Raw genomic sequence first — 144179 nt, 5'->3', positions numbered from 1 at the left:
AATTACACAAAAACCACACACGTATTTATTGTTTGATCTTACACAACAAACACATGATGCCCTACGACTGAGAACAAATATATTTCCCGGAGAAATAATGCATGTGTACAGTAGTGTTAAAAACGCGGCCACACCGTTTTATGTTTAGTTAGCATCAAGATGTTGAAGGTAAAACATCATTATAATACGCTCTGCACGCTTGCGAAATGCAAGCCATCCGATCGGAAAGTTATTCTTCAAAACGCACCGGGTGATTTGATTCGTACCATATCACAAGTAGCAAAAAATACTATTAAAGGAAATATCCCCATATCATTAATTCAGAAGCAAAGGCTCCGTAGACATAAGAAGATCTTACGTGCTCACTCCTCAAAACTTTCTCTTAAAAAGAAAAAGAAATTATTACTACAGAAAGGTGGTGCATTACTTCCATTAATTCTCGGGCCACTCATTGGTGCCTTAGCCTCAACAATTTTTGGAAGATAACATGTCGGAATTACGTAAAATGCTATTAGTTCCAGAAAATGCACTTCATAGAATACAATCTAATTTAAAGACGCATGAAGCACATGAATCAAGACTAGATAAAGATATGAGCGAAATCTTACATCGTACAGATTTGAGTAGAGAACAAAAATGGAAATTGTATCAGCAAGTATTACATCAATATTTACATTATAAATCGGGTCCCACACCGGAAAATCCTATTGCCCTACCCATTGTTGACTCAGAAAATGCAAGTAGTCGTACAGATAGTGGTATTTTAACTCTTGTACCCGATATATTACAATCAGTACCAAAAACACTTCGAAGGAAAACGGATTTATTACTTAAACAACTCATTAATTCACAGAAAATCTCGTGGGATCAAACAGGTACAGTAGCTATCGATGGAAATATCATTCCCGGTTCCAATATTATCGATTTAGTAAATGATGTCGTTCGTACACGGAAATATTCAACACAACCAGTAGGATTACAGCCATTTAAAACGTTATTGGATGATATTAATGTTCCTCGGGAATTTATTAGTTCACGTACACCAGGACCGCCTTCACCTGCTTTTACAACCCCAAAAGTGACTGGCAGTAAAATTCGAAAACGGCATTCTTCTTCGACTGCAGTATCTCCCGCAATTGCAGCTAACGTATTTCGGTATTGGAAAGAATATAAAATGTAAATAAGAAATGACAAAATTATCAAAAATCTATTACAAGTATTCAGATCCTGCATCTTTATCCAGTGTTAGTACATTAGAACGTAAAACAAAATTATCCCGAGAGAAAATTAAAAAATGGTTAGCATCACAAGATGCATATACAATGCACGCTCCAATACGAAAAACATTTCCACGGAAACAATATTATGTCAGTGGTCCTAATGAAACATTACAATGCGATTTGGCGGACATGCAAAATATTGCAAAGTATAATGACGGATATCGCTATATTTTATGTGCAATTGACATTTTTTCGCGGTACTTGTATTGCATTCCTGTGAAAACAAAGAAAGGGCCTGAAATGGCTAATGCAATAACTTCAATTTTAAATCAAGTGCCATTACTGGTTCACGTTCAAACTGATTTAGGGTCAGAATTTTATAATCGCCATGTAAAGAAAGTGTTTAAAGATTTTGGGATTAATCATTATAGTGTACATTCGGAAATGAAATGTGCGTTAGTAGAAAGAGTAATTCGTACCATTAAAAGTAAAATATATCGTTATTTTACTGCAGAAAATACGTATCGGTACATTGATGTGTTGGATCAAATTGTACACAATTATAATCATAGTTATCATTCAACTATTAAAATGGCACCCGCAGAAGTAAATGATTCAAATATCAATCAAGTGTGGAATACGCTGTACGGAAAGACTGTACATAAGAAGAAATTAACTTGTAAATTTCAAGCAGGAGATTATGTTCGCATTACTAAATATAAACATAAGCTTGAAAAAGGATATTTGCCAAATTGGTCTCGAGAAATATTTCTCGTTGATAAATGTATAAAATCAAATCCTGTAACTTATAAATTAAAAGACTGGAATGGTGAGGAAATTAAAGGAATATTTTATGCTGAAGAATTACAAAAAATATTTCTAAGCTCAAACAAAACCTATTTAATTGAAAAAGTTCTTCAACGTAAGAAGGGGTGGGTTTTCGTAAAATGGTTAGGCTACCCAGAAAGTATGAATTCGTGGATTCGAGTATCTAGTATTCAGTCTGCATAATGAATTCGTCATTGAAACACGGTTTTTACGTGACGTTACCTTCCAATGCAAGTAGTACACTTTTTGATAATACAACATCCTCATTTCGAGTAAAACTTGCAAGGGCCATAGATTTAACGGACGGAGAGTGGGTTGTGGGCTTAACACAAATTAATATACCGTGTAGTTTTTATAATGTTGGTCCGGGTGAACAAATTACAATCGATACATTTATTGATGGTGAATATATTCGATATCCTGTTAAAGTAACGGAGGGATATTATGCATCCATTAAAGCCATCTTAAATCTAATTCCCGAGAAAGTACGTATAATAAAATATAATTATTTTAAGAATCAAGTGTATATTCAACATTCCTTCCGGTCACGTGATCGGTGTATTCTAGACATAACAAAAGGTTTACAACATATACTCGGTTTTATGAATGAAAATTCAAATATTTATAATTCAGTGGTGTATATAAAAAATCAACATAGGGAACAATTTCTGGCTCCTCAGGGAAAATATCCCTGTAACCTTGATTATAATATTCCAACAGAAGTTAACGTATGTGTGGATATTGTAAAACAACAAGAAGAAATTGGACCTTTACTTCGTAAAATTAGTATATTTTACGAGCGGTATGGACGAATCAAAAATATTTTATTTCATAACCCGCAGTACGTGAAAGTTGAAAAGAAATATTTTGATACGATAGAAGTAAACTTAAAAGATGAACTCGGTATAAACTTACCATTTCGTTTTGGAACTTCGAACTTGACACTTCACTTTAAACGAAAATGATTTCTGAAAGCATCGAAGACAGTTTCTACATTACACTGGTTTCAAATGCAAGTACAGACGTTTATCCTAAAAATAGTCCAACCCATTTCATTAATAATTTGAAAAATACTGTACGTTTAACAGATACGGATTGGTGTGTCGGATTAAGTGAAATACATATTCCTTTAACGTGTCATAATGTCACCGAAGATGAAAATATCGCTTGGTACAAATTAGGTCATGAAATTATGAAAAGTAAAATTACTCCTGGATATTATGCAAACATTGAACACATACTGGAAGAATTAAATAAAGTTTCAGAATTTATACGATTTAACGCTTCCAATATTATTCATGTTACTTCTGAACCAAACGTTGAATTTATAACACTTTCACCTACTTTGGCTATACAACTAGGTTTTCATGAAAAAAATGACCTCATTATTCAAAAACAGGGATTTAAACAACCATACTTAGATATTGGATATCCTTTTCAAATTTTTGTGTATACTGATCTTATTGAATATCAATTGGTGGGAGATACGCAAGCTCCCTTACTACGTATTGCAACTGTTGGCAATATGACTTATGGAAAAGTTCAAACGTTACGATATCAAGATATTCACTATATACCACTCTCTAAATTTTGCTTTAACAGTGTTGAAATACTACTAAAGGACCACGCAGGACGAAATTTACCATTTCGTTCCGGGACATTGACAGTGACACTTCATTTTAAACGTTCTCCTGGAAAATGGAAAAGCAACATACGTATTATCAGCGGGGACGTGGCCTTCCCTTCTTTTCAGGTCCAGTTTATCAACGGGGTCATGGGATTGGTAGTTTCTTTAAAGGTTTATTTCGTTTTGCATTGCCTTTATTAAAACAAGGTGCCAAAGCTGTAGGCCGGCAAGCGTTACAAACAGGAATACAAGTTGCAGGTGATGTACTAGAAGACCGTCCATTTAAAGAATCCGTTCGTGCTCGCGTAGAAGAAGCTGGAGAAACATTAAAAACTAAAGCTGCAAATAAACTTAGTCAGTTGTTAACCGGTAGTGGTAAGAGACGTCCACGAAAACGTAAGGCTCCTGCTATTGTACAATTCGGTCCTCCGGTCAAACGTAATCGAAAATATTCCGGTGATATATTTAGTTAATCATGGCTTTACTCAGTGGAAGTAGTCCTGAATGTTGTACAAGTGAACTTGATTTGTTTACTATTCCAATGACTCAAACTGCTATTGAGTCATCTTCCACTGTTGAATATCGTCCGGTTTCTACTTTATCGTCAGAAGGACCAATTGAATTTGTTGTACCTGGTGAAACTGGTGATTTTATTCACACTGAATACTTGTATCTCTATGTAAAATGTAAAATTACAAAAAACGATAATACAAATTTAGTTGCGGCGGATATTGTTGCACCTGTAAATAATGTTCTTCATTCGTTATTTAGTCAAGTTGGTGTTTTATTAAACGATAAATTAATTAGTTCATCATCTGGTTCATATCCGTACCGGGCTTATATCGAAACATTATTAAATTATGGTAGTGATGCCGCTCGAACCCATTTAACTGGGGGATTATGGTATAAAGATACTGCAAACCAATTTAATGTATTAGGTAATGCAAATACTGGATTTACAAATCGTGCCCAGTATGTTAGAAATAGTGCATCATTCGATATGTATGGCCGTATCCATGCTGATATTGCCGGTGTGGGATGTATGCTTCCTAATAAAGTAAGCTTACGTGTAAAATTACATCGTACAAAAGATACGTTTTGTTTAATGTCTGCTGAAAATACAGCATATAAAGTCAAACTTGAAGACGTAACACTTCACGTGCGGCGTCTAGATATTGCTGCCGACTTAGCTATGCAAATCAATGCTGGCATGGAACACATTCCGGCCAGCATACCTCTTACTCGTGTTGAAACTCGTACCTATACCATTCCCGCAGAAGTAAGTTCATATAATCTCGATAATTTATTTTTGGGTAAAGTACCAAAAGGTGTTGTTATAGGTTTTGTATCAAACGCTGCATTTAATGGTCAACCACATGTAAATCCTTTTGAATTTCAACATTTTAACGTTAACAAACTGCAATTACAAGTTGGTTCAAAATCATTTCCACCGACACCCCTCACTCCTAATTTTGAAAATGGATTATATGTTCAAACATATTCCACTCTGTTTTCCGGTACCGGTATATATTATCAAGATCATTCACATACAATTTCCCGTGAAGAATTTCGACATGGATACACTTTGTACCCGTTCATTCTATCTCCAACAGGAACATTAGATGATTCTACGTGGGATGTCATACGTGATTCCCCTGTCAATATAAAATTATCATTTTCTCAACCTCTACAAAATTCCATTACATGTATTGTGTACGCTCAATTTGACTCTCTCATTCAAATCGATAAAGACAGGAATGTATATACTGATCATACAATGTAAAACTTCGTCATTTGAGTGCCATGAGGGTTATTGTACACTTCTCCGCGTTCAACGATAATGATGATCATATTATTATTAAGGAACTTGCAATTGTAAATCCTGATATCCCCTTTGTACAAAGCTGGATTTTTAAACCACCATATCCATGAATTACATGAATTACGTGTGCCGCTCATACTTTCGAATAAACATCTAGTACAACATGATTATGGTATTGACTGGTACAATGGCGATGTAGATTACTCATTGTTACCTACTATATTGAAACAATATTGTGCTAATACCTGTACCTTGTATACTTATGGTAAAACACGTCAGGACTATCTGCAGCAACTATTGGAACGGACTGTTGTGAATTTAGAAGATTTACAGTGCCCAAAAGCGTCTTCCTTGGGATTTCATGTTTACTCTTGTGCTTATTTAAAACATAGATTTGGACAATTTAAGTGTTGTGTGCGTGAAGCTTTATTATATGCCGAATACTTAAAAGTCTATGGTTATGTTTTATACGTAAATCCAAATAGTGCAACGTATGTTCCATCAAAAATAAAACAAGAGGAGGAAAGTAAGGATGAAATAGACTAATAAACATGTATAGTGATCAATTATTACAAGTGTTACTAAAGGACTGTATTACCGGTGCAAATGTGACTGGAATTTATCCCATTGATCGTTTACCTATACTTGTTCAACACCCTGTAGGACTGATTATTAATTTGGACAAGTCTGATTTACCTGGTAGCCATTGGGTAGCGATCTATATCAATAATAATAAACATGGGTACTATTTTGATTCTCTGGCACAGGGTGTGCCTAAACTAATTCAACAGTTCCTACAAAGCAATTGTAAACTCTATTTTGTAAATACTGTACAAGTTCAAGATAATCATTCTATCATGTGTGGATATTTGTATTATATTTTCTGTATTATATGATACGTGGTGTTTCATTTGACAAATGTATTGCAATGTTTAATCATAAAAAATTAAAAAATAATGATAAGCTTGTCAAAAAACATGTAGAAAACATAATGAAAAAGAAAAAAGTAGATGTTTGTAGATTTTTTAGAAATAAATAAATACCAATTTTTTAAACTTATATTTTTATTTCTCCATAAAATATATCTTCCTTACAATAGTTTTAAGATTACAATGAAAACATTAAACTTGCTATGCCCTTAGTAAGGGTTGTGGATCGCTCATTTTTCCACCAATAATTCAATTGTTGTGCATTTCGATATGCACATGCCGATTTTGATTCTACTTGCTTATGAAATGAACAAATTTCATTACAAACGGTACCTTGTAATTCTGTTAATGGTGGACAACCTTTTCTTTCCAGATCCACAACGTTTGCTAACGCAAAGATTTTCTTTATCCAAATGGCTTTTTCCCCACCTTTACAAAGGAAAGTTGCATCTGATGCACAAAAATCACACATAATATTCCGAATATGTGATACGAGATAGCCAGTCTTACTAGACCATGACAAGCCATGCAAGTGGTTTGTAAGCCAATCGATTTGCTTTTGGCAACCTATTGGTAAATCGTTAAACTCGCATGGTACTTTTACTAAACAATGAAAATTTAAAGTATCATCACACGCAGTAAGACAAAATTCACGTATCACAAATTCATTCGGGGAAATCTTAAATCCCTGTATGTCTACAATATACATTTTATGGCAAACTGAAATTTCACACGAACGTTCCATGACAACTGGAATAAGTTGTCCAATAAATTCAGTATTTTTTAAACATTCACCAATTTTTAACATAAAGTTTGTAATTGAAATTTCACGATGCCGTTCATGAAAAATTTCAAGGAGTTCTACTAAAGTCTTATCATTCAACACGTGCTTTTCAAGAAAAGTTCCAGGATTATGCTGCATACCACTTATTCCATTTGAGCGTAAGTATACAGTTATCGTTTCTAACACACAACTTTCACTAATGTTTTGTCCACAATTCTCACTATCACAATACATGATTACTAATAAAAGGAAATCAAACAATTAAACAATTTACCATATGTCCACGTATTTCCCATAATCTTTTTCTAGTAAAATTTTTAATAGAATGGATCTATATTCAAAGTTCCACACAAGATCTCGGAAACGTTCAATGAAATTCCATATCATCGCAAAAGGGTGTCCATGCTTTTTTCTGTAAATTGATAATAATTCTTCACGAACTTCAAATTTCGTTACAGCATCTATAGCTTTCGGTTCAAGAGATTCCGTATCCAACACCAAACAATCATGTGTCCATTGACTGCCGTCTCCGAACCCGCAAGCAAAACAAATACATATATCGTCTGGTTTCCAGTATATTATACAGTCTTTTATACAATCCAATGATGTACGTTCCACAGTACACTCACATGGCAAATTCAAAAATTCTTCCAACTCCCAATTCTGCACCGGGGAATTACTCACTGTTGGTGAAGGTGTAGGGGGATATTCTTCTATTTCGTTTTCAACATCAAGTAACGGGAAAACTTCTGTTTCCAGTGGCGGAGGTTGCGGGCTCACCACCGGTTGGGATGAAAATTCTGTTCCCGGTAATACATCCAAGTTGGCCGGGGTAACTTCTGTTTCCAGTGGCGGAGGTTGCGGGCTCACCACCGGTTGGGATAAAACTTCTGTTCCCGGTAATACATCCAAGTTGGCCGGGGTAACTTCTGTTTCCAGTGGCGGAAAGAGCGGGCTCACCACCGGTTGGGATAAAACCTCTGTCCCCGGCAAAGATAACGATTCTGCGAGATCACTTTCACCTCTTGTACTAAAATTTAAAGGTTTCGGTAAATCCATGCTTTAAAACCAATCTATAACTCCTTTTCACTAAAACCACTGGCTATTTAATATGCTTCGTCCATCACGTGATATCCCATTCCAACGATCAAAATTTCTAGAATATTCTCCAGCAGCAGCTGCCGCGTTACATGTGCTGCATATTAATGAATTACCTTGTTCTACGTGTGTGATCTGCATATTTTATTTCCGAAAGGTCTTTTCTGTATTCTGCTTGTCCAATTAACATTTCTTTTTCACCGGAAACATTTATTATGTGTCATGTTCTTTATACAACCTCCGGCCGCACCTGCATACATTATGTGTCATTAGTATGCGGAAAAGGGTGTATCCATTTTTCAAACGTGCATTAGGAACTGGTAAAATGTCAGAAATATCGCCCAAACTGCCTCATTAATATGGGCGAAAAGTGTATATCCAAAAGAATTGTATTTATTGGAAATATTTCTTCAAAAAGATGTTGAAAAAATTAATATTCGATTACGGAAGGACATAGCACCTTTTCATTTTACCCGAATTCTGGAACTAATAAGCGAAAATGGTAGCAGTGTAGCAGAGCTAAGATTGGAAATTGATTTTCCACCGTATGAATGCGTTAATTCGTCACCGTATCCTATAAGCGAAAAGGACTGTGACCATTTGCAAAAATTTCTATCTTCAGCTGATAATCTGGTTGAATTGAAGTTGGATGGATATGCTAATGATGAAATGTTAGCTGTTATTGGTAAAGGCTGTCACAATCTTAAGAGTCTTCATCCCGGCGAAATTAAAATACCGCTAATTTTACAGTAATTATGTGATAGCTTCAAACAGATAAAACAGTGGTGCCCCCCTTATGTCCATGACGCACCCCCCAATTGTCTATCCATAGGTGTTCTTCCATGAAAAAAAAAATCTTTTCGATTAATTTTTACACCCACTCAAACATTTTATATAGATTTTTAGCCCCCCCAAATATTTTAATGACGCAGTTTTCGTCATAGCCCCCCTTGTGGGCACCCCTGGATAAAAGATAATTGAAATATGGAACAAGAGCGCTCTAGACAATATTATTTTGCATGAGGTACTGTTACCACAAGTCACCTAGTAGCTTTCCGTTTTCAGCCGTTTAGAAACGCGAAAATAAATGCCGATTTTCAAAATGGCTCGAAATCGAAAGCAGATAAGTGAGTCGTGATAACGGTTTCTCATGTCTAGGGCGCTCTTGTTCCACATTTCGACTATCTTTTATCTATTTGAAGATATCACATAATTACTGTAAAATTAGGAGTATTTTAAATTCACAGGGATGAAAACTCTTAAAGAACTAGATGTATCATATTCGCCAATTACTGATCTTGGGCTGAATCTCTTAACGCAAAACATATCTGAACAGGAAGATGATGATGATGATGATGATAATAGTGATAACTGTGAATGGGAAAGCACTTTCTGGAAATGTCCAAATCTTTTCCCTCCAATTAGTGATCTTATTTCTATGCAAAATCTTGAACAACATGAAGGAAGCGTTATACAAGAACGAAAACTTCACTGTGTTCTTCGTTGCAGAAGTTGTGTCTATACACCAAACACATTTCATGGAGAGGTCTGTTAGTAGTGTTGGAGTTAGTCCCAAATCTAGAGCTTTTAGTTCAAAATTTGGACGAATTAATGACTCATTTGATAAGAGAAGAATGGGATCAACAACCGAATAATGAAAATAAAGTATTAAACCTTACAGGCCTAAAACTAAATACTGTGACTGCTGAAATAATCAATTTCGCCAAAAAGCTTTGTCCACAAATGCAAGCATTACAATTTAGTGCTATTGCAGAGATGTCTACAGTAGATGCAATACCCCCTCTTGAATTCCTAATTGTTTCATTTAATTTATCTAATAATAATAACCTTCAGGACCTGCTTCCATATTTCACTGATAAAGGGGAAAGTCTTAAGAGACTACGTTTACGCTCTAGCCGTTTTGATCCTTTGTTCAACGGAGAATTAATACATATATTAAACAACTGTCCAAACTTAAATTATTTTCTTGTTGAGTATCAACATGACTTTCAGATTTTGCAAATAAACTCTTCACCTTTACAAAATATGTTCCTGACAGTAATACGTCTAGAAGCAACTATTATGGAACAAGGTCTTATTAATTTGTTGCAAAGAGTGCCTAATATAGAGGAAATATTTATAATGGAACTTATGCGTAGCTATGAAAATTTTGTACATAAAATGTGTGAGGTATCTCCACGACCAAAGTTGAAAATGCTTTGGGTAAATTCTGGACTGTTGTTTCTGAAAACTGAAGAAGAACTTACACTTTTCCTGTCATTCTTTGAACAAATCAGGATTTTAGGAAGACTTCCGGAAGAACTTAAAAGATTTGGTTTAGAAAGTTACTATTTCGAAGAGAACAATAGAAAGTTTTACTCTCCTGAGAATATTATACTGTAATCTCATACTTGAATTAAGATATCTTAATGACAAACATATTCACCTTTGATGTTTGAACTTGAAGCAGTAATTTTTTCGCATTGTGCTGAAATACTAATAGTGTCTATGTTTCCTATAAAGAATGTACTAAATGACGGTTAAAAAATTTCTCTCCTTAACAGTTATTGGATTATCTTTATATCTTTTTTTTTCTACAATTTTTGGTGTCTGTTAAGATCTTTTAGTCAAATTACAACAAATTCTTATCAAATACGAGGTGTGTCCAGAAAGAAATCGAACTTTCAGAAAGCACGATCAGCGAAACTGCTCTTGATTTTCTGCTTACCAATGCTGTGTAGTGGGATTCTTCCCAAACATTTTAACGGTAATTGTATCATCTCGCCTTTTATCACTGTAAGACTGAGACCGTCAGAGTGAAGTTGTGTTCCGTACTTTTAGCGATTTTGTGGTATTACGAAAATGATCTTGGAAGAGCAGTGTGTGTGTGAATAAAATTTTGTTTCAAATTGAGCAAGATATTTACAGAAACTGAGAAAGATGCAGGAAAAGTACAGGAAAGATATATATGAACCAGTGTTATGAGTGCTTTCAGCGTTTCAAAGCAGGAAGATAAGGCAAAACATGTACGGCCAATCACGTTATCTTAATGGTGTTCACGTTCAGAAAGTGCGCAATGTTGTACAAAAATGTCGTCGTTTGCCCATCTGCAAAACAGCTGAGAAATTAGAAATTAGTAAATCATTCTGTCATGTAATCCTACACTGACAAAAAAAATTGTAGGTGGCGTACTTAAAAAGATAGGTTACATGCGTAATTTCTGTAGTTTTTGGACTTAACGTACAACAGACGTATAACTGAAAACGCATGTTTTATAATACTTCTGTATAAGTGTTTCATCTATACGTACTTTCCGTATGAAACAATGCAGGCGGTCAGGATGTCACATAGAAATGGACATATATAACATATAGTCGACGAAGGTAACATAAGCATATGCATGTGATATACGGAAAACTGTTAGATGTCCGACATCCTGCAACGGCATGATGTAACATCTGAGGGCAGTGCCTATGTAGCATACGGGTAACGTATGCTCCGTACTGATTTCTATAGTAAGCAAGAGGATACCGTATATTTGTACAATATCCGCTGTCCGTAGAACGGATTTTTCTCTGTGTAGTTGGAAAACTGAACATGCATTCTGCTGCTGCAAAATTCGTTCTACGCTTGTTAACAAATGAACAGAAAGAAACACGGGAGGAAATCTGTGAAGATCTTTTGAATGTTATAAACCAACACAATAGTTTCTTGAAAAAAAAAATATATATATCATAGCAGGATACGATACTTCAGTCTACGCCTATGACGTTGAAACAAAGGTACAATCAGTTTCGGTTTTGCGGCTATTCGCAATTTTGTATTGTCACATCCATATTAATTTAATTAATGTAGAAATAATTTTAATATAAATTTTCATAGAGAATAATTTTTCTTAAAAATGAAATGAAATGAAATCTTTAGTTTTACGTCCCACGTTTATGCTAGTTAGGCTAAAGGAGACGGTGATAATGAGAAATGAGTGAAATGGTGGAATGAAGAAAGTGAGAGGAAACGGGAAAACCCCGAGAAAACCCACGAGCACGGTGTTTGTCCACCACAAAGTCCACCGGCGCGAGCTGGGATCGAACCAGGGACCTCAAGCACCGGGGGTGAACGCTCTACCACTGAACCACCGCGCCCCCTTCTTAAGAATGAGTCCACTCAGTGTCGTTGGGCAAAGTAGGTGGTTACGTGAATAAAAGACTTATGACGGCCACCGCACCAGTTCTGGAAAACTCCTGATATGCCTGTTAGATACACAGACGCAGCGCGCTGATCACGTGTTAGTAGCTAGGCTCGATATAATTCAGTCGGTCGCTAACAGATGGCGTTGAAGCGGCTCTGGCCCACAAAAGACTGTTGCGCCAAGAGGTTTGGATTACGTCTTTGGGTCAACTGGATTTATCACCTCTATCAACGGACTCGGTTTATAACTTTTGACCCTCTGTATCCTGGCTAAAATTCACTGTAAACAATTATTATTATTATTATTATTATTATTATTATTATTATTATTATTATTATTATTATTATTATTATTATTATTATTATTATTTTGATTGTGTGTCTCCCGGACGGTTACACGGACAAAGCAAACACTTTGCATATATGATAACTGGCTACAATAACGCCAGGAATACAATAACGCCGTTTGTTTTTCAACTGTTTACAGCACAGAAACTAAGCACGTGGCAGCATTCTGCAATGTGTCAATGCATAGGAGGCGGTGTCGTCCTACTTGCGACAGTCCTATGTGCGACAAGAACTGTCCTACGAGCGACGGATTCCATCTGTTAACCTGCTTATGAGTCACCGATTCGTTCATACAAAGATAATGGAAGAACATTAGGTTCCCTTTTCTTTAACTTGTTTCACGGTAGTGTGATTTAGAACCTAAGAAACTGTACTATGAAAAATACACGTTGCTAGAGGTCTTATTTTTTCAGCCGTTTCACAATTACAAGGAACATACACCCTTAATCGTAAATTTCAGATGTAACCTTATCCTTACATTCATAAGTATAAAAAGTTCTTTAATAAGCATTGCATGCAAGTATTAATAAAAACTATTAAAGAATATGATGTATATTTTTCGTTAACTACACATCACATTTTATCTAGGATTGGGACTGGCAATATTTTTTCTTATGTTATTCATAGTCTTAGGAGGTCTAAAAAAAATAGGTGGTGAAACTGTTACACGTTCAAGTTTTCCAAAATAAAATATGCTGTTTTGCTTAGTGAGTAATTAGATTTGAATTAAATTAAGTACAGAAAGCAGAGCTTTTGAAGAAAGGAGATATTACAATAGGATTTTCAATAATTAATTACATAGAAATATACTTTTCATGGAAATTTCCCTGCTGTGTCGTTACGTTATTTGATGTGTTTTATGTCAAATCTAACTGAAATTTAAGATAAGTTCTATTTGCATTCACAGTAGAGGGAAAATATATTTGAGGAACAGTAATTTTCATAACAAGGTTGTTCGGACGCTAATAACGACAGATGCAAACATATTTTACAAGAGAGAATCATATCATCTTCTATCATCTCAATGTAAAAGAATCGGTCGCTCATAGGACAGATAACAGTTCCTGTCGCTAACAGGACTGTCGCTTCTGGGACTAATTCTAGGAGGCACATCTGTTGTTTTCGTACGTGAGTTGATTTCCTGTGGTGTAACGTGTGTGTTGTGCAATATGTGTGTTATCAATTCAGACCAGAAAATTGAGAACAGAAAACGTCAGCAAAATTTTTGAAGTCCTTTATATTAATATCATTACAGGCGCTTAATGTGTAGGAATTTAAACTTTAAAAATGAGTAAATAAATAAATAAATAAAACACAATGGTCAATAACGAGTGTATCAACTGTGTCTACATGAGTCAATGTGTTAGTAGAGAGCAGTTTAATGATGGTATGTTCATTTTGTTGTGTGGCTGCAATAAGGCCGAACGCGATGGATACAATGGTGTTACTGTCTGGATGAAAGCTGCCACACTTCAGAATACAATATCTGCTTTTCAAGCTACTGGCATATACGCATTCAATCCTTTAGAACTCCCAGAAACAACCTTTGTACCAAGTACCATCTCTTCAGTGTTTCCGACACGAGCTCCTACTGGAACTGCATTGGACAACAATAACCAGCCATCCACTGAAGATATCAACAGTCCTCAGCCGTCAACATCATCTGCATGTATCCATGACTATGTAGCTAATGCTTCGTCTCAGTCTTCTTACTCTACATTCTCCAGTAACAGCTATTTCACTGAACTTATTCCAACTCCAAAAAATAACAGATCTCTTCCCCGAAGGAATAGATAAAAAAAACGCCCAAGCAGTGGTAGTGACTAGAAATCTGTGTAATGAACGTCCTAACGTGAAGGATAATGGGTCAATTTTGCTACCGAGTGGATGAAAGAAAGGGGGTACTTACAAAAAGAATGGCTAAGGTAAAAGTTCGGAAACATGTCATCGCAAAGATAGCTCCTACTATTGTTACTTGGAAAGGATACTATTACGATGATACTGATAAAACTATTGATTGGTTGCAATGTGGAGCCTGTAAGGAGCGGTATCACGAAACTTGTGATAACATATTGCCTCTTACTGGACACTGTTCTTCTTGTTCCAACAAATTGTACTTGTTTCAACGTATCTCAGTTCATTGGTTTCATGAATGTGAATAATAATAACCTGGCGCTATTGTATCCATAGTGTATGCAATACCGCAATTTCTCTTTCCGCGACATTTTTGTGTATTACTTGTACTATAAATATTTTTCCAGGTTCTTTGCACCATGTTTAATCAGTGAACACCAAGCTACTAAACAATGCAACACTTATTTTTTTCCCGTCAAATATTAAATGTGAAATTCTCGAAAAACTAAGAATGGTGGCGTTATTGTAGTCAGTTACCCTTAAGAAGTTTTTTGGTAAACGAAGCTCCTTAATAACTTCAAAGTTAATCGGTTAAATTAATATTAAATATGAAAAATTTCAGTATGTTTTATTCAATAAGGACTATCTTGAGTTGTAATAATTAATACAAAATGTAACGGATTAAATTAACGCCATGGGGTTAATAAATTATTATAAAAAGTTACTGTTCTCAAACAAAACCGATAATTCATAAAACAAAATGAAACAAAAATTTGAGAAAATTAATGAAAATTATGTATTTTTAATATATATATATATATTTTGTGTATCTGTTAAGTAATTGGTTCTATGAGGAGCACAGTTTTTGAAATTTAATATACACTAGTCTTCGGGTAGCTGGGAGCAGCCCACAAATCCCGACATTTGCTCGGCCTATGGCTTCGTATCTCATATTTCAGCCTTTCCTTGCGTTCTTCGCACGGCAAGAATATGTTTATGCATTATTCTTTACGAAAATTTAAACCCCTTTTCCTATTAGAATATGGAATTAAAAAAAAAAAAGTTGATAAAATCCCATATTGGCTGAAATGTTAAATGTGTTCAAAAATTCATATGGTTTTCCCGTGATAATGAGTGACAACCTCGAAGTAAGAAAAGCAGAAATTGTCCTCCTTCTCTAGTTGAAAGCGGGATTTCCAGAAATCCTGTGGTGGAATTATTTGAAACGCTGTGGTATTTTCTCACTTGTTTTGAGTGAGTTTTTATATACCAAGTTTCATATTCCTAATCCAATATCTTTGATTTCAATGGATTTCGAGATATGACAATCTTACTATAACAATTAACAGCCCTCACCACTTTTTCTTCACGCGTTTCTCTTCCCTTCTAAGGAAAAAATTAAATCTTTGACATTAAGAATTAAGAAAGAAGATTTAATTACTTAATCATTGAGTACTTTACAGATTGATTAGAAGCCTGAGAACAGAAAAATAACCCTTAAAAGTAAAATAATATATATATATATATATATATATATATATATATATATATATATATATATATATATATATATATATATATATATATAATTTCACATGCTGAAAAATGCACTCATATGGCTTTCTTTACCAAATAAAATTTGATGAGGGTCACAAGCAGTGGAATATTTTTCCGGAGTATAATGCAAAATGCTATACCAGGCAGAGATTTTTTTTAAATTTACGTCTCGTAAATAAAATATTGGATAAGAGTTTAGTATACACACATGTTGAATCTGTTATTAAGTATAATTAAACATACCGCTAAACATTACACGTAATTGTCAAGAATGAAATTTGTGACGAAGAAAAAGAGTAAATAAAAAAACAACAGGATTACTTGAAAAAAGTAGGCATTTATTATTATTATTATTATTATTATTATTATTATTATTATTATGTATTAAAATTAATACTAAAGAGGGTCATAAGGCAGTGTTAGTTAACGAGGAATTGATCTCTGATCCTTGATTGTTATCTGAGGCTATCGCCAGACAATTTGAAGCTGTTTATCACAAAGATGAAATTAATGTAAATGATAATAATGATACTTATATGGCCAATCAATTTTGTAGGTATGGAATATCTTTTAACACTAAACAGGAAGTTGATGTTATTAAAACTCTGAATATTAAAGCTTCTGTTGGTCTTGATCAAATTCCGATTTTTATAATTAACGGTATATATGAAATAATTTTTCCAATCTTGACATCATTGATTAATTGGAATTTATCATCTCATCTCTATCCAAATATATGGAAAACTGTTGCTGTAACTCCAATTCCTAAAATTGATGGAAGAATTGTAACTGACTATAGACCTATTTCTATTCTTGATGTAATACCTAAAATGTTTGATTAACTTATTTATAACTATCTTTATAGTTCTATTCTACATTGTACTATTCGTGAACAGTATGGATTTATGAAAGACAAATCTACGGAATTAAACCTGAATAAGTTTTTGACATTGGTTGCTCCTCTTGTTCATAATCGTGGTCAAGTCGGTACAATCTATTTTGATTTTGTTAAAGCTTTCGACAAGATATCTTATTATATTCTTCTTAAGAAATTTGACTCCTTTGAAATTCCTAAATCTTTGATACTTTGGTTTGCTAGCTAGTTGTTTGGTCGTAGATTTGTGGTTAGACATATGGGTTGCAAATCATCTGTGTACAATATTTCTTCCGGTGTTCTTCAAGGGTCCTCTTTTGTTTATAATATACGTATATAAATGATATTGGTAAATCTTGGAAATGTCCCTTTCTATTGTATGCCGATGATTTGAAGATTTTTAAAAAAAATAAAATAGTAAGTTGTCAGGATCACTTGAAATTACAAGCTAATATTAATTCAGTTTATCAATTGTCCGTTCAGAATGCACTAGGCCTACCTTTGAACATGAACAAAACTAAAATAATATCGTTTTCTAGGAAAACGAATATATCTTTTCTTCATATTTAATCAGTCATCATACAATACAAGTTGTTTCAACTAATAAAGATTTGTGTTATGATGGATAATAAACTATTATTTGATCAACATATTTCTACTATGGTATCTAAAGCCAGAAGGAATCTTGGGCTTATAAAATGGGTTGCTAAAGACTTTAAAGAAATGGCAACCTATAAAATTTTATATTGTGCTTATGTTCGATCTCATTTGGAATATGGAATTTTAATATGGAATCGAAATCTTGTTAGTATTGCTTAAGTGCTTGAGTCAATTCGAATCTCTTTCTTGGCCTGCCTTAGATTCAAACTTAAATTAAATGAGATGACTACCGGGGAGATTCTCGCTAAGCTTGATTTGCTCTCTTTTGATGTTAGGAGAAACCTAAGACAAATCAGGTTTAGTCACGATATAATACATGCAAAGGTGAACCTAATTGAACATCTATATATTAAAGTTCCTACGCATAACCCCAGGCACTATCGACCTATTTTATGTAATAAATTAATTGGTACTCCACAATTCATTAGCGTAGAGGATATAAACAAAAATCTCTGAAAATCGATATATTCAATGTAAATTTTTGCTTTACTAAAAAAAACAATATTTAGAATTTATTACCAAGTAAATTTGTAAATTTGTCGTTGTTCTGGCTGATATGAAATTCCAATTGTCTTTCGTTTGATGTACGTTTATTTTTGTCTAATTATATATATATATATATATATATATATATATATATATATATATATATATATATATATATATATATATATATACAGTGACGGATCTAGGATAGGATCAAATGGAGGGGCTAACCATAGTTTGCCGTTTTATCCAGTGTAAAGCAGAATTGAAGCCCATTTTATCCAGAACGTCAAGGGGGGCTATAGCCCCTATAGCCCCCCTTGGATCTGCCCTTATATATATATATATGTGTGTGTGTGTGTTTATCGCATGTTTATTTCAAGAACGACATAACTCAAAAATCGCTCTTATTGACTTATGGGCAGAAAATGAAAGCTAATCTTCATGTCTATCTCTAGTAAAAGCTTCATATAGACCCCTATGTGATTCCAGAACTGGGCGCTAGAGAGCACTTTGTGTCGTTCTTGCGCCCATTTGTTTTCATTGCATTTCGAAACTTCAAACGCTTCTCCTGAAAAGTTAGGAATTTTGAATTATGTCGTTGAAATAAACAGGCAATATATATATATATATATAGTTATAGTTATGAAATTTTGTTTATTGTTATTAGTGTTCACTATATATTACTTTGTTATGAATTACATCACAGTTTTCAATTTAATAGATATGTGAATGGAGGTGATGTTGAAATTTTACTTTGTAATCAAAGTTCGCATTAAGTTCATGTATGACATATAATTTTGTATCTGATTGAGATATTTTGATCTACCATTTCTTTTTAATTTGTTTATTTTGTATTTACTATGATGTAATCCTCCATTGTATATTTGTGACTATTTATGGCTTAGGCTGTGGTCACTGCTATCAAGAAATTATTATTATTATTATTATTATTATTATTATTATTATTATTATTATTATTATTATTATTATTATTATTCAACGAACAAGATTCATAATTTTACTTCTGTCTGCACCTCCTGCCAGTTTCCGGAGAACATAATCTTGCTGATATGAATTGCAAAATATCTCAATTCACTGACACTTCATGTAAGCCTTTATCTATCTATCTATCTATCTTACTATATCTATATCTATATCTATATCTATATCTATATCTATATCTATCTATCTATCTATCTATCTATATATATATATATATATATATATATATATATATATATACTTCAACAAATGACCTGTAATCGTTATTCAAGATATAAATTATCAATTAAGAAGAAAAGAAGCAACAATCATGAAACATTGATGTGTCACTGATTTGTTATGAAGAAATCAGAAATATAAATCAGCTCTTAATTCTTATTTTCTTTTAAATTTAAGGAAAATTATAAGTTTCGGCAGCGATAACTTAAAAAAACAATGATAATTCACCACTGAGTAGAAAGATGCAAAGGTTTAGAGAAATATAGGAATTCTTACTCAAAAAACAATTCTACATATATCCTCTGCTTTCCTAGAATCTTTGCTTACTGGATCTTGTCCAAACAGTTACCAAGGATTTTTGTTCTTATCTGAACGGGGCTACTTTCACGATATTCGGCTTTTATTGACCTCTCACGACGCACTAGTTTCTGCCACACGTTTAGCAGCAGCTTTAGATGAAATCGATGTGTACAACCTTATTTTCGCACATGTTTCTACTCATATGGACTATATATATATATATATATATATATATATATATATATATATATATGACACATAATCTACATTACCATTTAGCATGATGGAAATGTGAATGGAATTCTAATGTTTCTAATTGGTTGAAATTCAGTTTTATTCTTCTTGCGAAAGAAGATTCAAAATAAACATGATTACTCAATTTACGTACCACGTTGTTAAAAATACGTACTTATTATTTTTGTCCATGTGTTTACTTGTCGATCTGTAAATAGAAATGAAATGAAATCTTTGAGTTTAACGTCCCACGTTTTTTCTCTAGGCTAAAGGAGACGATGACTAAAGCAAGTGAATGATGATGGAAGTATTGGTGATATGATAAAGTGGGAGGAAACGGGAGTGCCCCGAAAAAAAACCATGGGCATGATGTTGTCCACCACAAGCTTACTTGGCCAGGGATCGAATGAGGGACCTCACGCATCAGAGGTGAGAACACTATCACTGAACCACCGTGTCCCCCCGATCAGTAAATATATAATCGTAGAATGTATAAATTGAAAGGAACATAAAATAAGAATGAATAATTCAAAATTCGATGTTGGTTACATTGGATTAATTGTATCGAAAAATATTAGATTTGGAATTTAAATGAGTAATTCTACAGAAACTGTGATGATTTAGTGAAATTATAATGTCATTACATATAAACTCCATTAAACTGTTAAATTACAATCAATGATAAGAAAATCCTGTCTTGCTTCACCTTCTAATAATCCGAACTCTAAATCATATTATTCTGAACTTCTAATAATCATATTATTTTTTTTTAACTACCAACCTTATAGGATTAAAAGACATAAACAATAGGCAATATGCGAACACACATTATATATAAGGCGCCTAGTATCAAAAGCCTTATATCCATTTTTTAAAATCAAAATTGAGTTATATATCGCTTGTTATATGTTTGATCCAGTGACGTATTTAAAGGGTGGCTATCGGGCTCAGGTCCCTCCCGAAATAATTTCATTATTATTTTTTCGCATTATACGTACAACACAAGTGCTTCTTACTGCGTCTCAGCCTCCCCCCCCCGAAACAAGATCCTAAATACGCCACTGGTTTGATCTTAAGGAATTTCATGGAAACAGAATTTCGTTTAAAAGCTCAATATTTCATACTAAAAAAACTAGCTCAAATATGGGACTTTGTACGTGTGTATAGGCTTCACTACACGTTTTACGAGATTACTCGAAACTAAGCGAAATGGATGAGGCGGACTTTGATACTAGGTGCCTCATATAGAAATATATACTTTGTATATGTATATACAGGGCCGGATTTAGGGAGTGTACCGGAGCACGTGCACCCCCCCCCCCCTTCGTTGTGAATATACACTATCTAAAATCAGAAGCTAGCAGTAAAAATAGCAATACTTTTCGAAAATTTCATGTCATGTCTCTGTTTCGGGTTTAAAAGAAAGCGGAGTTTTCCAAAAAAAAAAAAAAAACTATAACTTAAGTAGTTTAAGTCAATTTTATGAAGGTTGAAGAGAAAGGATTTACCGAGAACAGACACTTAGCATTTCCAGAAAAATTCCTCATAAACACCACAGATGCTTAAAGCCATTAAAATAAATAAATAAATGTAATTCAAGTGTACTGGCAGTTATTGGTGCACCCCCGTTAGAAAATCCTGGATCCGGCCCTGTGTATATATATTATTTTACTCACGCTAAATTGACAATTTATTTTGTACACGTCAATAATCTATGTTTTCGAAGACATTATCGAATTATAAAACTATCTTTTTCGAAATTTGAAATAATGGTAGAGTTTGTACAGGATTGGTTTATCATACAACCCTTCCCCCAGCCAGACTCTCAAATGAAATTGTCCTATTTGTTGAAATTAACTTATAATATATATAACTTATAACTTAATATATATATATATATACTTATTTCTAGTAATTCCGTTTTAAAATAGACTAAAATCAAATGTTTACAACTTCTTGTAAAGACAAAAATTAAATATTGTAATGCCTCCATCGTATTAACAATAAAGTTATTGTTGGTGGTAGGAGCTGATAGTGGCTAAAATTAATAGTGTTGCCTTCTCAGGGACACAAAGTGGGAGGAATTTGGGATGGAAATTTAAGTAGTATAAATTTTACATTTAATGGGTGGTCGCAAAGAATAAACAGTCGCTACAAGGAGTTAACAGCATCAAAAAGATTGGGGAACGCTGGTCTAGGATATGAAGAAATTTTGAAGGGACATTTCGTGGAGGGACATTTCGTACCCCTGGACCCCGCCAAAAAAAAAAAATAGTTTTCTTGAAAATTAGCTACTCTTGAGCTGGGTCTGAAGTAGAATAGTATTGTCAACAAGCAGTGGCGTATTTAGGGGGATTCCGGGCTTAATCCCCCCTACCGAAATTTTATTTATTATGTTTAAGTAAATGGCATATTTTGCAGAATTTTCACATTTCCAAGACTAAACTTAGCAAAGCCGCTCTCCCCCGAAACAAAATTGTAAATACGCCACTGTCAACAAGAAAAGACATTTCTCGTCTTGTCTCAAAAACAAGGTAAGAGCAGAGCCGAGAAGAGCAATAACTTTTTAAATCCTAGGCGAGACCTGAAGTATCACGAGTTTCATAGGGAACACTAGTTCACCTAAGACTTAGATCTCAGACACTGTTTTAGCGTTAGATAATTTATAGTATGAAAATTAAAAATAGATAAAATAATTCGACGAACACAATAAAGAATACTTATCAAAATTTAAAGATATGCCAGTCATTACACAATATACTCCAATAATAAATATGACTTAAATATCACATGGACGTCACCTGATGCTGAAGAATTCTGATAACTTCTAGATGAAATTTAAAAAAAAAAAAAAATAGTGCATAAATTTTGGACCTAAATTTGCAAAATAAGACGAGAAGAATTTCAAGACGAGACGAGAAAAAAACTTTTCGTCTCGTCTCTCTTGGTAGGTAACAACACTACTTTAGCTACATGTAGCTACTCACGCTAGGAACTGAGTGGAGGTCTCAAGCAGAGCCGGCCCTAGGTAATTTGCAGCCCTGTGCAATGGCATCATTTGCTGACCCCTTTCACCAGGAAGAATAATTCTTAGAAGCCCCAATTTTAAGTACACTGTCCCATCATGAACTACAAAGGAAAGGGAAAGAGCAATATCACTCAGAAAGATCTAAATATTACAAATACAATCTCGTTGTGTCTGTTTCCTCTAATCTATAATATTAGTAAGATACAGATTGGTCCAAAAGTAGGTATACAGTTCATTACATTTTATATGCTGATCAGTTCATTACATTTTATATTTCTTATTATTATCCATTAGGTAGACTTAGTTTCTTTATTATTTGTTCTTAATGTCCTTTCACTTATACCTTAAGCTCGGAACAGCCGAGGTAAACAAACCTATAAACTAGAATGTTATACTAGATCAATGCAGGGGTGTGTATACCTACTTTTGGGCCACCCTGTATAAAGCTAAACACATCTCCACAGGAAAGATGATAATTCTTTTTTATAAAATTCAATATTGAGCTTCAATCTTAATATTTCAGTTTGCAATTTCAGTGCAATTAGCTTTTTTTTATCTTTATTTCTTGATTTTCCTTTTACATTTGTTAATTTTTAAAAAATATTGTTTCTGCTTTCAGTGATAAGGAACTTATTTGTGACAAAGACAAGAATAGTTGTCATATCAAAACTGTAATAACCAGTGGCGTATTTACGATTTTGTTTCGGGAGGGCTTTGCTAATTTTCGGGGGGGGGGGGACTTTGCCTGAAAATGTGAAAATTCTGCAAAATATTTCATGTACTTTACTATAGTAAGTAAGATTTTGCGGGGGAGATTAAGCCCGGAAGCTCTCCCCTTAAATACGCCACTGGTAATGACTAACCAAATGAAACAGGTGTTCGCTACTGTTCGAGAATTGAGTTCTTGTATTTGACAACAATCAAGCAATTCATGCTGGAATTTGTTTGACCATTTGCCTTAACATTGTCCATCTGACCTTAAACTAATGCAACTTAAACATGATAGATGAATGTAGTATTCAAATAGAAGGTCAACTTAGTAAATTTAACTACCATCATTATGAAGTCTGCTTCCAACAAGAAATACTTATTCTAAATAATATAGTTATATATAACACCTTTTGCTGCCCTCGAAACTTGCTGTCCCGGGCAAATGCACATATTGCACATGTGGTAGAGCCGGCCCTAGTATCAAGCATAGAAGGCAAACATGCCAATTATTTAGCTATGGGGAAGCTCTCCTTGCATTTACTTATACGCATTATAATTTATATCTGTTCATGAACTTAAATTATAGATCCGGTAATGAAAGTTTGCAAATGTTATAACTTCTTGTATTTTTTTTTTTTAAATCAAGAACATTTTCTTCACTCGCGCTTTACTCATATTCAATTGGCTGTAATAATAAGTATTATTAACAGTAGATGAACTTGTATCCGTATGTTGCAAAACAGAGCATTAGGTATCTCATAACTTTGTTATTTGCTCTGCGCCTTGAAACACTACCTTGAAGCAATTAAACAACATATAAACAAGAAACGTATAATTGAGTTGCTTAAAAAGTCAACTGTATTATTTTGGTTAAAACTATACTTTTGAAAATCTCGCCGCAAAGATAACACTGATTGTCTTGCTGTTGTTTTCTTAAGATTTTATGTGCACCAATGTCGTGCCCTCTTTTTATCTTGAGAAGGAAAACGAGTTATAACGTTTCAACATTCTGTAAACTATCAACGTAATATTAATTAGACAAATCACACTTAGGTTACCAGCTTCCTCTCTTACATGGACATGCCTTCTTTTTCGTGTCCTAAAATTGATCCGAGATTTTTTTTAAAAAAAAGGGTTATGTGCTTTTTTTTTTTTTTTGAGATCTACAAAACTCCTTTAAGTCTCACCTTTCACACTGTAATTAATGTTAATATTGTGCGCTGAGGATTTTGTAAATGGTAAATTGAACGAGTGTTTCTCCTGGAACAAGCGTTTCTCTGAGCTATTTTCACCTAACATTTTTCACAGGCCTACAATATTTCTTGTATCATAAATGGTCGGCATTTAAAATGGAGTGACGAGAACTTAGATTGGGATTACATCCCGGTTACACTGCCATTGTATCAATCAAGGATACATTCACTATGAAAAAATAATAAAAGAAAAAGAAACACAAAAATGCACTTTTTTTATTCAAAAATCTGTAAAACTCCATTTTCAGGAGGGTCAATTTTCATTTTTTTTAAACGAAAGAACCCCCGCTAAACCTGCGTGCAATTCCATATTTGTTCTATCTCCAGGATCTCCCGTAGTGAATTTTAAGAGCACCCCTACTGATTTCCAAAAACCCGGCCCCTTTGAGAAGAACCATTTTCACTTCTTTCCTTTAGCAAAACTTCCTCCAAATCACTTTCCCACTTTTTCTTTTTAGAACTCCATTCGACACTGGCCTTCAAGTATAGACAACTTATTTTTACTAAATTTAGACTGAATCCATTTCACCGCAATACCACAGTAATAATTCGTATGACATCCTGTTTCCTTGTTTCTAATCAAGTCTATAATAAATAAATTATTGTCACCGCCTAATACGGAAGTTGACGATTTTGTTCAAGCTACAGGCTCTGCCATCTATCGTAGTTCATCTTTACTACTACATGACATTTCAATACGCCTCGTGTAGCTAGTGACATCTCACGGCACAATTTGAAACACATCGTTCAGCTGGTCCATAGTAGAACCTGAGTGTAATTCCCCACACCTTCGTAGTGCACTTCTTACGATATTTTATTAAATTTATGCACGGAATTGATTATAGCAAAATAAATAATGCATATTTCATTACAAAATAAGGATTAATCAAATACATTCCTATTTACAAGCATTAAATGTATTATCTGGTTCATATTAGCTTTGCTACCCTAAATGATTTAAGAGGCCTCATCCCGGCGAAATTAAAATACCGCTAATTTTACAGTTATTATATATCTTCAAGAGATAAAAGATAATCGAAATGTGGAACAAGGCCGCCCTAGACAATATCATTTTACATGAGATATCGTTATTACGACTCACTTACCTGCTTTCGTTTTCAAGCCATTATTGAAAATCGGTATTTATTTTCGCGTTTCTAAACGGCTGAAAACGGAAAGCCACTAGGTGATTTGTGACAACGGTACCTCACGCAAAATAATATTGTCTAAGGCGCTCTTGTTTCACATTTCAATTATATTTTATCTAGTTGAAGATATTACTTAATTACTGTAAAATTAGCGGTATTTTAATTTCGCCGGGATGAAGCCTCTTTAAACTAGAAATGCAAATCAGTGAACAAAGCAATGTTTATTTCACCAACTAACTGAACATATATATATATATATATATTGTGTGCAAGGGGCACCTTCGGGGGGTCTATCGGGTCCGGACCCTGCAGAACTTCCTAACTCAACATACATTTGTACAATGATTGTAGCATGAAACTTTGATCTTACACTTCATCTGTACTCTGGTCTCTTATAAAAGCAATCTAGTTATATACATTTCTAAAACTATAGGTGGAAGTATTTTACAGTTACTTATTGTCTTTTCGGTTGCAGAATAATGCCCGTTCAATACTATAAATGTAATAGCTTGTGTTATTGGACCCCTTGGATGCGCGCCTGATCGTGTACCAGGCCCGTAGCCAGCCCCAAAATGTAGGGGGGAGGTTCGGCTGAAGTTAGGGGGGCCCGATCCAACCATATGATAGTTCATCACCATATTATAGTTCATTTGCAAGCCTACCGTGAAAATTTTAGGGGGCCAGCAAAAATTTAGGGGGGCGGACCCCCTAGACCCCCTGGATACGGGCCTGTCGTGTACTAATTAAGACTTGTCAAAACAAAAAAGTATGTTATCAACACCACAATAAGAAAAATGTTGGCAACTTTTGTTGTTAGAAATGGAGTGAATTCTTTCAGTTTAACGAACAACCATTATGCCCTTTAGGACAAGGGAGAAGAATGATTAATGACTGTGAATCATTGTGAAATTAAATGTTTGTTCAGTGGCGGATTTAGAAGGTAAAACTATGAAGGTATATCATGAGTTTACTATAACTTTCAAAAATATAAAAATGATAGCTTAATTATTTTTCTCAATCAAAAAACTGAGGGTGCCTAGGCCCCCGGCCCCAGGCTAGATCTGCCACTGTGTTTGTCCTGTTCTACCGGAAATTAAAGCCGCGAATATATGCACCAAACGTGCTCGCGCTTGATTGGAGTCTAGAGTCCCTTTCAGCAGCGAGACTATACGAGATGTAGATCTACAGCTTAACGTGAGTGAACACAGGGCTTCCATAGGGATTGCGCATATGCTACCCATGACGCTTGTTGTAGCTGGATATAAAATATTTCATAAAGATGCTGATGAGCCTGTTATATATATTACAATGCTTTTATTAGAATTTTCTATTTGCCAAATCTTGGAACTTAAATTTCACATACTTCTGTAAGAACTTGAGTCATGAATTTTTGTACAGATACTGTACGCATATTTTGATATAATTTTCGCTCTGTCTCATGTAAAATGAGGTAAGTTACTACAAATATATTTAAACTGCGTATATGCCTACGCAAAGTCAATTAATTACTCATTATTTCAATTGATGACAGAGTGCTACACTGCTGACTTAAGGTGTTTTTGCAGCGTCTTTAACGGAAAAGTTGGGAACATTTTGAGATCATGTAGTAGAGTGCAGGAGTGGCTCTATAATGTAGTCACAAAGTCACGTGCCTTCTCAGTTAATAGGAAGAAAAAATATTAAAACAATAATTTTAAGCATTTACTCCGGTGTGCGAGTGAGGAAAGACGGAATAACTTACTTAATTATTTAAATATGGAGTTTGCAAAACTTGTAATTCAAATTAATAACTGCAAAACACCAATTAGTAGAGAATAGGAAAATGTAGAAAAATAAATTTTGAAACAAAGAAACCAGCTACATAAACATGGATTTCTATTGTTTTTACTATCCTCAAGGTCAGGATTATCGTGGATTTGGATCAATTGACATACGAGATGTTTAAGGGGACAACATTAAAAGGGTTCAGTAAATCGATGCCCGATAGTTTAAAAAGTGCAGATTTATGTACACTCATGTCGAAAATGATTGTCGCATATCTATAACTGTCTTCTTGTAAGAATATCATGTGATAATGATTTTGCAGGTTGCTTTTAATACTGATACTACGTGTATAATCGGGAAATGTACTGTATATTTGTGGTAAATTTCACAGGAAAAGAACTATAGATACGAAAATTAGAATATATAAAACAAAATGTTGCTAAATGGACAAGAAAGTTTTATTTTCGTTTTATTGTTGTTATTTACTGCTCTTTCGACATGAAATCTGCCACATACATGTCTTTGCCGATTATAAGTATTTACACATACTAACATTATAAGAAATACCGGGCGAATTCGTTATCAAATTATATTCCTACAGCAACATATTTATAGACATGCGACAATAATTTTGGACATGAGTGTACATAGCATTCTGCGTATGAATATTTAAATAACTTAGTATCAAAATGTAAATCTAGGGTAATTTCTCTATCATTACTTAAATTTTCTTATCGTTTGTGTAACATTTAAATAGCATAAACGCCCGACTTCAGATGACTGTACTTATGCAGATAGTAAATTATATTGTCAATTTTTGTATTATAGCAGGATGTTTTTATACGTGTTTATTGCTGAGTTAACTATATATATATTCATAATTTAGACAATTGACGTATGGAGCTAATATACACAAGAAGATCCGAATCTACATTTTGTTGTTTATTAATAAGAAACAACTACATTTATTGAAATTATAACATGGAATTTGCTTGCTTGCTTATAGGAAAAAGAGCGCACCAAAGAAAAATAATTTCTCTGGAGATCCAAGCAACACAGATGTGCTTATACGAGTGCGTTCCATATTGATTTACACTTCCTTTCTTTTGTAGCGAACATGCAGCCAGAATGGGCTAAATTATAAGTTTATTTTACAACATTTTTCATTATTAAGAAATTAATATTTCTTGATTGAAACTGTAAACATCCGAACGAGCTTTGTGATTCCAGAATAGACTGCTATTCACGGAAAACAACGATTCTATTTCCACAAACAAGCACGCGGATGTCACAGAAACACACTTTCACCAACTTAAATTTAAAATCTATACGGGTAAACAAGGATGTTTACCTGGTATAAAAGCAAAACTTCAGAAAGTGTACGCGTCCAGAAATCATTATCTGCAAGTGTATACGCCGACGCTCAGCGTGTGCACCGCTCAAGAGGACCCGACGCCAACACCTTGGTTATGTAGCAGCGGCCACTGAAGTCCAAGAAGCTGAACCGGTCTTCGTCCGAGTCTCGAAAGACGTCCCTACATTAGACGACCTCCAGGGAGGACTTCTAGTTCTCAAGTCCAGATCCATTGAGGGAAAAGACGAGGGCAGCCGTCAGCCAGCTTCGAACCCAGGATCACGAAGTCCAGAGCCGAGCAGCGAGACCCTGAGAGTCTGCGAGGCGACGCCTAGGAAAGAAGAGAACCAGTCTTCCGGCGGGTTTTTGAAGTAAGGACTTTCACCTTCCAAACAAGTGATAAAGTGCGTCGTAAATTTTTCATCCAAAGTGACAACAGTAAGCCAGTTCTATTGGACAGAATCCAGCGGATAAAACGTGAGTAAACAAAACCATATTTTGATTTATTCTCAAAGAGGTTTGTTTGAGGAAAAAGGAAGCTAATATTCTATTCACATACATAGCCTTGCATTGGCATGTTTTGATATAACAGTTTCGTTTGGTTAGCCTAACGAGACAACCGGTCAGAAACCGAGACTCTTCAGGTCAACGCGTAGACCGGCCTTTAGAAATTATAATTATTCCCTTTAATTTTAGAACTCCGGATCTTTCATCAAATTCATTCCTTCATTTCATATTCATCCTTTTGTAATAAAATATAAAAACCAATCTCAAATCTTTTATTCCAGTAACCGCATCATCCTGATGCGTAGTTTTAAGTAGATATTCTAGCGTGACAGATTATATTTCTGAGCTTTCAGTAAATTACTCCCCAGGTGATCGGGAGTGTAACTAAGTAGTCATTAAGCTCTTTAATTAACAACTCAGTACTAATTTAAGTTAAACAATTACTCATACGATAACAACAGTATTGTTATAACCAAAGCACCACTATAGTACCACCAAAGTATCGTTGTACTTTTTTCTTCTTTTAGGGTCCACAATTGAGCTCATCATTACAGTTGGAAACAAGTAGTACTTAGCTCTGCCTTCAGGTGGAAGAACATTACAGACAAGTGTAATCCCTGGAAATTACAGCACATTTCACCAACAGTTGTAAGTACGTGAGCGGACAATATAGAATGTGATCAGCAAGGACAGCGCTGAACAACATGATTTCCGTGGAAAGAGGTTGTACACACTGCGGAAATTCAGTCCAGGCGATTGGTGACAGTGTGTGGAGAGTTTGCACGTCACGCAAAACTGTATACAACTCGGTGGACGGCTGGAAAAGTGGCCGCACACCATCGGAGAGAGGAATCAGTTCTGGAAGGAAAGTGACTGTGACAACATCAGTGAACATTTAAAGGTTGGAGCAACTTATTCAGGACAACAGGCCACGTTCACGGAACTGGAGGTGATCACAGGAATTGTCAGAATCACTCTGCACCGCATAGTGCACGAACACCTTAAGATGAGTAGGGTGTCTGCCAGGTGGATTCCCAAATCCTTGAATGCAGCACAAAGACAACAACACAAGGATGTAAGCAGTGATCTTTTGCAACGCTACAGACAGAATCCATAAGGCTTCGTGTCCAAACTTGTTACTAGCGACGAGACTTGGCTGCACTACCATGAGCCAGAGACCAAAGCCCAATCAAGGCAGTGGAAACATAAAGGCAACCCCACGCTAAAGAAGTTCTGAACACAGCCCTTCTAGGCAAACACATGGCACAGTCTTCTGGGGCAAGGATGGAATCATCCTCATTCACTGGCTGGAACCCGGGACCACTATTAATAGCGAGTGATACGTGAGAACGCTTCGGAGTTTGTGTCGCTCAATTCAGAGGAAACGACCAAGAAAATAGGCGAAAGGTGTGCTCGTGCAACACGACAACGCTCATCCTCACACGAGTCGGGCAACAACAACCAGAGATGTTCACCCTCACGAGGCTGGCCCTCTCGAGGGCATCCTCACCCTCAAATTCCCTCGCCCACAATGACGCGAGGGCGAGGACAAGCTTCGACAGCGATAGCGAGGGTGCGCGTGGGCGAGGAGAAATTCCCAACACGAGGGCAAGGGCGAGCAAGGGCGATGCACAACTCAATTCACGAGGGCGAGGGTGAACGAGGGCGAGTACAAGTCTTCAGCACGAGAGCGAGGGCAATGGACAACTTCCTTCGCGAGGGCGAGGGTCAACTTCCACTGCGATGGCGAGGACACGCGAGGGAGAAGGACAAACTTCCTTAACAACTATTTTGAATTTGGTGTTTGACCATTTTTGGAGGAATATAATATTTAATATAACATCTGCCTCGCCCCCTAGATGAAAAGTTGATGTCATAGCAAGATTATAGATTGGTTCCTTCCTTTCACTTAATTGCAATAGACATATTTTATCTTGTGTACTTCTACATAATTATTAAAAATAATAATGGAAATGAATATAATATGTACTTGTTTCTCATGAAAGTTTCCGGATAGAAATAGCGCTACGTTTAGAAGCGAGTGTGCCTCATTGTTGTCCTGACTGTGATAGAGACTTTTTAGATAAAATGTGTGTACACTATCATATTTAAAGAGTATAGGTAGACAAACAGTCACTCACGTCATTCAGCAGTAAATGACATAATCTTAAGAGCGCTGATATCTGAACAAACCCAATCAGTGAGAGAACCAACAGAATGTACTAGATCAGATGAAAAAAGACTTGATTAAATGACTTTGTGCATAGATGGCCATTTTGCACTGGGCTCGGTCGGGCTCGCGCTCACTTCTCTCAACTGGGCTCGGGCTCGCTTGCGCTTAATTATTAAATTAATAGTTTGTATTAAGTTTCTGGAAACAAGCAATATGTTCTGAAGTTGATTGAGCAATAGTTTATTTCTTTACGTTTCCAACTTAAACGTCCATAAATACCCAGCTAGTATAGCCTCAGTGCGATTTCTTTATATATATATATATATATATATATATATATATATATATATATATATATATATATAGGGTGTTTCAAAACAACATCGACAACGTTTGCGAGGTGATTCCTGACAACAAAATAAGAAAAAAATATAGATCAACCTGGGTGCACAAATGCATCCTTTCGGAGTTATAGGCTGCTGAAAACATGAAAAAATGAACTTTAAATGTCCATAGCTCCAAAACTATGGAAATACCGTAGTCGGGTCAAGACTTCACTTAGGGAGTAATACGTGCCTTATTCAAGTATTCATGTTTCAGAATTCTGCTGTATTTCCGCAACAACTTTTATAGAGGTAGTTGGTGAGTACTTCATATTACATGCTCATAACCAAACTCCATGTATAAAAATTGTTGCGAGAGTACCGCAGGATTCTGCAACATGGATTTTTGTATAGGACACATATTATTTCCTAAGCGAAGTCTTGACCCGACTACGGTAGTTCCCATAGTTTTGGAGCTATGGACCTTTAAAGTTCTTTTTTTCACGTTTTCAGCAGCCTATAACTCCGAAAGAAAGCATTTGTGCACCCAGGTTTGTCTATAATTTTTGTATTATCTTGGTGTCAGGAATCACCTCCCAAACGGTGTCGGTGTTGTTTTGAAACACCCTGTATATATACAGAGTGGCCCATTTTAATCTTTCCACGGAAATATCTCGAAACATAAATTTAACATTTATTAATTTAACATAAATTAACCAAACAAAAACTGAAAAAGGAAATAGGGGACATCGAATGGAGTTGTCGCGGTGTACCCCAGGGCCGCCTATCGGGAGGGTCCAGGGTCCAACTTTAAAATTTTAAATCGAAACATGGGGCGAGAGATACCTCGTTCGATAGATCTTTAAAAACTACAAAGCGTAGTGCCAAAAAATTTTTCATATCGGTCACCGTATTCAAAATGGCCGCCAAGACATGGTTCCTGTATCAGATAAAACGTCCAGTATCATTAATATAATAAATGAATCGAGCAAAAACTCAAATAGGAAAGGTCATGGGGCACATCGAATGGTATTGTCGCACTACCCCCGGGGGGCCCAGAGCCAAATTCAACATTTTAAATGGAGAGATGGAGCGAGTGATATCTCCTTCATCTTGCAAAAACTGCAATGTTCGACAATTTTGTTTTGCATTTCAGTTGATTGATTTTTGCATGAAATCATTGCATGCAATAAAAATGGAAGGTACTATTTAACACGAATTTTACCTACTTTTTCTCATTACAGAGACATCTATCTCTTATGAAAACACATTTCAGATAATTTTGTTGCGTAAATTCAATTTCCAAAAACCAAGCCAGGTTCTCATTTGCAATTTCAGTATTTCTTCCCGCTTCAGAGGAGGGAGGTTGCAGCGATAATTTTCTAGGAATTAGATTTCCTCCTTTGCATTAAGTTACTTTTATTTTAATAATCTTTTTCTCTGCTGCATTGTTCTCGAGCCGTGGAATAATAAATACCTAACCTCTGTGATTTCCTATACGAGTTTTATTCTGTTTATTTATCTCCAATCGTTTTCATATTAGTGGTACTGTATCTGATACTTCGACCATGTCTTGGCGGCCAATTTTAAAAGAGTGATCTATATGAAAAATGTTTTGCTACAACGCTGTTTAGTTTTAAAGAAATATCACTCGATCCATGTTTCCATTTAAAATTTCAAAGTTGGGGTCTGGGCTCTATGAAAGGCGGCCCTGGGGTCACCACATCATCATTCGACATACCCCATACCATTTTCCTGTTTCACTTTTTATTCTGATCATTTATCTCCAACCGTTTTCTCACTAATGGTACTATACGTTTTATTTGATATAGGCACCATGTCTTGGCCGCCATTTTGAATACGGTGGCCGATATGAATTTTTTTTGCCCCAACGCTTTGTAGTTTTTAAAGATCAATTGAACGAGGTATCACTGGCCCCATGTTTCCATTTAAAATTTTAAAGTCGGGCCCTGGGCCCTCATGAAGGGTGACTTTGGGGGACACCACGATAACACCATTCGATGTGCCCCATGGCATTTCCTACTAGAGTCTTTTTCAGTTCATTTATGTTGAAAAATTTCGTGGAAATATTAAAATGGACCACCCTGTATATATATATATATATATATATATATATATATATATATATATATATATGTGTGTGTGTGTGTGTGTGTGTGTGTGTGTGTGTGTGTCTTGCGGCAATATAGTATATGCAATATATATGAACGTTAGTTGGGAACCTGGGGTTCCGCAATAGTGTTCCCAATCGGGCCCTGCAACTTAACTTTTTGGCCCTTACTTTGAAGGAAGAAAGCTTTAAATTTTTAACTATATAATTTCCCTCAGGAACAGCATCTAATTTTAATTATGTGTTTGAAGACATATTGTTCCGCTAAAGTACAGTACATTAAATATGATGGATAATTTCTTAATTAGTCCTTATGCAGTAGTAATAAAGTTCGTTCGGACACATGTTCTTATCTTTTTTATTATTATTATTAGACAATAGACAATATTACCTACTCACCAACCAATACGCATTTCTTGGAAAAGTCGTCAGAACGAACCTTCAATTTACGGTACCCGAAGAAAAGTTATATCTGCAGCTATAACGCCTACAGATAATCTAGAACTGGAATCCAGGGCTGGGTTCACGACGGGCTTCTGGGAAAGGGGGGGGGGGGTTGCAGTGAAAGGTTTCTCCGATGATCTGAAGCTGGCGCAATATGGTGTCCTTGGGTGAGGGGCAAACAACACTTCGTCCTGTGCTGACGCAGAGATTTCTTTGAATTTAGCAGAGGTGTCTTCCTCATCACCTCATAGAAAGTAACTTCTACACACAAAAGTAGCATTAAAAAATGGGTCAATGTTTTTTGCACACAAGAAAAATATACCACACATTACAAAGGGTATTATTAATGATGGGATTGTAAACGAAATTCACCAAACTAATTTCGTACAAATAACTAACTCAATCTTTTACGTAAATCATATATATCTCCTTATATGTTAATAATTATTAGAAACAATATGTTGAAATCAACAATTTTTAAACTTTATCACCGTTATTATTTCTACTCTTATAATTTGCACTACGAGATAAGAGGAGATTTTTTTTTTCGAATCTCGTGAGCAACACTACTTCACCCAAGTCTTAAGTGTCAACCACTATTTTAGTGCTAAATGTAAAACCTATAAATTGATAAAAGTGATTGTACAATCACAATGAAGAGCATTTATGAACGTTTAAAGATACTCAAATCACAAATATTCCAATAATAAATATGGTTTATATGTTGTTGGGCTATACGCACAGACGCTTCGCTCCTCGTTTTGCGTGACGTCACCAGCGAGGAGCAGCAAGTAGGTATAGAGGTGTACGAAGCAGCCAGAATGTATTTTTTTTTCTTTCTTTATGCATAACATTTTCGCTGTCACAACATTCTCCTACACACAAACTACAAATAAATAAATAAATAAATAAATAAATAAGCCAGCAATAAATAGAACATCTTTTCAACGCAATTTATATTATGGAAAATTAACGATGTATCTGTGATGCATGATCATTTATTTTTTGATGAGATAGATAATTGTTGATTTATAATTACATTTTAAATGTATTTATATCTGAAATGTTACTGTGAATGTATTTAAGCAAAGTTGCAGATAAATATGTGTTTTACCAAGGCAATCTCTGAAATTTCCGGTGCTTGGAGCTAAAGTAATTGCGGAACCAATAATAAGGTGAGTTCCACACCCGGCATAAATATATTACTTTGTGATTACTGATAGGAATATCTCAATAAATACTTAAAACCATGGATAATAATAATAATAATAATAATAATAATAATAATAATAATAATAATAATAATAATAGATCGTCGATGCACTCAGTTGCGGAAGCCCTTTGATGCCTAGCAATTTATTTTGTTCAATATACGGCACGCAGGCTTAAAGTTTAAAATTGCCAATTCATATCTTCTCCACATGATTATTAAAACGGAACCCATCCGTGTTAGTCATGTCGACTATCCATCACAGATTATATTTAATGTAACCATTGTTGACGCTATGATTGTACTTAGTGACATTAATAGTACACAGTCCGGAAAAATTGTTTGGTTTATATCTAAATATTTGTATGCTAACTAGTGTTACGAATCGAGACGAGACGAGAAATTAGGTTTTCTCGTCTTGTAGAATCGATTTTCGAAAAAAGCTCTTTTCGTCTCGCCTCGAAGTTTCTCTAGCCTCTTGTATAAATTAGTGTACAAAATTTGTCCTGACTTCCTAAAGTCACGAGAGATCCTCGAAGGATGAGATATAACAACATTTCAACCATATTTATTATTGGAGTATATTGTGTAACGACTTGTGTATCTTTGAATGCTCTTCATTGTGTTCTTACAATCGCTTTATCAATTTATAGTTGTTTTTTTTTTAACGATGAAGCATGCAACACTAAACCGGTGTTTAAGGTTTAATACTTGGGGGAACTCGTGTTGCCAATGAGACTCATTAAGTTTCTCATCTTTCCTCGAAAACGAGACGAGAACTCCCATATTTTTAAATTTAAACGAATTTAAAAGATTCTTCTCGTCTCGAATTGAAGACGAGACGAGACATTTATCGCATCGGTCTCGTCTCGTGGACAACACTAATCTCAACCATGAATTAGAAATAGTTAACCTGCCAGTTTTCCTCAACGGTCAAACTCTTCCATTCTGTGGTGCAAGGCGAGGGGCAACAGCCCCACCTGTTCTATCCACACAACGTCCTGAAATTTTATTCTGATTTCTAACTAAAATAAACATCTAGAGGACCAATAAGCAAAAATTTTAAATTATGAACTTCATGCATACATAGAAATTTATGAAAATGAATACGGAAAATAAACTTACTTTATTTTACTTTGAAATCGGGAAATCGCCTCCCCCTAGAAAATTTTCTTCGGGTGCCTATGATCCTGACTGAGGACCTTTGTCTTTTCTTCACTATTTTGGCATGGAGGGACTAAAACTATCAGTTAAGTATGAATAGTGCAAATCAAAGGCGTATAAATGCATAAAGAAATCGATTGATTGTGCAATTGATAATAATTTAGAACAACTTTTAACTCTAAAAGAAACCGATGAAATATAAGTGTCACTGTTAATATTAAACAAACTGAAAATAGTTTGAAAAATGTATCGGTAAATATTGGTGTTTATTTGCCAATGCCGATACCGATACTCCCAAAAGTGGCTGATATTACCGATACCGATATATCGGTACATCCCTAATTCTATAATGTGCAACATTTGGAGATGAAAGACAAATACACGTAAAAATACATATGTACACACGTACTGAAGTTCACACTATCTTGCAATATTGCATGCCTGTATAGCCAAGCCCACGTAAAGAAATCTTCCGAGATATAGACCTTTTCTCTGTTAAATAATATTCGTCCACGTACACCACTAGAAAAGAAAGCAACACAATTCAACATAGCAAAAACCCAAAATAAATAAAGAATTGTTTATGGTCTTACTAGCAAATCTTCGCGCGTCAAGCAGACGACAAGCTCTAAGTTCCTCGCTGGTGACGTCACTGTAAGAGAGCGTGAAAGTAGAGGTTCGGGACATAGGTTAAGAGCATCCCCTGGTTAGACCTACACCTCTAGTGACGAAGAAGGATTCTGAGAACTTCCAGATAAGGGAATACATTTTGTACGTAAATTTACAGAACGAGATGAGAAGTGAGTCGTCGAGAATCGAGACATTAAAGAAGTTTCGGAGAATTGAGACGAGACGAGACTTCTATAAAATTTACGAAACGAGATGATAAACTTTATTTCTCGTTTTGTCTCGTCTCAATAGCAACACTAGTATGCACCGAAAGATGTAAAGAAAACTATTCAAATTCTATCTGAATATATTCATGGTAATATTAAGCGTGGAGTAGTCAATGATTTGTTCCATTTTAAATGATCCGGAGTAAGTTAAACGATGGTGTGTTTAGTTTTATTTGTTTAGGACGTATGTTAAAAAAATAATTCAGCACATAGGCTGGAAAATTGAGGATCTGACCCTGGCGAGAGCTTCCTCACCATCAAATAAACTCGCCCTCAATGATATGAGGGCGAGGGCAAGCGAGGGAGATGGACACCTTCGTTCGTGAGTGCGAGGGCCAATTGCCACTACTAGGGTGAGGGTGCGCGAGGGCAAGGAGAAGTTTCCAGTACGAGTGCGAGGGTGAACGAGGGTAATGTACAACCATCCTTGCGAGGGCGAGGGTGTGCGAGTGTGATGGACAACTCACTTCGCAAGGGCGAGGACAAGTTTCCAACACAAGGGTGAGGGTGAACGAGGCTAGGGCCAACTGTCACTGTGAAGGCGAGGGTGTGCGAGGACGAGGGTCAACTGCCACTGCGAGGGTGAGGATGAGTGAGGTCGGAGTAAACTGAACATCTATGACAATGACTACTGTTAATGAGCTGGGGTTCCACATGCCGCCACACTCATCTGATTCTCCTGACTTGGCCCTTTCTGATTACCACCTATTCGGGGCATTGAAGAATCTGCTGGACAACATTTCACCGACTTCCATGAACTGCAAAACACTGTCCGGATGTGGGTGGGCAGACTCCGAAAAAGTGGTTCGCAGAGGGCATAGAGAAGTTGCCACATCGGTGTGTAGTTTTTAATGGAGACTATGTTAAGAAAGTGGATGTATCTGCCGAGGCATAAAGGTTTTTATACGTTAAAAAAATAAAGTGTAAATCAATGTGGAGTGCCCCTCGTATTTATAGCCGACCTAATATTCCATTCTTTTATTGGGGGGGGGGGTACTTTCTATAGCTATATGGGAAATTGATAGTTGGTCGAATTGTAAAAATAATCGAAAACGATTGGTAGGGGTTATATTAGTTGAGAAACAATTATTAATTGATGAATAAAAAATATCTCGGTCCTTCCCACTCTGCTCAGTGCTTCGCATTATACCCACTGCTTTCTATGATAATAGTAGCTGAAGCTTATATTTATTATATGGAGCGTTCAGAGCATAAGGCAATCAAGCCATAAAGTTGTGAGAAAAATAGACGTAAAACTTGTACTGTAAGCTTAATTACATGAAAATCTTAAATTTGTATAGAACACCTAATTATATGGAATATTTTATTTTATTTTATTTTATTCTTTACGTAGATTTGATTTGAGACTTCCAAATTTCAGGGGTGCCCACAAGGGGGGCTATGACGCAAACTGCGTCATTGAAATATTTGGGGGGGGGGTAAAAATCTATATAAATATGTTTGAGAGGGTGTAAAAATTAATCGAAAAGATTCTTTTCCATGGAAGAACACCTACGGATAGGCAATTGAGGGGGGGTGCGTCATGGACATGAGGGGGGTGGGCACCACTGCAAATTTCATTCTATTTTCAACTGAAAAATATATGTAATTCAACAAGGAAATAATTACAGGGTATATATGATAACTAAATTGAAATTCATCGTAATATGGCCCATAACAAACACTTAACCATTTTGTATCGCAAAGGTCAAATTCACCGATACTGTAACAGAGCGGTGCTTGAGCGATTGACCGCAGAAATTCAAAGTCCGATTTAGTGATTATTTCACAGAGTTGTTTTATTACAAGTGTAAACTCTTTAGTCAGCGGAGAAGAGGACGTGGATCATCGGCCGGATTTGATGACGATAGTATTTTGGTGGAACGGAGTGGGTCACAGTTGGTCTGAGTGGGTCATGGTGTGTGATGGGTCAGAGTGGGTCGTGGATCATGATAGGTAGTAGATCAGTGGGTTGTGGGTAAAGTTTTCATTGACCCACACTATCTCGGCTTCCAACTGCATGAATTTAAGGTATTTGTGTACATATCTTAACATACGCGTAATAAATACTTGTTTTTTTTTACATATCTTACTCAATGAGGTTAGAGCACCGAAACCTTTCCTTGCATACGCCACTACGTGTCCGAATATACATAGTGCACAATTTCAGCTGCATTTTCTGATTATAGCTATAAGCAGTGGCGTATTTAGGGGGGTGGCTTCCGGGCTTAAGCCCCCCCGAAATCTTACTTAGTATAGTAAAGTAAATGAAATATCTTGCAGAATTTTCACATTTCCAGGCAAAGCCCCCCCCCGAAAGTTAGCAAAGCCCCTCCCGAAATAAAATCGTAAATACGCCACTGGCTATAAGTAATACGAAATTAACTTTTCTTTGCATTAAAAAAATAATAATGAAAAATACTGTAATGCTACTGAAGCGTAGTTTGTCCTTGAGCTTAGAAATAATGAACTCTAAATACGATACAGAAATGCAACTTGAAATTTAAAGTATTCATCTCATAAATATAAATTGTTACAAGAAACATAATTTGTAATATAGATGCCTATAAAGGAAATTGTCTCTTCCTTTCTTTTTCATAAATGAAATATTTGTATATTATTGCATGAGACACCGAGAATGCGTAGCGTAATATCCCTTCAGCTTATTTCTGAGTATATAAAGGATTAACAAGTTTGGATTTGTATCAGTTATTTCTTATTATTCTAACAGTTCACATTCTTTGTTCATCATGATGAGATTGGTAAGTTTATAATACTATTTGATAATGTTTGATATTCATCATTATAGAGCATTGGTTAGTAGGGTGGTTGAGAAGGTTTTAATGGTTCGTTCCTTTTCATCACTTAAGTCTATTTGTATAAAATAGGATCTACGGTTTAAAGTGGGACTTGTTCCAACACTATGGTTTCTATCCGAGAAAGACATCTCGTCGGGGAATGACATTTTGCCATTTGTCATAAAAATGAAACTGATCTTCTGGGTGATAGAATCACGGATAAATGGCTGAATTGTTTGAAATTTGCAATATAAATAGCGTCTACCTTGAGCTGGCATTTTATAATGCCACTTTCACCAAAGGCTGCATCCTAGGACAATGGAGCGGTTCAAAATATATCCCTAAAATAGAAAATGAAATGAAATCTTTTAGTTTTACGTCCCACGGTTATGCCGGTTAGGCTAAAGGACACGGTGATTATGAGAAATGAATGAAATGGTGGAATGAAGGAAGTGGGAGAACCCCGAGGAAACCCACGCACACGGTGTTTGTCCACCACAAAGTTCACTTGGCGGGGGCTGGGATCGAACCCAGAATCTCAGCACCAGAGGTGAACGATCTACCACCGAGCCACCGCGGCCCCTATTCCAAAAATTAGAGTAGTTTATGGGCTTTTTTGTCATTAGAGTTTTATTTAAATGCGTGCGTATCCATTGAATGAAGGGGGGTGGGGTCGAATATTTTTCATAAACTTATTTTACGGGGTGCAGTGACTTAGTAGTAGAGCGTTTACCTTTCGTGCTTGGGGTCCCTGATTCGATTCCTGGCCAATTAAGTTTATGGTGGACAACATCGTATCCGTGTTTTTTTTTGGGGGGGGGGTAGTCCCGTTTCCTTTCACTTCTCATTTCACCAATTTTTCCATCATCATTCATTTGCCTTAATCATCATCTCCCTTAGCCCAAAGAGCGTTGAACTATTACATTTCATTTCGTAAACCTATTTTCCCCGTGTCATATACTAAGTAGTTATGTAACAGCAGCAAGAAAGTTCAGAACAATGACCGCTTATAGCTAATATATTGTGAAGCATTGAATGTTTACTCACAAAAATGATTAATCCTACTTCAATTTAACAATGTTTCCTCGTAATTATTTATTTTGTGATCTCTCGCATAAAGACTAATTCCATCCAAGTTAGAATTGTTCAGTGTCAAGGGCGCCGATCCGGGGGGACAGGGTGGCCCGGGCCCTCCCAAAGCTCATGTGGGCCCCCTATTGTATTTATGAATATACAATATTTGGCATAATTTGAATGCAATTTGTCTTAAAATCCTCATATATATATATAGCTTCTGCATCTGAATGGGCCCCACCAAATTTACAGAGAAATCGGCGCCCTTGTTCAGTGTATGCTTGAACTGTGGGATTTTTAGCTTTCTATTGCTTGATGTGCATAAAAGAATTCATGTACACTCACGTCCAAAATGATTGTCGCATATCTATAACTGTCTTCCTGTAAGAATATACTTTGATAATGATTTTGAAGGGTACTTGTAATACTGATACTATGTGTATAATCGGGAAATGTATATTTGTGTAAATTTCATAGAAAAAGAACTATAGATACGAAAATTAGAATGAGTAAAACAAAATGTTGCTAAATGGACAAGAAAGATATATTTTCGTTTTATTGTTCTTATTTACTGCTCTTTTGACATGAAATTTTCCACATACATGTTTCTGCCAATTATACACATACTAACATTATAAGAAATACCGGGCGAATTCGTTATCAAATCATATTCCTACAACAACATATTTATAGCCATGCGACAATAATTCTGAACATTAGTGTACGTAGTTACTGACTGGATCCTCTGTCAATAGTTACTGATCCAAAGTCGGCGATAATTAGGAAATAGGTTGTTGTGAGGCATTTGCATTCGCTGAAATTTATACAAGAATTTAAGCTTTGCGAACTTCGCAAGATTGCGATAATTCGGGGCTAGGGCGTGGTCAGGCACCTTGGACTTGGCCTGGTAGCAGTGGCGTACTCAAGGAGTGTTTCGGGATTTATTCCCCATAAGTAAGGTATGAAAAAAATAAACATTTACTATACTAAAGTCACACGTAAATGCCGTTAGAAAATCACATGTGTAGTGAAATGAAAAGATTGAGTACGTAACCCCCTTGACCAATGCCGGATTTACGTATAAGTTAAACAAGCTATAGCTTAGGGCCCCTCTCTCTTGGGGGCCCCAAATTAAAGAAACAGCTGGATGTACATTTTCAAAATATAAGAAAAATAGTAAATAAAATAAAATCTACATATAGAAACAGTGCTTCGTGTTGTGTAGACTTCTGCAATGGAAGTAATGGGGTCCATTCTGCCAGCCTGCTTCCTAAAATGTCACTAGTTTCTTCATTTCTGTATATAGGGTGCCTACATTTATCTTAATACATAAAGCGCCACTATTACCTTCAATAGCTTAGGGCCCCACCAAACCTAAATCCGACTCTGCCCTTGACGAAATTCTGCGTATGCAACTGTCTAGTAGCATATATAAAAATTGAATTGAAATTAGTAGTATATATAACCTTCATCTGCACAGGTTATAGCAATTCCACATTCTACTAACAAAACTAGCTAGTAAATTGATCATTGAGATTAAAAAAAGAAAAGAAAAGGAAGCAGAACTTAAAAATAACGTGTTTTGATCTTTAGTAACGGTTGAAAACAAATTCGTTTATTAGAATTTATAAATGAGAAAGTCACCAAATATTTGAGTCATTTGACATGTCTTCTACTCAAAATATAGTAGATACATCTGAAATGCAAAATTAGTTTCTAGAATTAAAACAATTGAGGCTTCTCCTTTGTTACTCAAATATACAATAGAACCAGGTAAGTAAATCGTTTCTACCTAATTGAGCTACCTGGTTAATACAGCGGCATGCCTAACCTACTACGGATATAGAGTCATGAACTTTATCATTGCCGAATAATTTGGTCTATTGTTTAAACATTTTCAAAATAAGCAAATATGACTAGAGTTAAATGACTTAACTATAATTAAATGCAATATAAAACACGTCTGATTGAACGGTAAGAAACCAAAAATTTTAAGATAAATGCCACTTAGAGGAAATTTCACGATATTAATTTGTATTTCATCAAACAGACCATTAGAAAGTTTTCAAGGATTTTTCATTATGTATTTTTATTTAGTACAGTAATACCCTTCATTTTACCTATGACTTGTTGAGTTCTTATCATATATTGGAAAAGCTTAATATTTTTCGGAATACCGTTATATGTTGGCAAGTCTTTCGCAGATATGTTGGCAAAGACAAGTTGTGAATACAAAGGAGTAGCCTTGCTCATAACACCAATTAACATTTTGTAAGATTATTTTCTTATACTGTCAGTTTAGGTGCATCAAGTATCAAAGATTCACTATTTGGAAAACATAATATTCAATTTTTGATTGAGTTTTTGTCTTTCTTTTATAGGTGGCCTTCTTAGCTTGCTTAGCAATAGCTTATGCTGGTAACCCAGCGGCTATTACTTATTGGGGATCATCTGCAGCACAGGGACTCTTGGCTGGTGCACTTGGCCAAGCTTCAGCTCTAGGCATTAGAAATCCTGCAGTTACCGGAGTACCAGCAAGTATCCCACCAGGAGTTTCCCCAGTTGAATGCCCCAACTACCCATTCTGTGGACCCACACCTCCATCAGCACTTAGAATTCCTTCTGCACAAACTGTTTCTTCTGGTCTTATAGCTGCTGCTGCTAGTGGTATCAATCCAGCTATTCCTACGCCAGCCACAATCCCAGCTAGCGTCTCTGGACAGGAATGTCCTAATTACCCCTTCTGTGGACCAACACCACCAGAAGCCATTAACTACAGAAGACAACCATCTCCTCCTGCACATACTATTCCAGCTGGTGTCCCAGGAGGACCTCTTCCAGCAGGCTTGTCAGCTGGTGCTCTGGCTAGTGGTATCAACCCATCTCTTCCAGCTGGTGTCCCTGGAGGAGCTATTCCAGCAGGCCTATTAGCTGCTGCTGGTAGAGGTATCAATCCAGCCCTTCCTACGCCTGCCACCATCCCAGCTAGTGTCTCTGGACAGGAATGCCCTAACTACCCCTTCTGTGGTCCAACCCCACCACAAGCCATCAACTACAGAAGACAACCATCTCCTCCTGCACATACTATTCCAGCTGGTGTTCCAGGAGGACCCCTTCCAGCAGGTGTATCAGCTGCTGCTGGTGTCCAAGGAGTTCCAGGAGCTTGGGGTAATTGGGCAGCATCTGCTGCAGGAATTCCAGGTACCTCTGGAGTATGGGGCAGTGCGTTAGGATCTACTATTAGTGGTATTGCTGGTAAAAACGTAATTCCAGCCCCTGCAAGATATCCTGCTGGTGTAAATCCTGCTTCTTGTCCTAACTACCCCCTATGTTAAAGAATGTAACAAATATAGTACAAAACACACTAAATAATATTGTACATATCAATATAATGGGAATGGGTATTAAATAAAACAGCATTTTAAAGAAATTTGTATATGTTTTCAAAGTTATTCTCCAAATCAATATTGTTCAGACAGAAGCAGCTTACCTTTTTTTTTGACTATTCAGCTATCAAACCTTAAAAGGAAGACAGTAGCATATAAAAAATAAATACATAAAACGGAAAGTTATTATTTTTTCGTTTTCATCAAAGGGATTGAAAAATGATTTTGTTCGTATTCTCCAACAATATTTTGAATTGTTTGTTTGGAGTTTACCCTTGTCAGAATCAAGGCTATATAAGACGTGAATAGCATGGAAACTGAACTAGGACATGCGTTCTCACCGGGAATTGAAACCGACTATTCCGCGCGGAAGACACGAATGCCGATGTAGCTCTCTGGTAATATTTATATTTAAAAAATCGAAATGTTATAGTACTTTATTTTTAATATAAAAGTTTTTATATATAATGGATGAACCAAGTAATTTCGTCACTTCTATTGCCAACGAAAGAGCAAAGTTCGAAAAAATACATTCTCGGTTCCAAGCAGTATGGCTTCTAGATAAAGAACGCATGGGAAATAATTTATATATCGTATTTTAGTGCAATACATTCTCTTACCTTCCTTGTTTTAATTCACTTGACTCCTTAAAGATTATTCGAAAATTTAAACAAAATTTACAAATCTTTCTCTCTCTCTCTCTCTCTCTTTCTCCCTTTTTACTATGCTTTAGATCAATGCAAAAACCAACTACTGTAATTTCTATTTAAGTAAATGACCACAATAAGGTCCAGTGTGAATTCCTCAAAAGCTATAAACTTTCAGTGACATGTAACAGTATCAGGAAGTTTGTGATGCCGAGTAGGGGATCAAGATAAGCGATGGGCACCACATATTTGTTACAATTCTTGTTTCAGGAACTTGCGAAACTGAATGCAAGGAAGCAGGCTAAAATTTTCCGTACCAATGGTTTGGAGGGAGCCGAGAGACCACGTAAGTGACTGTTACTTCTGCCTGACAGATGTCAAAGGCTTCTCTTTAAAATCAAAACATCACATCCAATATCCTAATTTGGAGTCATCAAGGTGCCTAGTACACTATAGTGGAGAAATACTTGTGTCGAAAGCTCCTGAAAATTGTACATTTGATGTGGGAAAAAGAAATTCAGGCAACGAGGACGAGTTCGAGCTACCATCCCTCCCATGTGCACCACATCTCATCACACAAGAGGAGTTAAACGATTTGACACAGGTCTTAAATCTTTCGAAAACAAAACCGGAAATTTTAGGTTCTCGCCTTCAGGAGTGGAATCTATCTGGAGAAAAATGTCAAAATCAACACGTCTCGAACGCGAGTAACTTTTCATCTTACTTCTCGGAGACTGGAGGAATTGTGTTTTGTATAAATGTTAATGGTTTATATAGAGGTTTGGCCATGAACACAATCCAACAGAATGGTGATTGTTCATTGATACGTGTACTATAAGTCTCAAGGCAGTGCTGCTCCATATTGGTAATGCTTATGCATCCGTCCCATTGGAGTATGCTGTTTACACAAAGGAAACATATGAGGTAATGCGTGACACCTTGCAGTACTTTCAATATAACACATTCACGTGGCGAATCTATGCAGATCTTGAAGTTATTGTAATCCTTATAAACATGGAACAAGGGTATACCAAAGTTTATTGCTTTCTGTGTGAATGGGACAAAGTTAATCATTACGTGCGGAAAACATGGCCATCTCGACAAAAATATGCTCCAGGAATCAAGAACATATCACGTGAACGAATCGTGAACACCAAAGATGCTTTTCTTCTCCTATTACACATCAAAACATTAAATAGAAATGGGTCAGTTTTCAACCACGTGAAAACAAAATTTGCAAGCCTAAGTGATGCAAAGTTAAAACGAAGACGTGTTCATTGGCTCACAAATAAAAACTGTCATGCAGATAGTGAGTTTGAATGTATATACATAGAAAAGGTAGCATAGCAAGCATTCAATTTAGTGTATTTTAATTTCCTTGGTAGTACTGAAGCATCAAATTATGAAACTATTGGTAGTGATATGGTGCACTGCTTCCAAACCATAAGATGCCACATATTACAGAAATTACAGTTTTCGGATTCACATTTGGATTCTTTCCACAAAATTTAGAGGCTGTTAATGACGAACATGGTGAATGGTTTCACCAGAACATTGCAACATTTGAAAAGCGGTTCAGTGGACGATGGAACAGCAGTATGTTAGCTGACTATTGCTGGTCTATCATCAAAGAGACTACTTTAGATAGATATAAGAGAAAAGGATCACAATTGTTATTTCCGTAGAGATTTGTATAGACTTTTGTTTGTATACGTAAAATGTATTCAAACTCTATCATGTGTAACTAAATATCATGTAACTGCACAATATAATTGGTACGTATTAGGAGGAAACTGACATCACATATCGATTTAGGACCTCTAACATATTTAAAGTTGCGTGTTTTCAACTAAAGGACATTTTCATAGAAATTTGTATAGTCTTATATTTGTCTATGTAAAATGCCTGTCTCATGTCTGTGTAACAAAATGTCATGTGACTGTACAAAAAAAAAAATAGTACATGTTAGGGGAAAACGGACTTCAAATATCTGTTTAGTCCCTCTAATTTAGTTAGAATAACCTGTTTTTAAGTAAAGAACAGAACATGACCTCAAATTTGTTGTACAATATTGTTAGAACCATTTGCAGAAAAACACAAATGAACAGAAATAAATATATAATTTGGAATATATAAACTTTGAAGGTGGCGTTTGAGGGAAAAGACTTCTGTAACAGAACGGGTCGTTTACACATGGAATATTAAGATTTTCTTGGTCACAAAAATTACTATTGTTTTGTGTAAAAAAAAAAAGTTTTATATTGCATATTTTTCTCCATTTATTGAATCAAAAGATCCAATATATTTGAGGCAAAAACTTTCTTGTAGACCTTATATTTTGAGAACTACATACAATGTAGCCAAACCAAAACTAACAGTTTAGTCAGTATGATGGGTTTATTCCGTAAAAAATACGAAAACTCGATTTAAGGGCCATTCAAAAATGTTGTGGCCCCATCAAAAAAACTCAATATATCTCATTCAACCAAACATTTTATTTTACGTCCCATATTTTGAGAACTACATATACTATAGCCAAACCCAAATTATCTCTTAACTCAGTATGATGTGCTTATTCCGTAAAAAAAAAAAAAAAAAAAAAGAAAGAAAAAAAAGCGAAAACTCGATTTAGGGGCCGTCCCAATTTTTTTCTGGCCCCTGATCCAAAAACTAATTGTTGGCCAAGATTGCAATATTTTGATATATATATTATCATTCCTGAAATTCTTGTAATTTCTGAAGTGTACTATAGAAATATGATTTTAGGAATGGTCCAAAAGATAGATCAAAAGATTCCAATCTTGGTCAAGAATTTTAGGAATGGTGCAAAAGATAGATCAAAAGATTCCAATCTTAGTCAAGAATTTTAGGAATGATCCATAAGATAGATCAAAAGATTCCAATCTTAGTCAAGAATTTTAGGAATGGTCCAAAAGATAGGTCAAAAGATTCCAATCTTGGTCAAGAATTTTAGGAATGGTCCAAAAGATAGATCAAAAGATTCCAATCTTGGTCAAGAATTTTAGGAATGGTCCAAAAGATAGATCAAAAGTTTCCAATCTTGGTCAAGAATTTTAGAAATGGTCCAAAAGATAGATCAAAAGATTCCAATCTTGGTCAAGAATTTTAGAAATGGTCCAAAAGATAGATCAAAAGATTCCAATCTTGGTCAAGAATTTTAGAAATGGTACAAAAGATAGATCAAAAGATTCCAATCTTGGTCAAGAATTTTAGGAATGGTCCAAAAGATAGATCAAAAGATTCCAATCTTGGTCAAGAATTTTAGAAATGGTCCAAAAGATAGATCAAAAGATTCCAATCTTGGTCAAGAATTTTAGGAATGGTCCAAAAGATAGATCAAAAGATTCCAATCTTGGTCAAGAATTTTAGGAATGGTCCAAAAGATAGATCAAAAGATTCCAATCTTAGTCAAGAATTTTAGGAATGGTCCAAAAGATAGATCAAAAGATTCCAATCTTGGTCAAGAATTTTAGGAATGGTGCAAAAGATAGATCAAAAGATTCCAATCTTGGTCAAGAATTTCAGGAATGATCCATAAGATAGATCAAAAGATTCCAATCTTAGTCAAGAATTTTAGGAATGGTCCAAAAGATAGATCAAAAGATTCCAATCTTGGTCAAGAATTTTAGGAATGGTCCAAAAGATAGATCAAAAAATTCCAATCTTGGTCAAGAATTTTAGGAATGGTCCAAAAGATAGATCAAAAGATTCCAATCTTGGTCAAAAATTTTAGGAATGGTCCAAAAATGGATCAAAAGATTGCGATCTTGGCCAAGAATTACTTTTTGGATCAGGGGCCACAAAATTTTTGAATGGACCCTAAATCAAGTTTTATTTTTTTACGGAATAAGCACAGCATACTGAGTTAAGTGACAGTTTTGGTTTGGCTACATTATACGTAGTTCTCCAGATATGAGGCCTACAAGAAAATTTTTGCCTGAAATATATTGGATCTTTTGGATCAGGGGCCACAAAATTTTTGAACGGCCCTTAAATCGAGTTTTTTTAAATTATTTTTTTACGGAATAAGCACAGCATACTGAGTTAAGTGATAGTTTTGGTTTGGCTATATTATATGTAGTTCTCGAGATATGAGGCCTATAAGAAAAAAATTGTCTGAAATATATTGGATCTTTTGATCCAAAAAAAGTCCATATGCTCAAAAGTGGATAGTTTCGGAGTTATAGGGTGCCTACAACGTGAAAAAAGTGAACTTCAAAATTCATAGTTCCACTACTATGGGAACTATCGTAGTCAGGCCAAAACATCACTGAGACTCTAATATGTTGCTCCAGTACTTACACACCAATTTTTAGAGAGGTATTACCTGACCAGCGAACGAGTGCGGGCGGCCGGTTTTGGAACTAAAATGCAAGCCGCAGTGTTTCTAACCGGATTACTTGTAATCAATCTATTACAGTTCTTTTTGTCCTGTTCGGAATAAAACACTTCACGCATATGCTTAAGTCAGGGGCAGATCCAGGGGGCGGGGCGATTGCCCCCCCAGAATAGGATATTTTATTTTAAAAATAAAACCTAGGAATGTTCACCTTTGTATTATAAGTGTAAAATAAAATCTAAAATAGGTAGGCCTTACTTTTTTTGTTTTACGTTGCAGAAGTCAAATAAAGCAATAAATTGCAATAAATTACTTACATTAACGTTCTTGCTTAAAAAAAAAAATGTCCACCTTCGAAATCGCAGATGGCCATTTCTGTTCTAGAAATTGCAGACAATAGCTACTTCTCCTTTTCTTAAATTGTTATACCTTTTTATCAATACACTTTTACCTTGATTTGACTTCGTATGATCGCCCCCCAAACATTCAGCCTGGATCCGCCCCTGGTTCAAGTTAAGACAAACAGTTTCAAAAGTTATTGAAGTTATTTGCATCACATCTTAAGTAACAAGCCAAAAAAAAAAAAAAAAAAAAAAAAAAAACTCCATATTAACTTGCGAACAAACTAGCAAGTAGCGTTTTACAGGCTGCTCCTGTTTTATAATAACATCGAATAAAACGTAATCAATTTTTATACAATCTGCTTAATACACGGTAGAAGCTCACTGAATTGTCAATTGTGATGTGTTGTTCTTAAATTGGTAATTTCCATTCATATATCACTATTCACAATACACCTGCATTACTGCAGGAATGGTTCACTACAACCACGTAACTTACGGCGTTCTTTATTAAGCGGAAAGAGATTAGGCTATGCATAATATCCCTGAACTGCAACTTTTAAAAACCGTTGGATACATTGTAGAGTGAAATTCTCAGCTCCTCTGTCCCACCGCGGTTGCCGAGAAACTGATGTAAACACAACAGCAGCGCCATCCTCCCAAAACCGCACTGCTATCCTGGTCAGGTAATAGGTAGAGAGTGATCAAGTGCTCCAAAACAGTCTCTCGAAAAATGATTGTGCAAGTACCGGAGGCTCTGAAAGATGCTAGTAGCCAATCCGACTATGACTGTATACCACTGTTAGTGAGTGTTCTTAAATGCGTTACCAATATTGACAGTCAAGGTTCGTCAGAAATGATAAGGTAATGAACTCTCCCTCTCCTGACCTCACCCCCATCACTCAATTCTCTCAGTTGCGCCCGTTTTACATGAATAATGTCAGGGTCAGATACGTCATACCGTTGCATATGCCTTCACTTCGAATACTGATGCCTGCCAATCAAGATCTTGTGAAATACAGTAGATTATTCAGTTTTTAAATTGTATACCTTATATTCAATTATTTATCTTAAAAATAATTACCTATTTAGTTTCCTTATATATTTTTATTATTCAAGTTTTCGTTATTGATTTTGCCTATAATTCCAACGTCCGCAATCTGTAATTATAATTGGACTTGTGGGTGTGTATGGATGCACCTGTGAACCAAGCGCAGCCATGTCAAAGGCAACTTGAATGCCAGATACAACAGTTCCAAACGCACGACCACTGAAGGTACTGTTCTTACATAACCTGATTCTAAATATTGAGCCTACTTTCCATTTACCACTTCGTTTCTCTCTACAGGGACTGTCCATTACCACTGTCCCACATACTGGAGGAACACTTGACCACGAAGATGGTACATACAGAGAGTTTAGTTTAGGTATTCCAATTGTTACTGCAGGACCACAAATAACGAAGGTTTTGGGACAAGATTTAATGTTTGTACTGCTCTTGTATCCTCCTGGTGTGGTGCAGAGAATAGCAAATCTTTTACACATCTCAGGTGCTTCTTTCACTTCCAAAGCTATTAGCATCTTTCTTGGCACTTCCCTATACATAAACTCGACAAAAAAGATGTCTTTACCTTGCTCCATAGCTTCTTCTAAAAGATAGTTTGTTCTATTCACGGAAGGATTTGGCGTGACGTGATGTGTTTGTTCTTTCATATTCTCCTCCTCCTTGTCCTCATTTTGAACATCTGAAGAATTTGGAACAACACTGCTCTGAGGAGACATTAGTTCACCTACCTGTGGTCTAAAGGGACTGACCAGAAAAGATATGTCCCCTGAACCTGGAATGGTTTCCAGTGTCGAAGAAAAACTGAGATCATTAAATGAAAAACTCACGAGTTTCGTAAGCCAATTCACAATAGAATAAGCTACTGCCTTTTCCTCTGGATCGATACTTTCTAACGAAGCTCTTAAGCTCATCTGCAAATAAGGAGGACATCCTATATTTCTTGAGTTAAGATTACATGCGACATTGGACAGATCTAGAGTGACAAAACTCTGCAGAAGAGAATCGTGTACAATTTGTGAGTACATGTCTAATCCTCCGGGTAAAGCTGGACTAGATATTTCCTCGTGAGGCGATTCCAAACTTGCACGTTGTCCTAAAACAATATCTGAAGAACACGTAGATGTGGGTGCTGTGTTTTCAGACATCACACTCACGGATTTAGAGAGTTGACTGCTATAACATTTACTCGGTGAAGACAAAGAATCTACTTCGCTGAACGAACGCTTCACAACAGAAGAAAACTCTTGTTTATGTTTCTCAGGCGTGATTGGGAATGGATCCCAGATACTAGTCAAAATTTCTTGTTGTGAATCTCCTCCTGGTTCAGATTGCGTTGTGATGCTCAGCTGCTGTATGCGTTCTAGAGTGTGTTCATCATTTTGCAGACCGCTTGAAGTAACAATATTGGTCATGTGGCAGGTGTGACAATATACTTTCCTCTTGCGCTGTTTCTTAGAACTGTTAGTGACACAAAGCTGACAAATAGGGTGCTCGCACGGAAGGATCTTTGGTAGTCGTATCTTCATGTCGTAGTTATTACTGCAAGATGGGCACTGCAGAGACATCTACAAAAAATAAGATTATTAATTAATTAAATAAGTTATAATAATAATAATTATAATAATAATACTGGATGCAATTAGCTAAGGATAGAAGTCAGTGGAGAGCTTTTGTGAACGCGGCACTGAACCTCCGGGTTCCATAGGCCATAGAGTTAGTTAGTTAGTTAGTTAGTTATAATAATAATAAAGAGTTTATTTATAGTGTTAGAAACAGGGATCAGCCACGTATATAGCTCTTTGCCAAATTCAATACTCAGAAATATAACTGTTTAAACTAAATAAATGAGTAAATACGATGTTCACTTACTTACTACAGCTTTGAATTGATCTTAAATTTACAGTTAAATCTGTAGCTTTCAATCAACCTTAATTTATATCTTGATCTATAGTTTTCAATCAGTCTTAATTTACAGTGCAGCATTAATTCATATCTTGCTCTACAGCTTTCAATCAGTCTTAATTTACAATGCAACCTTAATTTGTTTCTTGATCTACAGCTTTCAATCAGTCTTAATTTACACTGCAACCTTAGTTTGTATCTTGATCTACAGCTTTCAATCAGTCTTAATTTACAGTGCAGCCTTAATTCATATCTTGATCTACAGCTTTCAACAGTCTTAATTTACAGTGCAGCCTTAATTTATATCTTGATCTACAGCTTTCAATCAGTCTTAATTTACAGTGCAGCCTTAATTTATATCTTGATCTACAGCTTTCAATCAGTCTTAATTTACAGTGCAACCTTAATTTATATCTTGAGCTACGGCTTTCAATCAGTCATAATTTACAGTTCAACCTTTGTATTAAATCACATATACTGTTATTTTTATCTAAATATCAGAACAGTTTCTTTTTCTTGTTAATTTTCTTGAGTTTTTTCTCATAGTTTCTTAGTACCCTACCTAAAATAGACTTAGGGAGGTTGATAATAATAAGGGAGAGTTTATTACTTTATTGCACTGCCCATAGTAAGATATTAGAAGAACTACCCTTGTAAACAGGGTACTATATAAAAGGTACATTTTACATCTTCGAATTTGAGGAGTTATTAATATGAGCTTATGAAACTTTGCATTGTTGTCTTTATTTTGTGACGTTATTCAACAAACATTGGTCGTAATTACTAGATCATATATTTACTGGTGATCTTGGTTTCTGTCAAACCTTTTTATTTATTTCTTTTCTGTTTTTATATATTTAAAAAAAATATATGTTCAATTACATTACCGTAATAAAAGGTTCTGAGACAATGAGATAACGATTTATCACTGGAATAGATAGGGATTACTAGAAATATAATCTAGGTATTTAAAATAGATGTTTCTTCGAAACAATTTCGAAGTTAAAAATTGATTGATTGATTGAGTTCAATTAAGTAAGGAGTGTTTAATATTTTTCCGGCACAAACAATAAATTACCAATTTTCTTTAAAATTCATTAAATATGTTATATGTCCTCATCTCATAAAGTTAGAAATTTTGTAAAATACGGGTATGAAGAAATTCCAAAGTTAGTATTAATTCTGTTAACAGAGCGATACTCTTGAGGTAAAATACTATTTTCTTTACTTGATTCAATCAATATGCAAACCCTGTTTAGACAACTATAATTCGACACTCAGCAGACATCGTTTAGATGCAACAGGAACAAATACAGTTTTTGAGTTATGTCAAATTAACCTTATTTGTGATAGAGAATCACACCTTTTTTAAGAATTAATGTGTATTGAGATAGTTTGAGTTATTTATTTTATCGGTCAAGTTGTTGTTTACTGTAACTGCATATAGTCTGCTGTTGACCAGTTGTTCACTTACATTTGTACATTATTCTACAAACTATGAAGTTGAACATTGAAGTAATTAAATTTATTTGATGTGTTTTGAGATTGTCTACATGTAAAATTTTAATGAAAATTTTTAAAAAATCAAAAGGATTTTTTTTCGAGCAGCAAAGGGTACAAAATAACGCTGGCTCCCGTGCCTCAAAGAGTTAATTTGTTATAAACAGAATAATTTTGAATTGGTAAGAAAGTTATGAAGTACGAACAATAGGGAAATGTTTAGGAGAATAAATTTAAATAAACAAGTTATCTGATTTAGATGAATAATTTTGAATATGCCATAATGAAGACTCATTATTGGAATAGTTTAACTAAAAAACAAGACTAAACTAGCCTAAATCTAACCATAAGTTTAATTCAAAGCTAATGTTCCAAATCATCATTATAGGTATTCTGTCATTCTTGGCAGATCACTTGCTGCAACTCAGAAGCTTCCATGCTCCATGGTCTTTCGCTAACCTCTTCGTTTCCACGTATGAATTCTCTGTTTTAATATCGTCCATTAATTGTAGTCTCTTTTGCCCTCTTCCTCTCTTTCCTGCCATCACCCCCTCTAGCACGTCCCTCATGATATAGTTTCTTCTTACTCAATGTCCCAACCAGTATCTATTTCTCTTCTTAAAATATCTAAAAATTTTCTTTTCTTCCCCCATCATTTCTACCACCCCTTCATTCGTTTTCCGCTCGACACAGCTAATTTTTTTCCATTCTTCTCCACACCCACATTTTCAAAGTTTCCAGTCGATTTTTTATCCTTTTTGCGTAATGTTCATGTTTCCGACCCATACAGCACAATACTCTACACTTATAAAACATTTTATGAGTCTTTTTCTCAACTCTTTATTTAAGGTTCCACAAAATAGTATTTTCTCTCTCCTAGGTCCCCCCCCCCCCCCCCCGCAAAAAATCTAATATCTATAGGATAAGCCTACATTTTAATCAAACTAATTAACCATTACGATAAAAAAATAAACAAATTTATTTCAACGAGAACAAAGCAGTAATAATTCTTGCTAGTTAAAAGTACAAACTAAGGAAATGTATCTTAACTAGAAATCCCAATTTAGGATTAATTTATCATATTTATGTTTTTTAAATAGTCACATAGAAGTAGAAATTCTACTGCATTGACAACATGTTTTGGATATCATGAAAAAAAAAAAAACTCTCTTACTTTTACCTGTTTTCATTATATACAAAAGATATTTTTGGCGTACGTATGGAATATTCTTCACGGAATGCATCGTACAAAAATAATTAAGAGACAACTTTAAGATAAGCTAAACGTTTAATATGATTATTTAATTTCACACGTTGCAATAGGAATATCAATAAAAATTACCATTAAATACCACTATAGAACCAATAATTATGCAGCATTTACACAGGTCAAGAGCAAATGAACTAATTAAAAACATACTGTAAAAGAAACTCACATAATAAGTAGAATTGGAACTGTACGAATCCAAAAAGAACTATAAATTAAACGAATAGAATCGTGTGTACCGTAAATTATAATAGAACACATGTGTGTTTTCAGAAAGATGTATAAGTCCTATATATTCTAGGCTACTGAAAAGCTCCGGTTAAGTTTATATGATGTGTTTTCACTTTAGTATATGTTAATAGTGTGCACAGGTTAATTTAACAGATAAACTTCAAGTAATTGTATACATGAAGATTTACATATTTATTTCACTTCTAATAATGTATTGATTAAGTCATTTGACAATCGAGATACACAGTTGAATTGAAGATTTTATTTATTTAGTGTTATTTTTTCTAGTTATTTAACCTGCTACGAGTTACTGAAAGGTGGCCTCTGACAGACAGATGCACATGTTGTAAACAAAACGAGAGGGAGGGTTGTTCGCCAATCACAGCACTATTCTTCCAGGCTGTTTCTAGGTAACGAAGGTCACTGACCGTGCTGTGTCGGTAATTGGGACGACTTGTTAAATGTCTTAAAACTTTCTGGACGGGTCTTTAGATACCAGCGCTTTCCCTGTGGACGAATTTTATATATATATATATATATATATATATTTTTAAAATTCGTAGAAAATACAGTTTTCAACACAATGTGATTTATTATACCATTCTATAATCTACAGAATTTCCACTTTACACAGTCGTATAACATGCAACACTTAATATTTATTTTCCTACTTTTTAAATGTATATATTAATTATGGAAATTGAGAAAAGATTTTTTTACAATGTAACAAAAGGTATAGAGATACTCTATATGCATGTAATATGTAAGTATAGTTGGAAAACATCCACAAAATACACAATGTGAGATTTTAGAAGGATGATGCTTGTTATCTGTACATGAAAATTGAAAAATCACAGGTAATTAACCTTTGTGTGAAAAAGTTGAAAATACTGTGGGACGCATAGACCGACATTACATTTAGGGCAGTAAAATGTAGTCTCCTTTCATGCCCACTTGCCTGTTTAATTTTTACGTCTGATTCCGCAAACTTTGCACGATCTGCATGATCTTGATTTGTTGTCCAAAGATGGTACTTTGTGTAGGAAGTGACGCCCTGTGAGTCTATCAGCTATGGATGAAGTTGAAAGTCGGTTTTGAAAATCTTTACCTGCTTTTATAACAAGAGTTTCTCCCACTTACACGACGAATTCCTCCAGACGTATGCTACCGTTTTCTGGTTTCAGTTGCTTAAAAATTATGTATGCATTCACCACTGACCTTATGAAGAGGTGAGGAAACAGCTTTTTCCACCACTTCAATGTCTTTCGTTTTTAAGGGTAGTAGCTCACCAGTTGATCATTCCGATCAGCACCACATTCGATGAACCACAAGCTAAAGAAAGAAAGAAAAAAACGCTCCTTTCTACGAAGGTACAATCACAACTCGGTTGCGATAATAATGAACACCCACTCCTTCTAGCGCTTGGAGTGTGAACTACATACTCAGAATTCACAAATACACGAAATGGGGTGCGAGCGTCGCCCATATCAATAAAAAAGAATAGTGTAGTGTGAGCATAGCCTCCAGTCCATCTAATGGGACAAAACCTTCACTGCTCGCAGTCCGTCCGAAATGTGTTAAGATGGGTTGCCACGTTAGAAGAACTTGTAGCTGTCATTAAAAAAAAAAAAAAAAAAAAAAAAAAAAAAAAAAAAAAAAAAAAAAAAAAAAAACCTACGATATTTCACCATGTACACATAGTCTTGAAAGCTCTACCGAACTGTCAGACACTGCATCCAATAATAATAATAATAATAATATCCCTGTTGTCCTATAATAATAATAATTATGACTGGCACGCATCAACGCTAGAGAGTTCCTGAGATAAAAAAAATGATGAATAATCAGTATTATTTCATTTGTATTTTGTTTTTGATGATTTGATACTTTTGATATTTTGCATTTGTATTTTTTAAAATTTTATTTTGGTTATCCATTATTTCTCCAGATATACTCAAGGCCATACCCAGTCTTACATTTCAGAGAGATATCACCATTGCAAACAAAACAATTGTTACATGTATATAATTTATTATGGTTGCTGCAGTATATACTTCTAACTTTAGTCTTAAAGGTTAAATCTAGCGACATATAAACATAATCATACATAACTAAGTTATATATATATATATCTGCACATCAACAAATCTTTACCAAATTGCAAACACTAGATAGGTACTTCAATATCATTTCAATATAAACTTAATTAGACATCACAATGAATAGTTAATACAATTCTTTATCTTCTTTTCACCAGAACTTCACATTCCATGAACCTACATTTATTACAGCAGTTCACATATCTTCCTAATCTCCCAATATCTTCACCCGGTCTTCACACACACACACACACACACACACACACACACACACACAAACTAAAGCACTTCTCCCTTCATTGATTAACCGTCGATATCTCCAGTCCCGTCCTCCGCCATCCTAATTATGAGCACACAACTCGATTTGAGTACTAAGCTCCCTCTGAATATTTGAGCACAGCCCCTTTTCACCACTAAGCTCCTGAATATTAAGCACACAGCTCTACGTGAGCACACAGTTACTTCTAAACTTCGAAGCACACCTTCTTTTGAACACTATGCTTCCTAAGTATACAGTTCCGCTTAAATGTTTCAGTACACAGCTCACTTTGAGCCTAAGCAGAGGGCTCCTGAGCACACAGCATCATTACTTTTCGATCCTTTATCTATATTCTTATTGTTTCTCCAAAGTGGCCGATCTATCACCGGTCTTATCTAGGAGTTGTCAATCTTTTTCAAACACGTATATAATTTATTGTGGTTGTTGCAGTATATACCTTTAACTTTAGGCTTAGACGTAAACACATAAACATCATCACATATAGCTACGTTATATATATCTGGACACAAACAAATCTTTACCAAATTATAAATATTAGATATGTACTTCAATATCGTTATAATTCCCACAGAATATATCAATGAAAACTTAATTAGATATCACAGTGAATAATTAATACAATACAATAAAAGCTTGAAAAACTGAACTTAATTAATCAACACTTATTATTATTATTATTATTATTATTATTATTATTATTATTATTATTATTATTATTATTATTATTATTATTATTATTATTATTATTAAGTATTCTGCCTTTTGGCATGTCCTGTGATTTGTTTTTTAATTGAGCCTGGAAATGTTTTCATATGTTTCTCAATCTTAGGTTTCCTCTTTTAACTCCCAATATTTGCTTCTATTTTTCAAATCAGTTGTGTTCTTTTTTTTACTCCTTGCTTTTCTTCTATCTTTCCTTGTATAGCGGTATGAAGAAAACAATTTCTTCGCAAGATGTGCCCAATCCAATTGACCTTTCTACGAAGGATGCTGGCTAAAAGATTCTTCTCTCCACTTCGTTTTAAAACATCTTTATTACGCTCTCTGTGCATTTTATCTTCTCTATCTTCCTCCAACACCACATTTCGAAGCTCTCTAAATATTCCTTCTCTAACTTTTTTTTTCGTGATATCTAAATCTCTGAACAATACACTCCAATACTCCATATATAGCATTTGACCAATTTCTTCCTTCGTCCAAAATTGAGACTGCTAGTTAAGAGTGGTCTTTTCTTGTTGAATGCTTCTTTGGCTTTGGCAATTCTTGATCTGATCTCTTTGGTGCAGTACGCTTCTTTCGTCCAAATACTTCCCAGATATTTGAAATGATCGACCTCTTCAAGTTCTCTTTGTTCTACCCTGACCTGTAAGGGTGCATTTCCACGGGATATTCTCATGACTTTCGATTTTTCCACATTGATTTCCATTCCATAGTGTTTCCCATTGTCAACTATTTTGTCAATCATCTCCTCTAGTCTTTTTTTTGGTTCTAGCTATAATAACTGTATCATCTGCATACCTGATGTTGTTAATGGTCTGGCCTCCAATGATCACATAATTGACTCGTTTACTTTCCCACCCTCTGGAAGGCTTTTGTTTGGTTGGGGACTTGTGATCTTGTCGAGCACACCAGACGGAAACGGAAGATTAAAACTAACATATTGACTCTATCATTTAACAAATAGCCTCTTGGAAACCAATCCCTTCTAATTAGGCTCTGCGCTACAGTGTAATCTACTCTGGGGTTGTAAAATACACACACCACACTGAAACATATGTCTAACACTAAATTTCATGTATTACACACAGCAGCAGTGATTATTGCAATAAAACAACACAACGCAAGCTGTTGTGTTTTTAAGATACTAGACACAATTAATTATTTACAGTCAATTGTTTCTTAAAAGCTAATAAGAATTATCGATGATACAAAATTTACTACTAAAACGGTAGGTAAGTATAAATTTAAATTAACCTGTTGCTGCTACTACGTAATGATATCGATATCTTAAAATTAATATGCAATTGATTTCACCCTTCATATCAACCTCAGTAAAAAAAAAAAAAAAAAAAAAAAAAAAAAAAACTAGTGTAATCTAAGATGTGCAGAACAATATTAAAATGTACCCGTTGTTTGACTTAAGTTTGTTTCAATCTTATGGTGTTGGTTGTTTCTCATTCTACCCAGATATAAAGTCTACAAGATATATATATATTTATGATTCTACAGACTTTGGTGCAAATTGGTTGGGGACCTGGTGCCAACCAAAATTGTTCCCAATTAGGCCCCATAGTTTCTAAGGCTAATCATGCTTGACAGACTTTACGAATTGTATCATTGACTTTAATTCAAAAATTTAAAAAAGACCCCCTTCGTATTCTTCAGCTTAAAAAAGACTCAGACAATATGTTAACACGCTTAAGAATTTTAACAATCATTTTACCTAGTTGCAGTTGTGATTCCTGATGGTCCTTCATACTTCCCAGATTTCGGCTGTCTCATAAAGCCTTGTTCACAGAAGATAAAAACACGAGGGAAAACAGTGAAAACATCGGGAAAAATAAACAGAAGAAACTCATCGGAGTAGCGTAATACAAAAACACCTTGTCTTGACTCTTAGTCATACGCCAAGTAGTGGTGAAGCACACTATGAAATGAGGCAGGTCCTCAACAGGGTGGCTAAGGGAACTATATCCTCCTAAATTTACGTTGCCGTCCCAGACCAGAATAAGTCATTATGTGCTGTACGAAAATAAATACAATTTAAATATATGTAAAACATGGTTTATTTTAAATTCATTTTAATCCTTTTAAGAGAATACGACACGAAGAAATATAAACTGCTAGGAATGAATTATACGGAAATAGAAATACACGTATTTTCAGGAAAATATTTTTATACAAATTTCTTGGTAATCCCTTGATGACATTATAAGTAGAATATAGCTCGTGGAATGACAAATTGAATTAAGAGGAATGGTGTGAAACTCATATGGATTTAGAAAAGGCCGTCAGAAACGATACAAAACAAGTTTCAAAACGTGCGAATTTTGGCTGAAATTGGGATGTTCTTTGTACGCCTGAGTAGACATCTAGGAGCTAGTATGAGAGAATAAAACTGTCAACTCAATAAGAAACAACAGGGAAGATATATTTTACAAAACACCCTTCTCTGTTTTTCAAGTATTAGGGGCTAGGGAAATGGATGTAATTGGGTTTCAGATTTTATCGGTGCTGCTGTCGAACACCAGCCCCAAATTTGCAAAAATTTGGAAGAAGATTGTTACTTTATCAAAAAAATATTGCTACTGGATTAAAGTTGTGCAGGTAGACGTGACTAAGAATGCATAATTCAAGAAAGGTTATGTAGTACTGTCTTCTCCTTATTTTTAATACAATCAATATCAGTGGAGTTTCCACATACCCTTTGTATATCCGATCTCACTCTTTAATATGCTATCTATTTTTATTTACGTATACCTTTTACTTTCAAGCGTGGGTAGGTGAGAAGAAAGTATGGGATTCATGAACATAACCGAGTTTGAGATATCAACGAATTTTCAAGCTTCATGTCTCCTATACCAAGAAAGTTATTTTTGGATGACTTCTCCCCACTGTATATACAATCGGCTTGAAGTCATATATTTCAACATCAAGACCAAATTTTAAACATAAGGATTCTCTAAGATTTTCTAGTGTTTCTAAGAGAGTTTATCGAATTTTCGTCCCACCCCTAAAAATAGAGATAGTTTTCTGGAGGCTGAAAACCAAAATTTTCTTTTTTTTCTTTTCTTTTTTTTCTTTCTTTCTTTTTTTTCTTTTTTTTTTACAATGGCTCTAACAATTTTGTTTATATTTCATAAATTAATATATCATTAACAGCTCTTAATACGTTATGTCATTTTTCAGGAAAATATCCAAAAGGAGTAAGTTTTTTTTTTTTTTTTGGATGATTGTATAAAAACTCCTTAAGCGATTTTGCACATATCATATAAACACATATTTCATTAACAGACATATGATGTAAGTTGTTTCTCGTTTATAAGATCCACGACTGATATTTTACTGCTGAGTTGTTTTTTAGGATGAGTTTTTCACAACCAATTGAGACGATTTTGTTAGTATTTCATAAATGAATATTTAATTAGTTATTCTGTAATGTGACATAACCCATTTCTCTGAAAAATTCCAAAAGGATTAATTTTTTGTTTTTGATACTGAGATTTTTTCGAACGATTTTCTCAAAAACTTCTCTGATAATTTTGTTCGTATTTCATAAATATATGTTTCACTAACAACGCTATAACGTGTCATAAGCCGTATCTTCTGAAAAGGTCAAGGGCTAGTTTACTCTTGTGGTGGATTTTATTTAGATGATTTTCTCAAAAACTGCTCAGCCGGTTTTCTTCGTATTTGAGAAACAAATAACCTTATAATGTTCGTCTGAAACTATTTCTTCTGAATAAGCAAGGGGTTGAGAACTCTTGGGATTAGTTTTTTTTTTTTTTTTAAGACTGTTTTATCAAAAACTATTCATACCATTTTGTTCAAATTGCATAAATAACTGTTTCACTAACAACCCTATAAAGTGGCAATTAGCACTTTCTTAAGAAGATATCCACAACAGATAGATTGTCTTTTAGTGTAAATTTTGTCACATGAATTCCAGCCAGGAATCGAAGTGGGTCTTCCACGTCAAAGGCATCCGAGTCTCCCTAGGCGCCTTTGGTGTGGGAGACCCAAGTTCGATTCCCGGCGGGAGCTCATGTGGTTCAAATACCATGTTAAGCTGTAGATCCACGTTTCATATACCCTTGCTGCTGAAAGAGATCCTATACTCAAAAATCTAAATGTAAATTTTATTTTCAGACCGTATCCTCAAAAACCTATCAGACGGTTTTGCTCATACTTCATAAACAACCCTACAGTGTGGTGTGAGTTGTTTCTTCTTAAAATATCCACAAGGGTTAGTTTATTCTTGAGGTTAATATTTCGAACATTTTTTTTAAAGCACTGAGGCGATTTTGCTCATACTTTATAAATAAACACAATAACACTCTGCAATATGGCACACGTCATTTCAAGTAACGGTTAAAAAGGAATAGTTTAACGTTGGGGATAAGTTTTCTTCGAAGCTTTCTGAAAATATATATTATAATTTTGTTTAATATTTCATAATTAAACGTTTTATTAATAATTGCAACATAATTTAATTTAACAAATGGAAAATAATAAGCTTAGTGTGGTGGTCCGTATCTTTTATTTCAGTTTTCTTTAATATTTGTTTTAATAGATTTCTCGGAATTAAATACATGGTGATACGGATTTCATTTGAGTCTAGAATTTCTAACTGAAGTCCGATTTTCATGCGGTTTGTGGCAAATGATCAAGGAAGGATGGGAGATTTATGGGACTAGGTATACTGGTTTAAATTCATCCGGGGTAATAACAATCACGCCTCGAGAAAAACAGCACAGCAAATTTTAACCAGTATACCTTACAATTGGAACGAGGTTTTGGATTTTTAAAGCGAAATTGCAGAATACAAATTAAGTGTTAGTTAGAATACAAATTAAGTGTTAATAGTAACACCCATAAATCACATGTGGATAGCTATAGCCGGTTTCTTGCCACAAACGACAGAGAGATTTCTTGGGCGACCTAAGGAGTCGATAACTGACATCTTCCATAACAACCACCAGCGGGGTCCGATGCGTCCCTGTCTTACTCAGAACTGATCCTGTTTCTTCCAATCTAGTTACTAGCGACCACATTATGTTCTTGTCTGGGGAAGAACGTGAAGCAAATTTGTTTCTGAATGCCCTTTGCATAACAACAACAAATTCCGTTCTCCAAAACTTTTAACGACAAACTCGTGTTGTTCCAAAGAACTCGGGCTGTTCTCACTGTGCCCTGATCATACACCGTAGCACAGAACAGTACAGCACAATTCCCAATACAGCGGTCCAGTTTCCTGCTTCTTATTGGTCTTGGTGAGGTTGCCGTCTAATGAAAAAAGCTCAAATCTCCACACCACACCACACCTCGTTCCAATTGTAAGGTACACTGATGAAAATTTGCTATTTTTCTTGAGGCGTGATCGATATTAACCCGGACGAATTTAAACCAGTAAACATAGTCCCATAAATCTCCCATCCTTTCTTGGTCATTTGCCACAAACCGGATGAAAATCAGACTTCAGTTAGAAATTCTAGACCCAAATTAAATCCGTGAGTTTTAAAAGAATCACCTTGTAGTTTTAAATAGTAAAGAGTATTATGCTTACTTAATCTAATCTATCTCCATTTTAGAAACTTACATTAGTAAGAGTAGTATTAAGAACCCCTCACATTTATCTTGCCCAGATTAACGGAAAAACAGTTTTTCCATATTTGGAGTGAAAGAAATTGTAGTGAAAAAAAAAGAAAAAAAAAAAAAAAGAAAACTTTACGCTATTAAAATCCTGAATTACTTACAACATACTTCCATAAACAAAAAAATAAAATGAAATCTTTCAGTGTAACGTCTCACGACTATTCCCGTTAGTCTAAGGGAGACGAACTTCAATAAACAGAATTTCATTAAAGGAAATTCTAATAGGAGCGTTAAGTTTTGTACGGGTTTCTCAAATATCTACTCTCCTCCTCCTCCTTCTTCTTCTTCTTATTGTTATTATTATTATTATTATAGGAGGTAACTTGAATGAATGAATATAATTAAAATTATCGTTGCCATGCATCCCAACTCTCAGTAATTATTGCTGTGGAGTGGTTTGAAAGTTTTAATGACTTTCCCTTCCAGTGGCGGCGTAAGACAAACTGGGGCCCGGGGCAGGTGAAGTAGATTGGGGCCCCTTTTCAAACAATCGTGATTTATACACTTCTATTTTTGACATTCATTTACATAATCATTCTTTTTGTTTGCTCCTTCCCCTTTCCCGTTGGTGTGTGTTTAGATCATTATAATCGGGGATATATTAAACAAATAGAGGTGACATGCAGCATCCCTGTCTATTTTTTAAATGCTTAGAACGTCTTCAGGCTGGTATCTACAAATAAAACTGGACCACGATTATCATTGCATATTTTTTCCTTTTTTATTCGTTTTTAAACAAAGGACACGATAGAAAAAGGATTAGGGATACAAGTGTAACGGAAACTACAACCCACAACAGAAATAACAATCTTAAGAACAAACACTGGCGTCTCTGGCGTGTAAAATTTGGGGGGGGACATCAAAGAAAGTGATTTAAATTGTAGTAAATAGCCCAATCTATTTATTATCTTCGATTCCATTTGTTACCTTTCTGCTTACCTTCACGGACTCCCTGAGACATATCAAGAACTCTGTTATACACAGCCTGAATGTTATATTCCAAATAAATATAATTATTATTATTTATATGTTATCCTGTCGTTAGTAAATACATTTAATTAGAATATAATATTGAATATCTTGTACTTCAAAATATTGGGGGGACGCGTCCCCCCCGCCAGAGACGCCCTTGAGAACAAACAAAACGTAACAATCAAGAATCCAGACCAGAATTTATCCTACACCTATACTATCGTAGTATCAACGCGTACTGTAATTAGATGGAATAGTGGAAGTAATGCTCCTAATAATACAGAGACAAATTTACGTACAAAACGTAACAATGAGCTGATATTGCAAAAATTGCAAATATTAATATAACCGATGCTATTTTTAAATGTAAGCTCTGTTTTCTAGAATACTTTTGTTCGGTTCTCGCCTTTGGTGTTTCTCCTGCGCATTTTCTCATATGGTTAAGTTTATTCATAGTTTCTCACCTGTCTGAATTTAAGTTAGATGGGTTTTATTTGATTAGATTTTTCTTCCTACAATTAGCCCCATTCACTTTAACATTCGGTGTCTCTCCAGTGATAATGTACGATCTATTTAGTTCCGCTGCTTTTGCCGAAATATCATTGAATAGTTAATGCACTAGAATATTTCTCTCCTGCTTGTTTTTTTTTTTTTTTTTATTGTTTCCAGATTTCGCTTTTGTTATATGATTATATTATTTTGTATTTAATAATTCAGTCATATTTATATTCTGTCACTTGTGACTATTTCCATTACCATTTACTAACATACTTAGTATTAGAATATATTATAACAAAAAAATCCTGAATATATTGAACAATTGGGGATATTATAGATTAAATGTGTGAGCACAGAATTTTACTATGGGTTATACCATCCTACTTTTCATTACCACCTATCACCAGTCAATTGACAAACCTTGACAGTTTTTTTTATTACTCTTTTGGTACTTTTGGGAGCGCGGTGGCTCAGTGGTAGAGCGTTTACCTCCTCTGCTTGGGGTCCTTGTTTCGATCCCAGCTCGCGCCGTGTGGACTTTGTGGTGGACAAACACCGTGCTCGTGGGTTTTATCGGGGTTCTCCCGTTTCCTTCCACTTTCTTCATTTCACTTTTCATTCATTTCTCATCATCACCCTCCCCTTTAGCCTAACCGGCATAACCGTGGGACGTATTTCATTTTCTTTTGGTACTTTTGTAATTTTATTGCCTTTACTTGAAACATGAAACTACTTTCGACAGTAGTTCCACTACCATATTAGCCTATGTTCCACCAACATTCAGAATGATACCTTCCTTGCTTTGGTAGCAGCGAAAGTCTCAACTATATTATCAGAATCCAGTGGATGCTATTTCATTTTCGATAGAAAGAATAACCAGATTCGAGAATCTTTCCTGACTCATTGTGGAACGCAAGTAGGATTCTATCAATTTCATTTTGGTGAAAAACCTTTCACATGATGCGACAGATAGGGGCAGTGTTATCAAAATTTGAAGAGCGGTTGCCAAACTATAGTAAATTTCAGGCCCCATTGAAGATGCATATTTCAGGATACCTTGTGGTGAAAAGTCAAGTTGTTCTTTTGCTTTCTGAGCACACCTTAGTGAACGGATCCTTACAATCCTGAAATAATAATAAGCCATCCAGGTCATTCGGATAGAACAAAGCCAAATCAGAGCAACATGCTTTTAAGCCTTTCCTCGCTCTCATCATCTAGCTGCTGCACAAAGTTGGCCATAGAACACAGGAATCCAAATGTGTCGTTCAGATCATGCATTTGAGTAAAATGATCATACATTTGTTGTCTCATATCTAGAATTTCATTGATAGAGCGCTTCACTTCGGCTTGTACAGTCAGGCTTCATTCTTTGCTTCTCCAGGCATGCATCTCCTTCTACTATGTGTACCCACAGTTATGTTTCATGCCCTGCAACGTCTTTCAGCTGTGGATATGATTTTCTTGCCCAGCTCAAGTCTCCAGATGTTAATGGTGTTAACCAGGCTCTGTAACTGTAAGAGTGTGATTGAAACTCATATCCTGAGATTGAAGGCATTTTTGGATCCGATCAATATATGAGAGATTTGCAGACCAGAAATATAGTAAAGCGATGAAGTTAAATGACTGGATGCTTGCAAGAAGACCAGCATATCTTCTAGTATCAAACGTTTCAATCGAAGTGTCACGTAGATCTTCCAACAGATTAATTAGTTCATCCAATTGACTAGAAAGTTCCTTTAAAGCTTCTGCTTTTGAACTCCATCTAGTGTCATTTTCACGTTTCAGACCAATCTTTACGTAATTTTGCAGCACATTCCAGCGGTGAGTAGATCTAGAGAAGAATACCAACAAACGTTCCATTGCTCTCAACAAAGTCACCGCCACAATCTTAACGTGCGCAGCATGGTTCAATGAATTATTGTTACAAGGAACGAAAATGGCCAAAGGACTTCTATTCCGTATCAAAGTTTGAACTCCAGAATATTGCCCGGCCATTGTAGCCTGATTATCACAAGACTGGTCTCTGGAATTTTAATCCCAAGCACATCACATTGAAGTTTCTTCAGTATTTCAGCAGAAATATTCTCAACAATCTTTCATTCGACAGAGATGAAATCAATAAAGCTTCCCGAATATGAAAAGAATCACGTTGTATATCAACAAATGGAATGATTTGTGACAAGTGTTCCATATGAGAACAATCAGGAGTTGAATTAAATATAATGCTGAAGTATTTTGATTATTTGAACACTTGTTTTCTTATTGAACATTTTCTTCACTAAATTTGTGGATTTAAATGTAAATTCATACGCCAAAAAACAAGAGCAGAAATGGGGAAACCAGGTAAGCAAACTGATTTCGCTCGCTGAAAATTCGACTTGTAAAGGACAAAAGAATAAAGACAGAAGGAAAATAAGTGAATCAGCGACTATAGCGTCTGCACCAAAGAGCTTTTAATTAGGAACAGAACACTAGTACCCTAATAAAGCATTATATACGTTGATTCCTTCTTTCTACCCTTCTCTTGAACTGATATATAAATAAATAAATAAACATTGATAGTTTAGGAAGTAGGCTAGCAGACGGGGCTCCATTACTTGCATCATAAGACCTTAAGATAAGATAAGATAAGATAAGATAAGCTTTATTGTCATTAAACAACATTTGTTGCAATAGACATTGTCAAATAAAACATATATATATATATATATATATTTACAAGTTTTATCACACTACCAGGCAAGTTTTATCTATGTATCATTGTTCTTGCTTTCAACTCTTGATAACAGATTTTTTCAAATTCAGAGATACTATATACAGAATTGCTTATAAGGAAGGATTTACAAAAGTTTTTGAAGTTGTCGTGAGGCATTGTGCGTACATTTTGTGGTAATACATTAAATAATTTCATACCTGTATACTTATAACTCTTTTGAGTAGTGGTTAACCTAACTTGTGACATATTAAGGTCGCTTTTATGCCTAGTATTGTAGGAATGAACATCGCTTCGGTGATTAAAATTATCTAAATTTTCTTTTATATACATGAGACATCGATAAATAAATAAAGAAGGCACTGTCATAATTTGAATTTCCTTAAACACTTCCTTGCATGATGCTGTTTTAGACAATCCCTTAATTATTCTTACTGCTTTCTTTTGCCATTTGAAGACATTCTGCGCACCAGAAGAATTACCCCAGAATATTATTCCATACTCCAAATGTGAATGAAAAAAGGCATTGTACGATGTTATAAGAGATTTCTCACTAATTACAGTTTTTAATTTACGCAATAAAAACAATACTCTGGATAACTTTCTACATAAATTTTCTGTATGTTCATTCCAATTTAACTTTGAATCGACGTACATTCCTAACAGTTTTACAGATTTACGTGTATCTGAATGACTCATAGAATTACTAAGATTAATGTACAAAGTTTCTGTTTTATCCTGATTTACTGTAAGTCCGTTACATTTAAACCATATAGAAGACAACTCTAACATTTCGTTATTCCTACTTTGAATATCAATTATATTTTTGTCTGAATTTACAACAGTAATATCGTCAGCATATAAAACACAACTATTGGGCAAAAAACTTGGAAAATCGTTTATATATACAAGAAAAAGAAAGGGACCCAATACACTACCTTGTGGAACACCATTTGTTACACACATGAAACTTGACTTTTCATTTCCAATGCGAACAGCTTGTTTTCTATTGCTAAGATACGATGCAATTAAAGATAATTGCAAGCCAGTAATACCATAATAGTGTAACTTCGCAATTAATATATTATGTGACACGGTATCGAATGCCTTACTCAAATCTAATAATGTAACTCCAACATGAAGATTGTTCTCCAAATTATCTAACACTTCTGATACTATATTTTCCACGGCTTTAGTCGTGGAACACCCAGGTCTAAATCCAAATTGCATATTATGAAATAATTTATTTTCCTCAAAATATCTTGACAATTGATTCTTAATACATTGCTCAAAAACCTTAGATATTATTGGTACCAAAGATATTGGGCGATAGTTATTAAGCTCCGTTTTATCATTTTTCTTGTAAATCGGAACTGTAACAGTGAATTTAAGGCACTCCGGAAATTCACCTTCGAGAAGTACGCAATTGAATAAATAGGTCAAAGGTTCAACTATTATGTCTATTATCTTCTTTAGCATGTTGTTAGAAAACCCATATATATCCTCACTATTCGAACCTTTTAATTTGTTGACCACTGACAGTACAGTTCTAATATTTATAGGGCTCCACAGAAAATGAGTACTATGTTGATTAATATTTGTCTGTGTCAATAAGCAAGCGAAATCTACTTGTGAACTAATGCCATTTTTAGCACAGTATTAACTTTCATTATATTTTAATCTACACTAACAAGTAAACCTTACGTTTGGGTGAATCGAGTTGCTGACTGAGACACATATGAGAAAGTAGTACTAAATGTTGTCAGTATTTCAGTGAAGTTGTAGGTGCGAAGCTCCAGGGGTTTCGGAGATACAGCTACCAGAACATCACATGGAAGTACAGAATAGTCTTCATACAGTTGGAGGTAAAAGCCCTGTAAGACCTCTTGTAACGACAAAAGGTGAATAACAAATATATGGGTACATATTAGGACTAGGGGGAAGTCATATAGTAGGGGTATACCTGACGGCGGCCATCTTGAAATCCGCCATTTTGAATTAAGGTTAAGTTTTTAAAATAGGAATAGGATCATGTGATACATGATATAAGGCGCAAATTTAATCAGAAGAACAATGATGAAGTTAATTTTGATTTACGCGCAATTGGTAAAAAGTTACAGGGGAAATTAAATATTGTTGCTGCATATGTATTAGTCCTTTACCCCACCTTGTAAATTTTGTGTTAATGATAATAATTAAATAAAAAGCAGATGGATAAATATTAGGTCTATGGTAAGAGTTGCCTTGATGGCGGCCATGTTCAAATCCGCCATTTTGAATGTGACAAAAGTTTTAAACAAAACGCATAACAGTGACACCTTATTAATAGCAAATTTTACCATAAATCCAACGGTATAACTATTTTTGCTTTATCATTAACCAGCATTTGTTATCGCACAAACAAGTTGCCAATTTAAGGAAAAATGACCAAAGTGGAATTGAGTCATAATTGAACTTGGGTCTTTCTTCCAGAAAAGTCCTCAATTGCTATTAATAAGGTGTCACTGTTATTCGTTTTGTTTAAAACATTTGTCTGATTCAAAATGGCGGATTTGAACATGGCCGCCATCAAAGCAACTCTTACCATAGACCTAATATTTATCCACCTGCTTTTTATTTAATTATTATCATTAACACAAAATTTACAAGGTGGGGTAAAGAACTAATACATATGCTGCAACAATATTTAATTTCCCTGTAACTTTTTACCAATTGAGCGTAAATCAAAATTAACGTCACCATTATTCTTCTGATTAAATTTGCGCCTTATATCATGTATCACATGACCCTATTCCTATTTTAAAAACTTAACCTTAATTCAAAATGGCCGCCGTCAGGTATACCCTTACTATATGACTTCTCCCTAGTTCTAATATGTACCCATATATTTGTTATTCACCTTTTGTCGTTACAAGAGGTTTTACAGGGCTTTAACCTCCAAATGTATGAAGACTATTGTGTACTTCCATGTGATGTTCTGGCAGCTGTATCTCCTAAACCCCTGGAGCTTCGCACCTACAACTTCACTGAAATACTGACCATATTTAGTACTACTTTCTCATATGTGTCTCAGTCAGCAACTCGATTCACCCAAACGTAAGGTTTACTTGTAAGCTTTTCCTTTAAATTTCTCTGAGGTTATTCAACAGAGGGAAACTTTTATTTTATTCATATTTTAATCCACATATATTTTTTCCTTTAAATTTCTTTGGGGCCCCAAGACAGTAAAACTTTTATTTTATTTATTTTTCACCTATATTCAACTTCTTTTTAAAAATTTTTTTGGGGGCCCCAAGAAAGTGAAACGTCTGTTTTATTTTTTCGCCCGCATTCAGCCTTTTTCTTTAAAATTCTTTGGGGTCCCCAAGAGTATGAAACATTTACTTTATTTTTCACCTATATTCAGAGCTTTTTCCTTTAAATTTCTTTGGGAGCCTCCAAGATAATGAAACTTTTATTTTATTTATTTTTAATCTACATTCAGTTTTTTTAAAATTTCTTTTGGGTCCCCAAGAGAGTGAGATCCGAAGCTTATAGTTTGTTTAGCTTATACGGAAATCCAGCACTGATTAGCTTTATTAGACAGATATTTCTGTTGTTTCATCCGTTATTTGGTGTAATATTGATTGACAATTAATTGCGTTTACATTTAGGGAAGGTGTGGATTATAAACTTAGACGGCTCATGCTAACAAGGTTCCTTAGTAATTATTTTTTTACCTACCGTCCGGGGGCCCCTCCACAAAGTGGGGCCCGGGACGGGGGCACCGCTCGCCCCGCCCTTACGCCGCCACTGTTCCCTTCATCCCCTCCACACATACACATACATACATACACACAGATTTTCTAGCTAGTTGTTGGCTCAATTTGTACGTTTATTTGTTCGCGTAGGGAAATCCTAGCTAACTCAGAAAAAAAGCTTAGTACAGGAAGAAGAAGTTTGTTCACGTAGGGAAGGTTTCCAGCTTATGTTCGTATTGTTTCGGTGCCAATGTTGTATATACCTTTTTAATTATTGTCTTCCATTCCATGTTTAGCCAACCTTTATCTATGTTAATCTGGGATTTTTGTAAGAAAATAAAGACATTTTTAAAAACAAGTATTCCTATTGGGTCCCGGTGAGTGCGTTTCTTTTTATTTTTTCTGCTATTCTTAAGGTTTTTTCCACTTGTTTTTATTCTCTATGAACAAGACTTTAAGGGAGGGACGAAAACTAGGAAGAATAACAAACTTTCAGGAATCATAATTACAAGTAGGTACAAAGAAATAGTAAATAAACAAGAAAAAAGAAAAAAAAATGTAAAGTTACAAATTATCTCACTGCCTACAATTAGGTGAACCGTAGTTGATGTCAGGTAGAAACAGTATTAACAATACAAATAAATGTGAACAGTGCGTAAGCGCTTTCTCTAATCCGCATCAGACAAGACGGTAGTAGATCTGACATCGTACTCCTCGTGCTTCAATATTCCATTCGTCCTCATTTTTCTGCTCTTTATCTGATGAAGTATCAGCGAAAGTTCTTGCTCATAGTTTAATTTTCTTTGTCACTTCTTTTTTTCTTTTCTTTATTTTTTTTCTCTGTGTGTAACAGTGTTTGTATTTACTTTGTGGTAAGCTAGTTACATATATCATATCAACTCTTGTGTTTAATTTTTGTCTGGACGCTGTACGTCACAATTCATCTTTGGTCCTTCTATATCTTAAAGATTTAATGAAAGGGAAAAGAAGAAAATTGAAGTCCCTATCAAAGTTTAGTTAACTATATACTGTTTTCTTTAATCTCAGAGGCACTGCTACACAGAAAATAAGATAGAAAAGGTTCACATCCCATAAATATATTATGATGAATATATGGTAATGTGAAAAGTTATTATTTATTACTAGCAACTGCGCCCAGACATTTGATCCGTTGTCCACTGTAGATTAAAATCGTGCTTAATTAAAAGCTCTAATTGGTTACATTTAACTTTCCTGTCTTCTTCATTAGGTTTGCCCACCAATCAACATGCAGTTGCACACATATTAATGCTTAAATTTAAATATAGTTACGGCCCTTGTCATATTTTAAAATAATTAAATTGAAGTAAGCAGCTTAGGTTGCAATTAAACCGTCACAATAGTTTTAAATCAGTAAACTGTACGCACGTTAGCGACGTCTATAGGCATTAGTCAGACACACAGTGCAAATAGAGTGACATCTATTAGCATGACTGTTTACTAGTAGGAATTAGCGTGCCGCATAGGCTGACAGGTTTTTAAATACAAAAACAACAAAAGAACTTACTGATTATATCTAAAAGCAACTATAATACTGAGTACGGTATGCCAGTATAGTCGAAACGGATACGATTTTATACTTATTAAATAGCATTTACAATTTTAGGTTCAATGATATTTTATAGTGGAAAATAATAATACAATAAGATAATACCGTAAAGATTTTTTAAAAAAATTAACAAAACAATTATAATAATAAGGTTAAAACATAAAAAGGTTTATACAAAAAAAATTCTTAGTGAGAGAAGCATATATTTGTTGAGCACATATTTATGCATGGTGGTGACATATAAGACAATGAAAGCTGTAAAGCCTAGTTGATTAAGCGACATTTTTTTCTTCCTAAAAGTTGAACATCATTTTCATACATTATACTACATTTCAATGTAATGTAATTCCTGAAATGCAATGTAACGTATAAGACAAACCCTGGCTATATGTAATACAACATAGCTGATATAAAACTCTTTTTAATTGAATAACTCATTGAAGTTTGCGTGAGGACCACATATTCGTTTATACTAAACAAGTAGCAGTGTCAGGTGTACACCACGTGAAGGAGTTTGGTTTGTAAAGCGTGATATTCCTCACCTAATATTGAAACCGGAATTGGTAGTAGATTTCTGCTACTTTCTATATAGTAGGGAGATTAGGATGAAATGGAATATAGTCTTGGAACGCTTCACTGAATCCATAAAACAGCCTCTCCCTACCTATTACCATTTTTACTCTATAGTGATCAATGTCAAAGCCGGAAGTGATTGATTCCTCTCACTTCTGATTTGAATAAATGGTTAAGAGAGAAGATGAAACGTTAAATCGATTCTAAAAAACCGCTTCTCGCTATCTCGTATCGTTTTAGCTCTACGCAGATCAATATTGAAACCGGAAGTAGATTTTTATCACTTCTGGTTCTAGTAGATAATTAAGGGTGGAGATGAAATTAATTCTTGGGACGTTTAATCGGTTGCATGAATCTGCTTCTCGCTATTTAGTAGTGGTTTTGCTCAGGGACGGATTAAGGAGGGGCTTAGGGGGATTGTAGCCCCGGGCCTACAGTTGGACAGAGGCCTCTGCTCTGATCAAAATCTCAACTGGATATCTAAAAAAGAATCATAAGGATATACAATCATTATCATAAAATAAAATATGATCAAAAATATGAAACATATTCCCTTAACTTTCCTGTTGTACTTTCACAGAAAAGTAGTGGGCGAAGTCAGCAGGGGCCACATATTTTTACTAGCCCCGGGCCTCCAGATGGATTAATCCGGCCCTGGTTTTGCTCTTTAGTGGCCAACGTTTAATACCATGGTTTGAATATCACCTTCAGAGAGGCATGGTGGCTCAGTAGTAGCGCTTATCTATTGCGCGTGGGGGTCCCTAGTTCGATCCCGGGCCAAGTAAGTTTGTGGTGGACAACATTATGTCCGTGGGTTTTCTCGGGGTTCTCCCGTTTTCTACCACATTTTCATTTCACCAATTCTTTCATCATTTACTTGCCTTAATAATTGCCTCCCTTAGCCTAAAGGAGTAATCGTGGGACGTTAAACTGAAAGATTTCATTTTATTTTCGTTTTCATTTGAATATCACCTTCATCAATTAAGTCGATTTCTAACTTTTGGGCAAAATTGATGGTAATCCAAGGAGTTTTTGAGAAATTTGTATTCCGAACGGACGGACACAAGGGCATAGTAAACATATAAAAGAATTTTGGTATACCTATTTGAATTAAGCTCAAATTGAATTTATTATCTCGAGTGTGAGAAAAGTTCAAAGTTGGTGTGTCACTGATACTAGAACCCCAAATACTTGCATAGTGCATTTCTTGTGCAATATCATCCTAATATTCTGTTTCTCTGGTAACATGGTAGACATGAAATTTGGTAGAAAATACAAAATTTTAGTACTGTCAATGACCACTTTCTATGGAAGGAAAAAGTTGAATTTTTCTCTGAAAATTAATATATCTTTTACTGTTCTGAACAAATCTATCCTATTAGTTCTATTTGTTTAAAATTGTGGTTCTAAGTCTAGAGGGATGCTACTGAGTGCACTTACAAAAAAAAAAAAAAAAAAAAAAAAAAAAAAAAAAAAAAAAAAAAAAAAAAGTTATTCAAAGAAAGAAAATTTCCCTAAATACAAGTTTTAGTCTTTTTATTTATGAGAAATTTGAGTCTTGCAAATACCGTTTTTAAAAAAAATAGTACATACGTCATTTGAAGAAACAAGGAAACATAAGTTTGTACGGATTACAGATGAGGATTTCAGTTAATAAAAAGTTTGAGATCCTATGGTTTAAATCATAAGGATTCAAGCGTAACACAATTTTTAACGGTTTAAATTATATTAAATCATCTAAAATGTATGCATACAGACAAGGATGGCAAATGCTTCTCTAGTGTTCTGGAAGTTAAATAAATAAATAAATAAATAAATAAATAAATAAATAAATAAAATGGATTCAACCATTTTATCTGAACTGGCTTAGCTATGGAATGTATCCAGGTCCATGCATTCTTATACCTTAAACTAGAACACTCGTTTTTCGTGTAGGAATACTGTTCATGGAAATATTTGATAGATATATACGAACTTATTCTGGTTTTCGTGATATTTGTTCATGCAGAATCATTTCCATCCTCCTTTAAAGTGGAATTTTCGAAAACGCAGAGATACATTTCCACTTACTTTTAATCATGAGTTACGTGTATGCTTAGTTTGGTTCCTCTAACGTGAGAAGCTCATGAAATACTCTAGTTTTGAGATACGATTTCAACCTTTTTCCTTACCTCTCCGTAGAATATGTATTTCAATCCAAATGAAATGAAATGAAACAGTTCTCGGCCCAAGCGCTATGTTCAAAAATTCATTTCAAATAGTTAAGCTGTTTTGTCATGAAAAGGCGACATAAGTTAACGTCACTTTTATATTATACCTAAATTATTTTTAAGTTAACTCAGCAGAGAATGCATTATAATTTGTGTCAAAGATAGAGTTTGACTTGCCAGGATTGAACGTAGAGTTTGACTTACTAATTGGTTGTTTTACGATCCATTTTACAAGCTATTACAAATAATGGGGAGGATAAGTTGATTCAAGTGAAATTGCAAATTCAGGATGTATTGTTCAATTCATTGAGTAAATGATTTGAAGTATTATGATGGATTTTCTCCTGTAATATCGGTCCACCATCAGGTAACCTGGGGAGACTTAAAATTGAATTACCCGAGTTACACTTCAAAATGCTATCCTATCCATTATAACTAAAAGCAATTAAAGTAAGATATCCCTTAACCTTGTAAATTTATTACATTTATTAATAATTAGTGAAATAAATTTAGATTGTTGTACGATGTGTATCATTTATTTCATCACATGAACACTTCAGAGTAATTTGAATAAGCATAAGATATAATATTTCGAATCACTATTACATTTTTGTCTTTTCTTTTCAATTTTGTTTTAACATTTCATATGATTTCTCAAAATAATATAAAATAAAAACACTGATAATTTTAAACAATCACTTCTTTTTACTACTTTTAATAGCATACTGATATTCAGATTTATAGGACGTAGCAAAGAATACATAAGATATAAACATTTTAAAAATTTCTTGTAAAATAATGTTTGTATAATATCAATAAGTTGTAGAAAAAAAAAATCTCAAGATTTTTAGAAGAATATAATACCATGCGATATAGTTTTGGTACTTAACAGCGTAATATTTCATATAGACGAGACAACATAACAAAGTCGAAAAGATAAAGAGCAAGGTAAACATTAAAACAATCAAAACCTTTAGTGTGAAGTGATACAGAATACTGTAAGTGTGGTATAAAGAACTTGAGAATCTCATGAAATACTCTAGTTTTAAGATACGATTTCAAACTTTTCCTTACCTCCGTAGAATAGGTATTTCAATCAAAATGAAATGAAATGAAACACTTCTCGGCCCAAGCGCTATGTTCAAAAATTCATTTCGAACAGTTAAGCTGTTTTGTCATGAAAAGGCAACATAAGTTAACAACCCTTTTATATTATGTACTTTTTCAAAAGCAAATAGTACTGTATATAACAATAAAAGCAATCTTTTCACATGGTTACAATTTAAGCAATATTAACTCTAAGGAGACTGGTATTATTCTTTTTTTCTTTGAAAAATAAATAAATAAAATGACTTAAAAATTGTCACTTAATAATATTCTTTACGGCAATAATTTCATACACTTTAAACAGATATTCCTTGCTGATCAACATCACCCCTGTGTAGATATTTTTTACAATTAGAATGGGAAGAATTTCGTACTTCAGTGAAGTTCAGAGCTATATCGGCGGTAATTTTTACCTGAAGAGACACGGATCCTGAGCAGATCTAAACGAAGTTGCTTAATGAAGAGAGCTATCTGGAAAAAAGCAACAATTCTTCCGGTAGCCAGGTTGGATGTAGTCATACTGATTCATACAATATTGGCTTAAGTTCCTTCTGCAGTGGATATTCAAATGAAAAATATAGCGAGGAGAAAGATAGGAAAATCAGACAGAAGTCAAATATTGAAACGTTTAAAGATAGAAAAAACAGGTAAAAATCGAATACTGAAAAACTTAAAGATAGGAGTAATAGGTAGAAATTGAATACTGAAAAACTTAAAGACAGGAGTAATAGGTACAAATTGAATACTGAAAAACTTAAAGATAGAAGTAATAGGTAGAAATTGAATACTGAAAAACTTAAAGATAGAAGTAATAGGTAGAAATTGAATACCGTAAAACTTAAAGATAGGAGTGATAGGTAGAAATTGAATTCTAAAACACTTAAAGATAGGAGTAATAGGTAGAAACTGAATACCGAAAAACTTAAAGATAGGAGTAATAGGTAGAAATTGAATACTGAAAAACTTAAAAGATAGAAGTAATAGGTAGAAATTGAATACTGAAAAACTGAGTGATACGGAAATGAGTAATTTAATTGTAATTTGTTTGAAAATTTGGAGAAAGGTAAGTTAAGAATTGGAAGTATTTCAGAATTTTCGTGCTTGAGACTAGAGAGGAACCATTAGAAACTCATGAAGAAAGCACGGCTAAGCAATCACAATTACAGACGAGATGTATGGAAAATGAAAGATAAGCAAGTGTAGAACCGAAAGTTACATTGAGGAAGGGAAAATAATATATACAAGTTGAACTGTGAATCAAGAAAGGAAAACCATATAAGTAGGAAGTCATTCATTCTATAGAATCAATTGTGAGGACATAGAAGAATTAGGACGACAAATTATACGAAGGTAAAATTAATAGAAATAGGAAGGAAACAAGGGAGAAATAATTAGGAAAAAAGGGAAGAAAAAAAAAACAGTTATGAAGTTGTAAGCTAATGACAATAACATAATGAGCGAATGAGATAAATTTTTAGGCAGATGGGAGACATATATAGAGGAATTATATGAAGTGGAAAATGAAGCAAACAAAAATTAGAACGATTTTACGATATGAAGGATGAGTTCGTAAACAAATCTTCGTAAACATGAAGAATGGAAAGGTAACTGGGTAAGTTAGTATAGCAACTAAGTGTACCAAGAGTAAGGGGAGTAAAGGAATAGAGAATGTTTGAAATTTGGAATAACACGTATCAGACGGAAGAATGGCCAAAATATATCTTTCACACGTCTTTTAATAATTTGTTTGGTTATGAAATCGAAGACTATAGAATGGTTAGTATCATATAGCATTCAGAAACATTTTGCTTCGAATACTGAATAGAAGTGATATGGTGAAAAAAGTAGCACGTTGGGAGAAGATCACTAGAAATGCAATTGGCTCCTAAGTCGATGGAAAGGTTTTTGAAAAGCTCATATTGTTTGCTGAAGACATTTTACCTAGTGAACTGGGACATAGATGATGGTGATTAAAAAGGTTAAGATGGAATGAAAAGATCAGTCTCATCTGAAACATATAAATCAACAACAAGTAAAAGGACAGGGTAAAAAATGTTAAAAGATAGTGCAGCTGGAAGCGTAGTTTACAAGATAGAAGAATGTGAGATGTATCAGTTAAACAAAACTGACCAGAGCAACAAATATGTTACTAACATTTTGTGTTATTACTGTTACACAAGTGTTACTTTGTTGCTTTGGTTAGTTATATTTTATACATACATGTTAGGTATTTCCAAAGCTGTAACGAACAATATACAAGGATGTAAGGTGTATGTATACATTTTGCAGGTGATGTGATTCTTCGCGGAATTCGGATCGAAAGTAAACATGAAAATCTTCAAACATCTATGAAATGAAAATAAAAATAAAATACGAAAGCTATGACGACTGGAACGAAGGAAACTGACTATTATACAAGTTTCATTAGAGAAAGTAGAATAGGTGATTATTCTCACAGTCTTATCAGTAAAGCTTTGAAATGTGAACAAAAAAAAAAAAAAAAAAAAGCAAGGATAGGAATGGCGAAAGAAGTCTGCAGGAAGAAGAAAAAAGAAGATGTTATTGTAGCTGAATATAGAGCTATAAGAACGAGTTATCAAAAGTGTTATGTGCAGCATGATACTGAGCGGATCAGAAATGTAAACATTACAATAAGACGTCACAAAACGATTTAAAGAAGCTAGTATAATAAAAAGTGGAAACATGGATGATACACAAAATTAAACAAATAAATAAGTAAATAAAATAAAATAAATAAAAAAAATTTTGGAATAGTTGGTCAAGTAGAATAATATTGAAGATAATCAGAAAGATGAGGAGAAGCTGATTAAGTTGTTTAACGAGAAATTTTGTTTCAAGGGCCTGATAGAAGGTGCTGTGTAAACAGTGTTCGAAGTGGAAAAACAGCAGAGGCGGTATGTTTTATGATTTTGACTCAACATACCGGCTATTTAGATATTGTCTTGATCACTGAAAAAACAGAGATGGTATGTCCTCATTACAGAAAAAACAGAGGTGGTATGGCATACCACCGCATACTGTCTCACTTCGATCACTGTGTGTAAGAGACAACAAAGGAGAGAAGAAGACGATGAACAGTACTACACTGGAACAAGAAAAAGAGATGAGCCGAGGTCCGCATTGCATGGAAGTTTCTCTATTTGCAGAGAGTGACCTGCTACTAGTTTATGAATTCCATAATGATTCATAATCAAAATGACATTTTATAATTCGTATATCCTTTGTCAGTAACCTTTAGTAAAGTATTATGGAAAAAATTAAGATAGAGAAATACATTAAAGTATAAATGATTCCCAATCTTTAATAATTTTTTTTTTTGATAATTTAAAAACATCTACACAGTATACACGGAATATCAGTGAAAATATGAAAACAAATTTGTTAGAGCTGCGTTTCTCAAACGTTTTCAAGTGGGAATCATTTTTATTACTATGAATGCTATACGGTCTATCCTACTCAGCTTGGTTTACTTTTGAGTGCATATCAGTATACTTACATTTATAAAACAGTATTTACTATAATTCCCTTAATGTTATATAATGTTATATTGGCATTAAGAGAAGAGTATATATGTATATATATATATAGGGTATCACAAAAGTCCCCTGACATAGGGTAACTATTATTATCAGAGTTATAACAAAATGTAAGAGAAAGAACCGTCTCCAAATATGATGTTTTCAACCTAAAGCAAAAGGAATTTTTATGTCGGACTTGTCGGACGAGCTGTTTGGGCTGTACACTCTTTATGTGCCTATTGTTAAATGAAAATGCAACATTGCCATTTACCTGGACCTACAACGTAAGTGAATGAAGTTACTATCTTTTACGCTAACGTGTCGATGGTCAGCTCCCATTTCAAACAGTAACATCATTCACTTATGTTGTGGATCCAGGTAAATGGCAATGTTATATATATATATATATATATATATATATATATATATATATATAAGCTATTAGAATTTGTGAAAACTTCCTATTATTACATTTATAATCTACACTAGGGATGGCCACATTTTTTCGAAAAATACTTTTTCGAAAACGAAAAACGAAAAAATTTTCGAAAAACGAAAAAAAATCAAAATAGAAGGACAAAGTTTGGAGATGGAACACAAAGGGACGAAACGAAACTGAAAAACGAAACTGAAGAGAAATTTGAAGTTGCAGAAGAGCAACATTTCTTTCCCTGCCTGGTTTGATTGAAGTTATACACAAAAGAAAAGAAACGCATCATTACATACATATAAGCTTTACTCCCTGACTGAAATTGAATAGTATCTTATTTCGTTGATGCGGCGTGTTCTAATCGTAATAGCTATTTGAGACTGCTTTTAGCTAGCTATCTCGTACTCGCCTTTGCTGATACGGTACGTGGTTTCGTATTCGCTGTGACTGAATATTTTGGTAACAATAAAAGATTGTTGTTTAGAGAAAGGACACGTGTCCTACGATATCAACACTTCTGATATGTTTATTGGCCTAGTGGGAGAAGCATTAGTTCGTTATGAGGAATACCCAACCGACGTTCATTATATCAGTTACCAACGCAGAGCTTGTTTCGAACTATATAAGAGAACTGCAAGAAGAGATATTTTCGGGAAGTATTTACAATGGGAAAGTCGATTATATGGGAACATTTCACTCGTGAAAATGATGGTGTTTCTTCAAAATGCAATTACTGTCGTGTTTCTTCAAAATGCAATTACTGTCGAAGTATTATCCACAATCGAAATTCAACGACTGGCTTGTGGTACCATTTAAGATCACGACACGTTGGTGTTATACAGGAAACATCAAGATAGTAGTCACTGGAAGAGATTATTGAGGCCGAGGGTGATCCAGAGATGGAGCCACAAAAGAAACAGAGGTAAGTGATTGTACATATCTATTGGTGTCATTTGAATCTTCTAGCCCCCTCCCCGAGTGGGGTAGATAAGATTTATTTAGAGGACACTCGTGTTTGACATTCTTAGGGTAAAAATGAAAAATAACGTGACACGAACACACTTAGTGGACTATTTATCTTTTCACTCTTGTAACTTTTAGAATAATATAAAAAAGGCTGAAATTTTGTTACAAACTAAGGATGCTACAGTATCATGAACATCCACAAAGATCCAAATGTGTTAGGCTTCTATAATAGTAATAAATAATAACTTGGACGGGGCATGCACATCCACAGTACATTAGTGTTACATACTATGATCATGATATGATTTATTTCAAATAAATAGGTACAAAGTTGTCATCATAGGTATTCTGTCATTATTGGCAAGTCACTTGCCGCAACTGAGAAGCTTCTATGCTCCTTAGTCTTCACGTAAAGGATTGAAAATTTGACTTTTTTCCAGAAAGATTTTATTTCGATAACTACTTGGATGAGTATCATATCCAACAACATATAAGGTTTTCAACGGACGTAAAGATCATAATGCAGTTTACAGCAATTTGATATCTCAAACTGATCTGGAGATATGATACACATTGTTAAAGTTTGCAACACTGCACAGTGGGGCGAAAACGCAAAAAGCTGGCCAAAATATGATAACTATATTCAAATTGAATGAAATTTAGTATTAAGGGGTTATTGAGGTTGCTGATTACTATTCTGCAACTAAAGTTGAAAGAAACAAAATGGCGGAATAAAATTTGCAAAAGTCGAAAAAGTCAGAGATATATTCTCAAAAGTGGCGATAAAGGGGTTATTGAAGTTGCTGATTACGATTGTGCAACTAAAGTTGAAAAAAACAAAATGGCGGAATAAAAACTTGTCAACATACTTCGTAATTTTCACAATGTATCTTTAACAACATTCACTTTTTTCACATACGGTGTATTTTGATGAACAATTACTTGTTACTTATGTTTTTATTTATTACAAATGTATTATTACTTAAGTGACACAAATTAGGGTATTTGATTCGCTTATGATAACTGCAACGGCTTGTCATTGTAACATTAAATGAACAATAATTAACATCAACACGCTTCGTAATTGGCACGTTTTGGCAGCTACGTTTTTGTCAATAGCATTAATTAATATTCAGACTACCATTCTACAAAATATGAACGTGGTGCACGAGGGTGCACATAATGTTAACGCTATAAGTTAATAAAATATATAAACAATGTGAAAATTTTGCCTGACTTGCGATTCAAATTATAAATTATTACATCATTATTATTATTTTTTCACTTTCACTTACATTTATTCTACTTACCAGTACGATATAGGAAAACTTTACAGATTTAAAAACTATGAACGTGTTCGAAAGTTACAACCGTTTCAACGGACGCGTCATAGTTCTTCTATTGTTCTCTACGCATTTACCTCCTGAAGGGTCTACTTAAGAGTGGCTCAGGTAGTCGGAATAAAGTAAAAACCCTATTCTATTTATGGATTTGGGCCCTGCTAACATCACTCTAGCCAAACACATAAAAAAAATCCTATATTACTAACTTTCGCGTTTTTACTTTTGGCCAGCTTTTTGCGTTTTCGCCCCACTGTGCACTGGTTAAAATTATGTAATTGCAAGAATTTATTGTAATTACAAGTACCAAAATCTGTTTCTGTAATGTTATAAAAGCAAAGAGAATCAAGATACATTACGAATAATCCCCAAATACGTCATTTTTAGGAGTATCACTATCAGTATTCACGTTTTTCATATCTCCTAAACGATTTGAGATATCAAATTGCTGTAACGGCTCCGAGAAGTTTACGTCTTTTGAGAATCACCTACGTGATTAGACGGTCTGTTTATGTAAGAAATTTTTCGAAAAAAGTCTAATTTTCAATTTCTTGTATTCATTCGAAATAAGCCATGGCCATAGTATTCGACACTCAGGTATTTCGGGTTTGCATTTCACTGTCCGTCTCACTTCTATTCATAGACAGATCCAGGAGGGAAAGGTTATTCACCTCCCTGAGTTTCACAATCACCAGTGCTGCAAAAGTCGGTGAGAGAGAAAACAGAATCTTTCACTACCTTCTTTCCTCACCGTTGAGTTCGTCCTGAATCCGCCTCTGCTTTTATTAATACTATTATCAGGTTTCTGAAGTTTAGATGCTTGTCATATTGCAGCGTCCTTAATTTGCAACATTGAATAACAAATTTATGTTGTAAGTTTTCGTTTAATATTTAGATTTGAGATATGTAATAACATGGCATAGTGGCGTTAAAAATATAACTTTATATTATGTTGGCAACACTATTAATTTGTTGGTACTGCAGAGTTTATTAGACAGAGTTCCCTTGTCGTTATTTGCATCTTACAAAATTCCAGCCATTTTTATCAATTAGTTTCAAAATTACATGGGCGTATCAAGATAAGCCTAATTAATAATTTTTTTCTTTCTTTAAATGTAAAATCTCAAATGATTGTTGCGTTTTTTTCTTTTAAAGAGACAAAATATTTTTCAAGTGAAAAGAAAACATAAATAGAAGAATCGCAATCTAGTTTTTATTTTAAGCTTAACACCTTGCAAATGTGTTCCGATGATGATGAGGATATTGGTTTTAGTTTAGCGTCCTACTCAGCTATAGAGACGTGAACTCAGCGTAACATGAGATACAAACCACTTGAGCTCCAGCCTGGAATCGAACACGGTCTCCCGAGCCGAAAACGCATACGCTAAACATATAGTCACGAGGGACCTCGAATGGGGCTGCGTAACTAAAGGAGATGCTAATGAGCAAAATAATGGATGAAATGGTGCAACGCTACGAAATGAGGAAACGGGAGAACCCCGAGAAAACTCACGAGCACGATGTTTGTCCACCACAAGGTCCACGCGGTGCGAGCTGGGATCGAACCAGGGACCCCAAGCACCGGAGGTGAACGCTCTACCACTGAGCCACCGCGCCTCCATAGGAAATTGTTCAAGGTTATGTACATACAAAGTTCAAGCGACTGAGACATTTTCTCAGGTCAACATGTTCTCTCAAATTATGAAGTATTGACTGTATCCTATCGTCAACTTTCATATACATGGCTTTTCCGTTCTTTTGAGTAATGCTCAGAATTTCCATTCTTCTGAAAACATGATTACATATAGAATCTTCCCTCAATAGTCTTCACAAGACTGGAAATGTGCAGGGGTTTTGTATAATATTTGTGTCAGTCTTCTACTGCTTTATTTGTTCGATTCCTGTGACTGCTACAATTCCAACTTTCCGAAGAAAAATTTGGATTTTCCAGCCATTGCTCCGTAAAGTAATCATTGAAGACTTGAACTCTTCGTCTAATCGGACAGCCTCCATGTTGATCAACAAACCATCAGAAATATACTCTACGGGTACTAGTGCCAGTGTTGCACACATCCGGACGTGACTGCGAATCTCTTTAATCTTGAGGGATGGCCACATTTTTCGAAAAATACTTTTTCGAAAACGAAAAACGAAAGATTTTTCGAAAAATGAAAAATGAAAATTTGTTCGAAAACGAAAAATTTTTCGAAAAACGAAAAATGAAATTTCCGAAAATCGAAAAACAGATTTTTCGAAAAAGGCCATCTCTAATCTACACTTGAAGGAGATTGTCAACTCTAATGTGTGACTCGCAATTCATTTGAATTTTTTTTTTCTGTTTGTTTTGGACTAATGTTCAATGTAAGAGGATCCCCAAGAACATACCTCAAGGACCACTTGTAGTCCATGGACTATTTGAAAAACGCTGCCTTAAAGGGTAAATATATATTTTTTTTAATTCTTACATAATAGTTCCAGCAATACAAGATTAGAAGTAAAATGAAGTTATTTTCTTAAAATACCTTCATACATACTCCGTACATTCATCGAAATTACTCATAAAGTTTTGAAATACAACTTTCAAAGCTGAAGGATAACACTTAAATAAATAAATAAAAAGTTGAACAACGAAAAAGAAAAAGACTTCTTAAACTGACTTCTGTCAAGAATTATACCAGTCATTCCAAAACTAAGAACTATACACTGTTGTAAAAACTTGAAAAATATGGTTGGTATACTGAATTATAATTAACAACTTTATATCACAATTTACTTTTAAAGAGGTTACAAAAATATCAAAATGTTGTGTTTAAAATATATTGGTAATTAATTCATTTACAAATAACTGTAGTCGAATTTCAGTCTCACGGAATGCACCATAATCATGGGGGATATTAAACTTTTACAGGACGGAAAATATCTATATGTATCATGACACAGTAATAGAATGATTTTTTATTTTTTTTTAGTTCTCTTTTACGAAAAATACATAAAATTGTGATCCTACGAAACTAAGCTGATATGACTTTTAATGTTAATCTTCTAGAAGCCGAATTAATTTATAAAAAAAAAAAAAAAAAACTGTTGATATTTACTATTATAAAAGGAATTGAATTGAATTGAAAAGGTTGGGGTAGGTGAGCCGACGACGGAGGTCTTTTAGCACCCATCAGTAAGGAAGAGGACACACAGTAAACGCGAAGAGACACAAACACACACAGATATATATATATAAAAGATCATAAGGAACACACTAAAACAGTCACGCAGAGCACCGAAGCATAATTTAGCAGTCATTATTTCAAAAAGTCGTATCACATTTCTTGTTAAAGAAAGAAAATAAAAACCAAAAGCAATTTTATTTCATTATTACATATGATTACTTAGTGCTTAAGTTTATAAGAACCTTCTGTTCTCTTTACTTATAGTACAAAATTAAATTGTATTTACATGATTCATCCCTTCAAATGTCATTTTATTTTCCGCTAAAGTAACTATTTTGACTTAATTTACTTGATTTCATTTTTTGTTTACTGTCATCCACATTCTCAATTTTACACAAAATTTTTAACAGAAAGAGCTACTTTGTAATCTTAAACTAAGGAAATTATGCATTTTCATGTCAGTTTCGTACATTAGCAATGCAGAATAATATATATACACACTTGTACTTACATTATTATATATATACATATATACACATACTTACATTTCTTTTTAATGTGTGTGATTTTAAAACCAGATTTAAAAGAAAGAAAAATAGAAGCAAGTATTTTTCTTGCTTCTACATCGTAAAAATTTATCACTTATTCCATGAACGAAAGAAGACATAATGTCCATTGTTACAAGGCTAACTTTCACACTGGAGGCTAACTTTCGTTATTTTACGAGCTTCATTTTCAGAACCTCAATACTAAGTTATTACAGACAGTGTTTCTATTTTAATAATACACTAAATCTCGATTTAACGCATCTCGAATCAACGAATTTCAGACTCACGGATCTCGAATCAACAGACTTTGGATTTAACGCACCTCGAATGAGTGGAATTCGGATTTAACAGACCTTGAATCAAAGAACTTCGGACTTAACAGACTTTGAATCAACGGATTTCGGATTTAACGGATATCGAATGAACGGATTCCAGATTTAACATACAGAATTTGACTAGTGCAACAAATGTAGCTGGGAGAAAGAAACTGTTGGGGCAAAAACTTCGACCAGATTTTTAAAACACGTGGTGACGGATGCAACTGTAATAACGTGGCAGTGGCTCGTGCATACAGTGATTTTCTTCCCCATTTAATACGCAGCGTTTCTTACTGATATGACAGAGACATTAAGCGTTTTAAATTTTCATTATTCAGTATGTATTTTAAGTATTGTACAATTAATGGACTTAATGGACTTCTGAGTTAACGCATACCCTTTCGTCTCAATTAAATAGAAGGTTTACTGTGTTTATGTTTAAACCGCTACTTAGCACGATTTCTAACAAAGAAAAGAAATTATTGTCTTAAAACTGTCTTCCAAACGATTACTAAATAAAATTCATTAAATACCCATTTTCGCATTTATTAAAAAAAAAAAAGAAAAAGAAAAGCTTAATGTACGTCTTGAGGAAACTTGGTTGCAACTGGTTCTTTACCGGAAGTGAACAAAACTTTCACTTCCGGCACAGAAGGTTCTTCATCCAAATCCTTCTTTTTCCAGGGTCCGCAGTCAACAATCGTAATTGAATCTTTGGTTTTGTACGGGTGTACCTCATTACCCAGAGCTGCCATATCCCATACAACCTGTATACCAGAAACTATGTAACCAAATGCCCGACCATAAAACATTTCGTTTTTACACAAACGAATTCTAAACGATGACCCGACTTGCCACTGCCCTTTATGCTTGGAAGGACTATTCATCACAACTGTGCCGCATACAGGAGGAACGTTAGACCATGATGAAGGAACATAAAGCGCATTTAACTTTGGTGCACCTGTGAGTTTGGACGGCTCACATATCACAAATGTTTTGGGGCAGCATTTAATGTTAGTACTTCCTCGGTAACCACCAGAAGCTAAACAAAGTTGACGAAACCTTTTACACATTTCCGGAGCTTCATCTTTCTCTAATGCTATTAATACTCTTCTGCTGACGTTTTTAAATGCGAAATCCAGGAAATATATTTCTTTTCCTTTTTCCAAAGCCTCATCTACTAGATTTTCTTTGCCAGTGATTGAAGGCACTAATGGAATTTCCTGCGCAGAATAAAGTTCATCAACAGCAATACACAAGGAAGTTGAACACTGAAGTGAGTTAGCATCGCTCTCTGAAGCTTTTGTTTCATTGGTATGTGTTCCCTGATCATCTGGTAGGATACTTTTCATTAGTAAATTAATCAGGTGCAATGATGCTGCTTTTTCTACAGGAGCTTTACTGTCTAAAGACGAAGCCAAGTTAATTTTCAATGTGTTTGGACATTCTAGTCCTATAGAGGTTAATCTCTGTGCTACATCCGACAGATCCAGTGTTATAACGCTCTTTTGAAGGATATTTCTTGCTTCGGAAGCGAAATCCAATGTAGTGCAGGCATCTGCTACATGTTCGCTATGCTGACTGGACGATGGATTTACGTAAATAGCAGCTACCTCGTTGGCTGAAGACGAATTTCGTTTTCTTACTCGAGATGGTTTGGCTTCAGAAGACGATGAATATGAATGATCACTTTCGAAGCCACTTTGGTCGCTGGAGACAGAACGCTTTACTACAGAAGAATAATCGAGTCTTCCAGTAGAAGAAGAACTGGATTTTCTAACACTGCCATTTTCGATAACCGATGTTTCCCAAAGAGAAATACTACACTCTCTTTCGTCTTCTTCCTGTAAGCGAAGTGCATAGTTCAAGTTCATTTTCTCCAACATACTACTGTCATCTTTTAATTTCTCTACGTTGACAAGGTTTCTGAAAGAACAATCACCACAAACTACCTTTTTTATACCTTTCTTAGACGGACAATTGTTCAAACACTTCATACAAATTGAATGGCCACATTGCAGTTTCTTTGGGGTTTTCTCACTGAAATTGTAAAAGTCTTTGCAAGATGGACACTGGAGCGGCATCTCTGTAAAGAAAGAGCAAATAAATTAGTCACTAGAAAGAACTAAAGAAATAAAGTATCCACCTCAATCTTTAAAGCTATTGCCTAAGATGTCTCCAAATAAAATAAATAAATAAATAAATAAATAAAACTATTTTATACTTTCTACAATACACTTAAACATTACATTCAGGTTTAATTTGGTTACAGAGAAAAAATAAAAATTACTAAAGGCCAAGACATATTACACCAAGGTTGATTCTCAAGGCAGGTACAGTTTCTAATAATTTCTGAAGAAGAATACGGTAAAAAATGAAAGAGCAAAATTGACGGTACTTAGATCAAGCAGTTTAACGTTATTAACGATTTCACTTTGCACTTCAATTCTGTGTTCATTACTTTCATCCCAAGGACTGTTTCAGTAATTTCCCCACCAGCATTATCAGAGATACACACACGTTATAATCGAAACAATACTACAGTTACATAATGTCCACATCCATTTGTGCTGTATCTGGAAAAATTGTAATTTTTATTTGCTTTTTAAGAACAATTAGTAAAAAGTATTCTGTGACTTAATTTCGTTTTTTTTTTTTTTTTTTTGATTACCCTTAATAACTGCCACTGTATTTACAGTCAATTCATTAAGATTACAATAGCGAATGTAAAGATTTGGTAATACAGTAATAAAAATTATGCTAATAGCGTTCTCAGAGAGGAAAGAAATATTCAATTAAATTAATAAATACAGAGGCTAAAGATAAGCCACTTTCGTTATGACTACGTGCCCTACATCTTCTATAAGTAGACATTATGCAGTAATTTATCATGTATTAAAGCTATACGTACGTTAGACTATTAATAGGCAAGTAATTCTCACCACTTTTTTAGTGCATGGATGCACCACGTTACACATATATCTACGTACTTCTATCATTGATTATTTGATGATATTATCGTATTTTGAGGAACCAACAAATTTTCCTACAGTTTGGGCCAATAAGAAATATGAAGGAGAGGAAGGAGAATTTTAGTTTTACTCACAAGATAAAAGCAAGTAGCATGTTTTTCATGATTTTCTGCGTAAATGCTTCGAAAATTGAAAACTCTCAATTTTTTCGATTAGTTGTTTAGAGTTTAACATCCTGTTCAGCACCAAGGCTGATTGAGACGTGGACCTACAGCTTAACGCAGAATCCCAACCACATGAGCTCCCACCAGGAATGGAACCCGTGTCTCCCGCGCCAGAGGTGCATACACTAAACCATACACACACGATGGAGCTCTGAAAATTCTCAATGAACCTTATTATCAACAGTATTTGATTTTAAATTACAATTAATTTCTATTTTTACATTTAATTAAAGATGTTACAAACTTTTTGTGTTTTACGTTTTATTGTTGTATATGTTCCACAAAATGTAGTATCTTAACTCATTTTTCTTTTCCAAACTTTTATGCTAATGTCACTGTATTGTACATAGCTGCTGCACTATCTACTGTCAAAGAGCAGAAGAAATTACATTTATTGTCAATTGTAGGCAGGATGGATTGATTTAAATCAAGATTTAAATCACTTGATTTTTTAAAATATAACTCGTTGATTTAAATCAAATTTCGAAATAAATTAATTTGAAGTGAAAATAAGTGAAATCTGTTTCTATTACGTTATTTCGATTATATAATAACCATAATAATCATAAGTGCCCTATTTGTGGTCCCCTGGACCTATTAATGTTTCCCTGATCATAAAGTCTGAATTCAACACTGCTAGGGACCTACAATTTAATGTATCACTTAGTACCCACCGGGGTTGGAACTCGGAACCCTCTTGATACAAGATGATAAGCTCCACCTGGGAAATCGCAATTCGACATTTAAGACGAAAATTCAAGTGTGCGTGCGTCTGTTTGTTTGTTGTCAGATAATAGGGCGGTATTCGGGAGGGTCTGATCCTTTCTCCGAAACTTGAAAATTTTGTACATTTTACATCATTTTAGGCGATATTTAAGCAATTTTTAATGTATTTCGTGCCACAAACTAGTTCTGGAGCGCCCGATTCCTTTTTCAAAATGTCCTTGCCAAATATCCATAACTTTTATTTTAAAAAAATGTTATGTTGATAAACGTAGCGGTACTTTTTCCTTAATGCATAAGAAACTGTTTGGGGTTGAAATAGGTTAACGATTGGGGATTAATTCAAAATTCAATCCCAAAAGTTTCATTTAAATTGCAGGATTAATATTTAATACTAATTCCTAATATTTCTTTCTTCAGTTTGCTGCTTGTATTAAACGAGGAGAAAGATGTGATTTAAATTTTTAAAAAAATCAACAAAAATGATTCTATTAAAAAAATCATGACTTTTTCCCACCTGATTGTAGGTAGTTATTAAAAAAAAAAAAAAAAAAAAAAAAAGAACGGAAAAAATAATAGAAGAAAGAAAGAGATAAGACAACTTCCATGGCAACAGATTTTCAAACTGATTCATGTTTGTTAGTGCTATGCTTAAGAATAAATATTTCATTTGCTTTAATTGTCTCTCACACTCATACAGTCATATATGTCCATTGACAGTTATAGAAACATATCACAATGCATTGGAAGCACGAAGCAGCATCCTTTTGAGTTATTTACATAATTTCAAAGTTAGAAATATGTGTAGTAATTGACTAATAGATTAAAATAAGTAGAAAGTTAAACGAACTTTGAAATTGTGCAAACTGAATGATATGCACAAGAAATAAAGTAATTTAAATAAACATATTCATTTGTGTGGAGACAAGTTGCATCCCAAGATAGCGATACTTGCATCCCAAGATAGTGAAACTTGCATATGCTTAACAGTTTTTCATGTACTCTTTAATTTTTCTTTTCTTTCCTTTCTACCTCTACCCGTCTTGTTTGGTGAAGCACGTTACTGAGAGCACTAAGAATGTACTCTTTTATCGTGCACAGTTATATTTTTACTATTTTTTAAAGTAGTAATTAATTTAAATATATATTTACTAAGAGTAATACATATACTAAGAGTTTATACGTGAGGCTATTTCTTATTGGCTGCCAGCGTAATCGGTGTATTACGTTCTGTACACCAATTACGCCAGGTGGCTCAACGTAAGCGTACGCGACAGTATTGCTTAGACACACATTGAATACGAATAAATAAAAGTGGGAAAAGGGTCGCCACATTTTATTGGGTGCACGGTGTAAAATACTTAAATATGAATCTGAATATAATATTGGGAGATGTTAAGTACCCTTCATTTTGATCAAAACCGAAGGGAATAAGTTGAGAGAATTCAGGTATTCCATTAATTATGCGTAAGAAAATAAAAAGTTCACCAAAAATGGAAACAACACAAAACCGGGAAGAAAATATTAACATACTGAAACGAAGCGAAGAAAAACGCTCAAGAAGGCAGTTTGTGTAGCAAAGGCAGTGCTTATGATGAGTTGTACAATAATCTAAAACAAACAAAAATGGAGAAAAAATGATATACAAGCTTTCGAAGGTAAGAGAGAGACAAAAGAAAGATATTTCGCATATGCGCTGCATCAAGGATGAAAATAACGAGGCTCTGATAAGTAAGAAGATGATAAAGAAGAGGTAGAAGAAGTATTTCCAGAAAGTTCTCAATGAAGAGAACCCGAGCGAAACTTGCGAAAATCTTTCCATGAGTCAGAGCCTAGTTCATCCTGTGACAAGGTAGAGGTGGAAAATGCCATGTGGTAAGTCTCGAGGAACGGATAATATTCCTATCTAAGAATAGAGACGTTAGCTAACGAAGGAGTGAGAATTATTTTTGAATAGGATATTGGAAACGGGAAATATGCCAAAGGAATGGAAGAGCAGCAGCAACGTTTTTTCTTTTCTTTTCTTTTCTTTTTTTTTTAAGAAAGAAAAACAAGGGAATGAAACTTATGAGCCATGCAATGAAGCTCTGAGAGAAAATGACAGAAGCAAGATTGAGGAAAGAGCAGATTGAGACAACAGAGAACCAATTTGGTTTCATGCCAAGACGGTCGCCAATGGATGCAATATTTACACTTAGAATGCTAATGGAAAAGTACAGAAAGTATCAGAAAGATATTCACTGGTTTTTATCGACCTTAAAGAGACGTATGATAGAGTGCCACGGGATCTTACTTGAGGACACTGAAGAAAAGTGTAATTCAAAATATGTATAATGGATGTAGGACAGGAGTGAGGAGCGCGTGAGGCAGTGGCGGATCCACGACGGACTTCTGGGGGGAAGGGCGGTGGGTTGTAATGCTGCTACTTAGAGGTATTTTTAAGAGCTCCAAACTCTAGGATGGGTTTTATTTATATATAAAGTAAAAAAAAAAAAAAAAAAAAAAAGTTTCCTCTTCTGGGGGGTGCACCGCCCCGACCTCTCCCCCTGGATCCGCCACTGGCGTGAGGAATAAAAGAAGAGTTCACAGTTAAAGTGAGACTTTATCAGGGTTCTAGTCCAAAGTTCATACCTTTTGCAATTGTGATGGATGATCATATAAAAGATATCCAAGAGTTATTACATTCGAATATGTTATTTGCAGATGACTTCGTGCTGATGAGTGAGACTATGGCAGCACTGCAAGAGAAATTCGATACCTGGAGAGGAGCATTAGAGTACAAAGGGCTTAGAATCAGTAAAACCAAAAGAGACGATTTATATTACCCATTCAGCAAAAATATATTTGTAAAAACACAAGAATACGACTGGACGCAGAAGAGGTGGTAATGACAAAGAAATTGGAAGTAGTTGTGATCAATGCTGCGGGAAAATGAAGGAATAGAAGATGTAAACAGCAAAATTAGCAGCGATTGGACAAAATTGCAGCAAAACTATTATGTGACTGACTGTACGATATTGAAGTACGCCTTAAATGAAAAATTTACAAAACAGTAGTCTGACGTACCATATTATACAGAGCGACATGTTGGGTGACGAAGAAGACAGAGGAACAGAAGATGTTGCATGTTATGGAGATGAAGATGTTGCGGTGGGTGTGTGGAGTGACGCGGAAGGACAAAATTAAGAATGAAGTGATCTGAGGAACAGTAAAAGTAAGACCAGTAGTAAAGAAAATTCAAGAAAGTAGTTTTCGATGGTTTAGACATATAGGAAGGAGAACTTCGGAATATGTATCTCACTGAGTGGATGCTATAGAACTAAATGGGAGAGACCGCGAATTGGGGAGCTTGTGTGAAGAACACATGGTGCAATATGGTGCTACAATGGCTATAACTCAAAATAGAAACAGGTAAAGGACAGCAATCCGAAATGCCAAAAAGCCAACCCCAATTAATTAGGAAAACGACTTAGAAGAAGAAGAAATTTATTATTATTATTATTATTATTATTATTATTATTATTATTATTATTATTATTATTATTATTATTATTATTATTAACATATACTAAAATTAATGTCCAATCATAAATTATATATTTATCTATAGATCTCATTGAGCGTCACGAAATGACATGTTTGCGTGTAAATTTCCATGCGTAGTTGTCGAGAAAAGCGAATTTTTATGGCACTGAAATGTATGATGAGTGTTGTGAATAATAACTGACATATTCGTTGTGTTGATACAGTTTATTTATTGATTTATTAAGTAGCAGACTATACCTATTGTCTTCTGTCTTCTGATGATGGCATAATTATTCCTAACAGTGAATCACATACTACTTGCACTTTTTAAGGTTTTGAATCGTTATAAAAAACTTGCACTTTGGAATAGCTCAGTTACCGTACTGGATCAAAAAGATTAAACCACTGATAGAATGCTTTAATATAAAGTAAGTGTGTTTTTTAGTGTTAACCTAAATAGTTTTAATCGTTATCTTATACTTCACTTGCTCATAACAACTTTGTAGTTCTATATGATCTAACGCACATATACTGTAGGTATTACAATAGCGAATATGAAAATCAGGCACTTGTGCTTAACTGTTCGTATCGGCCACCTCGATCCCATTACTTTCTACCTTTTTCCACTAATCTCTTTCTACCTTAAACGTAGCCACACTATTATGTAACACCTAAACGCTCCATCACAATTATTTGCTTCTTCCTTCATTTTTGTTCTCCCTCATTTGTCTCCTCCTTATCTGATGAAATATTAAGCGAAAGTATTTTTGTAGTGAACCGTAAACAGTAAGTGACACACATACGTTTTGCGCAATATGTATTTGTGTCACTGTTACGAAAAGACAAATAACAGTCTGCTAGTTAACAGTGTATTTTGGTATATATATAATATGTCGGAAAATTAATGGAACTTTTTTTCTTTACAGATAACTACTAGCGCCGTTTATTGAACCAACACATGATCGGAAAGCTGGATATCTACTCAATAAAACGAGACCACAATCATGAGAACTGATTAACGGAATGTCAAGTTATTGCAAGAAGCGTGAGTGTATCTGGTATCAACTCATCACAAAAACACGATGGAGCAAAGAGCCAATATTAAATTTTGTTTCAAGCTAGGAAACACTTTTACACAAACATTGGAAATGGCAAAAGAAATGTAAGGTGATGAGTGCTTATCTCGTATACGTGTGTTCGAGTGGTATACGCGATTTCAGGACGCTCGGCAGTCCTTGGAATACGACCAAAAGCCAGGCAGATCGAAAAACGAAAATCACAATGAGTTGGTGGAACAAGTGCGTAAATGATCGTCCACTATGCGAATTCGATTGTGACATGAAAGGCGGAGGAACTAAATACGACGAAAGACATGATTTACGAAATTTTGACAAAGCATTTAAAGGAAGGAAAGTCTTCGCTTCGATTTCCTCCGCACACCTTAACTGACGACCAAAAAATTGCTCACGCTGAATACTGCAATGACAGACTAAAACAGCCAGACGGAACAGAACATTCCTGGAATCGATTATAACTGGTGATGAGACTTGGTGCTTCAAGTACGACCCGCACACGAAACGCCAAAGTGAAACGCAGTTGGTCTTTATTGCACGACAATGCAACATGTCACAGAACCATCGCAGTTCGTGAGTTTTTGGCTAAAAAAAGGAAATCTGTGTGTTTCTGCATCGTCCGTATTCGCCTGATTTATCGCCGTGTGACTATTTCCTATACCAAAATTAAAATTGGCCATTAAAGGAATATTTCATGACAATGTTACATACGTCCACTCTGCCGTGACGAGGGTCATTGAGGCAATTCCGAAAAGGACATTCAAAACTCTATACTAGGATTGGTTGAATATGCCGAACGGTGAATTGATATGGAAGGAATGTATTGTGAATAAAAATAAGTACAGTTGATAAAATACCTAATTCTTTTTCCTTAATTTAAAAAGTTCCATTATTTTTCCGACATACTGTACATTTATATATCTTTGGACAATATTTTAGTTAAGCAGAAATTAAAATTTAAGAGTCAATTATTATTTTAGGGTAAATCTCATTAACCACACTGTAAAGGGATCTGTGTGATGGTGCTGGTATCCACATTAAGGACTAATACTAATTAGACAATAATTAATTAATTGGTTTCTAATACCATATATTTTTTCAGCGAACAATGATGTGGTGCGTGTATTTTTGTCCGTGGTGTTTGTGTTTTATAAAATTTAGTATATTAAAAGAAACCTTTGCATTGTTATTGTGTGTTTATGTTACAACGTAAAAAACAAGCAAAATGTAAACTATTGCCCAAAGAAACCAGCGACCGACTGTTCTCTGTTTTGCTAGTTCAGCATCTTTTAATTATTGTAATATCATTTATATAATTGTTTTGTCTTTTAAAATACATGTTTATAAAACGTTTCCTAACTACTCCCACAATTTTTTTTACCACACCTCCCGTAACCTCTAAAACTCGCTACTTGGCTCTCAAGTAATAGCTGGCGAGCCCTTGGGCCCGTCGTTAAATAAAACCAAAACTTCCGCTTGGGGTAGTTGGCCAGTAAATAAAATTCTAAACCACAAACGAACACCATAACGGTTCAAAACCAGCAAAAAACAAGGTCTCTTAAAAGTTAAAAAAAAGTGCAAAAAACAAAACCCAATCTTCAAAAAATAAACAGCTCAACACCCAGACGTCGCAATAAAAGTATTCCTATCACACACTTAATTCCCACCCAAACCCAGTCTCTCTTAATAATAATAATAATAATAATAATAATAATAATAATAATAATAATAATAATAATAATAATAATAATAATAATAACAATAATAATAAAAACTCTAAATTCATTACTGTATATCAACGCTTTTACCCCAAGAAACAATAGTTCGATCTGACTAGTCAATCGTCAATCATCTTAAGCTAAATCCCCCACTAATTTCTACTAACAGCTAGTAGTATATAAAAAAAAGTTATAGCCAATTTTCCTAAATCTTTTCTTCCTCTTACACACCCTCTTCAATACTATGTACTGTCGTCTTATAAGTGTTATAATGAACAGCTTACTCAGAGTGTATTTCAGTATTAGTTTCAGCTCAATAAGCAGGATTGTTCTGATAAAGCATCAATTTCTAGGTTTACGAATTAGTTTGATTTCTCTATTTAATCGAAAAGTACGCATGAGTTTTTACAATCACGCATGTCAGTTTGTTCAGCACCATAAGATCTATCGATAGTTATATGTAAAACTTTGTCTATCGATAGTTATATGTAAAACTTTGTCTATCGATAGTTATATGTAAAACTTTGTCTATCGATAGTTATATGTAAAACTTTGTCTATCGATAGTTATATGTAAAACTTTGTCTATCGATAGTTATATGTAAAACTTTGTCTATCGATAGTTATATGTAAAACTTTTGGACATTTTTGTTTTCCATTACGCTCTAATAACATTATGGAATTGTTGTGTGATCATGTTTGATTTCACTATTTTCTCGTAAGTAATCCGTTTTTCCATGCTTGCTTCGGAATTATTTCGTTCCAACTATTATGCATGTACATATAATCTCTGCGACTTTCAAATTTTCACGTACGTGCAACATCAAGCACGTATGTAGAAATTTTGTTTCAGAGATGGGAGGAGGAATAGTCGATCATCTTGCTGGGAAATTTTGAGAATTGTGAAAAAGAAAAAGAAAACTTTCTTCTAGCTCAGGGTATGTCTAAGGAAATAATAATAATAATAATAATAATAATAATAATAATAATAATAATAATAATAATAATAATAATAATAATAATAATAATAATAATTTTAAGGCGAAAAACGTGTAAAGGACAAAAACTGAAGGGGAAGATTTTCATAAAGCTTAATCTTAGCTTCACTCACGGTCACTTGAGATGCTATATCAGAACAAAAAGAAAAATCCAGCTCGTTAGTCAAACAGCAGTACAATTTTACCTATTTCCCAACAACAAAGTGATCTTCACTGGAATGCCTTTCTTCATTGTTACTAGATCCAAATTATACAAATGTCATAAAGTAAATGTACTCGAACAGCAGTTGAACAAAAGTGTAGCCCTCCCAACACAAGAACGCCAAGCGGAGTTCTTACAATTACTCCTACTTCCAGTTAAGACGTTATAAAATAACACATTCTGAACATGAAACAGGGGTATACTGTTCCTCTCTGAAGATTCTGAGGGAATAAACTGATCCTCATCCTCCATTCCGATGTCACTGCTTATACACAGAAGTTCATCAGTATTAAATTTGCACGAGAGGACGCTCTACCTATGGTACCTTCTTATTCATCTCGAGTTCCCAACGCTATTTTCACATAACTAAGAGATACGTGAAAATCAACTCCGAAAATAAAAGGGAATATTGATGTTTCCAACGTCAAATTATAACAATGTTTGAAAAATTAAAGAAAAATCTTCCTAAAACCGTTATTGGATGGTATCAAATAGTTTGGATATTCTGGCATTAACAGTCAAACTGTTATGTGTATTGTATCCCGAAAGAAAGTTTTATTGCTCCTGGACACGATGTGGATGTCAATGATTGCAAAGTATCAGAACACGATGTCAACAGAGACTTTAATGCTCCATTGGATTCAAAATAGGAACAAACGTGTTGATCCTTAGACCGCACTAGGATACGCTAGAGCTGAAATGCTTTGAGCATAAATGTAATGTAATGATTGTAAGGATATAAGAGACAACGATAAGAGACAAAACATTCAACCCCCACAGTCAACTTCCCACTGTATACTATTTTCGGGGCAAATGATTTGTACTATATTGTTAGGCTGGAAATGAAATACTTGTTTACGAAATATGAAAAAAAAAAAAAAAAAAAAAATCGTCTTAGTAGTTTTTGCAAAAATCGCCCGAAAAAACTCACCCCCAAGAGTAAACTATCCCTTGTGAATATTTTTGAGACAAGTGAAACATGGTATATTGTCAGGTTAGTAACAAAATATTTATTTCTGAAATATGAACAAAATCGCTTGAGCCGTTTCTGAGAAAATTGTTCCAAAATAACTCACACTCAGAGAAAACTACCCCGTCTGAATTTTTCCCCAAAAAAATGAACGGCTTATACTATAATATAGGGTTGTTCACGAAGTACTGATGTGTGAAATTTAAACAGAAACGTTTGACACGTTTTCGAGAAAAAAATAATTTCCAGTTTTCACCCTTCGGTAAAAACTACCCTTAATTTTCGGGTTAGGAAGAAAATTCCAGAAACACCCCTAGGAAATCTTATAAAAACCTTAAATTTAAAATTTAGTGCGGATACGCTGGCCTCTAGCCGAATGAAAACATTTATATCGGGACGAATGGACGTACGCACAAACAGACATCAAAAAATCACTTTTTAAGTACGTAGAGGCCATGAAACGCGTAAATCTATTGAAATCTCGAATTTGATACCCCCCCTCACCGATTACCATACTTTCTTCTCTCCTATCGCCGCTGGAAAGTAAAAAGGAAAAAGAAGTTCACTTCTATAATGCCCAGTATTACTAGTAATTGAATCATGCGTAAGCGAACTTATACTTTTCGACTAAACTGGGATTTGTCTGCAGGGGCGGACTTCTGGGGAGGGGTCAGTGGGTTGTAATACTGCTACTTAGAGCTACTTTTAAGAGCTACAAACTCTGGGATGGATTTTATTTATATATAAAATAAGAAAGTTTCCTCTTCTGGGGGAAGGGGGGAGACGATCGGCCGTTTTGTCTGTCTATCCCTTCTACGACAACTGACATAAAAATTATTCCATTTTAATGATCTTGGTTATCTTGGTTACTTTTGCTGCAACTTGAGGAAATATACTTACTTACTGTCTGAGGTTGAAATGCAACAAGAAAAAGAGGCTAAAATCCACCTCATGTTGCAAGTTAGCACACACACAAGTTCTGACACACACATTATGTGCTAAGAAAATATACAGATTTCAGGAAACACATTCCATTTTGATGAAATATGGTATACTTTCTTTATGGTTTCATGATTATTCTAATTACTCGCGATACATATAAAACTGTGAAACACATATCTAATTATTTTAAATAGGAAGTCCATTTACCAAATTTCATGTCTCTATTCTTCAGAGATTCGGAGATATAGGCATTTAACTGTAATAATTGCCATCCCATTTTGCCCCTTCCCCATCAATTTTCCAAAAATTCTTCTTTAGTGGTACCTTATGTCACAAATCCTATGCACTGTTAAATTTTCAAGTGTCTAGCTTAAGCAGTTTGATCAGTCAATACATTCATTTAGGACTTCATTCACATAGAGAGAAGATGTCTATATTTAAGAATCTCGAAACGGTAGACACATGAAATGGTAAACTGACTTCCTATTTAAAATAATTAGACGTGTTTCATCGTTCTTTTTATATTTTCTCTAGAAGGTAAGAAAAAAAAGACGGGAAGAAACCACCCTCTTTACCTCCTTTCCCGTCAAAATTTCCAAAAATCTTTCTTGATGATATATTACATCACAAATCATATATACTGTCAAAATTTCTAGTTTCTATCTTAAGTGATTTGGCCTGGATGTTGATCAGTCAGTCAGGATGTCTTCTTTTACGTATAGAGATATTTATAGAAAACAAATGAGCCGGCTGGTATGTTCTGTGTATGATAGCTGTCCAAAGATTTGTCAGATTTTAATGATACTCGGAATATACCATTCTCCAATATTAGGAACGAGTCCCATTATATCGTCGTATGAGAACCAGAGGTATGTAACTCCATTTTCGTAGGTTTACAGGAGAGAAGGAAAGAAGTTTTTTTTTTTTTTTTTTTTTTTTTTTTTAAATCAAACAAATGTTGTTTTAATAAGATGGTACAAACATTATTGCATAGCAGACAAGTCAGTGACAAAGTTAACTTCAATAACGCAAACAAAACTTCCATTCTTGGAGTAACGTTCCTCTGGTTCTCATATGACGATATGGGGTTTGAAATCCGTCACGAATAAAGTGGCGAAAGATGGCCAAATTCATCCCATGTTGCAAGTTCGTAAAATATATCGTATGTATATATACGTATAATGTGACAACAAGACAATTTTCCAATATCACCTACGTAAAATTGCTCCAATTTGATAGGATATAGTTTATATTTCTTTAGAGCTTCAAGATCATGTTTCCCCTTAGTTGTTGAAGTTGATCAAAGATAAGCGGATAAAATAGTTAAGTTCCCTCTCAACTTCCATATTAAAATAATGTTATACGAAAATAATTTTACCCGATAATTTCATTAAAATTATTAGTTTTGATGTAGTACGAAGTGCGGCGTGTATTTTCTATGTCCATACGAACTGCTTGTGGAAGAAATCTTTCAAGATTGAGGGAGTAAATTACCATTCCTGATTTTAAAAATTATGTGTCACGTTAACTTCGTGAAAGAGAAAAAGTCTGATTTTGATATAATATGGTGTACCTTTCCTTTGGGGCTTTCCCACAATCCTCACTACTTGCAGTTAAAACCAGGTGAAAATGAGGAGTGAATTTACCTGCTCCCCTGTGATTAAAAATATAGGTACAGAATTTCACGATAACTTCCGAAAAAAAAAAAAAAAAGATTTTGATGCAATGTAGTGATTTTTTTTGAGGGTGCTAGATTATTCCCATTGCTTTAAATTAAAATCAAGAAAGAGGTAGTAAAACTTTCTTCTCAGATTTTTAAAATGTTCCACGATAACGTTTGTAATATGTGCCAAGCCTCTACCAAGTGTCAACAGCCTTTTAGGAGGGTGGATGAGCGGGTGGAGGAAAGGGCACCTTCTTGCCCTTGGGAGGGAAACTGTCCTAAATGCAGATGAACCACCAGGTGGTCAACGGCATGGAGATGTGGAAAGGAAATGGGAATACTACCACATTATCTTTTTCCCAGGAAGGACAAAGGAGGAGAACAAATATAATGATGGTTCTTCCTCAGGTAAAACATTCCGGAGGTAAATAGTCCCCTGTTCGGATATCTGGGTGGGGACTACTCTGGGAAGAAACATCAAAGAAGAAAATAATAATAATAACTTTCATTTCAGCATAGAAACTTGGAACGTACAAACTTGAAAATTTAAAGTGGAAATGAATAAATGTAAAGTGAACATAGTGGTTCTGAGTGAAATGAGATGGCTAGGAAAAGATGAGACAGTATCGGGAAATTACACAATATTCTATTCGGGTGGCGTTAAAGCCAAGAATGGTGTTGCGATAGCAGTGAAGAACGAAGTAGCACGAATTGTAACCAAAGTGGAATGCTGCAGTAACCGCTTGATGTTTGTAGAACTAAGTGTAAAACTAGTGGATATTGTAATAATACTAGTGTATATGCCAACAACCGACCATAATGACAATGAAGCAGAAGTAATACGTGATGAGATTAGTGATATATTGCATCAGGAGGGAAGAGGTAAGGTCAGCGCCATAGTAATGGGAGACTTCAACAGTGTAATAGGAGAAGGAGCTGCGCATAAAGTGGTAGCGCCATATAGACTAGGTGGAAGAAACGCACGGGACCAAATGCTTATCGACTTCTGTACGCAACATGATATGGTGGTGATGAACACGTGGTTTAAGAAAAGAAAAAACAAGCTGTACACGTGGAAAAGTCCAGGAGATAAGAAACGCTACCAAATCGATTACATTCTTGTCAAGCAACGTTTTAGGAATAGTATACGAGACGCGAAGACATTACCGGAAGCGGACATTGATTCTGGTTACAATCTCCTAGTGGCGGAAGTGCAAACCTGGTTAAAGTCAACTAAGAAAAATGTGAAGAGAAATCGAAAATAAAACTTAGAGCGACTAAGAAATATAGACAGAGAAGTGAAAGTAGAGATCGGTGAAATATTCTATGAAATAAGGGATATGGAAGGCAATGTAGAAAATAGTAGGGAAAAAGTTAAACAGATTTTACTTGACACATTCACAATAACATTGGCAGGATGGAAAGAGCACCAAGAAAACCATGGATAACTGAAGCAATGGTTAAGACGATGGAGGAACGTAGAAGGACAAAAACCACGGACGTCAAAGAACACAGGAGGCTGAATAATAAATTGAAAAGAGAGGCGGACAAAGCCAAAGAAAAATACATGGAACAGATATGTGAAGAAATAACGAAATTTCAACGACGCGGCAGATACGATTTGATGTATTCCAAAGCACAAGAATTAGGAGGGAAAGCTAACTAACGTATACGCACGTTTGGAATCGAAGATCAACAAGGTCATGTACGCACTGACCATAAAAGAATTCTTGGAATTTGGGAGGAATATATAAAAGATCTGTAAGATCAGAAGAACCGTCCCAAAGATATTGCGATCGAAGCAGAGGAAGAGGTGGATGATGATGAAAAAGAACCCAGTATATTGAAAAGTGAAGTACTACAAGCAATCAAAGACATGCGAAGGAGAAAAGACACTCGAGAAGATGACATAGCAACAGATTTGAAGAGACAATGCAATGAACATACTAACTTTACTCATTAACAAGATCTACCCGAGTGGAGAATGGTCAAAGGATTTTCTTGATGTTACAATGATTGCATTATCCAACAAAAAGCAGCGATCACAAAACCATTAGCCGTATTTCCCACACTGGAAAGATTATTGCACGCATACTGAACAGGCGACTGGAAAGTAAGATATGAGATGTTAGAGGAAAATAAATTTGGTTTCCGGATGCTATTGGCTTAATAAGAATTATATCAGAACGCGTTCATGATGTAATGGGAGAGTTGTGTTTGTGCCTCATCGACTGGTAAAAAGTTTTCGACCGGATCAATTGGGTGAAACTTTTGAAAACACTTAAAGAAATCGGGATCAACTGGAGAGACCGACGACTCATTCGCAACCTGTACATAAGACAACGAATGAAGTCGCGCTTGAATGAAGAAGAAACTACTAGTGTGGAGATTGGAAGAGGAATCAGACAAGGATGTAGTATGTCGTCACAATTATTCAACATTTACAGTGATAGTTTAATGAAGAAAGCATTAATGGGACTTGGGGATTTCAAGATTGGAGGATAGATCATGAACAAGATCAGGTATGCAGATGATACGGTTATTATAGCTAGAAACGAAAAATGACTACAGAAAATGTTGACAAAATAGTTGACACTGGGAAAACATATGGAATGGAAATCAACGTCGAAAAATCGAAAGTCATGAGAATATCCTGTGGAAATGCGCCCTTACGGGTCAGAGTAGAACAAAGAGTACTTGAAGAGGACGATTATTTCAAGTATCTAGGAAGTATTTGGACGAAAGACGCGTACTGCACCAAAGAGATCAGGTCGAGAATTGCCAAAGCCAAAGAAACATTCAACAAGAAAAGATCACTCTTAACTAGCAGGCTAATATTGGACTAAGGAAAAAGTTGGTCAAGTGGTATATCTGGAGCATTGGACTGTATGGCTCAGAGATTTTGATATTACGAAAGTTAGAGAAGAAATATTTAGAGAGCTTCGAAATGTGGTGTTGGAGGAAGATGGAGAAGATAAGATGGACAGAGAGAGTAACAAATGAAAATATTTTAAAACGGATAGGAGAGAAGAGGACACGTCTAGCCACCATCCTTCGTAGGAAGGCTAATTGGGTTGGAGACATCTTGTGAAGGAACTGTCTTCTTCATTCTGTCATAGAAGGGAAGATGGAAGGAAAGCGAGGAATGGGAAGAAGAACACAACTGACCAATGATTTGAAAAACGGAAGAAAATATTGGGAGTTAAAAGAGAAAACTGAAAACCAAGGAACGTGGAAGAAACATTTCCAGAGCACACCTAAACTGAAAAAGAAAAATTCTCATTAGTCCTAGGACCTCCCAAAAGGCAGACTGACACATTGCCCCTCTCTTTTTATTTTATTTTCTTTTTACCTCGAAACTAAAGGTTTAAGGAAGGTGAGACAATGCCATACGTGGAAATCAGACAATCGAATACCACTGGAAGCTGGGGAATGACTAGAGCAGATTCTCGGACAACTAGACTTTGCATAAGAAATAAAGACAAAAGAGCCACAAAATAGTGCGCCTATAATCTTCAAAGAGCCATAGCGAAGCAAAATGACGCACCTGCTTATTAGGCCCGCGTATCTACTAATTATTCTCTAATTATTCATCTATGATTGACTCCTATTCTCCTTTCTTATTGAGACACAGTAATTGGATAAAGTCATTGATCTGTTTAACAATGTATACAAGTTGCTCAACTTGCAATTCTAGATAAGGTATGAATGATTCTTCGTTATGTTTCTCGTGAATCACTGAATAAATATGTTTGGAATCTTATGCAGTCCCTTTACCCCCCTTGTAAAATTAGGGAAAATCTGTGGAACCAAGCTTTTGTGTCTGATGGACACCCAGGAAGTTACTCGACACAGTCCTGATTCACACAAGTATCATCATGGCCTACAATCGGTCAGCATAAATATACAAGATTCTAATTTAATAACATATTTGGATAAAGCAAGTTTATTTGAAAAGATCTGACTCGAAATGTAGCCTACAGCTACAACTTTGATACGATTAGTTACAATTAAAAAAGGAAGGAGATAAAAGTAAATGTTAGACAAAAAGCTTAGTTATTCTACCTTAAACGTTAATACAAGCTTAAACGATTTAATTCATATATATATATATCTTAGGAATAGCCAATTCCGGAATTTTTATTTTCTGGAATTCGGAACATAAAATCAGAAAATTCCGGATTTGGGAAAAAACCGGAAGTTTCTAAATTCCAGATTTTCCCCGAATTCCGGAATTTTTCAAAATCCGGAAAGTGAAATTTCCGATTTCAGAAAATAAATCATCTGGATTCCGGAAAATTTTGGTCATCTCTAGTCTTGACCATACAAATACGGTAATTTCACTTGACCGTACATTTAATCTAGAACTTACTTACTGTAATTTCATAGAAGATATAATTAAGCACTTCTATCATGTTTTCTATCTCCAAATGACTACACGTCCACTAGGGATGCGCACGAGACGAGTGGAGACAGAATTTTCCTGACAAAATTCGAGTCGAGACACAGCTCTTCCAACAAGGAAGAATACATTTTTCGAGTCGAGACCACTTTTACAGCACATTTTCAAGACGAGACAGCCTCAAATCTTGTCTCGTGTGCATCCCTAACGTCCACAAGCCGCCATAATCCGTTGTACTGTTGCTTTGGGCCCTGATTTCTCCTTTCATTGTTCAGCAAAATAAATGTACCGGTAGATAATGAAAGTGAAAAACCGAAATAAAGCTCTTGCTTCTACAAGGTATTTATGTGTCAATCATTGTATAATATAGTGGATTTATATGTGGCAGGCAGTTTGACACCATCCCAAAATAAATCAAACTACATGACAAGTTCAAACACAAAGTTGCATTCAAGAGAGTTGAGCTGATTTTAAGTTTAACGTCCCGTTCAGCAGCGAGACTATATGAGACGTGGACCTACTGGTTAACGTGGAATCCAACCACATGAGCTCCCGCCGGGAATCGGAACCCGTGTCTCCCACGCCAAAGGCGCGTGCGTTAATCGCTTAGCTACGAAGGAGATCTTTGCATTGAAAAAACAGCATCCTTTTGGAGGATGAAGACATCTTCATTTTTCTTAACCGACAAATCTGTGAGGCTTTTTTATTTTTTGTTTTATTTTATTATTTCTTTATTTTTTCTATGTTACCATGTTGCAAACTCATGTTAATAGCAAAAATAAATTATTAAACTAACTGTCATAATGCTTGATTCTTTTAGTACTTTATCTTGTATAGTTTCACAGCAATACAATAAACATGTCTTGTTATAGCAAAAAAAAAAAAAAAAAAAGTTTCCATAAGAAATTTTAGTGTACGATCCTTCAGAGAGTAAAACGGTCGATTCCTATTTTGCGTACGATTTTCGCGTTTCGTGAGTCTGGCAACGCTGGCTGTACTTGTACGAGTTTCACAACAGTGGTAGGAAAATAGCAATGTAATGTGCTTACTGCCTGGCAACTGAACGTCTAAGTTCAATTTGTAATTGGTGAAGATCGATTTCTCTAGGCAGCAATACATAACCAAATACACATTTAAATGTATCAGAAATAGACCTAGAATTGGCAACAGCTGAAGCAATAGTAACAAACGGTAGTGTTGTTCATCTATTACTTAAATGATATTAAAAGTAACTCTATTGGGATACTGAACTACTTCTGTTTTTTTTTTTTTTTATGTTCATTGATTATGTATGTATTTAGTATGTATGTAACACATAGGCCGATACATAGGCTACAGACTATTCAAAAATAAAATGAAATGAAATCTTTAGAGTTTTACGTCCCACGGCTAATGGCAGCTGGGCTAAAGCAGACGGTGATGATGAGAAATGAATGAAATAGTGTCATGAAGGAAGGTGGGAGGAAACGAGAGATCCCCGAGAAACCCCACGCACATGGTATTTGCCCAACACAGAACTCATTTGGCGCGAGCTGGGATCGAACCACGAACCCTATGCACCAGAGGTGAACGCTCTACCACTGAGCCACCGCGGCTCATTACATATATTCAAATTGGCCTTATTTTCATTATATATTCTATAGGGCCTATATTATTTGAACTGTTTTACTTTCCTTTTATCAATTACATATATGATTCGCTCTTCTAGAAAGGCATATTACATTATTACGGAGAAACGAACGCTCATAGTTCCTCTCTTACCAAACTGTTGCATAAAGGGTCCCTACATTTTGCTTTGGAACGTTGCCCCAAAACATGAAGCGTCCCGAGATTTTACTTTGGGAAGGTGGCAACCCTTAGGGCAATATATTTGTTTTTCTATCCCACGCAAAATACAGGTAAATTATATCCATAAACTATAGTGGAAATATGCAATATCAATGCAATAATTCAATTTCAACACAGTAATGATAAGGTCACATAAATTTACGATACAGTATCATAGCTGACATCCCAGTTGCCTACTATGCTTTGCCTCGTCTGCCTTCTTAATCAAAATAGTCTGGCCCATAAAACAGTAATTATGTAATACATTATTTTTTTAAAAAAAATTACTTACCTTAGTTTTGCTACAAGCTGTCTTTCTGTTATAAAATGGAATCAATATCATGAGCGTATTCGTGCACCACACAAAAGCATTTGATCGAACACAATGCAGCAAACGTCATCCACCTTCCTTTGAAGTCCAAGGTTAACTGAAGAATCATATGTTGGCGGGATTTCCCCGCACAGCGCGGCACAAGTAAACAGCGCAGACGCAGTTGGCAGGTACAAACGATAAATGTAGTGTTGTTTCCGAAGTTCAATTGATAATGATGTATACTGTTTATGTCTTTCTTTCTTTTTCTTCTTTTCTTTCCTTTTTTGTTAGATAAAAGAGAAAACAACATTACGATGCCCACCGTTTAAAACATCGAGAAAATGCGAGCTCAATTCATTTATAATAAAACAGTGTGATAATGTCAGCGATGACACAAAATGGCCTAGACAAAACCATTGTTTCTGGCTTCTTAGCCTGGAGTTAACTACTTCATAATGTTATGGAAAAGACAGTTTTAGGAATGGACCACCAGGAGAACTACCTGAAGGAGGCCAGGGCAAGAGTATCAATCCCTCCCAAGGGCTTGGGTGCAACCCTTCAAATTTTCCATTCTCCCCACCTGCCCGGCCCAATTTATTATTCTCCGCTGAAATTTACCTTCTCTCTTCCAGTTTGCCATTTTCTGGTTTGATGGTATCAAAGAAAAAAATGAAATGAAATTTTTCAGTTTTACGTCCCACTCTTATGCCGGCGAGGCTAAAGGAAACGGTGATAATAGTGAGAAATGAATGGAATGGTGAAAAGAAGAAAGTGAGAGGGAACGGGAGAACCTCGGGAAAACCCATGCACACGGTGTTTGTCCACCACAAAGTTCATTTGGTGCGAACTAAGATCAAACCAGGGATCTCACGTACCAGACGTGAACGCTCTACCACTGAGTCACCGCAGCATCCTAATTTTCAAAGAAAAAATATATCTTCACAAATCATCTCATGGGTCAACTTGCGCCCTAAAGCTCGCCTGCTGACACCTCTCAGATCTCATGGACGTAAGTTGTACCATAAAACCTGCCTGTTGGCATCTCTGGGATCTCATGGGTGCAATTTGCGCTCTAAAACCCACCTGTTAACACCTATAGGCTAGGTTGAGCAATTAGTCTCTTGAGTTTTATATATAAAAGTCAACAGCATAGCCTTATTAAGGGCCTTCACTACAGCGAAATTAAACTAACGCTAATTTTAGATTTTTTCTGTAATATCTTCAAAACAAATAAAAATACTCGAAAAGCAGATGCATGTGATACCGTTATTGCAACTCATCTATCTGCTTTCGATTTGCAACTGTAGAAAGATTTAGCATTTTTTGCGGCTTCTGTAAATAGCGGGATACCAAAAGCGGATACAGGTGAATTGTGGTAAAGGTATCACATGCAAAATCGTATTGTATAGTTCACTACGTTTCTGCTTTTCGAATATTTTTATTTGTTTTGAAGATATTACAGAAAAACTCTAAAAATTAGCGCTAGTTTCATTTCGCTGTAGTGAAGACCCTTAATATGTCTATTTAAAAAAAAAAAAAAAAAAAAAAAAAATGAAAAATGAAAAATGTCAAACAGTACTTATATCAGTGGAGAAATCCCTCCTAACCTCTCAGCAAAATCTGAAATGACGCTTATTGTACTGCACGTGACAACAACATATCGTGCTAGAGTTTACACTGAATTATTTTATAAACATTTCCGCATTCGGAGCAGTGTGTGTGACCGGAATTCTTCTATTTCCGGTGTAAATGGTTGCTTCAGATACATATTCGAATATTGGTTGCAAGGGCGCCGATCCTGAGGAGCCAGGTGGCCCGGGCCCCTCAAAAGCTTAAGTGGGCCCCTTCATTGCATTTGTGAATATAGAATATTTGGCATAGTTTGAATGCAATTTGTCTTAAAATCCTCATATATAGGCCCTATATGCCGCCTGCATCTGAATGCCCTCCCCCCTAAATTTACAGAGAAATCGGCGCCCTTCATTGGTTGGGATCCTACTTTAAATAACAGGCTAAAAGCTTTGGTGCTTTAAATGGAAGTTAAACACAAAAATCCAACCCCAAAATGCCCTGTAAACTGTTTACACGCTTTCATTATCCGTATTGTGCAAATTATACACAAAAATAATGGAAAAAAGGAGCAAAAACGTCAATATTTAACAAAGTGTATGAGTATCAATGTTAAAGAAAGAGGAAAAGCAACCACAAAACTTTTAGCTAATAGCTACGTGGTTAGCGTACGCACCTTTGACATGGGAGGCAAGGGGTTCGATTCCCAATGGGAGCTTATGGGGTTTGGATCCCGTGTTAAGTTGTAAGTCCGCATCTCATATAGGTACTATAGATAAACCACATTGACTTGACACCTAGTCTTCCATTCCAGCCGCTGCTATCGGCTGAAGGAATTCCACTCCCTTTCGCTAAGGCTCTCTCGCTTAGAACAGCTGCACCCTTATTGGCTCAACTCGTGGGTGTGTCGAGGGTGTGAGCTTTAGTTCGCATTTTGCCATGGCTCAAGACATTTTGGCAGCACTATAGAAAAGTAACGTTAGATTGCAAATAAACTAATTTTTAAAGTCTTCTTTCATCTTATAAGTTTTTAATCTTTTATTAGGCTACTTCCACCTCTTTTAATAAACCGAAACTTTTTTTTTTTTTTTTAAATTTCTATAATGAGATGATACTGCTTGCTATATAAGACATTAAAAGTCGGGAGACCCATGAAGCGATTTATAGCGTTTATCAGAGAGAGAAAGAAAGTGAAAAGGTGAAATGAGTGCCACTCTTTTCTGACATGATGTTTGAGAAATCACTTACACCGCATACTAGAAAATGTTAGTATTAGGGGTGTTCCGGATTCCGGAATTCCGGAATATTTCGGAATGAAAATCTTAATTCCGGAATCGGAATTAAAAATTTTCTCATTCCGGAATTCCGAGATTACGGAATTCCGGAATTTCGGAATTCCGGAATCTCGGAATTTTGGAATTCCGGAATCTCGGAATTTTGGAATTCCGGAATCTCGGAATTTTGGAATTCCGGAATTCTGTAAGTTCACTCCGAAAAATTCGAAATCTCGGAATTGCGGAATCTCGGAATTTCGGAATTCCGGAACTTCATCCCGAAATTTCAGAATGCATGAATCTCGGATTTCCGGAACTTCAGTCCGAAATTTCGGAATTTCGAAAACTCGTAATTCCGGAATTTCTATCAGAATCTCGGAATGTTGAAATTTCTGATTCATGGCAATCGAAATTGTAGAACCAAGTAACTGGATTTTGAAATTTTAGAGTTCCTTGATTTCATAATTACAAAAGTTCAGAAACTGGAATCTTCAAATAACATGACTATGAGATAGACATCAACTCAGGCAGATTAGTTAGGTGGCTTAGTGAAAAAATCGTGCAAAATGTGATACCAACATGCCACTTTCAGGGGTGATGTGTACTTATGTAAGGACAAAATATGGATATAGACCCAAACTTCTGGGGGCGTGGTTTGCCCGGTATGACATCATCAACATGGCCGCCAGCTGAATTAATTCCCTTAAATTAAAAAAATAATAACTTGGCTACCGTTCAACATAGAAACTTCGTTCGTGCTTTATTTGTGAGAACATACTCCAGATCTTGAATTATGTAAAGAATATCTTATATATATGACCGCCATTTTTAAAAAATGGCGTCTCAAAGTGAAAAGAAAGCATTACTCGAAAACAATTCTTGCGTTTAACGCTGAATAACTATGAAAACGAGTACGAATTCACAAAACCATTTTGAAATAATCGAAATCCCGCGTTTCAAGAGCTTTCAAACGGTACATTTATTATTGTTGTATCAATGTTATTAACAATTACAAAATTAATAGTTTTATTTGTTTTTGTGTCTTTTTTGGTTCGCCCTTGAGTTAACTTCTGCTTGGGATTTGTTTGGAACACATTTCACAGAGAAACAATGTCGAAGGGAAGGAAGTGCCAATTAATGTCTTGACCAAGATTTGCAACGTGTAGTGAGTGTCAGACCTGAAAATATTATTAAATGGAACCTATGTATTTTGTGTCAAGAACATTCATCTGAAAAACTCGTGTGCCCAGCGAAAACCAAAAGATCAGACGTTGGCGCCAGATACAGGACTTTGTGTAATGATTTACTATCATATCAAGGAAACGATGGGCTTCCATTTAACATTCGCCTTGAATTACTTGATGACGGAAGTGGACTCTAGGAAACCATTACCAGAAATGAGGGTAAATTTCATAAGACGTGCAGAAACAAAATCGATCGAAGCAAACTTCAGAGGATAATAACAAAAAAACGAAAACACGAAGATGAAATCGTTGATAATTCCCCATCTACTCATTCAACGTTCAACGCAGGTGACGTCAAGTACATCTGCTTCTTCTGTGATGTAGACGCCACATCTGATGCACTGGTCAACGTTCGTACTCTTGACTTGAGTAACCGAGTTCGTGATGCGGCTGTTACTTTATGTGATACTAAGTTATTGGCAAAACTTAGCAGCGGTGATATGGTCGCCACGGAAGCTAAATATCATAAAAAGTGTTTGGCTCAGTTATACAATCGTGTACGTAAAGTAGCAAGTAACAGGAAGAGCACTGAGAAGAAAATTATGCATTAATATATGGGATGGTGCTATCGGAAGTGATTTCCCATCTTCAAGATGCGCCTCAGACAGAAAGCCTCCCAGTGTTCAAAGTAGCTGACATTAAAAGACTTGTAATTCGTCGCCTGATCGAACTTGGCGTTGCTGATGCAGAGAAGACGGTACACAGTTCAAGGCTTCGGGAGAAAATTCTAACCTATATACCTGACCTAACAGAAGTAAAGAAAGGAAAAGATATTCTTATTAATCCGTCTAATGTGGGAGATGCTGTTCACAGTGCATGTATGTATAACTCTGAACAGGATGGATTATCCTTAGCTAGAGCAGCATCTAATCTAAGAACCCACATTTTCAAATCTACCCCAAAATTTAATGGACATTTTACCAGCAAGAGCCAAATGGAATCTGTTCCTGTAGTGCTGACAACGTTTATGAGAATGGTTCTGGAGGGGCCAAACATTTCAAATGAGGAATGTGGGAATGCGAGTACAGCGGCATTATCGCTATCCCAACTAATTAAGTTCAACTGCGTAAAGGAGAGACGAAATAATAAGTGTCAAGTGAAAACCCGTAATTCCCTGGAAAATGAAACTCCCTTACCACTGTATATAGGCTTGGTTATTCACATGAAAACACGGAAGAAAGGCTTTATAGAACGACTAAACAAACTTGAATTATGTGTATCATACGATCGAATTCGCGAAGTATCAGCAACACTAACCAATAAACTTTGTCACTATTTTAAGGACCAGAATGCAGTGTATCCTCCTGGTCTGGTTCCAAATAGGTCTATCTGTGCTGCTATAGATAATATCGATCATAATCCATCTTCGAACACTTCCCATTAAGCGTTTCATGGAACTGCCATATCATTAATTCAAAAAGTGTTCGACTATGACAGTGCTCCCCATTTGTTGGTAAGTGATAAGGAATGAACAAAGAAGATCACTAGCTCATTACCTGATTGGTACACTCGCATCCCTAGAACATCAGTGAGGAAAGCTGCTGAAATCACTGCATTTGAAAATGAAATTTTAACGTTTAGTGCAGAGCACAATCCTTTTTGGAACAAATGGCTGCAAATGATAGGAGAAATTGATCTCGAAAGTTCTGAAACCATTCAGCATATTGCGCGGAATGCTTTCTATTCTACAGATGCTGATATTTCTCCTCCATCAAAGAGTGTGTGTGTATTACTTCCCGTATTGTATAATTCGATAACATCACCAGCAGTCGTTCGTCATTGCTTTGATATCATTAAGTAAGCACTGTTGTCATTAAATTCAGGCCAGATACTGTGATTACGTATGATCAACCAGTGTATGCTATTGCGAAACAGGTGCAGTGGTCCATGAGTGATGTGTATGGAGAAGACAAGGTGGTTGTAATGATGGGTGCACTTCACATTGAAATGGCTGTGCTGAAAGTGCTAGGGGACTGGCTTACAGGAAGTGGATGGGCAGAACTTCTTTCAGAGTCAGAGGTCCTCACTTCTGGTAAAGCTGAGCAGTGTTTTCGAGGTATTCATGTTAAAAGAACGAGATATGCACACGACGTTACATACGCAACACTGTATCTACTTCTAAGACAAGTATATCAAAATAGTTTGTCTACAAAGAGTGATAAGTAACCGACTTTTGAGGAGTGGATTACAGTACGTCTGAACGAATCCTACCAGTTCAAATACTGGTACACAGTGTTTCAGCTGCAGTCTTCACTGTTCCTTCTTCTCCACAGCATTCGGGCAGCAAATTTTGAAAAGTTAATCCTTTCACTAAAATTGTTGTGCCCATGGATGTTTTCTACTGATCATACACATTGTGCGAGGTAGAGTTTTCATCAACACTTTGGAAGAATTAAGGACAAAACATCCATCTATTTACGAGTAGTTTCGGCAGGCGGGATTTGTTGGCTCTACAAGTGGACGTCCCTACCCATGTATATCGCATGATCACATGCATGAACAGTGTAATAGAGATCTGAAGGATATGGGAGCGCTGTTGGGTTGTTTGACAATCTCGAAGCTGTGTTGAAGTGGTTCCTTTCTGGATCCGTTATCATGAACCTGGTTAAACAGTTTGAGAATGACAGTGGTATATGCAGCACCATAAATAACGACATCGAAATCCACCATGAAGACACGCCAGCCGCTAGAAGCGATTTTTCCAAGACGTTAAAAAGCTAATGGACGTATTCCAGCGAGAGGATCGAAATCCATTCACTCAAGACGATAATGTGCTTTTCTCTCTATCAAATGGAATTGTAGCTGATGATGACACAGTATGTTATGTTTGAATTGCTGAACCCCTCGGCAAACAACAATACCAAAATTACGTGAAGGATCGCCTTGTGGGACGTAAGAAGTAAATTTACGACAAAATTGCCAGGAACAATCTTCTTCCATTTGATCGACCTGTACGAAAAGTAACAAAAGAACAGCAGAAAGTGACAATCCTAAAAAAACGACTATGATCTATTTAGCCGCCTATTCCTCCTTGCTTGAGTTTCCTCCATCATTATCAGAAGATGGAACTCTCCACAAAGCCAAAAAATCTGACATCATCACATGTTTAGAAAATTGTGGACATTCCCAACACATGGAGCCAATCGCTACATGCATAATTGTGGATGGACCAGCGATCGTCCACATGCTGGAACCGCTCCCCAGCAGACATTCAAAGAATACAGAGACACAATATTTTATCCCTATATTGTAGCGATATTATCCAAGTTTGAAAGAGTAGATGTTATTTTTGACGTTTACTTGCAGCTAGCTTGAAATTGAGCGAGCGGAGAAAGCGTGGTAATGGACCACGAGTAAAGGTAAGCGGATCAGCACGTATTCCGAGAAACTGGCCTATTTTCCTACAAAACGCCGAGAATAAATAAGACCTTTTCAGATATCTTGCTAGTGGTGTGAGTGAAATTGGAATACCACAAGAGAAGACTATTATTTTCTCCAATGGCTGTGGAGTATCTTCTAATTCCAGTCTTGATCTCTCTTTCTTTCTCCCTGTGAACACGACGAAGCTGACAGATGCATGTTACTGCATGCAAAACATGCCAGTTAGCACGGCCATAGCTCGATTATGATCCGAACGGTCGATTCTGATGTTCTGGTAATTGCCGTTCATGCATTTAACGAACTAAAGTTACAGTCTGTGGATTGAGTATGGTGTTGGAAAAAATCACAGGTACCTTCCCATCCATCAATACGTGGATAAACTTGGAATAAATATGTGTATTGGCCTTATTTAATTACACGCATTCACTGGTTGCGATAACACCTCAGCCTTTGCAGGACGTGGGAAGAAAACCGCATGGGATGTCTGGGGGGAAATCCTGACATTACTAAAGCATTTATGGAGTTGTGTTCTTGTCCACCTAGTATTTCGCCATCTGCTTTCGAAAAAGTTCAACAATTTACAGTTCTTTGGTATAACCGTAATAGCACCACCCAAACTATAAATGAATGTAGGAAATTTCTAGTGACAAAGAAGAGCCGAACTATTGAGAGTGTGCCCCCTACAGAAGCAGCACTTTTTGAACACACCAAACGTGCAGTTTTACAAGCTGGTTACATATGGTCGCAGTGGTGTAAACCAGTTCCCATTATTCCAGATCCTCAACATTGGAGCTGGAGAGAAGTGAATGATGAGTATGAACCTTTTTGGACTCAGCTGTCAGATGCATCAAAACACTGCCAGGAGCTAGTGCAATGTGGTTGTAAAACACTATGCACTCATTCGTGTAAATGTGCAAATCTGACACTTAATTGTACAGCACTTTGTGCTGATGATGGCCAATGTTCTTACTAAAAAACAACACTGTTAAAGTGCTTCACATTCAATAATTCTTGTCATAGCTGCAAATTAAGTTTTTTCTCTTATGTAAGTACCCGTTATTAATGAAAGCAGCATGTTGGTAACATATTTTGCAGGATTCTGTGTCATCTACCTGCAATCTGGCATGTTTTGACAATATATTATTTTTTATAGTATTCCACGTAGCATTACCAAAAATGAAATATCTCCGTTAGTTTTGAAGATAAATCAATGATATAGCTATCGTTTGAAAGCTCTTGAAATGCGGGATTTTGATTATTTCAAAGTGGTTTTGTGAATTCCTGTTCGTTTCAAAGTTATTCAGAGTTAAACGCAAGAATTGTTTTCAAGTAATACTTTCTTTTCATTTTGAGACGCCATTTTTTAAAATGGCGGCCATAAATATAAAATATTTTCTACATAATTCAAGATCTGGAGTATTTTCTCACAAATAAAGCACGAACGAAGTTTCTATGTTGAACAGTAGCCAAGTTATTATTTTTTTTTAATTTAAGGAAAATAATTCAGCTGGCGGCCATGTTGATGACGTCATACCAGGCAAACCACGCCCCCAGAAGTTTGGGTCTATATCCATATTTTGTCCTTACATAAGTACACATCACCCCTGAAAGTGGCATGTTGGTATCACATTTTGCACGATTCGGCATTATATTGACGTTAAGCCACCTAACTAGATATAATGATGAAACTTACTTCTTTTCACACGTTGTCAGTGGTGGCTATACTCCGTCCTTCTGCGGAGCGGAAAGTTCTTAGCCATGGTACTCATTGAACAAAATTTAAACACTTCATTTATTGGTTCTTGTCTTTTTAATGTTCCCCAAAGGCAGGTTCTATGACATTTATACATGGTTGCTAGCTGGGCCACCAGTGCAATACGGAAAGAGTATCAACTAGTTCCTTCCCTGTCTGGCTTCAAAATGACATATAGAAAATGGAAAATTTAGAACCACGGTGAATACATAAGTTGCGAGTTTCATGTTCGTTACCCACATATTTACTTGCACACTTAAACTGACATTACTCTGCTATTATTCCACCCTCGTACTCCTTGATGTTTAGAAGCCAGGTTTTCAAAACGTAGCTGAAATGCTCGTTCTTCGCACGGTCAGAGTAAGTTTATGAAAAATAATTGAACCCCCAATTCCCCTTACGATACACATTTCAACGATTGTTTACACGGTTTACCACGAAAACTATGGATTCGACACTAATATCGGTAGTTTCCGGTTATTTTTACATGTTACCTCTTGCCACTCCAACCATAGGGGTGTTAGGGGGTCTTGAGGGCTTAACTGAAATTTAAACGACATCGAGTGTCAATGTTCAACTCAGCGACCTAAAATAACTATGAATTCGACAGTAATACCGGTCGTTTCTCATTATTTTTGCATTTAACGCTCTTTCAACTCGCCTCCTTGGGAAGCTAGGGGGTCTCTCTTGTTTCCAGGTTGTAAAGTTATATGTTTAATTTAATAATTGAAATTGCGAAGTTTAATTGAAATTGCTTCGGGCGTTCCAGAGTTATGTTGGAACAAACATACATACATACATTTTCATAAGATAAAGCATGTAGTTCTTCTCCCTCCTAACTTTCTTAGTTTTTAATTTCTTGTATTTGGAAAATGGAAACTTTTCAATAAAAACGTGGTTCGGAGCTCACATACATAGTTGATTCCGTAACTAGCTGATAGTAAATAGTTTTTCATAACGTAAGCCTTGCATAATGCTATTACACACAAATATTAACTGTTATGCCATGCTATCTTTTTTTAATACATAAAAAATAAACTTTCCTTAGTGTTAAATGTATTTTGTATTACTATAAAGAAGAAATAAAAATATAATAGAGCTAAATTAATGGAGAATTGAAAATAGAATATAAGAAACATTCATATATTTATAATAACTGTAATTAATATTTGTAAAAAACAGTGGAGAAATAGACAATCTAGGTTTCAACACAAAGTAATAATGAAATGCCATATCAATAGAATTTTAATCCTCTCATGTTTCTTTAATTTAATTTAAAGAAACCTTTAATTTTAGTTTCTACATTAAAAAAAAACTATCATAATCGTACAGCTTAGTATGATAATTACATATGAAATACTAAAGAAAAATAAATAATAAAAAAATCTTCGACTCAATTTTAAGAAAAATCTTCCTGAAAAAAGAAACTCATCTTCAATAACAAACATATTGTAGAATTATTAATGGAACATTCATTTATGAAATATGAATACAATTGCCTGATTTATTATTTATTTATTTATTTTTTTTTTGGGGGGGGGGGGTGCGATCGTCCGAGAATTCACTGGTAGTAGGAAACTTACCCGTTGTGGATTTTTCATTGCAGTTGAATAATGCAATGAAAGAGATTGATGGATTAGAAAGTGAAATGAAATGAAATCTTGAAGTTTTACGTCCCATGGTTATGCCGGCTAGACTAAAGAGATACAGAGTGTGATGACCAGAGTGAACGAAGTGGTGGAATGAATACGGTGGAAGGAAAAGGGAGAACCCTGAGAAGACCCACGCACACGGTGCTTTTACACTACAAAGTTCACTTGGCGCGAGCTGGAATTGACCGAAAGACCCGATGCACCAAAGGTGAACGCTCTACCACTGACCCACCACGGTTTGCACGTGGCTAAGTGTTGGTGTAGAGAATAATGGAGCTGTTTAACAAAAAATTAATGAGAAAGTGTTAGAAGTAGTAGATAAATAAAATAAAATAAAATAAAATAAAATAAAATAAAATAAAATAAAATAAAATGTACTTTCGTTAAAAAATATTTTAACAAACAAAACAAAATCTAAAAAATGAAAGAAAAGGTCTTCATAAAATTTCTTTTTATCCATGAATTTTAAAAAAATTATTGAGAGCACTCTTATATACAATCAATTTATAAAATATTTAATACTCATGAATATCAAATGATTTTATGATAACGTTACTCATGCTTTTCTTTTGGTCAGGCATATATACATTTAAAAAGGTAATTTTCTTGAAAAATGAATTCCTTTTTCCCTTTGTTGCGCGATTTGATTTGTTTGTTAGTTTTAACAAGGATCTTATAAAATAGAGGATCTGCCCATATGTATCTTCGTCCTATTAAATAATGAAGCCAAAAAACAACCGAGCATCGGCACGTCTGATTGGCTACTCTCGTTTCCGCCATCGTCTGATTGTCTACTTTCGTCTCCGCCATGTTTGTTGGCTCAAAACAGGGTGCGAAATCATTTGAAAATGGTGGGGGGGAAGAAGTTCAGCGATCCACACTAATGCTTCGCGGAGCCTCCAAAAAATTGAAATATTAATGGATAATAATAATAATAATAATAATAATAATAATAATAATAATAATAATAATAATAATAATAATAATAATAATAATAATAATAATAATAATAATGTTCAAACTAGTCGTAATTGTTATTTAAAAATACTTTAATGTTATTTATTCATTTAAGCAAAATTGGTAACTTATCTACTGCATTTAATATACACTTCGGTGCGTATGGTCCAGGGTTAGACTCTAGTGGGAGCACAGTACCCTTGTGTTTACCATTATATTGAAGATTACATTCGCGAAAATAGTAGTAGAGATATATAAGTCAGAAATAATAGTCCCTGAGAACCGATGTCCTAACCAAGCATTAGAACTACTAACTTGAAGCGCTCCACCTGGCAAGCCATAGATCCTCATGAGCTGTAGAGTCAGAGTATAGTTTTTATTATTATTTATGAAATTCTCGTTTCTTCGCTACGTACGTAGTGTTTCAGTTTGGTCGTTCAGATATACGGTCACCTTTGTAAGACTAAATAATACTATGTATCTATATTGTATTATTAGCAAGAATATATTATTATAAATAATGATTTCAATACTAATACTTGATAGACAACAAAAAGCCGTGTTGCCTCAGTGGTAGAGCGCTCACCTCAGGTGCGTGGAATCATCGGCTGGATCCTAGCTCGCGCCAAATTCTGCTTGTGGTATACAAACAATTGGGTGGGGGTTTTCTCGGGGTCCTCTAGCTTCCTTCCACTATCCTAATCAACCATTATAATTCATCTCATCATGAGCGTCTTCCTTAGCCGTGGTGAATATTCATAGGACGTTAAACTTTAGAAAATAAAAGCACAAACACTATAATACGATTGATTTGCTGATTTAAGTTTAATGACCCTTTTCAGCAGCGAGGCTATGAAATGTGGACTTACAGTTTAAGGTGAAATCCGAACCACTGTAATCGTTCAATTTTTTGTCCTGCGGCATCTGTGACTGTCGCGATATTTTTAAGTGTTGCAGCTGTAGATGATTTACTGAACACCTGGTAAAGTTCGCCTAACAAACATGCAAAGTTGTGAACAGCATTCACAACACCAAAAACTCTTTCAGAAACAAGATCAATTCGATGGGCCATGCAGTGTACGCTAATTAGGCACGGGTTGACATTTCTTCTAAATTGAGCAGCAACACCTTCGTTTCTCCCAGTAAACACTGCATCCCCGTCCGAACTAAATCCAACCAGTTTTTCTTTAAGATTAAAAATATCTAGGCCATTTTCGGAAAATGCTTGAATAATTTTCTCTTTAAGGGATTTTGCATCGGCATTTTCTACAGGCACTAATTTATAAAAACGACAACAAGGTTTATTTTCTTCGTCCACATATGTTCATATAACAGCAAGTGCTTATCCGCAAACCTGTTTGTAGGTTCGTCCACTGAAATTGAAAAACAATCTGTTTGTTTGAGAAATTTTACCAATTTTGCATGCAACTGGTACGCTAGAGAATAAAGGTCTTCATCTTGTCAACAACCGAACAACCTTAAAAGTTAAACACCTGATCCTTTTACAAATAAACTACCGTACGTTTTTTAAAACAACATGCATTTAAAATTATTGTTTGTCTGAAAATTTTATTTATAGACGTACTTATATTTTCCTATTAAGGTGTCCCCCCTTAAAGATTTTGGTGAGGGGGAAAAGCTAGTGTAAAATTTTTAGTGGGGGGGAAATCCCTCCCGTCCCCCCCGTGATTTCGCACCCTGGCTCAAAACATTGCGATCCTATTGGGTGGAGTGGGCAGAGTAGGGGTGGCGAAACTGTGACGTATGGCCTCAAGATTTTGTTGTAAGGGCAGATCCTCTATTTTATAAGATCCTTGAGTTTTAAAACAAAGCATGTCTTTTAAAACAATATTTTATTATTTATTTTTGTGATGTATATATGAAAAATCGTGAAAATCTGAAATGTTCTTCGAGCTTCCGAATCTTAACCCGTGTGTACTAGATAACCCCGCTTTACTCGGTAGTAAAGCTGGTTGCATACAAAATGCTTGATATCTATGTTTAAAATGTAACAAGAGCTCTAACTTTGAAAATAATATATACGAATATATAGAAGTAACGGAATATTGTATTGTCACCCAATTCATTCTGCTACCAAAATTTCATTACCTCTATTTTATGACGTCGGGAAACTCTGAGAACACTGAGAATTCTTTTCATGGCTTAAGTTTCAGTTGGTATCCTTATGTAGATACGAATAATAGAACAGAACAAGTTTTAACCATGAGAACAAACAGTCGCATTAGTAAATGTTGAAACAAACAAATCTTCCTCTATGCCATTGGCGTCTCTGGCATGTAAAATTTGGGGGGGACATCAAAGATGTTATTCTGTTGTTAGTAAATAAATTAAATTAAAATAAAATATTGAATATTTCGTATTTCAAAATATTGGGGGGGACGCGTCCCCCCCGCCAGAGACGCCCATGCTCTATGCACATACTTATCTTCGCTAACGCCCCTGCTTCACTCTGTCCTGACGCAGATTATATACAATACTTGCTTACAGTGACACGTAGCACAGATTCGTGGGTGTTTTTCACATAATTAGAACGAGCATCCCTTATCTATAAACAGGGTAATTGGAAATCATACAAGTAATGACATAATAATCCTTTTTGGGGTATCTGGTAATTGTATCTGAATCCTGATTACAGTGGCGGCTTTAGCGGGTAGGAAGGGTAGGCACATGCCTACCCAAAACTTTTGAAAAGTATATAAACGCTAAAAGATACCATAAAGAGTAAATATATTTTCCACTATTTATATTAATGGTAGAGCATCAACCACTACCGATACTGTAAAAGTAATTTCCTACTCTCATTAACCAATCAAATGTGTATATGTATCCATAAGCGAGGGAGCGGGCCTGCCCAAAATTAAAATCCTAAAGCCGCCCCTACTTGATTAACTAGTAGTCTGTTTCACAGTTCATCATTGGTCATCCTATTGTCGATTGGACAATGTATTAGCATTTATCGTACAGTCAGAAACAATATTAAGTATAGGTTAGGTAAAGTATTAAGCATAGGTAAAGTATAGGTCATTTCTTTTACCTCCAACCTATACCTAATATTGTTTCTGACTGTATAACTTTCATTTACTCTGCCTGCAAAGATACAACAATGCTATCTGTCTCAAAACATGACTCAGTCCTATTTTTCATGTCTGTGTAACAATGTCAACTGGAGAGTGTATTGCAAAGTAATATTAGAATAATAATGTAGTCAATAATAAGGTTTAACCATTGCTAATTTCAGTATGAAATGTACTCGTTATGTTATGCATCTTCCTGATTCCATTCTTAACAATGGAAGTGTGACAATTTATTTGACAATCGTTTCTCGTAATTTTCTTACCATATAGATATACAGACTATAAATTCCAATTACTATTATTCGGAAAAACATACACAAAGTATGAAAAATATTCTAAAATACCTTACCTTACCATATGCTTCCGTTGCCGTATTATTTCCTATGTTTTTGCGTAGTGAGTGCACTTTATCCACTGTATTTTCAAGACACATTATTTGATTTGAATTAATTCCCAAAGAAACGGCAATTATTGGTTAACAATGAATCTGTGCTAAGCATTGAATAGAATTGATTTGACAGTACTATTTATTTAATGATTAACAAGAGTTGATTTATTGCCTATAAATTACTAATGTATCAAACAAATTTATTCGTTACAAATTATTAAATTAGCATACATTGTTTTATTCAAATTAACATCAAAATATCTTATCCAATATACTGTGAAGTGTGAAACAAACATCAAGACGTGATTCTACAAAGTGAAAACGAGACCAAAAAAGTCCTTATCAACCCGTATGCAATGATCAATAGTTTTGGAGTGACAGAATTCTGAAATCATAGAAAAATTATCTTTTGAGTTGAATATTGTTCAACCAAAATCAGCCTTGCGTATCAACTGATCTCAACCATGACCTGCCTTGACCAATCTAAGAAACTGGCCTTAGAACTCGACCGATCTCAACCAAAACTGGCGTAAGGTTTCGAACAATCTTATCCAAAATTGCCTTTAGACATTTAGACCTCAAGGGATCTCAATCAAAATTAACCTTATACCTTGACCGACCTTAACCGAAATAAACCTAAGTTCTCAACCAATCTCTAAAATAATGCCTTAATTCTTCAGCTTATCTCAAGCAAAATTGCCTTTAAACCTACCTTAACAAACCTAAACCAAACTTGTCCTTAGATCTCGGACCATGTAGGAATCTCAATTTAACTTTTTTTCTACAGGGTTAATTTTTATATTATTTTTATGATTTAATTTTGTTTCTCATTTCGTTCAAGTTTTCGTTTATGTCAATTATTTAATTTCGGCGTTATTTAATTTGCTTATACAGTGGGCGTAGTGATACTAATGATCATGTTTGTTACCTACTGAAATGCATATATTTAGGGAATTTTCTTCTAAATTATGTGAATTTGTATTATGTTGGTATTGTCGTATCTAAATATTTGATTTCGTTATTTGTGACAAATATTATCAAAATTATTCACTCAGAAACTTCGATGATTATTAAAAATAGGCGGATTATATTCTTAGCCGTGTATAATTATGTTTATTTTCTCCATTATGTTTTAATGTAACGTTGCTACGGAAACGGGCGTGTGAACCCCATGATTTGTTGAACGTCTGGGGTTGAGACTAGGACTAGGTATTCGATAGTGGTTTTAAAATGTCACTTGTATAAAATTTCCGCTCCAATATATACTGTATTTTATAATTTTGCTGTTTTTAGCTGAAGTAAGGCATGCTAATCAAAAGCAAATATTTAAGTGAAATTGTGAAAGATAACCCACTATATAAAACAATTGGAAAAAATATCTTGAGTGAAAAAGTACATCTAAATTCTTGTGAGCAGATAGGCTATTATTTCATCAGTGCCATAACTTGTTTCATCAGCTTGCTGATTAGTGAATCTTGAGCAGTAATGTAAGCTGAAATATTATTTTGGTTGAGATTTTCTTCAAAATTAAGGTAAAACCAGATATAACATTTTGGAGATTTTAATATTGCAGTTCAAATTACTTTTACAAGGCAGAAGTTTAATTTTGGAGTGCATGGAAAAGGCATTGAGCATGATTCGTGGCTAGTTTTATTTTACTCCCTCCTTCCACAGAATGAAGTAGATGTATTTCCGAGCATTGCACAATATTTTACTACATATGTAAATTATTAATATATTGACAGAATGAAAGAGTCTTGGTGAATAAAAATGTACTTTTTTCAATTCAATGACCTCAAATTTGACAAAATACAGTATTAACAAAAAAGAATAGTCAATATAGTATTGACAAAATAGAATAGTCAATATAGTATTGACAAAATAGAATAATTAATATCAGTGGCGGCGTAAGGGCGGGGCGAGCGGTGCCCCCGCCCCGGGCCTCATTTTGTGGGGACCCCTAACGGTAGGTAAAAAATGATTACTAAGGAACCTTGTTAGCATGAGCCGTACAAAGTCCGTCAAAGTTTATAATCCACACCTTCCCTAAATGTAAACGCAATTAATTGTCAATCAATATTACACCAAATAACGGATGAAACAACAGAAATATCTGTCTAATAAAGCTAATCAGTGCTGGATTTCCGTATAAGCTAAACAAACTATAAGCTTTGGGCCTCACTCTCTTTGGCACACGAAAGAAATTTAAAGAAAAAACTGAATGTAGATTAAAAATAAATAAAATAAAAGTTTCATTATCTTGGAGGCTCCCAAAGAAATTTAAAGGAAAAAGCTCTGAATATAGGTGAAAAATAAAGTAAATGTTTCATACTCTTGGGGGGCCCCCAAAGAATTTTAAAGGAAAAGGTTGAATGCAGGCGAAAAAAATAAAACAGACGTTTCACTTTCTTGGTGTCCCCAAGAAAATGTTTTTAAAAAGTTGAATGTAGGTGAAAAATAAATAAAATAAAAATTTTACTCTCTCGGAGCCCCAAAGAAATTTAAAGGAAAAAATGTATGTGGATTAAAATATGAATAAAATAAAAGTTTCAATTTGTTCAATAACCTCAGAGAAATTTAAAGGAAAAGCTGAGTGTAGATTAAAATATAATGAAAGTCAAAGTATATTGTGTCATTTACATTCTAAGGTCTTATGCAAGTAATGGGACCCCGTCTGATAGCCTGCTTCCTAAACTATCACTGTTTAATTTTTTATTTATTCATATATCAGTTCAAGAGAAGGGTAGAAAGAAGGGATCAACGTATATAATGCTTTATTAGGGTACTAGCATTCTGTTCCTAATTAAAAGCTCTTTGGTGCAGATGCTATAGTCGCTGATTCACTTGTTTTCCTTCTGTCTTTATTCTTTTGTCTTTACAAGTCGAATTTTCAGCAAGCGAAACCCTTTTGCTTAGCTGGTTTCCGCATTTCTGCTCTTTTTTTTGGGCGTATGAATTTACATTTCAGCCCACAAATTTAGAGTGAAGAAAATGTTCAATAAGAAAACAAGTGTTCAAATAATCAAAATACTTCAGCATTATATTTAATTCAACTCCTGATTGTTCTCATATGGAACACTCGTCACAAATCATTCGATTTGTTGACATACAACGTGATTCTGTCCAAGTTCGGGAAGCATTTATTGATTTCATCTCTGTCGAAGGAAAGACTGCTGAGAGTATTTCTGCTGAAATACTGTGGTATTAAGATTCCAGAGGCCAGTCTTGTGATAATCAGGCTACAATGGCCGGGCAATATTCTGGAGTTCAAACTTTCATACGGAGTCCTTTGGCCATTTTCATTCCTTGTAACAATGATTCATTGAACCTTGTGGCTTACATGCTGCGTACGTTAACGTTCTGGCAGTGACTTTGTTGGGAGCAATGGAACGTTTGTTGTAGGGATGCATTCGAGTCGAGTCGAGTCGAGATTTAAGCCTGTCTCGACTCGTCTCGAGAAAATGTTGTCTCGACTCGTGTCTCGACTCGAAAATATGTTTCTGTCTCGACTCGTGTCTCGACTCGACAGTCTCTGTCTCGACTCGACTCGAATTCGAGTCGAGACGTCTCGAAATTCGAGTCGAGACAAAATATACGAGTTAAAATATACGCACACATCAGCCAGACCATCATGACTACCTACCTAATTGTCAGTATGTCGACTTTTGGCATGGATAAAAACGGCGACACGTCTTGGCATACACGCAATGATCCTTGATAGGTCGCTGGAGAGAGCTGGCACCACATGTGCTCACTCAGGTCACCTAATTCCCGTAAATTCCGGGAAGGGGGGCGATGTGTTCTGACGTCACGTTCAATCACATCCCACAAGGGACATCACTCAAATGTCCGGCTCCAATTTCAATGAAACTTTTTTTGCTGATAGAAGGCATGTATGCATCATTACTTGTGATGACAAATTTTTGCCATGGTGCATGTTTTCTATTTTTTTAATAACTTTTAAGAATTGTGATGTGGTTATTAGAGATTACTACAGAAGTCCCTTACTACCCTTTGTAAACGGAGCGTTAATGAAGAAAAGTGAAGAAAAACCATGTGGATACATATAAGTCCTGGGGGGGAGTCGTATGGTAGATATGACCTTGATGGCAGCCATCTTGAAATCCGCCATTTTGAATTAAGGTCAAGTTTTCAAAATGGGAATAGGGTAATATGATCCATAATTTCGGGCTAGAATTTAATTAGAAAAATAATGGTGAGGTTAGTTTTAAGATACACCCATTTGGGGGAAAGTTACAGGCATATTAATTGTTTTTACTTACTGTGTGCGTAAGTCCCTTCTTACTTTCGTCTCAAGACCTGTAAATCGATCGCAACGGCAGAGCCCGGTTTCGCACTAGTGTTTAGAAATCTTTAAACTCACTTGAGGCAATATTTGTGGATTATTGTATTGTATTTTGCCTTTAATTAAATTTGAACCCACTTCATGATCTTGTGTAAAGTATCACTAAAAGAGAATTTCTGTTTTTATGGAGAACGTAAGCATAGCAATTATAAAAGGTGAGTAAGGTGCGTATGTATTTATAAGAAAGTTTATTTTACGAGTCTTTTGTGGTTCCGCCAACCTATTCTTTAGTTGTTTTTTTTTTCAAAATACTCATATCTCATAAATAAAAGAGCTATTTTAAAATCTCTTACCACTATTCTTTAATACTTATAAAATTTTATTTATTGTAAAAGCACTGGCGAGATATTTCTTATCGCCCACTAAAATTATGGTGGAGCTCCTTCGTGGCTAACGGTTAGCATACTTGCCTTTGGCGTGGGAAACCTGGGCTTGATTCCCGGTGGGAGTTCATGTGGTTCGGATTCCACGTTAATCAGTAGGTCCACGTCTCACATAGCCTCGCTGCTGAACGGAACGTTAAACTCAGAATCAATTCAACTCAAAATTATGGTTTTGACTTTATTATGATGTCATTAGTTTAAACGCCCAACTGCCCAGTAATTATAAACATTGACTACATTATAAAATTGTAATTTGTGACGACTAAAATATCAGAAATTAAAGATTATTCTTTGGGTTTTGGAACATTTTGAAAAACGTGAAAAACTGGTACTGCACCGATACAACACACCTTTTGGATTTATCATAACATGTCTTACATAGCTTTGGTTCGATTCTCAACACGGACTGCAACTACCCGTTAAATTGTGCATCCGAAAGGCACTCTTTGTTAAACCTCGCTTATCACCGCTCATCTTAATAATATATATAACTTCACCGCGAAGCAAATATTGCATTTCTCTCTTTCATCCTAACACAAAACAAAACTAACCACAGCTGTGACACGAAGGAGCTATTTCGAAAGAAACAAGCTATGCTTCATAGAGATGTGTACCAAATGATAGAAGTATAAAGTATTGTTTTCTTTACTGTTTATTGATATCAGTTGGTGTTCTTAATGAGTTTACTCATTAGTTTAGAAAGAGTATATATGGAATTTGGACATATGTTGTACGTATTCTCCTGAGAAATTGATGAGACCAGAAAAGTTATAAGGACAGATGGAATAGGTTTAAGCGCATCTACGTGACTTTATCAAATATTTATTCTCCATAATGGTACCACGCGGAAAACTTGGTATAGGCCTACTTTTATCTTTGCCTTCCTCTGTTAGCTGTTTCGTATCATATATATCGGATGGTTTTGATATTTCTTCTGATCATTAAAACAACAATGGTACCTGTGTGCGTGCAGAAATGCAAAAGCACAAGGTAACTTCCTATTTGTTTTGGAAACAACAAACCCATTTCACGTGTGCGAGAGAAATTGAGCACAGCGAGATCGGGTGTTTACTTACGGTCAGTTCGCAGCAGGAGTCCATGGTCAAAGATTTGGCTATCTCGAAAACACTCGCAAAACCTTACAAATACAAAAGACTGCGCTTCAAAGAAAGTTTAGACACAGATGTTTCAATTTTCTTTTAGCATCTTTCTTCAGCAAAAGAGTCGGTTCATTGTATTCGAAAAAGGGAAGGGAGAAAGGGTGAATTTATATTTTATGTGGGGGGTAACGTTGTAAGTAGTATAAACAATACATACCGCTTCCGACTCTGTACTGAAGCACTTCCTTTAGCCGTATATCACTAGATCTATTCTGACCCTCATCCCACCTCAAGTTGTAAAGTAGAAAGGGACAGAAGTATTCAAACTGACTGCGCACTTCAGTTTCAGTTCACAATACGAAAACCAGTGAGCAAGTAAACAGTCTTTTGTAGGATCGTGTTTTACTTCTTGAATTTATTTTTAAACATTTCTGTGAATTCAACAACAGAACGCAGTAGAAATACGGACTAGTTTTTACTCCAACCATTACTTTCGCTCCAACCCAGGGATGCCACATTTATGATTTCGTACTAGATTTAGAGATTTTACTATTGAACTAGTGATCTAGTACGTACTTTGGGTAAATAGGCACATTCTAGTGATTTTTTTGCATTTTTTTCTGATGCAGACAAATGAGAAGGAAATGGTTCTTAAAATAAAAGGAAGAAGTATATTGCAGTTCAAAACAAATGTAGAAACCTTAAATTATTTTTTCTTTTCCCTCTGACTGAATGAAACCCCTGCTGTGTAACGACCTTAGGTAAACAACGGCTATCTTTGGTCCGCTACCTCCTTTTGTTAGCCGACATGAGATGGGTTACTTTTTTTCTGGAAGAAAGTGAAGAAATAATTATCCAGTACATTTACGTTTTGTCAGGCACACAGGCGCAGTCTGTATTTGTTTCCTAACGAATTTTAGCAACATAACATAAATGAAACATATATACCAGAAAATAGACGCAGTACAAACGAAAATTTTCATCTGTGACACATTTGATGAGAAATATAGTTAGATGTCACGTGCAAGCACTCTAAACATGTTCTATCCTGTAATTCTATTCGTATGTTTATGTAGGTGAGACTGAGAAATCAAGAAACAATAATAACTGGTTTTCTTCCAGGGGAAAAATCTAAATGTGAAGGGGTGTTACACTGGGACTTTAATTGCGTCCTTTGTACAAGATTAACAAGTAATAGCAATTTTTTAATTTATTTTAGTTCTTGGGGAGAGGAAGATGGAAGCGAACCCTCGTAAGGACCTCTGCAAGGAAACATGAATACTATCCGCCACTGTTTGTTACATTACACAAAATAGTTTTATATATATATATATATATATATATATATATATATATTGAGTTTTAGTCAGGGTTTTCATTCTGCAGGAGAGGGGGAATAGTAATACCTGACGAACATTTTCTATTCTCAGAGTGTTGCAATGATAGCATTTCCTCCATTATAACTTGGCCAAGCTAGTTGCATTATATGTAAGATTAAGTTAGCCTAAAAAGCTTAAATTTCTATGCCTGTTTTACTCTGTGCCATATTATATCTATGGTTATATGAGGCATGGATCTACAGTTTAAAGTGGGATACCGGTAACAACTTCATGAGCTTCCACCGTAAATCGAACCAGAGTCTCCCGCGATCAAGGCGTATGTGTTAACCATACAGCCACGAGGAAATTCACATATATATTGTTGAGTTGATTTTGACTTTACCGTCTCTTTCAGCAGCGAGGATATATGAAATGTAGACCTACTGATTAACGTGGAATCCGAACTACATGAGCTCGCGCCGGGAATTGAGCCCGAGTCTTCCACGACAAAGACGCGTACACTAGCCGCGGAGTTCACACACACACACAGAATCAGAGTCCTCACACACCAAGGGTGAGAGCTGTGCCACTGAGTCACAGCGGCCACAGGGCTAGGTCGAGTCCACTTTACGTTCATAGTTTCTTAGTACATAAATGTTACGATTATGAAATAGATTTTCCTTAATGAGCTGCACAAAAACAAAAGCTTTTGAAATGCATTAAACAATTAGCTCGATTTGAGTGTGAATTTAAAGTTATATCAGAGTGTAAATACGGATACGCACCAAAGCTCAAAAACTTAATACACTATTTCTCCTATATAGTCAGCATGTATCAACCAATCGTTCAGCTTTCATTTGAGAGGATGGAAATCGAAGGCCCCTGAACAACTATGTTACCAATGTGCGGAATGTATTTATCTTACAGTGAACTGCTTTAATCCCAAGTGGCCTAACTCCAAAATTGAAATTTTCCAGGAGTGAAAGTTGAAGTTCAATATCTCATGAACAATCCATATTTCTTTTATGTTGGGAACCAAAACCATAACTACTGTATGTAGTTCATTGTTTTATAACTTAGTGTTTACAAAAATCATTTAAAAAAACCTATGCATAGAAGTGAATGATACTTATCTGTACTAGTTCTTGACATCCAAGCAGTCCATTTATTGTAATACTAGCTTAATATACCCATTCTTCGCATGGGGGCTGTATTTGGAAGTCAACACCTGTGGAAGTATCACCATTCATTTCAGTGACCGCGAAAACTATGGATTTGACACTAGTATCAATCAATATGGGCTATTTATACATGTCTCGGTATTCCTCACCCGCTGACACCCGGCCCGCATACAGTAGTAGCTGAATTTGCAAGTCATCGCTGATGGAAGTGTCACCATTGATCTCAGCGACCGTGAAAACTATGGATTTGACACTAATGTCGATCAATTTGGATTACTTTTACTACATGTCTCGCTAAACGCCCCCCTGATACCCCCTGGTTCCAATATTGACAAAAACGCTTCGCCTTAGACTGGGACCTGGACCAAGGTATCCGTGACCAAAATTTGGTAACTCTCGGTCAACTTGTCTGGTCCCCAGGTCGGTCCCAGTAAACGTCCCCCCCGAGACCCCCCTGGTTCGAAATTTAAAAAAAAACGCTTCGTCTTGATCTGGGGCCTGGACTAGGGTACCCGTGACCAAATTTTGGGATCTCTCGGTCCACTCGTCTGGTCCCCAGGTCGCACACAGACAGACAAACACACAAACAAACTCTTTATTTTATTTATATTAGATAAGATATACTATGTAAAATAGTCTCGTATCATAATATGTGATTTACAACAAATGTTACATTATATATTATCCGTAGCTCGTGATATGCTGCAACATATTAAAGCCTCAGAATAGTTGGGCAAGCGAATAATCCAGAAGTTACGTAACCCTATTGCGTTCATGGGAACGAAAACACAATAATTATAACTATGCTAAATTACTATAGACTACCAACTGCTCATTCAGAGAATTTATGAAGTTCACTTTATCGCAATAGTTTTATACAAACTAGATTTAGACTACGGATAATAGTTTTATACAAACTAGATAATCAATTATTATTATTATCATTATATTTGCAGTACAACCAAATACAACGACATTAACTATTAGTTCTAATTAACTGAATTGAGCTGAAAATTAAATCTTGATCTTTAAAGATTAACTATTAATTTTATGCGTTCTGTACCTTTCTGAAGGAATAAAAGCTGGAATTGGTTTCAAGGCTGTTTCTGAGTGAATACTTTCTTCAAAATAATATTAAAAATTATAGAAAGATTTTCGAGACATTCGAGTCGAGTCGAGATTTTTAAGAGCCGTCTCGACTCGAAAATTCGAGTCGAGAAATACGTTTGTCTCGACTCGTCTCGAATTTTACAAAGTGTGTCTCGACTCGAATCTCGACTCGAATTCGAGTCGAGTCGAGTCGAGATTCGAGACATGTCTCGACTCGAGCGCATCCCTAGTTTGTTGGTATTCTTCCCTAGATCTACTCATCGATGGAATGTGCTGCAAAACCATGTAAAGATTGGTCTGAATCGTGAAAATGACACTAAATGGAGTTCAAAAGCAGAAGCTTTAAAGGCGCTTTCTAGTCAATTGGATGAAGTAATTGATCCGTTGGAAGATCTGCGTGACACTTCGATTGAAACGCTTGATACTACAGGAGATGCTAGTCTTCTTCTTGCAAGCATCCAGTCATTTAACTTGATCGCTTTACTATATTTCTGGTCTGCAAATCTCTCATATATTAATCGGATCCAAAAATGCCTTCAATCTCAGGATATGAGTTTCAATCAAACTCTTATTCAGTTACAGAGCCTGGTTGCCCATTGATACCTGGAGACTTGAACTGGACAGGGAAATCATATCCACAGCTGAAAGAAGTTGCAGGGCATTGAACATAACTGTGGGTACACACAATAGAAGGATATGCATACCTGGAGAAGCAAAGAATGAAACCTGACTGCACAGGCCGAAGTGAAGCGCTCTATCAATGAAATTCTAGATAAGATGAGACAACAAATGTATGATCATTTACTCAGATGCATGACCTGAACGACAGATTTGGATTCCTGTGTTTTATGGCCAACTTTGTGTAGCAGCTAGATGATGACAGTGTGGAAAGGCTAAAAGCATGTTGCTCTGATTTGGCTTTGTTCTACCCGAATAACCTATGGATGACTTATTATTATTTCAGGATTGTTAGGATTTAATCCGTTCACTAAGGTGTGCTCAGAAAGCTAAAGAACAACTTGACTTTTCACCACAAAATATCCTGAAATAGTATCTTCAATGGGGCTTGAAATTTACTGTTTGGCAACCACTCTTCAGATTTTGATAACACTGTCCGTATCTGTCGGATCATGTGAAAGGTTTTTCACCAAAATGAAATTGACTAAATCATACTTGCGTTCCACAATGAGTCAGGAAAGATTCACGAATCTGGCCATTCTTTCTATCGAAAATGAAATAGCATCCACTGGATTCTGATAATATAGGCCTAGTTGAGACTTTCGCTGCTACCAAAGCAAGGAAGGTATCATTCTGAATGTTGGTGGAACATAGGCTAATATGGCAGTGGAACTACTGTCGAAAGTAGTTTCATGTTTCAAGTAAAGGCAATAAAAATACAAAAGTACCAAAAGAAAATGAAATCTTTGTTTTACGTCCCACGGTTATGCCGGTTAGGCTAAAGTGGACGGTGATGATAAGAAATGAATGAAAAGATGTAATGAAGAAAGTGGGAGAAAACGGGACCCCGAGAAAACCCACGAGCACGGTGTTTGTCCACCACAAAGTCCACACGGTGCGAGCTGGGATCGAACCAGGGACCCCAAGCACCGGAATTGAACTCTCTACCACTGAGCCACGCGCCCCCAAAAGTACCAAAAGAGTAATAAAAAACTGTCAAGATTTGTCAATTGACTGGTGATAGGTGGTAATGAAAAGTAGGATCGTAGTAAAATTCTGTGCTCACATATTTAATCTATAATATCCCCAATTATTCAATATATTCAGGATTTTTTGTTATAATATATTCTAATACTAAGTATGTTAGTAAATGGTAATGGAAATAGTCATAAGTGACAGAATATAAACATGACTGAATTATTAAATACAAAATAATATAATCATAAAACAAGTGCGAAATCTGAAAACAATATTAAAAAAGACAAGCAGAAAAGAAATATTCTAGTGCTTAACTATTCATTGATATTTCGGCAAAAGCAGTGGGACTAAATAGATCGTACATTATCACTAAAGAGAAACCGAATGTTAAAGTGAATGGGGCTAATTGTAGGAAGGAAAATCTAATCAAATAAAACCCATCTAACGTAAATTCAGATAGGTGAGAAACTATGAATAAACTTAACCATATAAGAAATTGCGCAGAGAAACACCAAAGGCGAGAACCGAACAAAAATATTCTAGAAAACATAGAGCTTACATTCAAAAATCGCATCGGTTATATTATTATTTGCAAATTTTGCAATATCAGCTCATTGTTACGTTTTGCACGTAAATTTGTCTCTAACTGTATTATTAGGAGCATTACTTCCATTCTTCCATCTAATTACAGTACGCGTTGATACTACGATAGTATAGGTGTAGGATAAATTCTGGATTCTTGATTACGTTTTGTTTGTTCTTGAGATTGTTACTTCTGTTGTGGGTTGTAGTTTCCGTTACACTTGTATCCCTAATCCTTTTTCTATCGTGTCCTTTGTTTAAAATGAATAAAAAAGAAAAAATATGCAATGATAATCGTGGTCCAATTTTATTTGTAGATATCAGCCTGAAGGCGGTTCTAAGCATTTAAAAAATAGACAGGGATGCTGAATGTCATGTTTAATATTTCCCAGATTATAATGATCGAAACACACACACACCAACGGAAAAGGGGAGAAGCAAACAGAAAGAATGATTATGTAAATGAATGTCAAAAATAGAAGCGTATAAATCATGATTGTTTGAAAAGGGGCCCCAAACTACTTCACTGGCCCCGGCCCCAGTTTGCCTTACGCCGCCACTGGTCAATATAGTATTGACAGAATAGAATAGTCAATATAGTATTAACAAAATAGAATAGTCAATATAGTATTGACAAAATAGAATAGTCAATATAGTATTGACAAAATAGAATAGTCAATATAGTATTGACAAAATAGAATAGTCACTATAGTATTAACAAAGTAGAATAGTCAATATAGTATTGACAAAATAGAATAGTCAATATAGTATTGACAAAATAGAATAGTCAATATAGTATTAACAAAATAGAATAGTCAATATAGTATTAACAAAATAGAATAGTCAATATAGTATTGACAAAATAGAATAGTCGATATAGTATTAACAAAATAGAATAGTCAATATAGTATTAACAAAATAGAATAGTCAATATAGTATTGACAAAATAGAATAGTCGATATAGTATTAACAAAATAGAATAGTCAATATAGTATTAACAAAATAGAATAGTCAATATAGTATTAACAAAATAGAATAGTCAATATAGTATTAACAAAATAGAATAGTCAATATAGTATTAACAAAATGAATAGTCAATATAGTATTGACAAAATAGAATAGTCAATATAGTATTGACAAAATAGAATAGTCGATATAGTATTGACAAAATTCTTCAAACAAGTCTTATTCCTTAGAATAATACTTACTATTGCACATATAGTCACAGCAAATAAATATCAATTGAACAAGTACAGTTTATGGATTCTTTTATTTTATTTACAATTGTTCTTTGCTGGTGTTGACAGAAATAACTACCATGGTACAGATGCATGCTTATTGTCCCAGATAGGATAATTAAATTGATTTTTTTACCAACATTATTATTATAAGTAGGGAATGTACAATATGGATAATAGTAAATTATTTAATATGGATATTAAAAGATATATCTTTTTATATATGGGACAATATTAAAATAGTAATTTCAGTGGTGTATTTATTGGGTGGCTATCGGGCTCAAGCCCCCTCGAAATAAATTTGTTATATGCAAAAATTCATTAAATTTTGTCGGCATCCAAAAGGAAAAATATAGTGCTTATTCACGTGTTGTGCATAGCTTCCCCCGAAATAAAATTCTAAATACGCCACTGAGTGAAGAAAGCATCTATGGTTGTTACTTTATATTTGATTTGATATGTATATTAACATTTTATGTGCAGAAAATAATTTAATATTTCAGAAACTATTCGTATAAACACCTAATCACAACCTTGAATGAAAATGTGAATTTTACTTTATTTAAAATTTGAAAATAAGAAGTGGGAATACAATACCCCAGTACATCAACTATTTATTGATTTTAGAAACGCTTACGACTCGGTTAGGAGAGAAACATTATACAACGTTCTTACAGAACTTGGAATACCGAGAAAGCTAATTAGATTAATTAAGATATGTTTAAGTGAATCCCAAAGTAAAGTCCGGGTAGGAAAATTTCTGTCCACGAGCTTCCACGTCGAAAATGGCCTGAAACAAGGAGATGCGTTGTCGCCATTATTATTTAACTTTGTGCTGGAATACGCCATAAGGAAAATCAAAGATAGCAACCAGGGCCTAGAGTTGAACGGCATTCACCAGGTTATGGCATATGCTGATGATGTAAATTTAATAGGGGATGATAGGAGAACAGTTGAAATAAATGCAGAGATCTTATTAAACGCTTGCAGGGACATGGGTTTAGAAGTAAATGCAGAGAAAACTAAATACATGGAAGTGCGTCGGGACCGTAATACGGCAAATTGTGGAGGCGTTAAAATATTAAATAATGCTTTTGATAAAGTGGAACTTTCAAATATTTAGGATCAATATTAACAGACGAAAATCATATTCACGAAGAAATTAAATGTCGACTAAAAGCAGGGAATTCGTGTTACTATTCGGTTCAAAATCTCTTGTCGTCGCGAATTCTGTCGAGGAATTTGAAGCTTAAAATATATAAAACGATAATCATGCCTGTTGTTCTGTATGGTTGTGAAACATGGTCACTTACTCTGAGGGAAGAACATAGACTGAAAGTATTTGAGAACAGGATTCTGAGAAGAATATTCGGACCCAAGAGGAACGAGAATGGGGAATGGCGGAAGCTTCATAACGAGGAACTACATAGTTTATACGGTTTACCCAACATTGTTAGGGTCGTCAAGTCTAGGAGGCTTAGGTCTAGGTCATGTAGCTAGAATGGAAGAAAGTAGAAATGCTTTCAAAGTCTTGACTGGTAGACCCATGGGAAAACGACCATTAGGAAGACCCAGGCGCAGATGGGAGGATAATATTAAGATGGATCTCGCAGAGATTGGAATACAAAGTAGAAACTGGATGCAGTTAGCTAAGGATAGAAGTCAGTGGAGAGCTTTTGTGAACGCGGCATTGAACCTCCGGGTTCCATAGGCCATAGAGTTAGTTAGTTAGTTAAAATTTGAAAATTACGTAATATTTGAAAACCGATTATAGCGACAACTATTAACGAAATTGTAAATTAATCCATATCAGTTGTCTCTAGAAGGTCACTGTAAACTTATTTTTCCTTTTAGCTTGATCATATATACATAATAACTTTTTATGAATAAAGATTAATCTAATTACTACACGATTTCTTAGCTAAATAATTTCCTTGCATTTAGAGAGTTATTTCATAACAATTGTTTAGTGTGTTTCTTAAATATGGAAATAACTTTTTTTAAAAAGAAAACTATGATAGTAACCGGAATAGGGTTCTAATATTACACCGGAAAATACATATCAGAGAACTTCTCACCATCTATTATACCCTTTATGCCCTATAGCGATCAATAATAAATCTAGAAGTGGTAATAGATTTCAAGTATTTCCGGTTTCAATAGAGGAATAGCTGTAAAAGAGGAATCTATTCATAAAATGCTGAATCAAACCAAAAAAAAAAATAGTTTTTTCCTATCTCTTGCCATATTTTTCGCTGTGGCCACCAATATTTAATCCGGAGATGGTCCGATGGTTGTGTTTACAACCAACCAACATGTGCTTCTATTTACAAACATCTTTACCACGTGCGTCTTACTACGGATTACTATAGTTGCAGACGACATGGACTAGGGATGCGCACGAGACAAGATTTGAGACTGTCTCGTCTCGAAAATGTGCTGTAAAAGTGATGTCTCGACTCGAAAAATGTATATTTTTCTATTAGAAGATCTGTGTCTCGACTCAAATTTTGTCAGGAAAATTCTGTCTCGACTCGTCTCGTGCACATCCCTAACAGGGACAACAGCGACACCATGGGTCATGTCATGAAGGAACAACAGCGCTACCGCCTCACCTAGACATCTATATAACCGAGAGGATTTCGGCGACAAAACATCAGTTTGCAACTGGTCATCCCTCCTTTAGCTTGCTTCAGAGCTCTAGGAGATATCTAACATAAAGCACCTAGTTTGCTCGGAACTCTAGGCTTAATCTCTTCCCATTCACCTTGCTTGGGGCTTTGTTGGAACTCCTAAAATCAGTCACCTAGCTTGCTCGGAGCTCTGTGGAGATTCTTTCCGAGACTGCTCGGCCCTTGGGTTACCTTTCTTTACCCAGTCTTAGAGAATTTACGTTATAGTGATATTTGTAATATACTGTTCATATTGGATTTTGTAATAAAAGTCGGTAGTGGAAAATACAATTCAGGACTGCAATTTACTCTACCTATGTTCTACCAACCTATTCCTTCACAAGCAGAACTTAATAATATGTATATCAGTTCCGAATGCCATATAGGAAGAAAGACCGAGATAAAATATACTCTTGAGACATTGAATCCGTATGTAAAACTATTTCTTGCTATATCTTACCGTTTTTGCTTTTGGGGCAGACAACACTGAAACCGCAAGTGGTTAAATCAATATACGTAAAACGGCGGAAATGAAATATAGTTTTGGGACGCAAAAAGCACTTCAAAATACAATCTTAGATTTTTTTTCTTTCTCTGTGATGATCTAGAATGGAAAACCGAAGCGGTAAAAGTTAAAATAGAATCTAAATTATGGGATACTTAATCTACTTTAAAAACATTGTTGTATCTTCCCCTTCCTCTACTATAGGGATCCAAATGGGAAGGTCCATCACCTTCATTTTCTATATACTGATAAAAAAGGCTCGAATTTTTATGGTATGTCATAGTTTTATGCTAGCATCCTTTTTGCATATTTACTTCAATAAAAACACATTTCTGGGTCTGTTGAACATGAAAATCGGATTTTTATTGGTCATATAAATGCGTATTTGAATCACATTTTAACTTTACGTCATATTTGGGCTCGAAGTGTTATAAATTATATTTTGGGTCATATAGACGAGTTTTACTTATCGCTTAAAAAAAAAAAAAAAAATCAGGATTATCAACGAAGATAGTATGAGTCAGCTTTTATCCTATGGAGTCAGCAATGTGCTGTGATCTGTTCGGAGCTTAAAGATATTTATTTAGGACAATATAACTTCGTAGATCTTTTAAGTAATTGCTATTATTCGGAATTTATTTATTATAAATCTACAAAAAAAAAAAAAAAAAAAAAAAAAAGTAGATAAAAAACTCGTGGTTCGGTGATTGTGGAAGAGTACAGCAGGATTCTGAAGCCGACTGCGAATGTAACTCAAAGTGTCCTTAGGGTTTTCCCTTAGTCACATTAGGGAAATAACGGGCTGGTATCATACAATTTAGCTCCTGGGTAACTCGTTTCCACGTCCTTTCTCTTTTATTTCTTTAACCTTAGACACTAAAGAGCCATAAAATTTCTTACTCTCACGATTATGCCCTTTTAGGCTAAGGAAGACGATAATTAAAGTAAGTGAATGATGTTGGAAGAAATGCTGGAATGAGAAAGTGGGAGGAAACGGAAGCGGTATGTTGTCTACTAGAAACTTACTTGGCCGGGAATCGAACCATGGACTCACGCACCGGAAGTAAGTGCTCTACCACTGAGCCACAGTACCCCCAAAGAGTCATAGAAAAACCTAAGAACTATAGCACTACAAATTTAGCATCTCCCATGCGAAAAATCCTGCGGACGCCCATATGCTAGTTTAGTTCAGAATTTTAAATTAGATCTATGCAATAGCCATAAGAAGGATTCTAATAAGATCTTCTGAGAGGAAAACTTAATTTCCGGGGATGGAAGGGGGTTAGTGGCGGCGGTAAGGACCTCACAGAGCCCCGAAAGACCCCGCTAATAAGGAGGCCCCGGACCTCAGGGGGCCCCTACAAAGTACTTTCAGCAAAGCACCTTTTACACGTCATTTATAATTTTAATGCATTTTGAAAGCGTTTCTACATAGCCTATAGTTAATTGTAACAGTTTCCCAGAATTAAATAATTGATGTATGAGTGTGAACATGAATGTCAGGTTGCTCTTTCCGATTTTCCAAAGATTTTATTTTCCAGTGTAACATTTGCATATTATTATGTTAGTCTATTATAACATATTTTCGTTATCGTGTATCTTAGACTACAATTACCGTATATTACAATAAATTATTGTGTTTACCGGAAATATCTACAAAGAAAACAATTCGAGATATTGCAACTTGTTAATTGAAAAAGACAGTTGCTTACTGAGTAGTTTGCCGGACTTGACTACTGCCTTACAGCTGTGCCTCACACTTCCTATCTCACCTACTGCAGCAGAGAGAAGTCTTTCAAAATTAAAAATTATCAAAAATTATTTATGGAGCACCATGCCAGGAGGTAGATTGCGTGCGCTTGCCATTTTGAGCATCGAACAAGAAAGAAAATAAAAATGGATAAAATTATAGACAAATTCTTGCTCCTGAAGAACCGAACCAAATGAAATATAGTGATAGTGATGCTTACAATACCTCTCCTTAATTTTATCCTGTGTTTGTGTGTTGCGTATTCCGGTGTAACGATACAAGA

General features: G+C 35.1%; 3 protein-coding genes across 4 annotated transcripts; 1 reads left to right on the top strand and 2 right to left on the bottom strand.

The window, feature by feature from the left end:
- The first annotated feature begins 40866 nt into the window (after nucleotides 1–40866).
- LOC145669178 (uncharacterized) lies at nucleotides 40867–45386 on the top strand. Its single transcript, XM_081737508.1, has 2 exons — nucleotides 40867–40901; nucleotides 44393–45386. Exons 1-2 carry the CDS (start codon nucleotides 40890–40892, stop codon nucleotides 45344–45346), a joined length of 966 nt encoding a protein of 321 aa, XP_081593634.1. The 5' UTR covers nucleotides 40867–40889; the 3' UTR covers nucleotides 45347–45386.
- A 6472-nt stretch (nucleotides 45387–51858) lies between these two features.
- LOC145669176 (uncharacterized) lies at nucleotides 51859–126096 on the bottom strand. Of its 2 annotated transcripts, none has more exons than XM_081737506.1 (2): nucleotides 125996–126096; nucleotides 51859–53376 (listed from the first exon to the last, which is right to left on the bottom strand). In XM_081737506.1, the coding sequence occupies exons 1-2, from the start codon at nucleotides 126077–126079 to the stop codon at nucleotides 51871–51873; spliced, it is 1590 nt and encodes a 529-aa protein (XP_081593632.1). In that variant the 5' UTR covers nucleotides 126080–126096; the 3' UTR covers nucleotides 51859–51870. The 2 variants fall into 2 exon arrangements, with proteins under 2 accessions (XP_081593632.1, XP_081593633.1); XM_081737507.1 differs by having other exon boundaries at nucleotides 126001–126070.
- LOC145669175 (uncharacterized) lies at nucleotides 87621–110807 on the bottom strand. Its single transcript, XM_081737505.1, has 2 exons — nucleotides 110701–110807; nucleotides 87621–91256 (listed from the first exon to the last, which is right to left on the bottom strand). The coding sequence occupies exon 2, from the start codon at nucleotides 91252–91254 to the stop codon at nucleotides 89746–89748; it is 1509 nt and encodes a 502-aa protein (XP_081593631.1). The 5' UTR covers nucleotides 91255–91256; nucleotides 110701–110807; the 3' UTR covers nucleotides 87621–89745.
- Nucleotides 126097–144179: the final 18083 nt, after the last annotated feature.

Source organism: Thermobia domestica, chromosome 13 (genome assembly GCF_964235325.1).
Source record: "Thermobia domestica chromosome 13, izTheDome1.hap1.1, whole genome shotgun sequence".
NCBI lineage: Eukaryota > Metazoa > Arthropoda > Insecta > Zygentoma > Lepismatidae > Thermobia > Thermobia domestica.
This window is presented reverse-complemented; position numbering and strand designations above follow the sequence as displayed.

What these genes read in the sequence shown, in the direction of transcription:
- LOC145669176 (XM_081737506.1), bottom strand. Translation starts at nt 126,079, where the DNA reads ATGTGTCTTGAAAATACAGTGGATAAAGTGCACTCACTACGCAAAAAC. An exon ending in CAACGGAAGCATATGGTAAG is followed by an intron (nt 53,377 to 125,995) that starts GTAAGGTATTTT and finishes TATTTTTTGTAG; the next exon opens with ATGTCTCTGCAGTGCCCATC.
- LOC145669175 (XM_081737505.1), bottom strand. Translation starts at nt 91,254, where the DNA reads ATGCCGCTCCAGTGTCCATCTTGCAAAGACTTTTACAATTTCAGTGAG.